The sequence below is a fragment of the Oncorhynchus gorbuscha genome, linkage group LG06 (assembly GCF_021184085.1).
Source record: "Oncorhynchus gorbuscha isolate QuinsamMale2020 ecotype Even-year linkage group LG06, OgorEven_v1.0, whole genome shotgun sequence".
NCBI classification, from domain to species: Eukaryota; Metazoa; Chordata; class Actinopteri; order Salmoniformes; family Salmonidae; genus Oncorhynchus; species Oncorhynchus gorbuscha.
Genome location: NC_060178.1, coordinates 58,146,871 through 58,291,049, shown reverse-complemented (window position 1 = coordinate 58,291,049; position 144,179 = coordinate 58,146,871). Strand labels below are relative to the sequence as shown.

Genomic DNA, 144,179 nt, shown 5'->3' with positions numbered 1-144,179 from the left:
TCTGATTGAGAACCACTTCAGGCAACCATAGACTTTTCTAGATAACCCCACTATACCACAATCCCAATACATACAACAACAAAAAAACAAGACAAAACACACCACATAATTAATCAATGTCACACCCTGGCCTGACCAAAATAATAAAGAAAACACAAAATACTAAGACCAGGGCGTGACATTCATTCAAGTTAAAATAGTGAAACATTAAAAAAGTTATCCATTTGAGATAAAACTACAGCATACTCAATTTATTCATATGTCACAGAATCATTTATTGAAGTAGATTGTTTTGCAATGAAGGTCAAGTCTGAGCCTTGGTCGAAAGGTGGGTAAAGTGACCTGAAGAACATCGATTGTTCAGCAAAATGAAAAAACAAAAGCAGGGCATGCAAGAATTTGCTTTTAGGAGACACAATGAGAGGGAAAGTTCTGTTACCAAGGGAAACTACAAAGAGCTTGCAGGGGTAATTACGCATTATGATGCTTTACTTGCTGAACATATCAAACTTTCAACTGTCTTTTCTGGGATGTTGAAAACAATTCCAAATTTTGTGATAGCTTCCATTGCATCATCCATTAAAAGTTAGATAAAAGAGAGAGGTTGACACGGCGCATTTCTTTCGTGCTCACTCAGGTAGGCTTTCCACTTTCCTCTGGTATTTATTCAACAAAGATGATAACACATAATCACTCCAGACAGACACAAGCAAAAACTCATGAAATAAATGTTGCAGTAGCCTATGCTACACCTAAACATTAGGAATCTGACATGCTGTATCGGATGAAAACGAAACGATTTTTCAGTCTGATCAAATGTTAAAAATTGCGCCACCTCTCTGGGACCTATGGTGCCTATGGTGCCACTAGTCTGCTTGCAGTTGTCAGTTATCTTCAGTTATTACGGAACGTTTCTTGGGATACTTCATTGTGTCAAGTGGGCGAGATGCGCAGTCTGTGTTTAACTTCATGAATTTTGAGATGTCTGAGTTAAAGTTCATAGAGAAACTCACTGTCCAAACCTATGATGGAATGGAATGTATCTGCTATTTGTATTTACAGTTCAGTCCCCTCTTGTTCCCTGATTAAGAAGTGATGACTACTCCACTCCACTACCATTGTCAACTTTTTCCTGACATGAACTGAAGCACGACGTCTCATCTGCCCACTCATCCACTGGCACATAGAATGTTTCCCCTCTAAGCACTGTCAGTACCTCTATCAACTGTCTCTCATTACTGTATGTAGAGTCAATCACATTATTACACATCAATGATTTTACTCATTGCTTGGACTAATTCATTCTTAGCTCGTTTGTCTATCTGGATAGTGTGTTGCCTTATAGTTTATTGTCTTCCCAGTCAAATCCTGTCCTGCACTGGTCAAGCCTTTGAACACTTCAACTCAGGCCTTATACCCTCATTCAATCACTGCTGTGATCCCTTCCAAACACTGTGTAAGTAGCCCTCTTATTCCCATTCCCCATAATATTGTACTATAAATGTCTTTGTTAAATGCTTTAGGTTAAAATAGTTAGTCTTTGAAACACACTTTGTCGCCTCTGTGCGTGCCGCGCCCATACTGGGTCTCCCATCCTCCTACATTTTTCAAGTCACCAGTCTCCACTGATGCATAGTCACTTTACCTCTACCAACATGTACATATTTCCTTAATTACCTCGACTAACCGGTGCCCCCACAAATTGACTAGCCGGTTACCCCTGTATATAGACTCGCTACTGATATTTTATTGTTGCACCTTAATTATTAGTGATTTTTCTATTATTCTAATTTCTTTTGATTTTTAAAATCATTTATAGTTCAGTTGATTTAAAATATATTTTCCAAAACATTGAGATGTGCACCCCACCTGCGCTGCCCCTCCAACTTGAACCCTCACCCTCAGAACAGCCTCAATTTCACCGGGGATGGACTCTACAAGGTGTTGAAAGAGTTTCACAGGGATACTGGCCCATGTTGACTCCAATAAAGCCAGGCAGTGGATAAGGTGTTTAAACATTGTTGCAATTTGCCTAGTTTCCAAGAGCATTTCACATGTAACCCCTTTATTAAAAGACATAGAGCTGCATCAAATAGTGCATGAGGTAACGATTTACTCTGACTATATATCTATAATACATTTATTACACATCTATAAGCATTTCATGAACGTATTATAACAAGTCCCAACCACATTATTAAAGGTTAAAGAAATACAGTTGAAGTCGAACGTTTACATACACTTAGGTGTTAAACCTCGCTAGGATGTTTGCCTAGACGGCATCCCAAGCCACGTCCTCAGAGCATGTGCAGACCAGCTTGGTGGAGTGTTTATGTACATATTCAATCTCTTCTTATCCCAGCCTGTTGTCCCCACTTACTTCAAGATGTCCACCATTGTTCCTTTACCCAAGGAAGAGCAGTTAACTGAGATAAATGACTATTGTCCCATATCACTCACTTCTGCCATCACAAAGTGCTTTGAGAGGCTAGTTAAGGATCATATTATCTTCACCTTACCCGACACCCTAGGCCCACTACAATTTGCATACCGCCACAACACACTGCACACTGACCTATCCAATCTGGACAAGGGGAAATCCTACAGCTGAAGTCGGAGGTTTACATACAGTTAGGTTGGAGTCATTAAAACTTGTTTTACAACCACTCCACACATTGGCAAGTCGATTAGGACATCTACTTTGTGCATGACACAAGTAATTTTTCCAACAATGGTTTTGAGACAGATTATTTCACTTATAAATCACTGTATCACAATTCCAGTGGATCAGAAGTTTACATACACTGAGTTGACTGTGCCTTTAAAAAGCTTGGAAAATTCTGGAAAATAATATCAGGGCTTTAGAAGCTTCTGATAGGCTAATTGACATCATTTGAGTCAATTGGAGGTGTACCTGTGGATGTATTTCAAGGCCTACCTTCAAACTCAGTGCCTCATTGCTTGACATCATGGGAAATTCAAAAGAAATCAGCCAAGACCGCAGCAAAATAATTGTAGACCTCCACAAGTCTGGTTCATTCTTGGGAGCAATTTCCAAACACCTGAAAGTACCACGTTCATCTGTACAAACAATAGTACGCAAGTATAAACACCATGGGACCACGCAGCCGTCATACCACTCAGGAAGGAGGTGCGTTCTGTCTCCTAGAGATGAATGTACTTTGGTGCGAAAAGTGCAAATCAGTCCCAGAACAACAGCAAAGGCCCTTTTGACAATGCTAGAGGAAACAGGTACAAAAGTATCTACATCCACAGTAAAATGAGTCCTTTATCAACATAATCTGAAAGACCACTTAGCAAGGAAAAAGCCACTGCTCCAAAACCACCATAAAAAAGCCAGACTACGGTTTTCAACTGCACATGGGGACAAAGATCATACTTTTGGAGAAATCTGGTGAAATCTTTTTGGCCATAATGACCATCGTTATGTTTGGAGAAAAAGGGGGATGCAGGTGGGTCTGGTGCACTTCACAAAATAGATGGGATCATGATGATGGAAAATTATGTGGATATATCGAAGCAACATCTCAAGACATCAGTCAGGATGTTAAAGCTTGGTCGCAAATGGGTCTTCCAAATGGACAATGACCTCAAGCATACTTCCAAAGTTGTGGAAAAATGGCTTAAGGACAACAAAGTAAAGGTATTGGAGAAGCCATCACAAAGCCCTGACCTAGAACATTTGTGGGCAGAACTGAGAAAGTGTGTGCGAGCAAGGAGGCCTACAAACCTGACTCAGTTACACCAGCTCTGTCAGGAGGAATGGGCCAAAATTCACCCAAGTTATTGTGGGAAGCTTGTGGAAGGTTACTTGAAACATTTGACCCAAGTTCAACAAGTTAAAGGCAATGCTACCAAATACTAATTGAGTGTATGTGAACTTCTGACCCACTGGGAATGTGATGAAAGAAATAAAAGCTCAAATGAATCGTTCTCTCTACTATTATTCTGACATTTCACATTCTTAAAATAAAGTGGTGATCCTAACTGACCTAAAACAGGGATTTTGTAATAAGATTAAATGTAAGGAATTGTGAAACACTGAGTTTAAATGTATTTGGCTAAGGTGTATGTAAACTTCCGACTTCAACTGTACAGTATATCCATAGCATATCTATAGCGCATTCATATCATGCTATGCAACAGCTCATATTTAGATACATTACCTTAGTAGATGCATCATTATAATGACAGCGTAGTGTCATTATGGCTGTCTCAAAAGTCTGTTTCTCCCATTAAAGTGTTAGAGAAAATGCCAAAAGGCAAAACCTGTCACGACTTACACCGAAGTTGGCCCCTCCCCTTGTTCAGGTGGTGTTTGGCAGTCGATGTCACCGGCTTTCTAGTCACCATCGATCCATGCTTCAGTTTAGTTTTGTATTGTCTGTATTACACACACCTGGTTTCAATACCCATATCATGTTCCTTATTTCACCCTCTGGCATACATTTCTGTTCTGTCCGTGATTGTTGGTGTCTTAGTGGCTGACACTGACTGGAGGGGAAGAAACTGATAGTGACTAATTTTCTGTTTAGTGTGTGTTGCACCTGACGGAGCTGTTTAGGTTGTGCCTTTTGTTACTTTGTATTTTGTGTTCAGTTATATTTAATAAAATGCCGAACACGTACCACGCCTGTTATGCAGGTGAATGAGGACCCAAAAGCGACTTAACAGAAACAGAGTTTATTTCCAGTCTTAACAGAAAACGACTAATCCTGAATTCTTTCACAGGTAATGTCCAAACAGGAATAACTGAAATCCTCTAGTCTGTAGAGGGGAACAACAGGAGAAGCGGAAACAGACTGCAGGTCGCTTCGGGTTGGCGCAGGCCGTAGCTGATAGAGACACCTGCTCACACGCAGCATCTGATGAAGGCAAAAACACGACAGGACGGAACAAGAACACAGTACAGCAAACAAGGATCCGACAAGGACAGAAGCGGAAACAGAGGGAGAAATAGGGACTCTAATCAGAGGGCAAAATAGGGGACAGGTGTGAAAGAGTAAACGAGGTAGTTAGGAGAATGAGGAACAGCTGGGAGCAGGAACGGAACGATAGAGAGAGAGAGAGAGAGAGATAGAGAGAGAGAGGGAAAGAACCTAATAAGACCAGCAGGGGGAAATGAATAGAAGAGAAAGCACAGGGACAAGACATGACAATCTATGACAAAACATGACAGTACCCCTCCACTCACCGAGCGCCTCCTGGCGCACTCGAGGAGGAACCCTGGCGGCAACGGAGGAAATCATCGATCAACGAACGGTCCAGCACGTCCCGAGATGGAACCCAACTCCTCTCCTCAGGACCGTACCCCTCCCAATCCACTAAGTACTAGTGACCACGTCCCCGAGAACGCATGTCCATGATCTTCCGTACCCTGTAAATAGGTGCGCCCTCGACAAGGATGGGGGGGGGGGGGGGGGGGCGCGAAGAAAAGGCTTGACACAGGAGACATGGAAGACTGGGTGGACGCGACGAAGATGTCGCGGAAGAAGAAGTCGCACCTCGACAGGATTAACGACCTGAGAAATACGGAACGGACCAATGAACCGCGGAGTCAACTTGCGAGAAGCTGTCGTAAGGGGAAGGTTACGAGTGGAAAGCCACACTCTCTGACCGCGACAATACCTAGGACTCTTAATCCTACGTTTATTGGCGGCTCTCACAGTCTGCGCCCTATAACGGCAAAGTGCAGACCTGACCCTCCTCCAGGTGCGCTCACAACGTTGGACAAAAGCCTGAGCGGAGGGAACGCTGGACTCGGCGAGCTGGGACGAGAACAGAGGAGGCTGGTACCCAAGACTACTCTGAAAAGGAGATAGCCCGGTAGCAGACGAAGGAAGCGAGTTGTGAGCGTATTCTGCCCAGGGGAGCTGTTCTGCCCAAGACGCAGGATTTCGAAAAGAAAGACTGCGTAATATGCGACCTATCGTCTGATTGGCCCGTTCTGCTTGACCGTTAGACTGGGGATGAAAACCGGAAGAGAGACTGACGGAAGCACCAATCAAACGACAGAACTCCCTCCAAAACTGAGACGTGAATTGCGGACCTCTGTCCGAAACGGCGTCTAACGGAAGGCCATGAATTCTGAACACATTCTCAATGATGATTTGTGCCGTCTCCTTAGCGGAAGGAAGCTTAGCGAGGGGAATGAAATGAGCCGCTTTAGAGAACCTATCGACAACCGTTAGAATCACAGTCTTCCCCGCTGACGAAGGCAGACCGGTAATAAAGTCTAAGGCGATGTGAGACCATGGTCGAGAAGGAATGGGAAGCGGTCTGAGACGACCGGCAGGAGGAGAGTTACCTGACTTAGTCTGCGCGCAGTCCGAACAAGCAGCCACGAAACGGTGCGTGTCACGCTCCTGAGTAGGCCACCAAAACCTCTGGCGAATAGAAGCAAGCGTACCCCGAACGCCGGGGTGGCCAGCTAACTTGGCAGAGTGAGCCCACTGAAGAACAGCCAGACGAGTAGAAACAGGAACGAAAAGAAGGTTACTAGGACAAGCGCGCGGCGACGCAGTGTGAGTGAGTGCTTGCTTTACCTGTCTCTCAATTCCCCAGACAGTCAACCCGACAACACGCCCTTCAGGGAGAATCCCCTCGGGGTCGGTAGAAGCTACAGAAGAACTGAAGAGACGGGATAAAGCATCAGGCTTGGTGTTCTTAGTACCCGGGCGATAAGAAATCACGAACTCGAAATGAGCGAAAAACAACGCCCAACGAGCTTGACGCGCATTGAGTCGTTTGGCAGAACGGATGTACTCCAGGTTCTTATGGTCAGTCCAAACCACAAAAGGAACGGTCGCCCCCTCCAACCACTGTCGCCATTCGCCTAGGGCTAAGCGGATGGCGAGCAGTTCGCGGTTACCCACATCATAGTTGCGTTCCGACGGCGACAGGCGATGAGAAAATACGCGCAAGGATGGACCTTATCGTCAGAATGGGAGCGCTGGGACAGAATGGCTCCCACGCCCACCTCTGATGCGTCAACCTCGACAATGAATTGTTTAGTGACGTCAGGAGTAACAAGGATAGGAGCGGATGTAAAACGCTTCTTGAGGAGATCAAAAGCTCCCTGGGCGGAACCGGACCACTTAAAGCACGTCTTGACAGAAGTAAGGGCTGTGAGAGGAGCTGCCACTTGACCGAAATTACGAATGAAACGCCGATAGAAATTCGCGAAACCGAGAAAGCGCTGCAACTCGACACGTGACTTAGGGACGGGCCAATCGCTGACAGCATGGACCTTAGCGGGATCCATCTGAATGCCTTCAGCGGAAATAACAGAACCGAGAAATGTGACGGAGGAGACATGAAAGGCGCACTTCTCAGCCTTCACATAGAGGCAATTCTCTAAAAGGCGCTGGAGGACTCGTCGAACGTGCTGAACATGAATCTGGAGTGACGGTGAAAAAATCAGGATATCGTCAAGGTAAACGAAAACAAAGATGTTCAGCATGTCTCTCAGTACATCATTCACTAATGCCTGAAAGACAGCTGGAGCATTAGCGAGACCGAACGGCAGAACCCGGTATTCAAAATGCCCTAACGGAGTGTTAAACGCCGTTTTCCACTCGTCCCCCTCCCTGATGCGCACGAGATGGTAAGCGTTACGAAGGTCCAACTTAGTAAAGAACCTGGCTCCCTGCAGAATCTCGAAGGCTGACGACATAAGGGGAAGCGGATAACGATTCTTAACCGTTATGTCATTCAGCCCTCGATAATCCACGCAGGGGCGCAGGGTACCGTCCTTCTTCTTAACAAAAAAAAACCCCGCTCCGGCGGGAGAGGAAGAAGGCACAACGGTACCGGCGTCGAGAGAAACAGACAGATAATCTTCGAGAGCCTTACGTTCGGGAGCCGACAGAGAGTATAGTCTACCCCGGGGGAGTGGTCCCCGGAAGGAGATCAATACAACAATCATACGACCGGTGAGGAGGAAGGGAGGTGGCTCTGGACCGACTGAAGACCGTGCGCAGATCATGATATTCCTCCGGCACCCCTGTCAAATCACCAGGTTCCTCCTGAGAAGAGGGGACAGAAGAAACAGGAGGGATAGCAGACATTAAACATTTCACATGACAAGAAACGTTCCAGGATAGGATAGAATTACTAGACCAATTAATAGAAGGATTATGACATACTAGCCAGGGATGACCCAAAACAACAGGTGTAAAAGGTGAACGAAAAATCAAAAAGGAAATGGTCTCACTGTGGTTACCAGATACTGTGAGGGTTAAAGGTAGTGTCTCACATATGATACTGGGGAGGAGACTACCATCCAAGGCGAACATGGGCGTGGGCTCCCCTAACTGTCTGAGAGGAATGTCATGTTTCCGAGCCCATGCTTCGTCCATAAAACAGCCCTCAGCCCCAGAGTCTATCAAGGCACTGCAGGAAGCTGCCGAACCACTCCAGCGTAGATGGACCGACAAGGTAGTACAGGATCTTGATGGAGAGACCTGAGTAGTAGCGCTCACCAGTAGCCCTCCGCTTACTGATGAGCTCTGGCTTTTACTGGACATGAAATGACAAAATGTCCAGCAGAACCGCAATAGAGGCAGAGGCGGTTGGTGATTCTCCGTTCCCTCTCCTTAGTCGAGATGTGAATACCTCCCAGCTGCATGGGCTCAATACCTGAGCCAGTGGGAGGAGATGGTTGAGATGCGGAGAGGGGGGACACCGTTAACGCGAGCTCTCTTCCACGAGCTCGGTGACGAAGATCTACCCGTCGTTCTATGCGGATGGCGAGTTCAATCAAAGAATCCACGCTGGAAGGAACCTCCCGGGAGAGAATCTCATCCTTAACCTCAGCTTGGAGTCCCTCCAGAAAACGAGCGAGCAACGCCGGCTCGTTCCAGTCACTGGAGGCAGCAAGAGTGCGAAACTCTATAGAGTAATCCGTTAAGGATCGATCACCTTGACATAGGGAAGCCAGGGCCCTGGAAGCCTCCTGCCCAAAAACTGAACGATCAAAAACCCGTATCATCTCCTCTTTAAAGTTCTGATACTCGTTAGTACACTCAGCCCTTGCCTCCCAGATAGCTGTGCCCCACTCCCGAGCCCGTCCAGTAAGGAGTGATATGACGTAGGCGATACGAGCTCTATCTCTTGAGTATGTGTTGGGCTGGAGAAAGAACACAATATCACACTGGGTGAGAAAGGAGCGGCACTCAGTGGGCTGCCCAGAGTAACACGGTGGGTTATTAACTCTTGGTTCCGGAGACTCGGAAGACAATGAAGTAGCGGGTGGCTCGAGACGGAGATTCTGAAACTGTCTTGAGAGGTCGGAGACCTGAGCGGCCAGGGTCTCAACGGCATGACGAGCAGCAGACAATTCCTGCTCGTGTCTGCCGAGCATCGCTCCCTGTATCTCGACGGCTAAGTTGCGAGGATCCGTAGTCGCTGGGTCCATTCTTGGTCAGATCCTTATGTTATGCAGGTGAATGAGGACCCAAAAGCGACTTAACAGAAACAGAGTTTATTCCAGTCTTAACAGAAAATGACTAATCCTGAATTCTTTCACAGGTAATGTCCAAACAGGAATAACTGAAATCCTCTAGTCTGTAGAGGGGAACAACAGGAGAAGCGGCCACAGACTGCAGGTCGCTTCGGGTTGGCGCAGGCCGTAGCTGATAGAGACACCTGCTCACACGCAGCATCTGATGAAGGCAAAAACACGACAGGACGGAACAAGAACACAGTACAGCAAACAAGGATCCGACAAGGACAGAAGCGGAAACAGAGGGAGAAATAGGGACTCTAATCAGAGGGCAAAATAGGGGACAGGTGTGAAAGAGTAAACGAGGTAGTTAGGAGAATGAGGAACAGCTGGGAGCAGGAACGGAACGATAGAGAGAGAGAGAGAGAGAGAGAGAGAGAGGTAGAGAGAGGGAAAGAACCTAATAAGACCAGCAGGGGGAAACGAATAGAAGAGAAAGCACAGGGACAAGACATGACAATCTATGACAAAACATGACAACGCCGCACCTTGGTCCTCACCTTCTTCTTCTCTGACAGGCAGCTATTAGGCTGGTCCTTCTGTAGCTCAGTTGGTAGAGCATGGCGCTTGTAACGCCAGGGTAGTGGGTTCGATTCCCGGGACCACCCATAAGTAGAATGTATGCACACATGACTGTAAGTCGCTTTGGATAAAAGCGTCTGCTAAATGGCATATTTTTTTTAATTATTTTTTTATTTATTTACACAGGCAGCAGAATTCTGATATTTTGCCCAATTAAAGGCAAAAGAGCTGATCTGATTGGTCAAAAGACTAAAAACCCCTTCAAAATGCAGCAACTTTGTACTTGTTCATATGAATTATATTTTGAAGAAATGACTAGGGGGGGTTCCTAAACACAGGCACAGAGAAAGCAATAAAATGGACAATAAAATGAACAGCGCTGAGCTTGCTTTATGCAGGTTTGCATCGTGAAGTCTATGTTGTTTATTGATTCATTCCAGTTAATACTTTTGGCCTAATCAGCCCAAGTTTGAATATCAACCAAATCTATATCATTCACACATTATCTCACAAACAAATGGGCTATAAATACACAACATTACTGCTTTTGTTAGTCGTCTACAGTTGATCAGACTGAAACATTTTCTCATTTCCATGTAATACAGTTTTTGCTTGTGCCTGTCGGGAGTGATGTGTTATCACGCTTGCTGAATAAATACAGGATGAAAGTGGAAAGCGCCTTGAGCTTTGTGGTTGTTCCTGGCTAACCTAACATAGCAGGCATAAAATAAACTCTTGAAACTAGATACTGGTCTTGACGAGAAGGGGGGAAAAAACTTCTCCGGGGAGGTTCCCTTCTACACTGTTCAACCAATCCAGTAGGTGTGGAAGAGGAGTTAAGATGGAACGTCGCCTTGTTAACATCCAAAAGCGTAAGTCGTGTCAAAGGCTCTCTTTCCATTTCTCCTGAAAACTGGAACACCTGGTTGTTAAGGACTCGGCAGAGGCTGCTATTTCTGTGTATCTGATTGGTCAAGACACACAACGAGCCTGCAGCAGCACTCCAATGTGAAGGACGAAGAAAGTGTGAGTGGTTTAAAAAACAGCACTTTGCCCTTCTTTCTAATGCTTTGCGTCAATACACTGCCATAATGCCCGGTGTCACAGGGAGGCCAAGAAGATCATCAAGGACCTCAGCCACCCGAGCCATGGCCTGTTCACCCCTGCTACACCATATCCTTTAAGTACTGGTGGCCCACTTTGGTGCAGGACGTCGTCCGCTAATGCCAACTCCTGCTCCGTATATAACCAAACCAAACCTCCCCGGCACGCTCCAGCAGGGAAACTCCTTCCCCTTCCCGTGCCTCAGCGGCCTTGGTCCCATCTGTCCATACATTTTGTTACTAATCTTCCCCCATCTGATGGTTTCACCACTGTTATGGTTGTTGTGGACAGATTCTCAAAATTCTGCTGTTGTATCCCTCTCTCTGGTCTCCCTACCACTCTCCAAGTTGCTGAGGCACTGTTCCAGCAACACTATGGCCTTCCGGAGGTCATCGTCTCCGAACGTGGTCCCCAATTCACGTCGCGGGTATGGAGCGCCTTCATGGAGTAGCTGGGGGTCACGGTCAGCCTCACAGCCTCAGTCCAACGGGCAGGTAGAGAAGACTAATCAGGAGCTGTGGAGGTTCCTTAGGAGTCACTGTCAGGACCAGCAGGTGAAGTGGGCCTGGTTCCTTCCATCGGCGGAGTATGCTCAGAACTCACTGCGTTACTCTTCCACCTGACTGTCTCCCTTCCAGTGTGTCCTGGGGTACCAGCCAGCCCTGTCTACGCAGCCCTGGCTACGTCAAGCCAGACCGAAGCTCCTGCATTGGACAAGTAGTTCCGGCATGCAGAGGAGGTTTGGAATGCTGCCCACTTGAGGCTCCAATGTGCCATCCGCCGCCAGAAGGAGCAGGACGACCGCTACCACAGTGAGGCTCCCGTGTTCCATCCTGGTGAGCACATCTAGCTCTCCACCAGGAACCTCCCACTCCGCCTTCCCTAAAGGAAGGTGAGCCCCCAGTTTGTGGGGCCATTGAAAGTCCTCCGGTGGGTCAATGATATACCGGATCTCACCCACTTTTCTCATTTCCCTCCTCAGGCCGGAGGTTCCTGCCATCCCCCACGACACCCATCAGCCTCCCTTAGACATCGAGGGAAGCCCGCCTATGCCGTCAGATCCCTCCTGGATTGTGGGGGTCGGCTCCAGTACCTGGTGGACTGGGAGGGGTACTGTCCAGAGGAGCGGTTTGGTTCCGGTGGACGACATTCTAGAGTCCAACATTATCTGAGATTTCCACCTTCACCGTCTGGAGCGGCCCGCTCCTCGCCCTTGGGGCCGCCCCCCTGGCTGGCATTGTCCTGCGGCTGGAGCCACACATTAGGGGGGGTACTGTCATGTCTACTCCCACTCCCCTGCTTGTGTCTACTCCCACTCCCCTGTTCATGTCTACTCCCACTCCCCTGCTCATGTCTACTCCCACTCCCCTGTTCATGTCTACTCCCACTCCCCTGCTCATGTCTACTCCCACTCCCCTGCTCATGTCTACTCCCACTCCCCTGCTTGTGTCTACTCCCACTCCCCTGTTCATGTCTACTCCCACTCCCCTGCTCATGTCTACTCCCACTCCCCTGCTCATGTCTACTCCCACTCCTCTGCTCATGTCTACTCCCACTCCACTGTTCATGTCTACTCCCACTCCCCTGCTCATGTCTACACCCACTCCCCTGCTCATGTCTACTCCCACTCCCCTGCTCATGTCTACTCCCACTCCCCTGCTCATGTCTACTCCCACTCCCCTGCACATGTCTACTCCCACTCCCCTGTTCATGTCTACTCCCACTCCCCTGCTCATGTCTACTCCCACTCCCCTGCACATGTCTACTCCCACTCCCCTGTTCATGTCTACTCCCACTCCCCTGTTCATGTCTACTCCCACTCCCCTGTTCATGTCTACTCCCACTCCCCTGCTCATGTCTACTCCCACTCCCCTGCTCATGTCTACTCCCACTCCCCTGTTCATGTCTACTCCCACTCCCCTGCTCTGGCGCTCAACTTCGCCGGTCTACTAAGCACTGGTCCTGGCAACCCGTCATTATGCACAGCTGCGCCCCAGAATTAGGCACACCTAGACTTCATCACTCCCTGATTTACTTTCCCTTTATCTAGCACTCTGTTGTATCGCCCATCAGGCTGTATTGTTTCCTGTTTTCATGTTCAGATGCTACTCCTGTTTTTGTTTTTGACTCCCTGGGTCTTCGTCACACATGTTGTTTCCATGTGTTTGATGACATTCCATGCACTCCATTCCAGCCAATATTGTGAGCCGTCCTACCTTCAGCAGCCTCCACTACTGTATTCTAGTTAAGGTTCATCCTATATAACTGCAGCTGTACACACCTTTTCTATTCATATACTGTCCATAATGTCTATACACACGGTGACTCACGGTATCTGTCTGTTTCTAGTAGTAGTGTACAGCCAGCAGGTCTGCCACCTTGACTACGGTCTGTCCTAGTAGGCTGAGGACAGCTCTGGTGAATGTGTCATCTGTCTAGTCTTCTCTCTCTCTCTCTCTCTCTCACTCTCACACACACACACACACACACACACACACACACACACACACACACACACACACACACACACACACACACACACACACACACACACACACACACACACACACACACACACACACACACACACACACACACACACACACACACACACACACACACACACACACCATAATACACCTGTCTGTATGGGACATCATGTTTAATCTTAAAGGGTAGTTTCACTTCCCTTTATCTGATCCTTTGGCCTCGAGTACACATATTGTAAATCATTAATTTGTGCATGTTGTCACTGCATCAGATAAGGGGCCACTTGCTTGACTATTCAACAACTAGTAAGCCTCCACACTTCCTGCACTACGAAATGGACATACAAAGCAGACAGCTCCCTGGTTGTACAATGTGCTGGGTAACACATCCATTCTCATAATAATTCGGAAATATTCTGACTGAGAGCACATGATGATTGAAAATGCCCTTGATTTCCAAAATACCCTTGATTTCCAAAATACCCTTGATTTCCAAAATACCCTTGATTTCCAAAATACCCTTGATTTCCCTGTTTTGGGGGTAACTGTAACTGTCATGTATCTCTCCATCGCTGAACGTAATGTCACTGGTATCTCATACAAATGTAACAATGGCATGACTCTTCTGGAAGTGGACAACAATGTGAAGATACAGCATAAATCTGATTGCAGATGGAGAGAGTGTTTAGGTCTGCTCCTGCTTTCTCTCTCCGTCTCGCTCAGTTTCTCCTCCTCCGCCTCTTAAAGCTAACAAGGCCAGCCAGCGATGAGCCCGATTTTGTAAATAATAAATATTCACTTTCCAACTACATGGTTTATTTTGCTCGGACGGGGCTGAAAGTACTTATAACCATACCTCAGGGATAACCACCCTCAGGGATAACCAGCCTCAGGGATAACCAGCCTCAGGGATAACCAGCCTCAAGGATGGCTAACTCTGGAAATCCCTTCGGTCTCCTCAGAGTTAGGTAAGTCTGTGTTTAGTCTCTTTGCACCCCCATGTATGGATCTACAGATTTCCTTAAAACTGGATGTTCTGGTGCCTCTCAGACAGTTCACAATGTTGATTAGGGACCTCTTTGCTGATGATTTTGATTGTTTTACTTGAGTGTGTTTGTAATTTTGTATATTTGCATGATGTTGTGTTTTGTAAATGGTGTATATGCAGGGGTTCCTTGCAAACGAGACATTGGTATCAATGGTCTCCCTGTTAATAAAATAAAGGTCAAATAAATAAATAAATACATATAAATAAATAAGGAGGTAAGTCGGTTTTTCCTCTCTCTTGGGGTTTTCTCTCGGTTTGAAGGTGGACACACCACATTTCTTCAGCATGAGTGCTCTCTCTGTGGCACTTCTAAATGGCCAACCCCTGTCCTAGACTCCAGAAAACCTTGAGGTGTCTGAACATGTTTGGAATAACATTAAAGTGCACACGCACACATAAAGTGCACACGCACACACATGAAAGCATGAACACACACACAGATGAGTGAACATCCATGTGTTTAGGCACCCAAACACACACACACACACACACACACACACACACACACACACACACACACACACACACACACACACACACACACACACACACACACACACACACACACACACACACACACACACACACACACACACACACACACACACACACACACACACACACACACACACACACACACACACACACACAAAGAGGCCATAAAATAATTGGGCTAGGCCATGAGTGTGAGGAGTAGCACATCCCCCTTCACAGATAATGGGAGATGCCACAGAAGAGCAAGGGGGCCATGATACAATAGACTAATGACTGGCCTCAGAGCATACACAGCCTGCCTGTGCTTTCCCACACACAGCGGCATACTGATATATAGAAAGCAGAGATAACTCTCCTTAGGCAAAGTGGAGCAGAAAGGATTGCAAAGAAGATCCTTGACAACAAAGATGTGTCATTCATTTATTCTTGTCTATTGTCTGAAGATCTGTTAGTCTACACACCACTTGCGTGGTCGTCACATTTTGCTGTGAAGGGATTAAATTAGATCTACACAACCTACTCCACATTTTCAAAGTGAAAGACATTATAGAACACCCCCCCCCAAAAAACATTTATTTGATTTTATTTTATTGATTGCGTATGTTTTCACACCCCAGAGTTATTACTTGTTGGAAGCACCTAAACTCTACCAGTGAAAAGCACACCCATAACATGATGCTGCCACAACAATATACTTGAAAATACTACATATACTTTATATACTACATATACTTGAAAATACAAAGGATCGACAACTTTGCAATCACTCCACATTTACTGGCCTGTATGACAAAGAGAAAAGACGAAAAGCCTGTGTTAAAACATCCACTACATATCAATCCATTATGTTTGTAATCAGGCAGTTAAGTAATACTGCAAGACAACACAGCAAAGAAATTAATGTTTTGGCCTCAATTAAAAACTACAGGTTTGGATCAAATCCAACGCAACTCAAAACAGAGTGAAATCCTCTGTATTTACAAGTATTGTGGTGGCAGCATCATGTTACGGGTATTCTTTTCACCGGCAGGGACTGGGTAGTGAAAGGAGAAAAGGCCAGGTAAAAAGTCAGAGGAAAACCCGCCTCAGTCCTCAAAAAACAAAACTAGCCTTGGGATAGAGTTTATTTTCAGTTGGACAACTTTACTTTCATATCATCGAGAAAGAAGACAAAAAGCGGAAAAAAGGTAAAATGACTACACACCTTTTTAACACAATTCCCACATAACCATATTTACATGTTAAGGCTTGTTTACGGAAGAGAGGCGACCGCCTGTTCTTAATTAGCTATCCAGTGTCTCCAAACACCTGTGTGTAACGGAAGAAGGACGCCAGAAAAGGGTTGTAAAATGAAAAACTCCTCTGGCTGCAACTGTGTTAAAACAGTAAGTGTATATTTTGCATTTGTAAAATTATTTTACTGTGACATGAAAGTGGATGGCTTTATGTTTCACAATTGATAGTTGATTCACTGTTAGATTTAGATTGGCTGTTTTGGCTACCAGAGCCAGTTTACCTCTGAACATAGCAAGTAAGATCCTTGGACGCGGAGTAGGCTATGTTAATAGCAGATATAAAGTTGAAAATTCATGCTATACACCACACTCCCAAAAGCATGAAGCCATGGACCTCCCTTCCACCGCAGTTAACCCCTGAACAGCTGTGCTACTAGTGTGCATAAGTCACACAGCGACAGACCAAGGCTAACTCGGATGTGTTTTGGGGCTTCGTCGATGGCTTACTGGATGGATGGTCTCAGGGGACCAACAGAACTGTCTGGAGAGGAGATGTACACCAGCCTACAGTACAGGCTATGAACCATAGCACCATATACTGTATAATCAGGTGTGACTGCAATACATTGTAAAGGAGATGTTCTCCTTTGGGGAAAAATGACTTTCTTGATTAGACATTTAGTGCAAGTATCCATTCATCTGATATATCCTGAAAACACGAGAACACTTACATTTGCAGATCACACAGAACATTTTCAAGGGAAGTGATATACAGAGGTGCTGCTAGTCCTGGCAGCCTAGGCCCAGCTCTTTATAAGTCATTCTTTTTATTGGGGCTTGTTCTTTGACCTGGCCTATCATTCTTGAACCGATAATTTGTCCTACAATATAACAGTGTTCTGTTCACAAAGTGGTGGTGATATATACAGTGGCGAGAACAAGTATTTGATACACTGCCGATTTTGCAGGTTTTCCGACTTACAAAGCATGTAGATGTTATGCAGGTGAATGAGGACCCAAAAGCGACTTGGCGAAAACAGAGTTTTTAATCCAGTAAGATACTTAACAAAACAAAAGGCATAATACTACTCGTAAAGACGAGAACAGACTGGAGACTTGATCAAGAACTGCAGGTTGCCTCGGGAAGGCACTTGAACCTAGCAGACTCAGACACCTGCTCACCACGCAGCATCTGAGGGAAACACGACACGACAGGGCAAAACATAGACACAGCACGGTGAATATAGACAAGGATCCGACAGGGCAGGTACGGAAAACAAGGAGAGAAATAGGGACTCTAATCAGGGAAAAGGATCGGGAACAGGTGTGGGAAGACTAAATGATTGATTAGGGGAATAGGAACAGCTGGGAGCAGGAACGGAACGATAGAGAGAAGAGAGAGCGAGAGAGTGAGAGAGGGAGGGGGAGAGAGAGGGATAGAAAGAGGGAAAGAACCTAATAAGACCAGCAGAGGGAAACGAATAGAAGGGGAAGCACAGGGACAAGACATGATAATTAATGACAAAACATGACAGTACCCCCCCACTCACCAAGCGCCTCCTGGCGCACTCGAGGAGGAACCCTGGCGGCAACGGAGGAAATCATCAATAAGCGAACGGTCCAGCACGTCCCGAGACGGAACCCAACTCCTCTCCTCAGGACCGTAACCCTCCCAATCCACTAAGTATTGGTGACCCCGTCCCCGAGAACGCATGTCCATGATCTTACGTACCTTGTAAATAGGTGCGCTCTCGACAAGGACGGGAGGGGGGGAGGGAAGACGAACGGGAGTGCGAAGAAAGGGCTTGACACAGGAGACATGGAAGACAGGATGGACGCGACGAAGATGTCGCGGAAGAAGCAGTCGCACAGCGACAGGATTGACGACCTGGGAGACACGGAACGGACCAATGAACCGCGGAGTCAACTTACGAGAAGCTGTCGTAAGAGGAAGGTTGCGAGTGGAAAGCCACACTCTCTGGCCGCAACAATACCTTGGACTCTTAATCCTGCGTTTATTGGCGGCTCTCACAGTCTGTGCCCTGTAACGGCAAAGTGCAGACCTCACCCTCCTCCAGGTGCGCTCACAACGTTGGACAAACGCTTGAGCGGAGGGAACGCTGGACTCGGCAAGCTGGGATGAGAACAGAGGGGGCTGGTAACCCAGACTACTCTGAAACGGAGTAGCTCAGTTGGTAGAGCATGGCGCTTGTAACGCCAGGGTAGTGGGTTCGATCCCCGGGACCACCCATACGTAGAATGTATGCACACATGACTGTAAGTCGCTTTGGATAAAAGCGTCTGCTAAATGGCATATATTATTATTATTATTATAACCCGGTAGCAGACGAAGGAAGCGAGTTGTGAGCGTATTCTGCCCAGGGGAGCTGTTCTGCCCAAGAAGCAGGGTTTCTGAAAGAAAGGCTGCGTAGTATGCGACCAATCGTCTGATTGGCCCTCTCTGCTTGACCGTTAGACTGGGGATGAAACCCGGAAGAGAGACTGACGGACGCACCAATCAAACGACAGAACTCCCTCCAAAACTGTGACGTGAATTGCGGACCTCTGTCTGAAACGGCGTCTAACGGGAGGCCATGAATTCTGAACACATTCTCGATGATGATTTGTGCCGTCTCCTTAGCGGAAGGAAGTTTAGCGAGGGAATGAAATGTGCCGCCTTAGAGAACCTATCGACAACCGTAAGAATCACAGTCTTCCCCGCAGACAAAGGCAGACCGGTAATGAAGTCTAGGGCGATGTGAGACCATGGTCGAGAAGGAATGGGAGCGGTCTGAGACGACCGGCAGGAGGAGAGTTACCCGACTTAGTCTGCGCGCAGTCCGAACAAGCAGCCACGAAACGGCGCGTGTCACGCTCCTGAGTCGGCCACCAAAAGCGCTGGCGAATAGACGCAAGAGTGCCTCGAACACCGGGATGACCAGCTAACTTGGCAGAGTGAGCCCACTGAAGAACAGCCAGACGAGTGGAAACAGGAACGAAAAGGAGGTTACTAGGACAAGCGCGCGGCGACGCAGTGTGCGTGAGTGCTTGCTTAACCTGTCTTTCAATTCCCAGACTGTTAACCCGACAACACGCCCATAAGGAAGAATCCCCTCGGGATCAGTAGAAGCCACAGAAGAACTAAACAGACGGGATAAGGCATCAGGCTTGGTGTTCTTGCTACCCGGACGGTAAGAAATCACAAACTCGAAACGAGCAAAAACAACGCCCAACGAGCTTGACGGGCATTAAGTCGTTTGGCAGAACGGATGTACTCAAGGTTCTTATGGTCTGTCCAAACGACAAAAGGAACGGTCGCCCCTCCAACCACTGTCGCCATTCGCCTAGGGCTAAGCGGATGGCGAGCAGTTCACGGTTACCCACATCATAGTTGCGCTCAGATGGCGACAGGCGATGAGAAAAATAAGCGCAAGGATGAACCTTATCGTCAGACTGGAAGCGCTGGGAAAGAATGGCTCCCACGCCTACCTCTGAAGCGTCAACCTCGACAATGAATTGTCTAGTGACGTCAGGAGTAACGAGGATAGGAGCGGACGTAAAACGTTCTTTTAGAAGATCAAAAGCTCCTGGGCGGAACCGGACCACTTAAAACACGTCTTGACAGAAGTAAGAGCTGTGAGAGGGGCAGCAACTTGACCGAAATTACGAATGAAACGCCGATAGAAATTAGCGAAACCTAAAAAGCGCTGCAACTCGACACGTGACCTTGGAACGGGCCAATCACTGACAGCTTGGACCTTAGCGGAATCCATCTGAATGCCTTCAGCGGAAATAACGGAACCGAGAAAAGTAACGGAGGAGACATGAAAAGAGCACTTCTCAGCCTTTACGTAGAGACAATTCTCTAAAAGGCGCTGTAGAACACGTCGAACGTGCTGAACATGAATCTCGAGTGACGGTGAAAAAATCAGGATATCGTCAAGATAGACAAAAACAAAGATGTTCAGCATGTCTCTCAGAACATCATTAACTAATGCCTGAAAAACAGCTGGCGCATTGGCGAGACCAAACGGCAGAACCCGGTACTCAAAATGCCCTAACGGAGTGTTAAACGCCGTTTTCCACTCGTCCCCCTCTCTGATGCGCACGAGATGGTAAGCGTTACGAAGGTCCAACTTAGTAAAGCACCTGGCTCCCTGCAGAATCTCGAAGGCTGATGACATAAGGGGAAGCGGATAACGATTCTTAACCGTTATGTCATTCAGCCCTCGATAATCCACGCAGGGCGCAGAGTACCGTCCTTCTTCTTAACAAAAGAACCCCGCCCCGGCCGGAGAGGAAGAAGGCACTATGGTACCGGCGTCAAGAGACACAGATAAATAATCCTCGAGAGCCTTACGTTCGGGAGCCGACAGAGAGTATAGTCTACCCCGAGGAGGAGTGGTCCCCGGAAGGAGATCAATACTACAATCATACGACCGGTGAGGAGGAAGGGAGTTGGCTCGGGACCGACTGAAGACCGTGCGCAGATCATGATATTCCTCCGGCACTCCTGTCAAATCGCCAGGTTCCTCCTGAGAAGTGGGGACAGAAGAAATGGGAGGGATGGCAGACATTAAACACTTCACATGACAAGATACGTTCCAGGATAGGATAGAATTACAAGACCAATTAATAGAAGGATTATGACATACTAGCCAGGGATGACCCAAAACAACAGGTGTAAAAGGTGAACGAAAAATCAAAAAGAAATAGTCTCACTGTGGTTACCAGATACTGTGAGAGTTAAAGGTAGTGTCTCAAATCTGATACTGGGAAGATGACTACCATCTAAGGCAAACATGGGCGTAGGCTTGTCTAACTGTCTGAAAGGAATGTTATGTTTCCGAACCCATGCTTCGTCCATGAAACAACCCTCAGCCCCAGAGTCAATCAAGGCACTGCATGTAGCACCCGAACCGGTCCAGCGTAGATGGACCGACATAGTAGTACAGGATCTAGATGAAGAGACCTGAGTAGTAGCGCTCACCAGTAGCCCTCCGCTTACTGATGAGCTCTGGCCTCTTACTGGACATGAATTGACAAAATGTCCATCAAATCCGCAATAGAGGCACAGGCGGTTGGTGATCCTCCGTTCCCTCTCCTTGGTCGAGATGCGAATACCTCCCAGCTGCATGGGCTCAGTCTCTGAGCCAGAGGAGGGAGATGGTTGCGATGCGGAGCAGGGAAACACCGTTGACGCGAGCTCTCTTCCACGAGCTTGGTGACGAAGATCTACCCGTCGTTCTATGCGGATGGCGAGAGCAATCAAAGAGTCCACACTGGAAGGAACCTCCCGAGAGAGAATCTCATCTTTGACCACTGTGTGGAGTCCCTCCAGAAAACGAGCGAGCAGCGCCGGCTCGTTCCAGTCACTAGAGGCAGCAAGAGTACGAAACTCTATCGAGTAATCCGTTATGGATCGATCACCTTGGCATAGGGAAGCCAGGGCCCTAGAAGCCTCCCCACCAAAAACTGAACGGTCAAAAACCCGAATCATCTCCTCTTTAAAGTTCTGGTAATTGTTAGAACAATCAGCCCTTGCCTCCCAGATAGCTGTGCCCCACTCTCGGGCCCGGCCAGTAAGGAGTGAAATGACGTAAGCAACCCGAGCTCTCTCGCTAGAGTATGTGTTGGGTTGGAGAGAGAACACAATATCACACTGGGTGAGAAAGGAGCGGCACTCCGTGGGCTGCCCGGAGTAGCAAGGTGGGTTATTAACCCTAGGTTCCGGAGGCTCGGCAGGCCAGGAAGTAACAGGTGGCACGAGACGAAGACTCTGGAACTGTCCAGAGAGGTCGGAAACCTGAGCGGCCAGGTTCTCCACGGCATGGCGAGCAGCAGACAATTCCTGCTCGTGTCTGCCGAGCATGGCTCCTTGGATCTTGACGGCAGTGTTACGAGCCTCTGTAGTCGCTGGGTCCATTCCTTGGTCGGATCCTTCTGTTATGCAGGTGAATGAGGACCCAAAAGCGACTTGGCGAAAACAGAGTTTTTAATCCAGTAAGATACTTAACAAAACAAAAGGCATAATACTACTCGTAAAGACGAGAACAGACTGGAGACTTGATCAAGAACTGCAGGTTGCCTCGGGAAGGCACTTGAACCTAGCAGACTCAGACACCTGCTCACCACGCAGCATCTGAGGGAAACACGACACGACAGGGCAAAACATAGACACAGCACGGTGAATATAGACAAGGATCCGACAGGGCAGGTACGGAAAACAAGGAGAGAAATAGGGACTCTAATCAGGGAAAAGGATCGGGAACAGGTGTGGGAAGACTAAATGATTGATTAGGGGAATAGGAACAGCTGGGAGCAGGAACGGAACGATAGAGAGAAGAGAGAGCGAGAGAGTGAGAGAGGGAGGGGGAGAGAGAGGGATAGAAAGAGGGAAAGAACCTAATAAGACCAGCAGAGGGAAACGAATAGAAGGGGAAGCACAGGGACAAGACATGATAATTAATGACAAAACATGACAGTAGAGGTCTGTAATTTTTATCATAGGTACACTTCAACTGTGAGAGACGGAATGTAAAACAAAAATCCAGAAAATCACATTGTATGACTTTTAAATAATTCATTTGCATTTTATTGCACGACATAAGTATTTGATACATCAGAAAAGCAGAACTTAATATTTGGTACAGAAACCTTGTTTGCAATTACAGAGATCATACGTTTCCTGTAGTTCTTGACCAGGTTTGCACACACTGCAGCAGGGATTTTGGCCCACTCCTCCATACAGACCTTCTCCAGATCCTTCAGGTTTCGGGGCTGTCGCTGGGAAATACGGACTTTCAGCTCCCTCCAAAGATTTTCTATTGGGTTCAGGTCTGGAGACTGAATAGGCCACTCCAGGACCTTGAGATGCTTCTTACGGAGCCACTCCTTAGTTGCCCTGGCTTTGTGTTTCGGGTCGTTGTTATGCTGGAAGACCCAGCCACGACCCATCTTCAATGCTCTTACTGAGGGAAGGAGGTTGTTGGCCAAGATCTCGCGATACATGGCCCCATCCATCCTCCCCTCAATACGGTGCAGTCGTCCTGTCCCCTTTGCAGAAAAGCATCCCCAAAGAATGATGTTTCCACCTCCATGCTTCACGGTTGGGATGGTATTCTTGGGGTTGTACTAATCCTTCTTCTTCCTCCAAATACGGCGAGTGTATTTTAGACCAAAATCTCTATTTTTGTCTCATCAGACCACATGACCTTCTCCCATTCCTCCTCTGGATCATCCAGATGGTCATTGGCAAACTTCAGACGGGCCTGGACATGCGCTGGCTTGAGCAGGGGGACCTTGCGTGCGCTGCAGGACTTTAATCCATGACGGTTTAGTGTGTTACTAATGGTTCTCTTTGAGATGTGGCTCTCTTCAGGTCATTGACCAGGTCCTGCCGTGTAATTCTGGGCTGATCCCTCACCTTCCTCATGTTCATTGATGCCCCTCGAGGTGAGATCTTGCATGGAGCCCCAGACCGAGGGTGATTGACCGTCATCTTGAACTTCTTCCATTTTCTAATAATTATGCCAACAGTTGTTGCCTTCTTACCAAGCTGCTTGCCTATTGTCCTGTGGCCCATCCCAGCCTTGTGCAGGTCTACAATTTTATCCCTGATATCCTTGATTGAGTGTTAGGACATGTGTCTTTTATACAGGTAACGAGTTCAAACAGGTGCAGTTAATACAGGTTGAAGTGTACCTATGATAAATATTACAGACCTCTACATGCTTTGTAAGTAGGACAACTGCAAAATTGGCAGTGTATCAAATACTTGTTCTCCCCACTGTATATATACCTGTTTTGACAAGGCTCAGAATATTCTCGTACTTTTTAACATCTGTTTGGAATTTTCTGGCGACCTCCGTAGCCTGCTGACACTCCCGCTCCAGTTCTCTAGCCCTGTCTTGGTGTGAGCGTCGCCCAGCAAAGTCTGTCTCCTTCTGGAGCGCGACACTCCATTTGAGCTGCAACAGAGGCCCCAGCAGTGCCACCACCCAGGCCCATGCTTTATAATCACTTATTTTCAGCAGAGAATCAGCTAGCAGTATCAGTGCAGTGGTGTGCCTTATCGACAGCCCACTCTGTTTCTAAAGGGGCCACTCTAATGGTCTATAAAATCATTTAGCAACAAGCTTCTGTCCGAGCTGTCCAGCTCAGAGAAAGATACAGGTAATAGTCAAAATAATGGAAACACCAACATAAAGTGTCTTAATAAGGCTTGGGCAACCGCAGCTTCAGTGCACCTTCCAGATTCTACAAGTGACTGGAATTCTATTGGAGGGATGCAACACCATTCTTCCACAATAAATTCCATAATTTGGTGTTTGGTTGATGGAAAACACTGTCTCGGGCGCCACTCCAGAATCTCCCATAAGTGTTGAATCAGTTGAGATCTGGCCATTGTATATGGTTAACATCTTTTTCATGCTCATAAAACCATTCAGTAACCACTCATTTTCATCCACTCCCATCAGGATAGAAATGATTCACCAAAGGATCAAGGTGATCACTCAAAATGGCTGTGTTTTGGTGTTTACCTTGTCCTCTAAGGGGTTGAGTGGACCTAAATTATGCCAGGAAAACCCAGCCCACACCATAACAGATCCGCCAGAACCGCAATTTACTCGTGTTTCCAATATTTTGACAGTTACCTGTACATTAACACACTATTTCCAGAACCTATCTTCAAAATGAGTCCTAAAACCATGATGAATCCACTCAAACACTAGATAGCAAGGTTAAATAAGCTTAATATAAATCGTGACTACTTAAAAATCTGTATGATTATCACAACAGATAAGAGTAATGACTTTAGTCATATTAATTGAGTTAAACCATCGCTGTATCTCACTCTGCCATCTGATCAGGGGCCAGATTGATAAAGCATCTCAGTGTAGGAGAGCTGATCTACTGTAGGTTTGGATTTTTGGATCATAATGAATAAGATTACATAGACAGGGGGGGGGGGCCTGATCCTAGATCACTCCTACTCTGAAACAGGCCTAGAGCTGTGAGTAACCTCTCACCCTCTCAGTGTTCAGTACAGTACCTGTTCCAAGTCTTTGGTCATGTGCTTTACTATTATGCTCTGCTCCAATACATAATTGAAGAAGGCAAAGTTCTGATCCTCTCCTGACAGGGAAAGACAAGATACAGACAAACAAACAAGAATGAATCCATTCATTGCGAAACAGCTGTTTGGCTGTTTATTTCATGTAGAGACAAGCAAGTCTTTAATCTTTTATAAAAGGTAGAAGTGTTTGTTCAAGTTGTTATTTTTGAAGAAATAAAAAGAGATAACTCATCAAATTGACGTTGCAAATCTCTTCTCAGACTGTTATGTTGTTTCTGTCAGAATACACACATTTGAGGTATGGGAGGATAAGGGAATAACAGATACATCTGCCGCAAAATTACTTATCTTTTTGACAAATGGGTACAAATAATATTGCATTTGTCACTATACTGTAGTGTATGATGATTTAACTTTTAAAAAATAAGAAGTTATTCCTAAGACAATTTGGGTATACTGTATCTTTATGATCTACACATTTTCATTTTGCCATCTCCGAGGAAAAAGAAGCGAGCGAAATCCAGTCTGCAACAGTGTGGTTGGTATCTTGAGTACACAATAAATCAACTTTATTAAGACATCACCAGAGGAAGTCAGAACTAATAACATGTCCATCATCAATTTCGGGCCTTTAAAAGCTTATCTGTTGCAGTCAAGAAAGCAGCTTTGCTGAACGTTGTTCCTGATTCCATTATATAAATGATGCAGTACAATAGGCAGATGTGACAGTGGGGTCTTTCTTCCAAAGATGGAGAGGGAATATAGAAAGACTTCAAACAGTAATCTGCAACTTTACATGTATTTATATTAATTGCTATATTACACGTTTCAGTGCTCTTATGTATATCTTTATTCAAAAACATGACACATTTATAATCTATGTGTGGTCTTTTTCAAAGCTGGGGTGTTTGGGTGGCTTTGTTTAATTCAGATGATGTTAGAGAGCGTCTGACTCAGCATTTAGACAAGAGCTCAGTGCCGATGCCAGCTGGGTTCCTTTGTTATGCAGGTGAATGAGGACCCAAAAGCGACTTGGCGAAAACAGAGTCTTTAATCCAGTAAAGTAAATTTACAATCATAAGGCATAATTCCACTCGTAATGACGAGAACAGACTGGAGACTCGATCAAGAACTGCAGGTTGCCTCGGGAAGGCACTTGAACGTAGCAGACTCAGACACCTGCTCACCACGCAGCATCTGAGGGAAACACGACACGACAGGGCGATACACAGACACAGCACGGTGAACAATAGACAAGGATCCGACAGGGCAGAAACGGAAAACAAGGGGAGAAATAGGGACTCTAATCAGGGAAAAGGATAGGGAACAGGTGTGGGAAGACTAAATGATTGATTAGGGGAATAGGAACAGCTGGGAGCAGGAACGGAACGATAGAGAGAAGAGAGAGAGGAAGGGAGAGAGAAAAAGGGGAACGAACCTAAAAAGACCAGCAGGGGAAAAATGAACAGAGGGAAAAGCAAAATGACAAGACAATCTAAGACAAAACATGACAGTACCCCCCCACTCACCGAGCGCCTCCTGGCGCACTCGAGGAGGAATCCTGGCGGCAACGGAGGAAATCATCAATAAGTGAACGGTCCAGCACGTCCCGAGACGGAACCCAACTCCTCTCCTCAGGACCGTAACCCTCCCAATCCACTAAGTATTGGTGACCCCGTCCCCGAGAACGCATGTCCATGATCCTACGTACCTTGTAAATAGGTGCGCTCTCGACAAGGATGGGAGGGGGGGAGGGAAGACGAACGTGGGTGCGAAGAAAGGGCTTGACACAGGAGACATGGAAGACAGGATGGACGCGACGAAGATGTCGCGGAAGAAGCAGTCGCACAGCGACAGGATTGACGACCTGGGAGACACGGAACGGACCAATGAACCGCGGAGTCAACTTACGAGAAGCTGTCGTAAGAGGAAGGTTGCGAGTGGAAAGCCACACTCTCTGGCCGCAACAATACCTTGGACTCTTAGTCCTGCGTTTATTGGCGGCTCTCACAGTCTGTGCCCTGTAACGGCAAAGTGCAGACCTCACCCTCCTCCAGGTGCGCTCACAACGTTGGACAAACGCTTGAGCGGAGGGAACGCTGGACTCGGCAAGCTGGGATGAGAACAGAGGAGGCTGGTAACCCAGACTACTCTGAAACGGAGATAACCCGGTAGCAGACGAAGGAAGCGAGTTGTGAGCGTATTCTGCCCAGGGGAGCTGTTCTGCCCAAGATGCAGGGTTTCTGAAAGAAAGGCTGCGTAGTATGCGACCAATCGTCTGATTGGCCCTCTCTGCTTGACCGTTAGACTGGGGATGAAACCCGGAAGAGAGACTGACGGACGCACCAATCAAACGACAGAACTCCCTCCAAAACTGTGACGTGAATTGCGGGCCTCTGTCTGAAACGGCGTCTAACGGGAGGCCATGAATTCTGAACACATTCTCGATGATGATTTGTGCCGTCTCCTTAGCGGAAGGAAGTTTAGCGAGGGGAATGAAATGTGCCGCCTTAGAGAACCTATCGACAACCGTAAGAATCACAGTCTTCCCCGCAGACAAAGGCAGACCGGTAATGAAGTCTAGGGCGATGTGAGACCATGGTCGAGAAGGAATGGGGAGCGGTCTGAGACGACCGGCAGGAGGAGAGTTACCCGACTTAGTCTGCGCGCAGTCCGAACAAGCAGCCACGAAACGGCGCGTGTCACGCTCCTGAGTCGGCCACCAAAAGCGCTGGCGAATAGACGCAAGAGTGCCTCGAACACCGGGATGACCAGCTAACTTGGCAGAGTGAGCCCACTGAAGAACAGCCAGACGAGTGGAAACAGGAACGAAAAGGAGGTTACTAGGACAAGCGCGCGGCGACGCAGTGTGCGTGAGTGCTTGCTTAACCTGTCTTTCAATTCCCCAGACTGTCAACCCAACAACACGCCCATAAGGAAGAATCCCCTCGGGATCAGTAGAAGCCACAGAAGAACTAAACAGACGGGATAAGGCATCAGGCTTGGTGCTCAAGCTACCCGGACGGTAAGAAATCACAAACTCGAAACGAGCGAAAAACAACGCCCAACGAGCTTGACGGGCATTAAGTCGTTTGGCAGAACGGATGTACTCAAGGTTCTTATGTTCTGTCCAAACGACAAAAGGAACGGTCGCCCCCTCCAACCACTGTCGCCATTCGCCTAGGGCTAAGCGGATGGCGAGCAGTTCGCGGTTACCCACATCATAGTTGCGTTCAGATGGCGACAGGCGATGAGAAAAATAAGCGCAAGGATGAACCTTATCGTCAGACTGGAAGCGCTGGGATAGAATGGCTCCCACGCCTACCTCTGAAGCGTCAACCTCGACAATGAATTGTCTAGTGACGTCAGGAGTAACGAGGATAGGAGCGGACGTAAAACGTTCTTTTAGAAGATCAAAAGCTCCCTGGGCGGAACCGGACCACTTAAAACACGTCTTGACAGAAGTAAGAGCTGTGAGAGGGGCAGCAACTTGACCGAAATTACGAATGAAACGCCGATAGAAATTAGCGAAACCTAAAAAGCGCTGCAACTCGACACGTGACCTTGGAACGGGCCAATCACTGACAGCTTGGACCTTAGCGGAACCGAGAAAAGTAACGGAGCCGAGAAAAGTAACGGAGGAGACATGAAAAGAGCACTTCTCAGCCTTCACGTAGAGACAATTCTCTAAAAGGCGCTGTAGAACACGTCGAACGTGCTGAACATGAATCTCGAGTGACGGTGAAAAAATCAGGATATCGTCAAGATAGACAAAAACAAAGATGTTCAGCATGTCTCTCAGAACATCATTAACTAATGCCTGAAAAACAGCTGGCGCATTGGCGAAACCAAACGGCAGAACCCGGTACTCAAAATGCCCTAACGGAGTGTTAAACGCCGTTTTCCACTCGTCCCCCTCTCTGATGCGCACGAGATGGTAAGCGTTACGAAGGTCCAACTTAGTAAAGCACCTGGCTCCCTGCAGAATCTCGAAGGCTGATGACATAAGGGGAAGCGGATAACGATTCTTAACCGTTATGTCATTCAGCCCTCGATAATCCACGCAGGGGCGCAGAGTACCGTCCTTCTTCTTAACAAAAAGAACCCCGCCCGGCCGGAGAGGAAGAAGGCACTATGGTACCGGCGTCAAGAGACACAGATAAATAATCCTCGAGAGCCTTACGTTCGGGAGCCGACAGAGAGTATAGTCTACCCCGAGGAGGAGTGGTCCCCGGAAGGAGATCAATACTACAATCATACGACCGGTGAGGAGGAAGGGAGTTGGCTCGGGACCGACTGAAGACCGTGCGCAGATCATGATATTCCTCCGGCACTCCTGTCAAATCGCCAGGTTCCTCCTGAGAAGTGGGGACAGAAGAAATGGGAGGGATGGCAGACATTAAACACTTCACATGACAAGAAACGTTCCAGGATAGGATAGAATTACTAGACCAATTAATAGAAGGATTATGACATACTAGCCAGGGATGACCCAAAACAACAGGTGTAAAAGGTGAACGAAAAATCAAAAAAGAAATAGTCTCACTGTGGTTACCAGATACTGTGAGAGTTAAAGGTAGTGTCTCAAATCTGATACTGGGAAGATGACTACCATCTAAGGCAAACATGGGCGTAGGCTTGTCTAACTGTCTGAAACGAATGTCATGTTTCCGAGCCCATGCTTCGTCCATGAAACAACCCTCAGCCCCAGAGTCAATCAAGGCACTGCATGTAGCACCCGAACCGGTCCAGCGTAGATGGACCGACATAGTAGTACAGGATCTAGATGAAGAGACCTGAGTAGTAGCGCTCACCAGTAGCCCTCCGCTTACTGATGAGCTCTGGCCTTTACTGGACATGAATTGACAAAATGTCCATCAAATCCGCAATAGAGGCACAGGCGGTTGGTGATCCTCCGTTCCCTCTCCTTGGTCGAGATGCGAATACCTCCCAGCTGCATGGGCTCAGTCTCTGAGCCAGAGGAGGGAGATGGTTGCGATGCGGAGCAGGGAAACACCGTTGACGCGAGCTCTCTTCCACGAGCTTGGTGACGAAGATCTACCCGTCGTTCTATGCGGATGGCGAGAGCAATCAAAGAGTCCACACTGGAAGGAACCTCCCGAGAGAGAATCTCATCTTTGATCACTGCGTGGAGTCCCTCCAGAAAACGAGCGAGCAGCGCCGGCTCGTTCCAGTCACTAGAGGCAGCAAGAGTGCGAAACTCTATAGAGTAATCCGTTATGGATCGATCACCTTGGCATAGGGAAGCCAGGGCCCTAGAAGCCTCCCTACCAAAAACTGAACGGTCAAAAACCCGAATCATCTCCTCTTTAAAGTTCTGGTAATTGTTTGAACAATCAGCCCTTGCCTCCCAGATAGCTGTGCCCCACTCTCGAGCCCGGCCAGTAAGGAGTGAAATGACGTAAGCAACCCGAGCTCTCTCGCTAGAGTATGTGTTGGGTTGGAGAGAGAACACAATATCACACTGGGTGAGAAAGGAGCGGCACTCCGTGGGCTGCCCGGAGTAGCAAGGTGGGTTATTAACCCTAGGTTCCGGAGGCTCGGCAGGCCAGGAAGTAACAGGTGGCACGAGACGAAGACTCTGGAACTGTCCAGAGAGGTCGGAAACCTGAGCGGCCAGGTTCTCCACGGCATGGCGAGCAGCAGACAATTCCTGCTCGTGTCTGCCGAGCATGGCTCCTTGGATCTCGACGGCAGTGTTACGAGCATCTGTAGTCGCTGGGTCCATTCTTTGGTCGGATTCTTCTGTTATGCAGGTGAATGAGGACCCAAAAGCGACTTGGCGAAAACAGAGTCTTTAATCCAGTAAAGTAAATTTACAATCATAAGGCATAATTCCACTCGTAATGACGAGAACAGACTGGAGACTCGATCAAGAACTGCAGGTTGCCTCGGGAAGGCACTTGAACGTAGCAGACTCAGACACCTGCTCACCACGCAGCATCTGAGGGAAACACGACACGACAGGGCGATACACAGACACAGCACGGTGAACAATAGACAAGGATCCGACAGGGCAGAAACGGAAAACAAGGGGAGAAATAGGGACTCTAATCAGTGAAAAGGATAGGGAACAGGTGTGGGAAGACTAAATGATTGATTAGGGGAATAGGAACAGCTGGGAGCAGGAACGGAACGATAGAGAGAAGAGAGAGAGGAAGGGAGAGAGAAAAAGGGGAACGAACCTAAAAAGACCAGCAGGGGGAAAATGAACAGAGGGAAAAGCAAAATGACAAGACAATCTAAGACAAAACATGACATCCTTCTCTTCCTGACCCCTCTGCTCCTCCAGAGCCTTCCTAGCCAGCTCCCTCAGTCTTTCCTGTTCCTCCGCTAACAACCCACGCAGCAGGGTGGAGCTTCGCCGGTGCTCTGTCAGCCTCCTGCCCCTCCGAAGCTCCGACTCACCTCCTCCATCCCCAGGACATGCTACAACTGCTCGGAATATGGGCCCCACAAAAGCAGAGCGCCTCCTGCACACATGACTGTAAGTCGCTTTGGATAAAAGCGTCTGCTAAATGGCATATATTATTATTATATATATTAGGTAAAAAACAACAAACAAAGATAGACCTAAGATATTATAAACATTATTATAATACATTATAAAGGCCCATACGCTTATAACAAGTTATCAAGTATTACACTGGCAGGCTTTTATAAGGAAAGTGTTACCAATAACCTAAGTCCAATTAGAACACGGAGAGAAAACACGGAGAGAATACGTTTTACACCACAAATGGCTAATTATACCTGATGTTGAAAGCTTAGTGAAGCCTTGTTCACACTGCAGGCCTTAATACTCAAATCAGTTTTGTTTTTTCAAATCCATTTTGGAATACTGACTGTCTAAACAGTGTTTACAAGTGACCAAATCGGATTTGTACAGTGCATTCGGAAAGTATTCAGACCCTTCACTTTTTCCACATTTTGTTAAGTTACAGCCTTATTCTAAAATGTATAAAATTATATTTTTTCCCCTCATCAATCTACACACAATACCCCATATTGACAAAGCAAAAACAGGTGTTTGGAATTTTTGGCAAATGTATTAAAATAAGAAACTGAAATATCACATTTACAGAAGTATTCAGATCCTTTATTCAGTACTTTGTTGTGAAGCACCTTTGGCATCGGTTACAGCCTCGTGTCTTCTTGGGTATGAAGCTACAAGCTTGGCACACCGGTATTTGGGGAGTTTCTGCCATTCTTCTCAGCAGATCCTCTCAAGCTCCGTCAGGTTGGATGGGGAGCGTCGCTGCACAACTATTTTCAGGTCTCTCCAGAGATGTTCGATCGGGTTCAACTCCGGGCTCTGGCTGAGCCACTCAATGCAATTCAGAGACTTATCCTGAAGCCACTCCTGCATTGTATTGGCTGTGTGCATAGGGCCGTTGTCTTGTTGGAAGGTGAACCTTCGCCCCAGTCTGAGGTCCTGAGCTCTCTGGAGCAGGTTTTTATCATGGCTCTCTCTGTACTTTGCTCAGGTCATCTTTCACTTGATCCTGATTAGTCTCCCAGTCCCTGTCGCTGAAAAACATCCTCACAGCACGATGCTGCCACCACCATGCTTCACCGTAGGGATGGTATTAACCAGGTGATAAGCAGTGTCTGGTTTCCTCCAGACGTGACACTTGGCATTCAGGCCAAAGAGTTCAATCTTGGTTTCATCAGACCAGATAATCTTGTTTCTCATGGTCTGAGAGTCCTTTAGGTGCCTTTTGGCAAACTTCAAGTGGGCTATCATGTGCCTTTTACTGAGGAGTGGCTTCCGTCTGGCCACTATTTGATGGTTCGCCCTCCGACGAACCTTTAAACAGGCAAAGCGTCAATACAGGACTAAGATCAAACCGTCTAAACCTGCTCTGACGCTCGTTGGATGTGACAGGACTTGCAAACTATTACAGACTACAAAGGGAAGTACAGCCGAGAGCTGCCCAGTGACACAAGCCTACCAGATGAGCTAAATTACTTATATGCTAGCTTCGAGGCAAGTAACACTGAAACATGCATGAGAGCAGGTGTTCCGGACGACTGTGTGATCAAGCTCTCCGCAAGCTCTCCGCACCCGATGTGAGTAAGACCTTTAAACAGGTCAACATTCACAAGGCCGCAGGGCCAGATGGATTACCAGGATGTGTACTCCGAGCATGCACTGACCAACTAGCAAGTGTCTTTACTGATATTTTCATCCTCTCACTGTCCAAGTCTGTAACACCAACATCTTGGTGTTACAGAGAGGGCACGACAAAACCTATTTTATGGTGGTGCTACTCTCTATTATTATGTATGCATAGTCACTTTAATAACTCTACCTACATGTACCTTGACTAACCGGTGCACAGTTTTCTTAAAACTGCATTGTCGGTTAAGGGCTTGTAAGTAAGAAATTCACTGCAAGATCTACATCTGTTGTATTCGGCGCATGTGATAAATAACATTTCTACCATAAATGCCTGATTGGGGGAGTGCTGCAGAGATGGCTGTCATCCTCATCTCCACAGAGGAACTCTGGAGCTCCCTGACCAAGTCCTTTCTCCCCGACCAAGTCCTTTCTCCCCCAATTGCTTAGTTTGGCTGGGCGTCTAGCTCTAGGACGGTTCTTGGTGGTTCCAAACTTCTTCCAGTTAAAAATGACATTCCAGTTAAGAATGTTGCAGAAATGTGTTGGTACCCTTCCCCAGATCTGTGATTGACACAATCCTGTCTTGGAGCTCTACCGACAAATCTTCAACCTCATGGCTTGGTTTTTGCTCTGACATGCACTGTCAACTGTGGGACCTTACATAGACAGGTATGTGCTTTTCCAAATCATATCAAATCAATTGAATTTACCACAGGTGGACTCCAATCAAGTTGTAGAAATATCTCAAGGATGTTCAATGGAAACAGTTATTCTTAACATTTTTGCAAAACAGAAATACCTTATTTACATAAGTATTCAGACCCTTTGCTATGAGACTTGAAATTGAGTTCAGATGTATCCTGTTTTTGCTTTGTCATCATGGGGTATTGATAAATACTTTCCCGAATGCACTGTATGTGTTCAGACAGCAGTCATTTTCTGGCATGTCTAAGCTAATTGTCATAGTAAGCACGGCTGTGTGCGTACTAGAGTAAGCTGATTGGTTGTGGTGCACTTGTTTCATTTCACTCAGAAGTTATGTAGCTAAGGTGACAACAACGGCTGCCATGGATGTTTCCCAGTTGCTTTGAATGTTCAAAATCATACCGTAAGAACACATTTAAAGCCTCAAAGGATAAGATGATCCAACTTTCAAAAACAAGTCCTTTTTAGCTAGGTAGCTGTTTAGCTTTGTAGCACATTCACTCATTTGTCTGTAGTCAATGAACATGCTAGTTAGCTACCACATGCATGAGGGATAACGTACACCAGGGTTCATCACCTGGAATCAGCCTCAGGCCTCATTTTTTTTTGAGTGGGGGGCCGGAATATAATTACAAATCATCTGTGGACAGCAAATTGACCGCAAGAAGCCCAAACAGATATAATACTTGACTAAAACAATCATTTCAAACCTTGCTTACATTTGTATATGATCATTTGTTTTTCTCTCTATTAAGCGTGGGAAACAGATTTCCAACATTAAAATCAGAGCTGACTTGCTGGTGTTTTTACAATATTTATTCATTTATTTGCTCAGAGAACTTGGGGGGGCCAAATAGGATCCCCCAAGGGGCCAAATTCGACCCGTGGGCCATCAGTAGGGGAACCCTGGCGTACACAGACGTTTCGGCTTTGCAGCCTTCTTCAGTGTGTAGATCACTTCAATCTGCCAATGTGAACAAGGCTTAAGTGTGAGATGTGAGGCATGAAACCTCAAGTGCATTTGCTTTAAATGGCTTCCAGGGGATAGAGTGTGAGCAGCTCTGTGTATCCTTACATTTAAGTCTATTGAAATGTCTGTTAAAATCTTTGAACCTGAGCACAATCCATTCATTTTAAGTTACTATGGTCGAGCACAGCTCCTCCCCAGTCTATCCACTAGAGGCTCATTAGAATAATGCCTTTAATTGACTGAAAGCCTGCCTGCCTGCCAGCACCTGGAGCCTGAAGCCCCCAGGGACGCTGCAGGAACATTTTTTTGCTTGAGGGACAGTCCACCATCCAAATCATCCTCATTCTGTCATCCACAATACGCCAGTGTCCTCCTCCACGGCTCCAAGACTGACATGCAGGCAGGCTGACCCTGTCAACGCCTGGGGTTGTTACGACAACACTGATGCAATGAGATCGAGATGACCCCTCTGAATGCTCTCAGTTGCAGCACACTTTATTTGCACCGTATAACTTCATATTGAATATGGTGTTTATTCTCTCCACTGTCTCTTGATGTAATCGATGGTGAAGATGATAATAGGCCTTTAAAATGCAGTTCAGGGAGGATCTCTTTGTAATTGGGTATAGAGTGAGAAGCATAATGGAGCCATGAGGTAGTGTAGATTATTTCCTTCTCTGTCTCTCCAATTACATTCCAGCTCAGGTTTTGAAACACTTGCCGGTGGATATCTATCTAACGTATGGGTTTTCTTTACACAGGAAAAAACGATGTCACTTGTCAAGATTGGTCTAGTTATCGAATCCCAAGGATTTTACATTATAGTGGTTATCTTTCAATGCCCCCCCGTGAATTAAAGTGGGTGCGTGTCCAATCTGTCATCTCACAGTTTCTCTACTTCTTCCTCTTGTTCATCAGAGACAAAAAGGCCAATTTTATATTCCCCTCAGTGAGCCACAGGAAGCTGCTGAGGGGAGAACGGCTCATAATAATGGCTGGAACAGAGCAAATGGAATGGCATCAAACACATGGAAACCAATTACGGTGCCACCAACCTCCTGTGCATTCGGGAGAGCTGTTCTGTCCGACTCATTCTTTTTTAATAACAAATGATGACATGTGTAACTGTATTCTGTGGATATGACTGTGGGCTTATACACAAAACAAAATACAGGAAGTGCTTTAATGGTACTGAATAGAATATTTCACTTGTGAGAGAACATCCTGATTAGCTATACTGTACACACACACCGCATTATTTTTATTTCATACTTTTTACATTTTGGTCCCAGAAACGGGTCATTGTTACTGAGCCATTTTGCATATATAAAATGGAAGAAGCCATGTGGAGCTACAGTTTTCTACCGTTTCATTTGGATGTAATTGTCCTGCTTCTTATTTTTTTTTTTCCTTTTGGATCCTACATTTTTGCCATCTTGTCTATTTAAATAGTTTTCTCACTGATTGAGACAGGTGGGTGTCCACCGCAAAGTGCGGCATGTCATAAGCACGCCTCAGAAATCAAGTGTTGCTTGATGTCACGACTTCCGCCGAAGTCGGCCCCTCTCTCCTTGTTCAGGTGGTGTTCGGCGGTGGACGTCACCGGCTTTCTAGTCACCATCGATCCATGTTTCAGTTTCGTTTTGTTTTGTCTGTATTACACACACACCTGGTTTCTATTACATATCACGCTCCTTATTTAACCCTCTGGCATACATTCCTGTTCTGTCCGTGATTGTTTATGTCGTCAGTGGTTGTGTTTTGTGCTAGTGTTTTTTTGTATGTTCCTATTTGGAATTGTGCTTGATATTTTGAGTAAACTCAGTTATGTTACTCAATACCTGTGTCCTGCGTCTGACTCCGCTATAACTCTGCACCCAATCACTGACAGTTGAAGGACATTCGCCTGCCTCAATCAATGAGAAGATTTGAAATATACAAGATGTTGGATATTTCATGGAGCAAAACATGGATTTAATTGAATAACGGAGCATTTTCTCAATTCAAACCTGACCACCATTGGCATGTATTCATGGTTGCACAAATATTTGACCAATAAAAACATTTAAATTATAAAATCATTTATCTTTCGTCTCTGTGCTTTCATAATTTTCCTTCAATTTGCAAGTGGCTGAATCTCACCTGAAAATCATCCAAGCGAGGGAAGCAGAAGCCCTCTGTCTATGAATGTGTAGCACGTGGATGCTTAAGCAGGCCAGTACAGTACAGCTTGGCTCGGTTTGGCTTGGTTCAGCTCAGTAGTGTGAAAAGGATCTACCTGTTTCCCAGAGCAGGGCCCATCTCCTTTCCTCCACTCCCAGATCCTCTGTGGGGACAGTCTGGCTTGTAGCTCCTCCCCTTGGCTGGCTCCTCCTCTTGGTGCTATGCTCCACGATGTCACCGATCTTTTCCATGGCAAACTCATACTATTTCAGCTACATCTGCTGCTACACTTTGCTCTCCTTCTTTTGCAGTCCTGTAAAAGGACAGTTCCTTTGGAGTCCGAGGCATAGAAATAGAACGACTAGAATGGGAGATCCTTTGACCACATCACTGACTGCACCGTCATAGGTACACTCAGTAATGGCTGACAAGGCATTGTGAAGCATGTAGTTCTATTTCTATGGTCTGAGGACTACAACTGTAGTTACCAAAATGGAAGAACCATAGAGATCCTATTCATTATATGGAAGCTGAAGAGGAGTAGTAAGAAGGATCGGAGGACTAATGCGCAGCGTGGTAAGTGTCCATTTTAATATATAAAACTGAACACTACAAAAATACAAAATAACAACGTGAATGAACAAACGAAAATCGAAACAGTCCCGTGTGGTACAAACACAGGAAACAATCACCCACAACTCAAAAGTGAAACCAGGCTACCTAAGTATGGTTCTCAATCAGGGACAACGAATGACAGCTTCCTCTGATTGAGAACCATACCAGGCCAAACACAGAAATCCCAAATCATAGAAAAGGGAACATTGACAACCCACCCAACTCACGCCCTGACCATACTAAAACAAAGACATAACAAAATAACCAAGGTCAGAACGTGACAGAAGCACACTGTGCCCCTGAAACTACTCTCCCTATTCCATTATAGAAATGTTTTGGGCTTGCCTGGTATGTCCAGGGGCTTGTGGTACAACTTAACAAGGCCCTGAGAAACCTTATCACAATTCTCAGTGCTCTCTTTTGACTCACACTCGAGGAGGTGAGGAGCAGCAGGACAGTGTAATCTATATTCACACACCATGCACAGTAACAAGTAACAGTCAGGGACTATTGTTGAAGAGATACCCAAGCCCAACACCAATCAGATGCCAAGGCATAAGTAAGGCCAGGAGTTTTTCCCGACCACATGACCAGAAATAGCTCTGAGCCTAGGTTATAGACTTGTCAGATCACATGGTAAATAAAAACTCCTGGGCCACATTCATTAGACACCAAATGGAAGAAAGGGAGACTAAAAGAGCGAGGGACTACCTGAACTTGTCCAATAAGAACCATCATTTTCCTATTCTTTTGCAAAACAGTTTAGTACACTGTGCCCTGATGAACACAACCCTTACCCTGCTTATGCCATCAGCTTTGGTGCTAGGCCTGGGCATGTCCAGGTCTAGGTATGATGAATGAATCAACATGGACAAATAGATAAAGAACAGAAAAGGCAAACAAGTTTGAAATATCACTTAGTTTTGCCCCTTCAATCTACAGGCTCGTCATTTTCAAATTCCATCGGTAATGACAAAACAGTAGAGAGCTGGAAGCATAGGGTGTCTGAGGGCCACACTGATAATGCTAATTGGGGAACTCTGATTCCAGCCTCTACTAATTTGACTGTGTCGGTCAGTGGCATTCAGACAAAGCATGAAAGACGCTGTTAAAGTAATATACGAGCACTCCATTTGCACTCTATTTACAATGTATGCATTGTTTTGTAATGTGGACTAGGTGTATATACTGCCATATGGCATTGTATTGTATTAATGACCTTGTATTAAAGGAACAAAAGCCGGTTTTGCATATGGTGTAAAAATGAAATATGAGCTATTTTGCTTTTGGGAGAGAGGGAGAGTGATGACAATGGCAGTAGTATCTTAGTATCTTTCAAGTAAAACACATCATTTAAACTTAAGTATATGATGTGAATACAGAATTTGAAACAAGTTTCCGGGGATAGTAGAGTTGAGTAAAAGTTCAAGGACAATCACCCCCAAGGATTGGGAACAACATGAATCAGCAGCACACCTCTGTTATCCTCAGCTTTGAGAAAACCCTTGTCATTTCGTCTGACTTTGGTCTTCTCCTGGTGGAACTGTTCTGTTTTCTGAGTGTGGCACGGCGCTCTGTGGAGCTCCCTCTCCTCTCCGTCCTCTCCCTGTCCTTTAGCCACTGATCCTGGGCTCTGAGGAGGCAGTTCCGAACTTCCTCCCTGAATGAGGGGACAGAGAGATGTAAAAAAAATCATATAAAAAAAAGTGCACCTCAACAACATCAAACATCCCTGTAAGAGGGACCAATATGAGTGGTGCTACTTTGACATATTATCCTGATAGGGCCTGATCAGGGCTCTATCGGAGGAAATGGTGTCACACCATATTATTTCCCACTGTGGCGGAGCCTGCCCTAAATTACTGTAGGCCTACTTAAAGGCTGAATGAAGCACTACGCACAACTACAGCGAGAGCTGGAGGAAGGAAGATTACTGTACCTCATGTTAATGTGTTCAATGGCCTCGTCCAAAACATTTCCCTGTTGCCGACAGGTCTCCGATAGTTTCTGTTGTGTCAAACCCAAACCCAGTAAAATTGTCAAAGCAACTGCATTGCAGACAATACTTTGGAAATCAACTCATGATTTGTAGAATGTAGAACTTTCTCCCTCAGAACTACGGATTTAAACTCCTGGACTCCAGACTTGACAAAAAAAAAACTAATTTTCTAAATGTTGAAAAGTGGTTTCTCTCCTTCCTACCCTTTGCAGCTTTCTGTGTAGCTGTTGAAACTTCTCCTTCTCTCCTATCTCAGGGTCTCAATGTCCTGACGCAGGGTGGAGTTGGTTGATACCAAGGAGCTGAACCTGCCATTCACCTGGTGTATTCAGAGGGCAGAAATAAGGGCCTTGAGCAGATGAATGTACTGTACTCTCTTTGCTTTGGTCAAATCATGAAAAAGCTTGTTTTAAATAATTATGTGGGTTTGTGTGTTTGTACACAGTTGCAGTTGTCAGATTTTTGGGGATCTGCAAACTGATATGCACTGTGGATTATTGCATTGCTCCTTAATTGGAAAATGCTGTTATTTCAGTTATACATGCAAGACGACACTCATGGCCATGCAAAGGAAGCAAACAACATTAACATTATCAAGAGATCTGTAATCCTTTCACTCAATTACTATGTGCACTGCTCTCCGGCAACCAGAGTAAATGTACTATTCTGACTTCCTGCTTCTAAAGACTTGCAGACTGGAACCTGGTCTGAATACAAACTCTTTGGCTATGTTGACTACGCTAGTAAAAGAGTGTTAAAGCATGGCCGCATCTGAAAAGGCACCATATTCCCTATATAGTCCTGGTCAGAAGTAGTGCACTTTGTAGGGAATAGGGTGCCATTTCAGACTAAACCAATCTCTGCTGTCCTTGGCTATTGTCTCATTTTAGTGGGTGAAAGATGTAAATAAGATGACGAGTGCTTCTATTCAGAGTGTTGTTCTCTATTTGCCAACCTGTGACACTCACATTGGACCGATTGTCAATGACACATGGAAGGTCGAGAGTGTTAAATGCAAAGGAGTACCAATTGTGTCATTGCAATGCCTCAAGTCAAGGAGTCAATGAGAATTGTTCTGCTACCATACTGCCTTGAACAACACAAACACTGCTATTCAACAAAGCCTTTTAGGTGGGATGTTGTTGCGATAGTGTCACCAGGCAAGCTTTAGATACTGGCCCAAACCAGCTCAGGAGATTCGAATCAAGTTTTGTTTCAAAACACCGATGAAACGGCAGGAAAATGTGTTAATAATGGATCCTTTTAACAGCCATTCACAAGGCTGCAATCAATGAGCTTTTGTATGTGCAGAACGGTGTATTCGACAAAGCCTTTTAAGTGGAATATTGATTAAAGTGTCATCAGACAAGCTTTAGATACCAAACTAAATGGAGAAGTCAGGGACATAATTTCAGGTAGAGAATGACTGTGGGGTAGATTTAGCAAATTTACATTGACAGTTGTGTTCCAAAGACTTTTAGAGTGGCTAAGGTTCTTAAATGTTTTCTTTTTGAATTGATCCAATCAACAGTCACTGACAGTAAGCCGCGATCAATTTCCTGAACTACATCCAGCACATACTAGATACAATGTGTCAGCAATTAATAAAAAGTGTCATAACATCCTCAGGTCGGTTATACTCACAGACAATATATATTATTATTATTATTATTATTATAATTTTACCCCTTTTTTCTCCCCAATTTCATGGTATCCAATTGTTCTTAGTAGCTACTATCTTGTCTCATCGCTACAACTCCTGCATGAAAGTCATGTGTCCTCCGATACACAACCCAACCAAGCCGCACTGCTTCTTAACACAGCTCGCATCCAACCCGGAAGCCAGCCACACCAATGTGTCGGAGGAAACACCGTGCACCTGGCAACCTTGGTTGGCGTGCACCGCGCCCGGCCCACCACAGGAGTCGCTGGTGCGCGATAAAACAAGGATATCCATACCGGCCAAGCCCTCCCTAACCCGAACAACACCAGGCCAATTGTGCGTCGCCCCACGGACCTCCCGGTCACGGCCGATTACGACAGAGCCTGTGCGTGAACCCAGGGTCTCTGGTGGCACAACTGGCGCTGCAGTACAGTGCCCTTAACCACTGCGCCACCCGGGAGGCCTTCACAGACAATATTTTTTACAGTTTTGTTCCTAACTTTAGAGTGTTTTCTATCCTAAGCTGTCAATCACATGCATATTCTAGCATCTGGTCCTGAGAAATAGGCAGTTTACTTTGGGAAAGTTATTTATCGAAAAATAAAAATGGTGCCCCCTAGCTTCAAGAGGTTAATAAACAGTGTCATAACATCCTCGTTAAAGAATTAGACAAATGTACATTTCTTATTATATTAACATATTAGGAACAACACTGGAAGTTTGGGAGAAGGGCTGAAGTTTAGGAGAAAACGTTGAGAGTGAAAATAGTCAATGGAGGCCTGGGACAAAGCAGGCGGCATCACAGCACCGTCACGGCAAATGGAGTGTGATGGCTTGTTAAGAGGAATCTAATTAAACTATGCAAAATCAATTAACTTATATCTGAAAGTGACGAAATTACCCAAGCAGAAAACAAGTCACACCGTATAGTTACAGGCATGTCACACGTATGAGTTTTGATATCGCGGACTGGGAAATGTTACAGGTTGACGCGTAAACTGACTCAGTGACTGAGTTCATCAGGAAGTGCATTTAGGATGATCCAAAACAAAAACCATGGATAGAGGGCAGACTTCGCGCAAAACTGAAAGTGTGAACCATGGCATTTAACCACGACAAGGTGACTGGGAACATGGATGTGTAAAACAGACCAGCTATTCCCTCCGTTAGGTAATCAAATAGGGAAAGCAACAGTACAGGGACAAAGCGGAGTCCCAATTCAACGGCTCAGGCAAGGGAAAGCCAGCCACATCGCGGACACTGACACCTCGCTCAAAGAGAAGCTATAAATACCTTCTTCGCCCGCTTCAAGGAAAACAGTGATCCACAGACACGGGCCACCGCCACTTACGAGGACTGTACGTTCTCGTTCTCTGTGGCCGACTTGAGTAAGACATTTAAGTGTGTTAAATCTCGCTAGGCTGCAGGCCCTGATGGCATCCCAAGCCACGTCCTCAGAGCATGTGCAGACCAGCTTGGTGGAATGTTTATGTACATATTCAATCTCTTCTTATCCCAGTCTGTTGTCCCCACTTACTTCAAGATGTCCACCATTGTTCCTGTACCCAAGGAAGAGCAGTTAACTGAGATAAATGACTATTGTCCCATATCACTCACTTCTGCCATCACAAAGTGCTTTGAGAGGCTAGTTAAGGATCATATTATCTTCACCTTACCCAACACCCTAGGCCCACTACAATTTGCATACCGCCACAACGTACTGCACACTGACCTATCCCATCTGGACAAGGGGAATACCTACAGTTGAAGTCGGAATTTTACATACAGTTAGGTTGGAGTCATTAAAACTTGTTTTAATGACTATAGCTTTGGCAAGTTGGTTAGGACATCTACATTGTGCATGACACAAGTACATTTTCCAACAACTGTTTACAGGCAGATTTTCTCACTGATAATTCACTGTATAACAATTACAGTGGGTCAGAAGTTCACATACACTAAGTTGACTGTGCCTTTAAACAACTTGGAAAATTCCAGAAAATAATGTCATGGCTTTAGAAGCTTCTGATAGGCTAATTGAAATAATTTGAGTAAATTGGAGGTGTTCCTGTGGATGTATTTCAAGGCCTACCTTCAAACTCAGTGCCTCTTTGCTTGACATCATGGGAAAATCAAAAGAAATCAGCCAAGACCTCAGAAAATCAATTGTAGATCTCCACAAGTCTGGTTCATCATTGGGAGCAATTTCCAAATGCCCGAAGGTACCACATTCATTTGTACAAACAATAGTATGCAAGTATAAACACCATGGGACCACGCAGCCATCATACTGCTCAGGAAAGAGGCGGCTTCTGTCTCCTAGAGGTGAACGTACTTTGGTGTGAAAAGTGCAAATCAATCCCAGAACAGCAAAGGACCTTGTGAAGATGCTGGAGGAAACAGGTACAAATGTATCTATATCCACAGTAAAACGAGTCCTATATCGACATAACCTGAAAGGCCGCTTAGCAAGGAAGAAGCCACTGCTCCAAAACTGCCATAAAAAAAGCCAGACTATGGTTTGCAACTGCACATGGGGACAAAGACAGTACTTTTTGGAGAAATGTCCTCTGGTCTGATGAAACAAAAATAGAACTGTTGGGCATAAAGACCATCGTTATGTTTGGATGAAAAAGGGGGAGGCTTGCAAGCCGAAGAACACCTTCCTAACCGTGAAGCATGGGGGTGGCAGCATCATGTTGTGGGGGTGCTTTGCTGCAGGAGCGACTGGTGCACTTCACAAAATAGATGGCATCATGAGGTAGGAAAATTATGTGGAGATATTGAAGCAACATCTCAAGACATCAGTCTGGAAGTTAAAGCTTGGTCGCAAATGGGTCTTCCAAATGGACAATGGCCCGAAACATACTTCCAAAGTTGTGGCAAAATGTCTTAAGGACCATAAAGTCAAGGTATTGGAGTGGCCATCACAAAGCCCTGACCTCAATCCTATAGAAAATTTGTTGGCAGAACTGGAAAAGCGTTTGTGAAACGTTTGACGTTTGACAATTGAAAGGCAATGCTATCAAATACTTATTGAGTGTATGTACACTTCTGACCCACTGGGAAAGTGATGAAAGAATTAAAAGCTGAAATAAATCATTCTCTCATTTCACATTCTTAAAATAAGTGGTGATCCTAACTGACCTAAAACAGGGAATTTTTACTTGGATTAAATGTCATGAATTGTGAATAACTGAGTTTAAATGTATTTGGCTAAAGTATCTGTAAACTTCCAACTTCAACTGTATATCCACTGCTATATTCCTTAAACAATGTAAACTATGCTTTGGTCCTATTATTGCTCACACAATTTCTATTTGGCACAAAATTGAAAAACAATGTAACTGGGAATCAAAATAGTATGCCCATGCTCCAATATTTCCCAATAATGCCTCGCGATCTGGAGGGCAACCTTTTGCATCCCCCCCAATTGTCCAAATGTGGAATCTGTACCCTTACCGATATCATGGACAGTAATGGTTTTAGAACATTCCAAGATTTGAAAGAAGCATACATATTACCAGGCAACTCCTTTTTACTATATCTACAACTTAGACCAGCTATGCTACGGAGTCCCCCTGGGAAACCCAACTACCAAACCATCCAATGATTGAATTTAAAAAGAAATGATCTTAGCTCCCGAAAGGACTGATCGCTATAACATATAAACAGCTTTTGGAAAGCTCCAATTCTGAGCTTGCCATTAAACATGATCAACAGATCTAAGTGAATCTGAACAACACTTTAACAGAATATGGAAAAATATGACCGTAATCCATACCATTAATTTATTTATATTTATATTTTCAATTTGTTCACAGACTGTATTTAACACCAAGGAAATGTTTAACGATGAAATAGGCCCCGACTCCCAACTGTTCCCTGTGTTCCCTAAATAAAGGTAGTCACATTCTTTCATATGATGTGGAGGTGCCCTGCAGTTAATGCTTCTGGGACAAAGTTACTAAATTCATTTTGAAGCGCAAGAATCTTTAATATTCAATGCATTGCATCTACATACCATGTTACTTAATGATGATAGGTCCTTGAATCTCTCAATCAATCAGAGATGATTGATGCTGGCAGGCAGCACTGCCGCAAAAAAAAGATGTAGGCTCTTAGATGGCAATCACCCCACTCTCTCTCCCATTTCGCCAGTGGATACAGTTACTATTAGAAGTTATGACATTAGAATTATTGTGAAAGAATGGTGCTACTCAAGGAACAATTGAGGCCTGGGTAAATATACTTGACTCTGTAAAGAATAATCTCAGCTAAAGCCCAACACATACAAATAAACAAAGACCAACACACACACACAGTGCATTCGGAAAGTATTCAGACCCCTTGACTTTTTCCACTTTGTCACGTTACAGCCTTATTCTAAAATTGATTAAATCGTCCCCCCCTAATCAATTTACACACAATACCCAATAATGACAAAGCAAAATTAGGTTTTCAGAATTGTAACAATTTAAAAAAAAAAATGTAATATCATATTAACGTATATATTCTGACCCTTTACTCAGTACTTTGTTGAAGCACCTTTGGCAGCGATTACGGCTTCGAGTCTTCTTGGGTATGACGCTGCAAGCTTGGTACACCTGGATTTGGGGAGTTTCTCCCATTCTTCTCTGCAGATCCTCCCAAGCTCTGTCAGGTTGGATGGGGAGCGTCGCTGCACAGCAATTTCCCGGTCTCTCCAGAGATGTTCGATCGTGTTCAAGTCTGGGCAACTCAAGGACATTCAGAGACTTGTCCTGAAGCCACTTCTGCATTGTCTTGGCTGTGTGCTTAGGGTCATTGTCCTGTTGGAAGGTGAACCGTCGCCATGGTCTGAGGTCCTGAGTGTTCTTGAGCAGGTTTTCATCAAGGATCTCTCTGTACTTTGCTCCGTTCATCTTTTCCTCAATCCTAACTAGTCTCCCAGTCTCAGCCGCTGAAAAACATCCCCATAGCATGATGCCACCACCATGCTTCAACATAGGGATGGTGCCAGGTTTCTGGCCAAAGAGTTCAATCTTGGTTTCATCAGACCAAATAATCTTGTTTCTCATGGTCTGAGTCCTTTTGGTGCCTTTTGGCAAAGTCCAAGTGGGCTGTCATGTGCCTTTTACTGAGGAGTGACCATCGGGTTCTCGGTCACCTCCCTGACCAAGGCCCTTCTCCCCCGATTTCTCAGTTTGGCCGGGCAGCCAGCTCTAGGTGGTCCCAAACTTCTTCCACAGTGTTCTTCCACTGTGTCAATGTGTTCTTGGGAACCTTCAGTGCTGCAGAAATGTTTTGGTACCCTTCCCCAGATCTGTGCCTCGATATAATCCTGTCTCGGAGCTCTACGGACAATTCATTTGACCTCATAGCTTGGTTTTTGCTCTGATATGCACTATCAACTGTGGGACCTTATATAGACAGGTGTGTGCCTTTCCAAATCAGGTCCAATCAAATGAATTTACCACAGGTGGATAGATATAAAAGTATGTGGACACCCCTTCAAATGAGTGGATTTGGCTATTTCAGCCACAGTGGTTTATGACAGGTGTATAAAATCGAGCACACAGCCACGCGAATCTCAATTGACAAACATTGGCAGTAGAATGAACATTCAATTCTCAGGCAACAGCTCTGGTGGATATTCCTGCAGTCAGCATGCCAATTGCACAATCCTTAAAAACTTGAGACATCTGTGGCCTTGTGTTGTGTTACAAAACTGCACATTTTAGAGTGGCCTTTTATTGTCTCCAGCACAAGGTGCACCTGTGTAATGATCATGCTGTTTAATCAGCTTATTCATATTCCACACTTGTCAAGTGGATGGATTATGTTTGCAAAGGAGAAATGTTGTGCACAACATTTTTGATAAATAAGCTTTTTGTGCGTATGGAATATCTACATTTACATTTACATTTAAGTAATTTAGCAGACGCTCTTATCCAGAGCGACTTACAAATTGGTGCATTCACCTTATGACATCCATCTCTGGGATATTTTATTTCAGCTCATGAAACATGGTACCAACACTTCATATGTTGCATTATATGTTTGTTCAATGTATATTAAATGTAGAGTAGTGTAATACTTGCCTGACAACTTTGCATTACACATTAAATATATCAAATATAGAATCATTACAGTATTGTCCCCATTCTTCAAACCAAGAAATGCCCTTCATTTGGCATGTACGCACATACTGTACTTGCAAAATACTTGACATTCAGTGATATGTTGACAATAGTCTATAGATTGAATGCAGTTCAATCATAAGCATCTTGTGTATACTGGAAACTGGGAAGAGGAAGTAAAGATTAGACCCCTGGTACACAGTGTTTGCCTACAGTAACAGACTTGGAGCCACTCATCTCAGGGCCTTATCTTAAACAAGGCATTTGTATGGCTCTAAATGTTGGTTTGGAATGGGCATGTTTGTATGACCACAGTTACATCAATTGAGAGTTGTCTGATAAGCTAATGAGACAGCTCTTCATTTCACTCTCACCGAACATAGTATCAAAATATATTACTCCAAACAGAGCTGTTCAGGGGTAATAATCTACAGATACCAGTTTGGGCCTGAGGCCATACAAACCATATACATATACAGTACGCTATATAGGAAGAAAATATTGAACTGATATTACTGAACAAGGGAAAACAGGGAGAAATGAGAATGCCCATTCATACCTCTATTGGAACCCAGCCTTTAAATCAAATCAAATGTATTTATATAGCCCTTCGTACATCAGCTGATATCTCAAAGTGCTGTACAGAAACCCAGCCTAAAACCCCAAACAGCAAGCAATGCAGGTGTAGAAGCAACGGTGGCTAGGAGAAACTCCCTAGAAAGGCCAAAACCTAGGAAGAAACCTAGAGAGGAACCAGGCTATGAGGGGTGGCCAGTCCTCTTCTGGTTGTGCAGGGTGGAGATTATAACAGAACATGGCCAAGATGTTCAAATGTTTCATAAATGACCAGCATGGTCAAATAATAATAATCACAGTAGTTGTCGAGGGTACAACAAGTCAGCACCTCAGGAGTAAATGTCAGTTGGCTTTTCATAGCCGATCATTAAGAGTATCTCTACCGCTCCTGCTGTCTCTAGAGTCGAAAACAGCAGGTCTGGGACAGGTAGCACGTCCGGCGAACAGGTCAGGGTTCCATAGCCGCAGGCAGATCAGTTGAAACTGGAGCAGCAGCATGGCCAGGTGGGACTGGGGACAGCAAGGATTCATCATGCCAGGTAGTCCTGAGGCATGGTCCGAGGGCTCAGGTCCTCCGAGAGAGAGAAAGAGAGAATTAGAGAGCATACTTAAATTCACACAGGACACCGGATAAGACAAGAGAAGTACTCCAGATATAACAGACTGGCCCTAGCCCCCCGACACATAAACTACTGCAGCATAAATACTGGAGGCTGAGACAGGAGGGGTCAGGAGACACTGTGGCCCCATCCGATGATACCCCCGGACAGGGCCAAACAGGCAGGATATAACCCCACCCACTTTGCCAAAGCACAGCCCCCACACCACTAGGGGGATATCTTCAACCACCAACTTACCATCCTGAGACAAGGCCGAGTATAGCCCACAAAGATCTCCGCCATGGCACAAAACAAGGCGGGGCGCCAATCTTTACTGTACCTTCATTATCACTGTCATTATTACCTCCTTCTCTCCCACTTGTCTCCTGGATTCCCAGAACGCTCCTTGGAGGAACCTTCAACCACAATGACACACACACACATACACACTCAGTGCTACGACCTAGTAGGGCCGTCTATTTTGATATAAAGTAATTGAGGACAGCTTCACATCCAGAGTTCATGGACCTCTTAAAGTATAAGACCATTATCCACCCACCACAAGACAAAGATGTTTGAGAGTGTCACGACTTCCACCGAAGTCGGCTCCTCTCCTTGTTTGGGTGGCGTTCAACGTCACCGGCCTTCGAGCCATCGCCGCTCCATTTTTCCATTTGTTTTGTCTTGTTCCCCGCAAACCTGGTTTACATTCCTTAATCACATTGTATATATATATATTCCTCTGTTCCTCCCATGTCCTTGTGTGGAATTGTTTTTGTTACATGTTCAGTGTGCCGCGCCAGGCTGGTTATTTCCCCCTGGGTATTCTTGTGTAACCCATAGGAGGTTGGCTTATTACGTCTGTTTCGTGACGCTATTTTGCGCATTTCTCTTTTGTTTTTTTGTCTGGAGGTTTGACGCTGTTGCGTCCGTTTGTTGTGCTTCTGCCCAAATAAAGAGTGCGCCTGATCACAACTCTCTGCTCTCCTGCACCTGACTTCAACACCAGTAGTGCATACACTGACAGAGAGAGAAAGCATTTTTACCAATTAACAACCATTTTTCAGCAGGATAAAAGTCAGCAGGATATAAGTACAAATACTGGGAAACTGAGGATTACAAGCTTATGGTTAATATTCTGGTGGCACTGCATAACCACATGTCCCTGAATTAGAATCAATAAATCCCACACAAAAAGCACCATTTAATTGAAACAGTGAATCATGTTCTCTCAGCCACCATGTGAACTGACAAAGCCTCTGCTTTGTTCATGTTGACAGAATGTTGATTTACCAGTAAGTACAAAATCCTATTTTTATTCAAAGATACTTGTGTGACATGCATGTTACAGAAATCAGAGAACATCGAAAAGAAAACAATTATCTTAGTTCAAACATCTCTACCAAGGGTGCTTACAGCTAAGACTAACCTTAATGTTCATTCAAAGATGGCTCGCATTCACGTTGCCTTGAGATTCAGGTGGTCATACTTAAAAAGCTGCCTCAAGGCAAACATTCACTTAATAAGCATTGAAGCCTCTACAATAACACACAACATACCTGCTTTACGAGAAGTGGATTTTCTAGAGTTTTTGGACTTGCCCATGGCTCCTCTAAATTATTTTTGGTCAGATCAGTTTTTAACTCATTGATCATTCAGTCCTTTATGTTCATCTGTGAGAGATGATAGAAAAAGACAGAAATATGGATAGAAAGTGCTGTCAAGAGTTTTACAGTGACTCTTGGATACCAGATAACAGCCAACATCCCACTTATCATCTAGAGTAGACTGTTAAGGTATATCTTGAGTTAAACACACAGCCAAAATACAACACAGAAGCGAGCACTATAAACGACATGGTTGCTAACAAAGGTGTGATGTATCGACAGGGTGAAACATCCCAAGAGCAACACACACAACTACTTCAGTTGCATCTGCTGGAACGTCAAGTGGCACAAATGTTATTTGTGACCAGGGGCAGTATATATCAAGCGTGTCAAGAGTGCTAATTTAGGATAAGAATTTGACTTTTAGATTACAATGAATAAGGTCACAGACCGCATGGGGGGGGCTGATCCTAGATCAACCCTCCTACTCTGAGACGCTTTATACATACAGCCCCAGGTGCTGTCCTGTGGCCTACTGTAGATCCAGTCCTCTCACAACCAACCCATGTGGTCCAAATATTTTGTACTATACATCCCTGTTTTCATCGCTTTATTACATTATTGGTTTTGATGACAGTGTAATTCCAAAGCATGGCAGAGCTCCATAGGGGAGAACGCTTGGGGAGTGGACGATAATTCTTTAGACATTTCCCTCTTACCCGACCCTGTCTATCCCACCACTGGCACCAGGTGCATTAGATGGCTTATTTCTGCCGAGGCGCAATAAAACAGATGAAACAAGTGGAGGCAAACAAGATATTTATTTATTCACTGAAGCCAAGCAACGAATGGTGAACTGTCTCTTAGAGAAACCGAGGACTACTCTTGGCTAATGCATTTTTGGGATCTGTTTGTAATTGTACAGCCTTGGGAATAACTGTGTTATTAGATGGCATTGTGTTGATGTTTTCTTTTAATAAAACAATTTGACGAATATCCTTAAATTTGAAGGAATGTTGCGAGGGACTGAAGTGGATCACGTAATAACTAAGTTAGGCAGTCCATAGATGACACAATTGAAGGCTGATGATGAAGTGGCCAATCTTGGTTGAGCATCATGTGCATTTCCATCTCTATTTACCGAATCCTCGTGGCCTATGGAATCTGTAGAGAAAAGAGAAAGAGAGGGAGTAAGAGAGAGAGAGCGATGACTCAGGGAGTGAGAGTGACACAGGTAGCACAAGCAATGTGCTCCGTCTTTTAAATCCTAATAATTGACAGAGTATTCAGTTTTAGGAACATTTTAATTCTAGGAATTGTGTCATGAATGGGATAAGCAAAAAAAACAACACATTTTGCCTGGTGGCAAGACTAATTGACATCTGAATACATGCACTTAACCCTTTACACTCGTACCCGTATACGGGTTGAAAATGGCAGATTTTGGGCACTAATAAGCACCTACATTGGAACGCAGTGGCAGTACAGTAACATGCTATGTCTGATGGCAGGGAAGCAGGGTTGTGTTCCAAATTAAACTACTACAAGTATGCTTGCTCTAGTTCCTCAACAGCAGGTAAGAAAGCTTTTAAAAAAGTACCTTATAGTTGAAATTGCTTAGGAACTGTGCACACTTTGGAGGTGTATGGCCACTTGGGGACACCAGTTAGTCGTCTCACTCAAACCCTTGTAATTTGTATTGCACCTACCCCACATTTTCCAGGAATATTCTTATTTTGCTACTGAATGTATTCAGCACATTTTCAGATTTCGTTATCAACAAATACGTCAAAAAGGTACAGTAAAAGTAAAATGCACATGAAATCAACAGTGTAAAGTTTGGATTCAGTCTTGTGTCAGGTGAACTGTTGTGCACTCACCTTTGGTCTAATCATTTCCCATTATCTCCAAACAGTTCCCTTTCAATTGATACCATGGTTATGCATATGCATATGTCTTCTGTAAGAAACATTTCCCTATCCATATAGGCCAATTCCCACTAGTGTAAAAGATTAAAGGCTCACTTGATGAATGGCATTATTCCCGCATAGTGCCACCAACAAAAATGTAAACAACGGAGCAAATGCATACCATGGCATTTTTGTAATGCAAAAAGCACTCAACATTCGTCCAAATATCAATTTCAACATATTTTCTCACTGTCTTAACAGAATACTACCAGATATGATTGAATATGGCCCAGTCCCAGAGTTGTAGTGATGGCCTACCATCTGATCCTGCAGTGTTTATGTCTTTCTCTGTGCTCTGGACTTCTCCCTTCCTCAGTGCATGGACAGTCTGGCCAGAGGTCAGGCCTACCCTCAGGAGATCTACAACACATGAAAACACACAGTACACAACACATATTACAGCTATTCTTAGACTTCATATCACACCTTAAATGAAAGCTTTCATGTCCCAGTTTTGAAACTGTTTTTAATTTACATACAGTAATGTGCATCAGTAACAGTGTATTGAACTCACTCTCCATGACGGAGTCCATGTTATTTATGTTCATCTGGGGGCTGCTGTGCCACTGGTTGAGCAGAACACAACGGACGCCACTCAGAGTGAGTAGCAGGGCTGTCTCCAGGGGCCTCTCCAGAGCCAGGTGTCCATCACTAAAGGAGAGGGAGAAAGCGAGAGAGATAGAGAGCGAGAAAGAGAGAGAAAAAGAGATAGAAAGAGAGAAATATAGATAAAGGGGAGTGAAAGAGGGGGAGATAGAGAATATATAGATAGAGGTAGAAAGAAGGATAGAAAGAGACGGAGACACATGAGGTCTATAAAGGAACTGTCCAGCGTCTTCTCATAACCATCCTGAGACGAAGCATCAAACAGCTGTGGTGTATCAGCTGTGAAGGAGGGGATGCAACTTAATGCACTTCATTGGATAAAGTCATAAGAAGCACATGCGATGCGTTACCTCTTTTGCACATCTAGCTTGGATTGCCGTAGCATGCTGGCGCTGTTCTGGACGAGGTCGAAAAGGACAGCCATCTGGCACTCTTGAGGACAAATGACAACACATTATCATCATCTGGTCATGGGTCGTTCCACAAATAGTGACTTTTGTGTCCCTTTGATATTTTATGTAAAAATGGTGCACCAATATTGCATTTTAAAAGCCTGTTATATTAAATGTAGTGCCCTTACATAAACCACATGGACAATTCAATAAATGAATAAAGACTTGCTAAAGTGCATGTTTTTCTGACTTTTAGGAAGATTTCAACCCACTTCACCCCAAAATTATTTATTATTTATTTCACATTGGTGATTCCTTTACGTTTGTCCCTCATTTGAAGTTAAACCCTGTTTCTACTGAACTCTCGTTTTAATATTGTGAAACTATTCCTTTAAATTATACTTTCAAACGACAGTGTAAATCATAGTGTAAAAGCATGTCACCTGGTTTGACTCTTTTTGACCATTTTCTGGTGTTTGGTGATGGAAAACGGAACGGATCGAGCATAACACATCAACCCTGTTACCCATCGATAGATAGGCTAGAATAACACATCAACCCTGTTACCCATCGATAGATAGGCTAGAATAACACATCAACCCTGTTACCCATCGATAGATAGGCTAGAATAACACATCAACCCTGTTACCCATCGATAGATAGGCTAGAATAACACATCAACCCTGTTACCCATCGATAGATAGGCTAGAATAACACATCAACCCTGTTACCCATCGATAGATAGGCTAGAATAACACATCAACCCTGTTACCCATCGATCTTCCGGTTCCGGTTGGAGCGAGTGGTCGCATCTGCACGTCGCTCCAACGGGTAGTATAACTTTTTCATTATATTTCATTATATCACAACGGTTTGATTTGTCTTATCTTAGCAATTTCTTCTCAGCTAGCTACATAGCCGTCTTTGTATCAAAGATAATTGCGTAATTATCGTATTTCGCCGTCCTAACGTAGTCTTCACTAGCCAGCTAGCTAACGTCCACTGATTAGCTGCACTGGAGAAACTATTACACTCAACTGAACGACTTGATTAGTTTAGTGTTAGCTAGCTACATAGCTGTCTTTGCTGTCTTCGTATCATCGTATCCAAGATAATTGTGTTGTTTAGGTTTAGAGTGTGTAGTCTTAGAGTGATTATCTTAATTTACCGAGGTTAGCTAGCCAGCTATTTGTCGTCCTTAACGTAGGTGACTCTGCTAGCTAGCCAACGCTAGCCAACGTCTTCTGTATAGAACTCAACTACCCGGTCGCACTCACAGGTAGTATCACATTTTCACTTCATTTCATTACAGTACAACGGTTTGATTTGTTTGATCGTAGCTAGCTACTTAGCTAGCTACATAGCCGTCTTTGTATCAAAGATAATTGTGTAGTCTAGAGCGATTTTCTAGGTTCGCTAGCCATCTATTGTCGTTCTTTTAACGCAACGTAACGTAAACAACACCGCTAGCTAGCCTGCTAGCCCCGAATAGCAACACTGCAGAAACTATTACACTCAACGGAACGACTTGATTAGTGTAGTGTCAACAACGCACCCACTGCCAGCTGGCCTACTTCAGCAGTACTGTATCATTTTAATCATTTTAGTCAATAAGATTCTTGCTACGTAGCTTAACTTTCTGAACATTCGAGACGTGTAGTCCACTTGTCATTCCAATCTCCTTTGCATTAGCGTAGCCTCTTCTGTAGCCTGTCAACTATGTGTCTGTTTATCCCTGTTCTCTCCTCTCTGCACAGACCATACAAACGCTCCTCACCGCGTGGCCGCGGCCACCCTACTCTGGTGGTCCCAGCGCGCGACCCACGTGGAGTTCCAGGTCTCCGGTAGCCTCTGGAACTGCCAATCTGCGGTCAACAAGGCAGAGTTCATCTCAGCCTATGCCTCCCTCCAGTCCCTCGACTTCTTGGCACTGACGGAAACATGGATCACCACAGACAACACTGCTACTCCTACTGCTCTCTCTTCGTCCGCCCACGTGTTCTCGCACACCCCGAGAGCGTCTGGTCAGCGGGGTGGTGGCACCGGGATCCTCATCTCTCCCAAGTGGTCATTCTCTCTTTCTCCCCTTACCCATCTGTCTATCGCCTCCTTTGAATTCCATGCTGTCACAGTTACTAGCCCTTTCAAGCTTAACATCCTTATCATTTATCGCCCTCCAGGTTCCCTCGGAGAGTTCATCAATGAGCTTGATGCCTTGATAAGCTCCTTTCCTGAGGACGGCTCACCTCTCACAGTTCTGGGCGACTTTAACCTCCCCATGTCTACCTTTGACTCTTTCCTCTCTGCCTCCTTCTTTCCACTCCTCTCCTCTTTTGACCTCACCCTCTCACCTTCCCCCTACTCACAAGGCAGGCAATACGCTCGACCTCATCTTTACTAGATGCTGTTCTTCCACTAACCTCATTGCAACTCCCCTCCAAGTCTCCGACCACTGCCTTGTATCCTTTTCCCTCTCGCTCTCATCCAACACCTCCCACACTGCCCCTACTCGGATGGTATCGTGCCGTCCCAACCTTCGCTCTCTCTCCCCCGCTACTCTCTCCTCTTCCATCCTATCATCTCTTCCCTCCGCTCAAACCTTCTCCCACCTATCTCCTGATTCTGCCTCCTCCACCCTCCTCTCCTCCCTCTCTGCATCCCTTGACTCTCTATGTCCCCTATCCTCCAGGCCGGCTCGGTCCTCCCCTCCCGCTCCGTGGCTCGATGACTCATTGCGAGCTCACAGAACAGGGCTCCGGGCAGCCGAGCGGAAATGGAGGAAAACTCGCCTCCCTGCGGACCTGGCATCCTTTCACTCCCTCCTCTCTACATTTTCCTCCTCTGTCTCTGCTGCTAAAGCCACTTTCTACCACGCTAAATTCCAAGCATCTGCCTCTAACCCTAGGAAGCTCTTTGCCACCTTCTCCTCCCTCCTGAATCCTCCCCCCCTCCTCCCTCTCTGCAGATGACTTCGTCAACCATTTTGAAAAGAAGGTCGACGACATCCGATCCTCGTTTGCTAAGTCAAACGACACCGCTGGTTCTGCTCACACTGCCCTACCCTGTGCTCTGACCTCTTTCTCCCTCTCTCTCCAGATGAAATCTCGCGTCTTGTGACGGCCGGCCGCCCAACAACCTGCCCGCTTGACCCTATCCCCTCCTCTCTTCTCCAGACCATTTCCGGAGACCTTCTCCCTTACCTCACCTCGCTCATCAACTCATCCCTGACCGTTGGCTACGTCCCTTCCGTCTTCAAGAGAGCGAGAGTTGCACCCCTTCTGAAAAAACCTACACTCGATCCCTCCGATGTCAACAATTACAGACCAGTATCCCTTCTTTCTTTTCTCTCCAAAACTCTTGAACGTGCCGTCCTTGGCCAGCTCTCCCGCTATCTCTCTCTGAATGACCTTCTTGATCCAAATCAGTCAGGTTTCAAGACTAGTCATTCAACTGAGACTGCTCTCCTCTGTATCACGGAGGCGCTCCGCACTGCTAAAGCTAACTCTCTCTCCTCTGCTCTCATCCTTCTAGATCTATCGGCTGCCTTCGATACTGTGAACCATCAGATCCTCCTCTCCACCCTCTCCGAGTTGGGCATCTCCGGCGCGGCCCACGCTTGGATTGCGTCCTACCTGACAGGTCGCTCCTACCAGGTGGCGTGGCGAGAATCTGTCTCCTCACCACGCGCTCACCACTGGTGTCCCCAGGGCTCTGTTCTTGGCCCTCTCCTATTCTCGCTATACACCAAGTCACTTGGCTCTGTCATAACCTCACATGGTCTCTCTTATCATTGCTATGCAGACGACACACAATTAATCTTCTCCTTTCCCCCTTCTGATGACCAGGTGGCGAATCGCATCTCTGCATGTCTGGCAGACATATCAGTGTGGATGACGGATCACCACCTCAAGCTGAACCTCGGCAAGACGGAGCTGCTCTTCCTCCCGGGGAAGGACTGCCCGTTCCATGATCTCGCCATCACGGTTGACAACTCCATTGTGTCCTCCTCCCAGAGCGCCAAGAACCTTGGCGTGATCCTGGACAACACCCTGTCGTTCTCAACTAACATCAAGGCGGTGGCCCGTTCCTGTAGGTTCATGCTCTACAACATCCGCAGAGTACGACCCTGCCTCACACAGGAAGCGGCGCAGGTCCTAATCCAGGCACTTGTCATCTCCCGTCTGGATTACTGCAACTCGCTGTTGGCTGGGCTCCCTGCCTGTGCCATTAAACCCCTTCAACTCATCCAGAACGCCGCAGCCCGTCTGGTGTTCAACCTTCCCAAGTTCTCTCACGTCACCCCGCTCCTCCGTTCTCTCCACTGGCTTCCAGTTGAAGCTCGCATCCGCTACAAGACCATGGTGCTTGCCTACGGAGCTGTGAGGGGAACGGCACCTCAGTACCTCCAGGCTCTGATCAGGCCCTACACCCAAACAAGGGCACTGCGTTCATCCACCTCTGGCCTGCTCGCCTCCCTACCACTGAGGAAGTACAGCTCCCGCTCAGCCCAGTCAAAACTGTTCGCTGCCCTGGCCCCCCAATGGTGGAACAAACTCCCTCACGACGCCAGGACAGCGGAGTCAATCACCACCTTCCGGAGACACCTGAAACCCCACCTCTTTAAGGAATACCTAGGATAGGTTAAGTAATCCCTCTCACCCCACCCCCCCTAAGTTTTAGATGCACTATTGTTAAGTGACTGTCCCACTGGATGTCATAAGGTGAATGCACCAATTTGTAAGTCGCTCTGGATAAGAGCGTCTGCTAAATGACTTAAATGTAAATGTAAATGATAGTTAGGCTAGAATAACACATCAACCCTGTTACCCATCGATAGATAGGCTAGAATAACACATCAACCCTGTTACCCATCGATGGATAGGCTAGAATAACACATCAACCCTGTTACCCATCGATAGATAGGTTAGAATAACACATCAACCCTGTTACCCATCGATAGATAGGCTAGAATAACACATCAACCCTGTTACCTATAGATAGACAGGCTAGAATAACACATCAACCCTGTTACCCATCGATAGACAGGCTAGAATAACACATCAACCCTGTTACCCATCGATAGATAGGCTAGAATAACACATCAACCCTGTTACCCATCGATAGATAGGCTAGAATAACACATCAACCCTGTTACCCATCGATAGACAGGCTAGAATAACACATCAACCCTGTTACCCATCGATAGATAGGCTAGAATAACACATCAACCCTGTTACCCATCGATAGATAGGCTAGAATAACACATCAACCCTGTTACCCATCGATAGATAGGTTAGAAATGTTTCACTTTATATATATATTTTTTAACTTACATTCAATTGCCACTCCCTGTTGAACACAAGCTTCCATTTCCCCGTCACAAGGGGAGTTATGGCTGATTTAAGATGAAATCGGCTTTTTTATGTCAATCCTTTTACTTTAAATAGCACCTCATTCATAATTTAACTCTTTTGAGATGTGAAAACATGCTTTTTATCAAATAACATTTTATTGGCCACATATTTAGCAGATTGCGGGTGGAGCGAAATTGTTGACTATGTGCTCTTAATGACAACATTTTGAAATGAGGTGAAATAAATTGTTATTTGGGACCAAATTACACTACCCAAAACATACTCTATGGGTGGAATGATAACTTCTGAACAGTAGTGTGGGGTCACTTAGAAATGTCCTTGTTTTTGAAAGAAAAGCTAATTTTTTGTCCATTAAAATAACATCAAACACCAGTCTCAACGTCAACAGTTAAGAGGCAACTCCGGGATGCTCCGGGAAAGCCATATCACAGACTGGCCAATTAAAAGAAAAGATTAAGATGGGCAAAAGAACACAGACACTGGACAGAGGAACTCGACGTTGAGACTGGTGTTTTGCGGGTACTATTTAAAGAAGCTGCCAGTTGAGGACTTGTGAGGCGTCTGTTTCTCAAATTAGACACTCTAATGTACTTGGCCTCTTGCTCAGTTGTGCACCGGGGCCTCCCAGTCCTCTTTATATTCTGGTTAAAGCCAGTTTGCTCTGTTCTGTGAAGGGAGTAGTACACAGCGTTGTACGAGATCTTCAGTTTCTTTGCAATTTCTCGCATGGAATAGCCTTCATTTCTCAGAATAAGAATAGACTGATGAGTTTCAGAAGGAAGTTCTTTGTTTCTAGCCATTTTGAGCCTGTAATCGAACCCACAAATGCTGATGCTCCAAATACTCAACTAGTCTAAAGGCCAGTTTTATTGCTTCTTTAATCAGAACAACCGTTTTCAGCTGTGCTAACATAATTGCCAAAGGGTTTTCTAATGATCAATTAGCCTTTTAAAATGATCAACTTGGATTAGCTAACGCAACGTGCCATTGGAACACAGGAGTGAAGGTTGCTGATAATGGGCCTCTGTACTCCTATGTAGATGCCTTGCCTGGTTCACCAATTACTTTGCAGACAGAGTTCAGTGTGTCAAATCGGAGGGCATGCTGTCCGGTCCTCTGGCAGTCTCTATGGGGGTGCCACAGGGTTCAATTCTCGGGCCGACTCTTTTCTCTGTGTATATCAATGATGTTGCTCTTGCTGCGGGCGATTCCCTGATCCATCTCTACGCAGACGACACCATTCTATATACTTTCGGCCCGTCATTGGACACTGTGCTATCTAACCTCCAAACGAGCTTCAATGCCATACAGCACTCCTTCCGTGGCCTCCAACTGCTCTTAAACGCGAGTAAAACCAAATGCATGCTTTTCAACCGATCGCTGCCTGCACCCGCATGCCCGACTAGCATCACCACCCTGGATGGTTCCGACCTTGAATATGTGGACATCTATAAGTACCTAGGTGTCTGGCTAGACTGCAAACTCTCCTTCCAGACCCACATCAAACATCTCCAATCGAAAATCAAATCAAGAGTCGGCTTTCTATTCCGCAACAAAGCCTCCTTCACTCACGCTGCCAAGCTTACCCTAGTAAAACTGACTATCCTAACGATCCTCGACTTCAGCGATGTCATCTACAAAATGGCTTCCAACACTCTACTCAGCAAACTGGATGAAGTCTATCACAGTGCCATCCGTTTTGTCACTAAAGCACCTTATACCACCCACCACTGCGACTTGTATGCTCTAGTCGGCTGGCCCTCACTACATATTCGTCGCCAGACCCACTGGCTCCAGGTCATCTACAAGTCCATGCTAGGTAAAGCTCCGCCTTATCTCAGTTCACTGGTCACGATGGCAACACCCATCCGTAGCACGCGCTCCAGCAGGTGTATCTCACTGATCATCCCTAAAGCCAACACATCATTTGGCCGCCTTTCGTTCCAGTACTCTGCTGCCTGTGACTGGAACGAATTGCAAAAATCGCTGAAGTTGGAGACTTTTATCTCCCTCACCAACTTCAAACATCAGCTATTTGAGCAGCTAACCGATTGCTGCAGCTGTACATAGTCTATAGGAAAATAGCCCACCCATTTTCACCTACCTCATTCCCATACTGTTTTTATACTGTTTTTATTTATTTATTTTTCTGCTCTTTTGCACACCAATATCTCTACCTGTACATGACCATCTGATCATTTATCACTCCAGTGTTAATCTGCAAAATTGTATTATTCGCCTACCTCCTCATGCCTTTTGCACACATTGTATATAGACTGCCCATTTTTTTCTACTGTGTTATTGACTTGTTAATTGTTTATTCCATGTGTAACTCTGTGTTGTCTGTTCACACTGCTATGCTTTATATTGGCCAGGTCGCAGTTGCAAATGAGAACTTGTTCTCAACTAGCCTACCTGGTTAAATAAAGGTGAAATAAAAAAAATAAAAAAAAATATTCCATTAAAAATAATCTACAGTTTCCAGATACAATAGTCATTTACAACATTAACAATGTCTACACTGTATTTCTGATCAATTTTATGTTATTTTAATGGACAAAAAATGAGCTTTTCTTAATAAAAAGAAAAAGTGTCATGTTTGTCATTTATTATCATGTCTTGTCCCTGTGCTCCCCATGCTATTCGTTTCCCTCTGCTGGTCTTATTTGGTTCTTTCCCTCCTTCTATCCCTCTCTCTCCCCCTCCCTCTCTCACTCTCTCGCTCTCTCTTCTCTCTATCGTTCCGTTCCTGCTCCCAGCTGTTCCTATTCCCCTAATCATCATTTAGTCTTCCCACACCTGTTCCCGATCCTTTCCCCTGATTAGAGTCCCTATTTATTCCTTTGTGATCCGTTCCTGTCCCGTCGGTTCCTTGTATTGTATTCACCATGCTGTGATTGCGTTTCGCCCTGTCCTGTCGTGTTTTTGCTGTGATTGTGTATCGCCCTGTCCTGTCGTGTTTTTTTGCCTTCATCAGATGCTGCGTGTGAGCAGGTGTCTCTGTCGACTACGGCCTGCGCCTACCCGAAGCGACCTGCAGTCTGTGGCCGCTTCTCCAGTTATTTCCCCTCTACAAGTCTAGAGGATTTCTGTTATTCCCTGTTTGGACTTAAATAAACTCTGTTTCTGTTAAGTCGCTTTTGGGTCCTCTTTCACCTGCATGACAAAAAGGACATTTCTAAGTGACCAGAAACTTTTGAACGGTAGTGTATGTATTCTTGGATGTATTTATTTATGGGATTTACTTGACAGGGACCGTGCACATTAATGAACATTTCCTTGGTTACATCAATGTAAATGCACCAGAGTTAGTAAAAGGGCTAATTCTCATCTGTAGCCCCTAGATCAGTTATGAAGGAAGGTCAATGAATTTAGGCCAGTGTGTGTAAACGAAAGGAAAAAGAGAAGAGAGCTGTTGATTCATGTTCATGACTCCAACAAACAGAGTTTGTCATGCTCAAAACTCTCTTCAGGCATTAGATTGAATGCAGGAAGTAGAATATAACTCATTCTCCCTCCCTCTGCTCTAGATCAGTTCTGAGCATCTCGGTCTGACGCAAGAAAGACATTTCCCTGTGCTTGTACTTGTGCATGACATTAAAACTTGAAACTATCTAGAACATCTGCAAACACCTTGTACCTGCTGGCTTGTTAACTGGGTGGGGTTGGCTTGTTATCGAGTTACAGCTGTTATTCAGACGAGGCAACATAGTCTGAACATTCCTCACCACTTTGTTTGGTTAGAAGTGCCAAAGCCCAGCCTGTCTTTGATAGTGGATGGTATTGTGAGGCCCAGGGTGATGTGTAAGGTCATCCTGACTTCCCCTGTCAATCAGATCAAATACACCCAGTGTCATCCACACCCAAAATGTCCTTTGTTTTGGAGGAAGTAAAACAAAAAAATCAAGCAAGGCCAAGAGCCATGCCTGTGAAAAGCATTTGATTGTTGTTGAAAAGGGTTTGAAAGGTGTGAAAAGTCAGAAGGCTTTTTGGGTTGTGTGGTCAGTTATTTCAGGAAGATTAGTGAAAAAGTATCGTAATAAAGAAATCAAGACAGCAGCCACTGAGGAAAGAGTGGAGTCTCTGTCTCCAAAATACCTAAGGCCTTTGAAATGAACATGATGAGAATCAATTCCCTCCCCAAAAAAACATTTGTTACTTCTATGAAGAGTGCCTTGTTCCGCCTTTCTTTTTGATGACCAATTGACCCCTTTTACCAAAGAGCACCTTCTGTCTACCAAAATCTACTATTGTGTACCTTAGCAGCGCTTCTCTTCCTCCTTGTTTTATACAGGCTGCTTTATGCTCTATTTAGACAGCGGTATTTAATTTCACATAATGCAAATGAGAAGAAAAAACATGGCTATTCTTTTTACAACATACTGTAAGTTCAACAAAAACATGTTATTCTTTTTTGTCAATGAATGTGTTAGTCAAGTGTCTATTTACTCTTAAATGTACTACAGCACTACGACCTTGTACAGATTTTTGAGTGGCAATTGGTGTAATCAATGTTTATAGACAAGGCCCCTAGTCAATATCAATTGCGGAGGTGTTTGTCAATGGATCTGCCAAAATGTGACACACCCGGGTTAGGCCACAGGTGGGGCACTGTCAGCTCCAGACTCTGATCTGCTGGATTGGGAACGCCAGAGTTCCTGTCCAGGGAACAGTTCAATGTGAGATTAACGTTAATTGACAGCTTGCTCTCTAGTGCCTATAATAACTACTTCAACTCCGGGCGACAGATTCAGAACACTACATCTGATGAACATCTCCAATGCACACATTAAACCTACATCAAACAATTACTAGGCCTATATCATGTTAATAAATCATATAAGCCTAGTGATTATCCCTAATACATTCATTTTGAATCTCTGTATAATTTCTACAAGTGCTTGGTGAAACTTGGAAAATGTAACAGCAACAGGCCTATAATGAAATCTAATTGATGTTATATTGCTGTCTTTCTAAATATAACCACTCGGGGAATTAAAGATTGATGTGTTTAAAGAGATTAAGTCTCCTGCTCCATTTACGTACATAAGCTACACACAGTACAATTTCAAATTTATATCTGGGTTTTTGTTTCTCCATCACTGACTTTGGAAAATCCTTCATTTGATTAAATTAATCATATTACCATCACATAATATCCAAAGCCACTCAGATCTTTGACACAATGTGACATTTTTATATAAGTCTTTACAAATATTCCCTGTCATAACGGAAGAGTTATGTTCTGTGTTCTGAACTTATAGCCTAATGCCTTTGAATACCAGTCTTTGGAGTTGAATGAGTTGGATTTGGAGTTGAATGATGTTGTTTTCTACTTAGTTTCCTTAATTTTAGATGGCAAACAGCAAATCTCTGACACACAGGATGCATCCTAAATGGCACCGTATTCCCTAAGTGTAGTGCTTTATTTTTTACAAGAGGCCCTGGTCAAAAGTAGGGCACTACATAGGGAATAGGGTGCCATTTGGGATGCTCTTTCAGACGAATGGGTCCCTTTAAAAGGTATATTGTGCTAATTCTGCAGTGGTGGCATATATACAACAGCAGCTTACTGGGAGGGAGGCATAGTTGGAATGTGGCAGGTTATGGTTACTTATTTGTGTTCTGGTATTTGAGCTTTGGTTAAGGGCATGGTTGTTTTCTGATCAAACAATTGAAATAGTCTGTATTTGATGGAAAAATCTGATACTATAAAATAAAATCTACCTCAAATCGTCCAACATCTTCACAAGAAGGTTCTTGAAACTCAGACCAAACAAACTCAAACCACAAAATAAAATAGGTAGGTATTGGATACAGTACGTACCAGAAAGGTTGAGGGCAGCCAGCTTGGATGGTGGGATGTTAGCGAGAAAGCGCTCCATTCCATGGAAGATGAAAGCACTGCAGTTTGTCAGCAGCTGCTCCAGCTCTGCGAGACTGACACACACACAACAGTGTTAGTGGCTTAGAGTGCAGCATGCCATGAATAAACATCAGCCAACAGATTGGTATGCCAGCGGACAGGAATACATGACATACATATGTGACTCTTGTGTCATTACTGCTAATGAGTGTGTTGAGTGAAAGTGACTTCTGACCTGGGAGTGCATTCACTCCCCCAAAAGCCCTCCCACAGTGGGGTGAATTGCTGGCTATATGCCTCCAAAGTCCTCTTCATCCTCTCTGTCAGGCTGCTGCCTTCTGAAACATAACAACCCCCCCCCCCCCACACACACACAACGTACACACAACGTACACACACGACACACACACAGAGAATAAACAGTTCCAGCTACTTCATCATTTATTATCATTGGGTGAGGTATATTACTGTAGGACCCAATCTATAGTAGAAGCTGGACTGCATAATCTAAATCTAAGCTGTACCTAAAAATTGCACTGACAAAATGTACAGTATGAAGGGAGTTTGGTGACCTGGTGGCGGAGAGGGAGGAGGACACGTCAAGGCCAGACAATAGTCCATTGGATTTTGGCAAACAGCACATTAGTCACTGCAAAATTCTCTTTGCTGAGAAGGAGTCATAGCTCTAAACACAGAGGCTGTGTCCGAATACCCATACTAGCGTACTACATACTGTACTTAAACCACATACTATGTACGCATCGTTGCATAGTATTTAGCACGTGATGTACTGTTTATTAAAAAGTATGCAGTATGCCATGGCCGCAACGCAGGCCGTGTGTGGGTGGATTTTTCCAAATTTAACATGCATGCACCACATTAACCAGCCTGATAATATCTCATTTTAATTTGATTAATTTCTCAAAACTCTGAATAGAATAGGAATGTAGTAATAGCACTATCACATTCGACTTATACCATAGTAGACCACATAGCCCATCTATTCTATTTAAAAAGGACTGAAGACAGAAATGTATAATCTGGTTCCATTTCAACATATTTATTAGTGAAACCTAAGTGCTGTAACATACATACATTAAATCAAATAGCCTAGTCCACACACCAAAACTTTTCAAATGCTCAAATCAAAAGGCTATTGCACAGAACAATTTGGACAGTTGGGTGCATCGCAAATTTAGAACCGTTCGACAGCAACGTAATAAACTAAAGCACTGATCATTGGGAACGAGATGAAAATGACTGCTAATGCTTGATCCATACATGTAATAATTCAATTGATAGCCTAGCCTACAAAACTATAACAATCCATATGTTCAAATCAAAAGGCCCGACTAACATGACATCAATAACGTAGCCACATCCCGAGTCCCCTGTGTCGACACGTTCAGAAATCAAAAGATGGTTTAATATTTAGTTTAAAAGCTCTGACGAAGGACAAGAGAACAAGAAACACTTTTCAATGAGAAAGCAGAAATCCATCTTCCTAATGAACCTCTACAGGATCGGTGAGAATGGCATCCAGGCATTTAAAGCATACTCGATTTTCATTTCACATACTGTACACAGCCAGTCCAAATACCCATACTTGCATCGTAAATAGTAGGCCGTTTGAGTATGCGAAAAAATGACCTTTTATAGTTTGTGAAATGTTGAAAATCGAAGATACTTTAAATGCCCGGATGTCATACTCATTTCGGCTTTTCATCTAGTAGAATTCGCTTCACAGAACTGAATAGTTTTTTCACACTCAAGTGTGTTCGACACCAGCTGATAATCAGAATAGGCGACGTGTTCTACAAAAATGTATGAACATTGGGGAAAAAGCATGATTGCGCATTCAATGAGGCCATCTCAATATGGATGAGTAGTATATTGATATTTGTTGCTAACTGCATATGATTTTTACTAAACAGTACGTTCTATATAGTATTTGGTATGATTAGTACACAGTATGCAGTTTAAGTAAGTAGCAGGCAAGACAGATTTCGTAAAACGGCCACTCACATACATAGGGATATCAACATAAAAGTTGGCTTAAGGTTAAAAACTCTGACCATTACAACCATGTCTATTTGGCGCTGGCAACATTTTCATGCTTATTAAAACAAAAGATCAAATCAATACATGGGATTGGAAAACAGTGCTATCTTGAATGACTTTTTGGGGGCATATTCTACACTAGATTGGAGGCGCCTCTTTACGGTACTCTTGGATGTTTCGTTCAGGAGAGCCATCCCCCTAGGTGTCTACTGCAACAAAACCCATCATTGCACAGCTTACAAAGATATCAGTAGAGATCAGGGTCTATATTCATAAAGTGTCTCAGAGTAGAAGTGCTGATAGGATCAGGCACCCCCTGTCCATATAATCTTATACATTATGATATGAAAGTCAAATCGGATCCTAGACACTTTATGAATATGGGCCCGGGCTGTCAGAACAACATAGCTTATCGTCTGGGGCCGTATCGTGATCAACGATTCTCTTGTGGAAATTATCAGCAAAATCAGAAACATAATAATGACAACTAAGATCATGCTTACTTACCATATTCCTCTTCGTTGTAAGGGTCTATGATATCTTAGATGAGGTGTATTAAGGACAATTTCCTCCACAGTATGTCATTGGTCTGGCATTACAAACAATCTTATTTCCCAAATCAAATTTCATGAAGCCATTTCTACATAAGCAGTTGTCACAAAGTGGTTTACAGATGCCGAGGGTTAAACCCCAAAGAGCAAGCAATGCATAGGTAAAAGCATTGTGGCGAGGAAAAGCTCTAGGAAGCAGGAACATAGGAAAAAACCTAGAGAGGAACCAGGCACTGAGGGGTGGCCAGTCCTCTTCTGGCAGTACTGATATTTAAGAAATACCTATCTAGGAAATTCCTAGAAATATAGATTATCTCACCACTGAAAATCAGTGAAATACTTATTGGAGGTGTTAAAAGGTCATTATTAAAGTCAAACAAGTAAAATATACATTTGATGTTGTGTGTGTCTACTGGGAGGGTGTTGGGGGGCAAGACACGATTGACCGGCACCTGGGTAACAAGAAACACAAGAGTAAATACAGGTAGATTAATATTGGATAGAGACATCCAAACAAACAACTGTGACAGCAAGAGCGGAAGAGACACATTTGACTTGGGAGTGAGAGAGTGGAGTAGTGAGAGGGAGATAGAGAGGGCGGGTTGAGAGAGCGAGAGAGAGGGGGAGAAAGAGAGGCAGAGGAAGAGAGAGAGAGAGAGAGAGAGAGAGAGAGAGAGAGAGAGAGAGAGAGAGAAAGAGCAAGAGTGAAAGGGTGACAGGGAATAAGTATGATATAGAAGCAAAACACAGGATCATTACACAAACATTATGTCATTGATTGGGAAGTCACAAGCGGGCAAGGGGACTTAAATAATTTATTGTGCTGAAGGCAGGTAAAAAGGCAGGCCTTCTTAGATTTATTTACTGAACTCACCATTTTGATGGCTTTGCTTTGATCTACCTTCCCCTTGGCTCCCTTTCCACCTTTGGTCTCCTTTTTGTTGTCACTTTCAACTGCAGCAAACAGGATGCAGAAATAATAAAGGAAGCGGTTGTCTGGCGGTTTAAATTACACAGCATTTTGACAAATCCTAATGACTTTACTTCACTTTCAGGTTTACTGCCAAAGCCAATGACATCATTGAAGATGCTGAAAGAATACAGAAACTCTGAAGGTTTTCCTACGACCCATAAATACTTTCTTCTGCAGTGACCACTAGCAAACTAGTAATCTCTCAAGGACAGACTACGTCTGACCAAATTAAGCAAGATTATAGTTCAATGTTAACCGAGATAGCAAACTAGTGAACTGCAAAGCATTGGACCCTTAAACGTCAGGCCTTGTAGAATTACTTTTCAGTAAATGTACCCTATAATTAAATCCAGAAACAACAGACAGACACCTAAACAAAATAACCATTGCTTTCCCAAAGGAAGTCTTTTGTATGCTCAAATTCATCCTGTGCATGTTTCATGCAAACTACTGCGTAGAATAACAAATAGCGCTTTCCAAAAGGTGCTTCAGGCACTACATCTTCTTGACACAGTGGTAAACTATAGATGTCAAAATGATGGTAATGTTTGTCCTAGGTGTGGAAAGTAAATGTCACTTTTTTGTATATACTCCAGCCACCCTCATCCGCATACAATCTCTGCTCAGTACGACATGTGTGTGCACGACACACACACACACACACACACACACACACACACACACACACACACACACACACACACACACACACACACACACACACACACACACACACACACACACACACACACACACACACACACACACACACACACACACACACACACACACACACACACGATTTTCCAAATGCCCTATGTACATCCTTGCTCATTTAAGTCTAACCTTTGAGCACCAACTGGTGTTATGCAAATGATTTAACCTTTTTAAAGTTAATTAAGCTTGCCCAAACATAACATTAACTACTTTTTCTTTTGTAAATTCCAAATGTGCATATTTTCGGAAAGGTTAAGAAAACGTCATCCTTCAAAAGAACTACAATAAAACATTTAAAGACAATTTACTTACTGTAATTTTACACGTGAAGACCATTTCAGAGGTTCAAAATGTTGAATGCATGTCGGATGTTTGTTACACTTGTTTTACATCCAGACAGGCTGCGAGATATACTGCGAATGTCCATGTATAAATAAAACACAAAAATAAAACACAACACAAGTCTTATCATGAAAAATGACGAGGCTTAAAAATCCTTCTTTAACCTGTCTCCCCATTACCTATACTGATTGAATTGGATTTAACAGGTGACATCAATAAGGGATCATAGCTTTCAACTAGATTCACCTGGTCAATCTATGTCATGGAAAGAGCAGGTGTTCTTAATGTTTTGTATACTCAGTGTATGCCAAATATTCAGTCAGAAAATAATATAGTTTTGTATATGGCTAATTTATGTGCTAACAGGAACTTTGCAGCTCGCTGGCGCTTCAATACAACTCTTACAAAATAAGAGCTTCAAACATGAATTTGCAATAGTTCTCGCAGAATTCATTAGCATTAATGAAGGATTGATTGATGATCCAAGCATACTTTGGGATGCAATTCAAGGCTTTATTAGAAGCAATGCAACTTCATTCTCTTTTAATTTATACAAGGCAAATATTAATGAAGCAAAACGATTGGAGGCTAAGTTAAATGTTTTACAATAGAGTGCAATCTGACACCTCTTCAAAATATTTACACGACATAGAATTGGTTAAGAAAGAACTGAATGTTTTATACAGACGTGCAGAATTTATTATCTACAAAGCTCGTCAGAATTATTACTTCAACAGTGCACGGCCCAGCCGGTTATTGGCTATGAAACTAAGGACCAATGAGGGCTTTGCAAATAATATTAGAGTCAAATCAACAGAGGGGATAGTCCAGTCCATACAGACCAAAAGCTAATTAACAATACTTTTCACTCTTTTTATTCTAAATTGTAGGTTAAACATGACGATAATGATGGCACCAGTATTCTATCGCCTCATATCATTGTTAAATTTAGATGTTAAATGATATGCAAAAATTATTGGCTCGCAGACTTGAACCTTGCATGACAGATTTAGTTCATCATGATAAAAAAACTTGTTAGGCCTCTGACAACATCTGCAGTCTGCTACACATCATTGTTGCAGCTGCAGATGTGAAACTACCTGATGCTGTTCATTTCACTTCATGCCGAAAAGGCCTTTGATCACTTTGAATGGCAGTATCTCTGGACAGTACTCAAACGTATGGGCTTTGCAAATTATTTTCTAAACAATTCCTCATTGCCAGAAGGACAAGGCAAGGATGTGCTTTCAGCAGCTTGCTCTTTGCTTTATCACTAGAACCCCTGGCTCAAGCAGTCTGTCAGTCCACACATGTACCTATCACTACTCACATCTCTGACCACATATGCAGATGAAATATTACTATAGGTTGGAGATGTCCCTCGTTCTCTACCTGTCCTTCTCAATATCTTTAAAAACTTTAGTTCAATCTCAGGTTACACAATTAATTGGACCAAATCCACACTATTACCGCTTAATGAAGAGATACCTACATGTCCCCTGACATCCCAATAGTAAGCCATTTCAAATACCTAGGCATTGACATCTATCCGTCCTTACAGATCACTACCAATTTTAATAGTGTTCATAAACAAGTAGAGTCAGACCTACAAAAGATGGTCTCAATGCACAAATTCAAACTCTTTTCAGACATGCACGTACATCATTAAGCTGAACATACTTCCTCTGATAAACTTTTACAGCTCTATGATTCCCCTTTCACAGCCACTGGGATATTGGAAGAAACTGCACCCTTTGATTTCCAAATTTATATGGAGGGGAAAGTGCCCTTGGATCAAAATGTCCACTTTATAAAGACGGAAGTGTTCTGGAGGCCAAAATCTCCCCAATCCTAAATTATATGTCTGGGTCTTTATTCTGTGCCCACAATATGTGTGGTTTAATGCCAAAGTACAGGGGTTCCTCTGTTAAAAATTGCGAGCTTACACCACGGGACTTAGAGGTCATTTGTGCTTTAGTACGGTACACTGCGTCACCACTTCATTGCTCCAGACCAGCGCAAAGGGGAGTTAGAGCACTGATAATGCTTTTGGTTCCCATGGGTCTCTGACAATGAATGGGCGACATAAACCTAAATAGAAACTGATAATTGTGCACGACTTTGTATTACTTACTAAAACTGTTGTTACACCAAGGTTTTTATTATTTTATTTTGGTCTTACTGTAGTAGTGTATCCCACTCCCGACCAGTCACGTTATACAGCGCCTGAGTGGCGCAACAGTCCAAGGCACTGCATAGCAGTGCAAGCTGTGTTGCTACAGATGCTGGTTCAATACCTCCTTGACTGGGAGACCCATGAGATGATTGTAGGTTTTTGGTTTCTCTCCCTCTAAAAACAGAACTAAATCATTCTAAATAACAAATTGGCTTTATTTACAAGTTAGTAACAATATCTCACCCCATGTTCAAGAATGGCCTTTTTCCTTGCTCATTTTACGTTATTTGAAAACAAAATCTCCAAAATATGATTATTTTTTAAACAATGCAATTATAGTTATTATTCATTTAGAATGATATAAAAGCCCATTGGATATTCTCACAGATATATTATTAACCCTGTTATTAGCAGGACAATATATATTGGTCACATTTTTTCATATGGTCTGGGAGTGCCCAGAGGTTAACTCCGTTTGGCAATCTGTGGCTTCATCAATGTCAAGCATTTTGTCTAAACCCATCCCATGTCTGGCCAATGTGCTACTGTTGAACGATGAGTCTTCACTGAACTTAACATACAGGCAGAGAAGGATTTGGCTTGCCGGCCTAACAACAGCCAAGAGAATGGTTGCCTTACAATGCCAAGCCCCACACACTCTGCCACATTAGCAATGTATTTATTTATTCATGGACATAACTCAATTTGAACTGTCAATCTCTCAACTGCTTGGTGCAAAACTACAACACTTGGCAGTATAAAATCATTACTTTATATACATGTACTTAAGTAAGCAGGTCCTTTGTGTGAGATGGGAAGGAGGGTGAGGGGATACATGTGTAATGTCTGCTGGTGTGTGTGTGCTTGTGTTTTATAGTTTGTCTTTGTCAACCAATAAATTGTAAAACCAATATACATTAAAAAAGTGTAATGACATTCAACAATTGTCATTAGGCCTCCACTCTTGTCGTCTGAAATAATTAATGAGTCTTGCTGACAAATGGTCCTTTAAACAAACAAAAAACAAGTGGTAAAATTATTTATACTTAAATAAGTATTTTCTTGTCCATTATTACATTTTCGTGCTGAGTTGTGCATGCTTCAAGCTACAGTAAACATTGTCCTTCACTCAACAATTGCTGTCATTCAGGATCTATTTGTTCAAAATGCCTCTAATACATTTCTTATTCCATTGAATTGGATTATACTCAAATCAATGACGTTAGAACGAAGCAGCCCTATTGATACATTTCATCTGCAACGACAATAATTGTTATTGCCAGATTGCCAGAGATGCCAGAGACTTTGAGCACAGGAGCAACAAAGAGATGAGTGACTCAAGATCTTGACGATCAGAATCTGCTTGCTGTCTAACAAGATTACTTGTCTGAAAATGTGTCCTGGACTGACAACACATGAAATTAAATTCAATATTTCACATCCAAAACTGTAAACATACAGTATGCAGTATTACGAATTTGTGACTAACCTTGAACATCCTAATCTCCCTACTGTCACATCTAAGGCACTCTAAAACAAATTTCAATGTAATTTCATGGATGGAATAACATGTATTCTTTTGGGAGAAATAAATGTAAAAACAAACTGTCATGCCCTTCCATAAGCCTATAGCACAATTTGGTAAAATTCCAAGTCCATATTATGGTAAAAACAGCTCAAATAAACTAAGAGAAATGACAGTCAGTCAATCTAGTAAACACATGAAGGTCAGTCAATCTGGAAAATTTCAAGAACTTTTAAAGTTTCTTCAAGTGCAGTCGCAAAAACCATCAAGCACTACGGTGAAACTGGCTCTCATGAGGGCTGCCACAGGAAACGAAGACCTAGAGTTACCTCTGCTGCAGAGGATAAGTTCATTAGAGTTATCAGGCTCAGAAATTGCAGCCCAAATAAGTGCTTCACAGAGTTCAAGTAACAGACACATTTCAACATCAACTGTTCAGAGGAGACTACGTGAATCAGGCCTTCATGGTTGAATTCTGGAAAAGAAACCATACTAAAAGGACAACAATAAGAAGAAGAGACTTGCTTGGGCCAAGAAACATGAGCAATGGACATTAGACCGGTGGAAATCTGTCCTTGGGTCTAATGAGTCCAAATTTGAGATTTTTGGTTCCAACCGCCGTGTCTTTGTGAGACGCAGAGTAGCTGAACGGATGATCTCCACATGTGTGGTTCCCACCGTGAAGCATGGAGGTGGAGGTGTGATGGTGTGTTGCTGGTGACACTGTCTGTGATTTATTTAGAATTTAAAAGCACACTTAACCAGCATGGCTACCACAGCTTTCTGCAGCGATACGCCAACCCATCTGGTTTAAAGGCTATTTGACCAAGAAGGAAAGTGATGGATCAGATGACCTGGCTTCCACAATCACCTAACCTCAATCCAATTGAGATGGTTTGGGATGAGTTGGACCACAGAGTGAACGAAAAGCAGCCAAGAAGTGCTCAGCATATGCGGGATCTCCTTCAAGACTGTTGGAAAATAATTCCTCATGAAGCTGTTTGAGAGAATCTGAAGTGTGCAAAGCTGTCATCAAGGAAAAGGGTGGCTACTTTGAAGAATCTCAAATATATAATATATTTAGATTTGTTTAATTCTTCTTTCGTTACAACATAGTTTTGATGTCTTCACTATTATTCCACAATGTAGAAAATAGTAAAAATAAAGAAAACCCCTGAATGTCTGTCCAATCTTTTGACTGGTACTCTATGTAAGAGCATCATGATCTATGTGCAGTACATAACTTATTGGATAGACACTGCAGCTTGCTAATAAAATATATTGATTGAACACTATCTAACACTTATTTCATTGCATCCTCAAGAATGTGAGGCTCACATTTCTCTGCGTCATTATCAGAATTGCCTTCCCAGGTATAAATGTAAGTTCAAGTGCCATGTGAATTTTACAACCAAATTACAAATTAATTTGGATATGCAGACCATGTTGGGAAAGAATAGAGCAGAGGTACTCAAATACTTTTTGAGAAGGTCCGGTCACACAAATTTCCTAGGCGACAAAGGTACGGATGGATATTGTAATTTATCGGCATCGTAACAATGACTACCGCCCTGTAGCACTCACATCTTTAATGTAGTGCTTTGAAAGGCTGGTCATGGCCTACATAATCCTGGACACCCTGGACCCACTCCAACTTGCATACCACCCCAACAGATCCACAGACGATGCAATCTCAACGGCACTCCACTCTGCCGTCTCCCACCAACAAAAGTGAGAGTGAGAAAGTTAGACGCACATATATTATACCCCTCCCCCCAAAATGCTAACCTCCCCTGTTATTGTAATGTTGAGAGGTTAGCATAACTTGGGGTATGATATTTGGTGCTTCTAACTAATCATTATTCACGATTCAGTCAGAACTAAACGTAACCATGGTAGGTAGTATCCACATTAATGTAGAAGTGTTTAAAAATATATAATATTCTTATTTACAATAACAGTGATTTCAAAATGCCACAGTACGTTACTTACCATTAATTTCTATTGAGCACAAAATAATCTGAAATACAACCAAAACAAACAGCAAATGCATCCAACAAGTTTGTAGAGTCACAGGCTTGATGTAATTATTGAGCGCTAGGAATATGGGACCAAATACTAAAGTTTGTACTACTTTAATACACATACAGTGCATTCGGAAAGTATACAGACCCCTTGACTTTTTCTACGTTTTGTTACGTTACAGCCTTATGCTAAAAATGTTTTTTAAATATTTTTTTTAAATACATATGATTTTTTACTTAAAAAAAAAAATCGTATTTACATAATATTCAGACCATTTGCGATGAGAATCGAAATTAAGCTCAGGTGCATCCTGTTTCCATTGATCATCCTTGAGATGTTACTACAACGTGATTGGAGTCCACCTGTTGTAAATTCATTTTATTGGACATGATTTGGAAAGGCACACAGCTATCTAAATAAGGTTCCACAGTTGACAGTGCATGTCAGATCAAAAACCAAGCTGTGAGGTCGAAGGAATTGTCCTTGGGGCTCCGAGACAGGATTGTGTCGAGGCACAGATCTGGGGAAGGGTACCAAAACATGAAGGTCCCCAAGAACACTGTGGCCTCCATCATTCTTATATGGAAGAAGTTTGGAACCACCAAGACTCTTCCAAGAGCAGGCCACCCGGCCAAACTGAGTAATCGGGGGAGAAGGACCTTGAGAGGTGACAAAGAACCCAAAAGTCACTCTGACAGAGCTCCAGAGCTACTCTGTGGAGATGGGACAACCATCTCTGCAGCACTCCACCGTTCAGGCCTTTATGCTAGAATGGCCAGACAGAAGCCACTCCTCAGTAAAAGGCACATGACAGCCCGTTAAGAGTTAGCAAAATGGACCTAAAGGACTCTCAGACCATGAGAAACAAGATTCTCGGGTCTGATAAAACCAAGTTTGAACTCTTTGGCCTCAATGCCAAGCGTCACGACTAGCGGAAACCTGGCACCATCCCTACGGTGAAGCATGGAGGTGCAGCATCATGCTGTGGGGATGTTTATCAGAGGCAGTGGCTGGGAGACTAGTCAGGATCGAGGCATAGATGAATAGAGCAAAGTACAGAGAGATCCTAGATGAAAACCTGCTGCAGAGCGCTCAGGACCTCAGACTGGGGCGAAGGTTCACCTTCCAACAGGTCAACGATCCTATGCACACAGCCACGACAATGCAGGAGTGGCTTCGGGGACAAGTCTCTGAATGTCCTTCTGTGACCCAGCCAGAGCCCGGACTTAAACCCGATCGAACATCTCTAGAGAGACCTGAAAATAGCTGTGCAGCGATGCTCCACATCCAACCTGACAGCACTTGAGCGGATATGCAGAGAAGAATGAAAAAAAAAACTCCCCAAATACAGGTGTGCCAAGCGTGTAGCGTTATATCCAAGAAGACTCAAGGCTGTAATCGCTGCCAAAGATGCTTCAACAAAGTACTGAGTAAAGGGTCTGAATACTTATGTAAATGTAATATTTTATTTACTAAAATGTCCCACCCTTAAGTTGCTGCCATACTGTTGATTATTATTGATCCTGCTACCCGCCACTTTCGTCTAATATTTATTTCTTTTGTATTAGTTATACTATTTTGACATTGATTACTGCACTTTGGGTAAAGCTTGCAAGGCATTTCACTGTACTTGTGCATGCGATAAAACTTCCACTTGACACACTGTTCACAACCCTCTTTTTGGCGGAGAGAACATTTTGCCGCTTTAAAGATTATTTCCTGCAATTCTACAAATTTTGCCATGTGTGTTCATATGATATCTGAGTGACTCCAACATTACAACCAAATCCAATAGGGGCCTCAGCAGAGAATCTGGCCATGATAATTACAAGGTTTAGATAGCTGGTTAGCTTAATTTACCTAGCTAAAATAATGGGCTTGTTGATTTCAATAATTGCTTCGATTGCAATTCTTTTATTACAGTAAGTTTCACTCAACAGTAAGTTTAAAGCCCGACTGCGTTTATTAACACATTGAAGGTCTGGATCAGGACTATTATAGTCTGCCTATTGAGTATGGCTGGAATGGAGGGTTGTAGCCATGCAAACACTGTCAAAGTAATTCCAACAGAGGTTTAAAGAGATTAAAGTGTGGGAGAGGGTGTTAATCCTGCCCAAACAAATTATGTCATGAAAACATCATTAGTATTCCAAAACGTTTAATGAAGCTTTGCCAATTGGATAGAGGGGTAAGAATAGATGAAATGCTTGTAGAGTACAAAACCCTTTGGGCGGACTTAGATGCTAATTTGCACTTGCAAAGTTTGCAAGTTGTCTAATTTATGCATGTGTGATGAACTACCGTAAATAATGTTTTTGTTAAAGGTAGGCTAAATGACGTTGCCACGAGCAGCACCGGAGATACTGAAATGAGCAAGAGGCAACACTTTGCTTGCACACCGTCACACACAGTATCTGCGCATGTTCACATATTTGTGTCACTCTGTTAACAGTGTGGAAGCCAGGGCACCAAAACTGCGGACAAGTTGAGACTCGCGCTTCAATGCTCTCAGTTGTTGCAGAAACTGACTGACTATGCTGTTTACTTTCTGCATCTACGTCATATTGCTGAGTCTTCCTTTAATACTACTAGTGTGGGCATGCTAATGAAAATTTGCTGTGTTTTGAAATTAAATAGAATGAAAACTGTATTTGCAACTAAGCACTCCATTTGTGTGTGTGTGTGTGTATGTGTGTGTAACCCCTCACCTGGTTCCTCTCTCTGCAGGCGAGTGTGGAGGAGTTGCAGTGAGAAGTCACGAGATACAGAGCTCAGCCCCTCTTCTTGCAGGATTGCCAACGCTTCCAGAGGTAGTTCCATGAGCATCCAGTCAGCCAGGAGCACGACATACTCCCCAAGCTCTGCAGGAGACCCCACTGTTCACACAAACAGACACAGATTAAGGTGAGCACACACACCCGCACACAGAGTGTACAAACGTCAATACAATATGCTCAGCTTGCTGTGAAAATGTTTATATTAGTGTATATATATAGTCATTTTGTTGCTTTTGATCACAAAAGCCATACAACATACTTTATTACAGAGTACAAAACATTAGAAACACCTACTCTTTTCATGACATAGACTGACCAGGTGAAACTATGTGAAAGCCATGATCACTTATTGATGTCACTTGTTAAGTCCACTTCAAATCAGTGTAGATGAAGGGGAGGAGATGGGTTAAAGAAGGATTTTTAAGCCCTGAGACATTTGATTGTGTATGTGTGCTATTCAGCTGGTGAATGGGCAAGACAAAAAATGCAAGTGCCTTTGGACAGGTTATGGTAGTAGGTGCCAGGCGCATGGGTTTGAGTGTGTCAAGAACTGTAACACTGCTGGGCTTTTCACACTCAACAGTTTCCCGTGTGTATCAAGAATGGTCAACAATCAAAAGACATCCAGACAACTTGGCACAACTGTGGGAAGCACTGGCGCCAACATGGGCCAGCATCCCGGTGGAACGCTTTCAACACCTTGTAGACGAATTGAGGCTCTTCTGAGGGCATAAGGGGGTGCAACTAGGGCTGCTACGGTGACCGTATTACCTCCACACCGGCAGTCACGAGCCATGAAGGAAGTCAAATTCCAAGCACTGATGCTGCTGATGGTCATTAGTAGCCTACCAAACTTGCTAACTCACTTGTGAATGATATAATTTATCACTTGTGTATCATGCCCAGGTTGTGTGCAGTAAGTCAAGAAACAGAGCATGCCTTTTTTTGCGATTTTTTTCAATTATAGTCACACACCTCAAGGTTTATAATCACAACAAAAGTGGCCAAATAATTCTTCTTCTTCTTCCTTCTTAAATTAAAGCACATTAATCCACTTTACAACGGGTGTAGAGCCTAACTGGCATATATAAGCAGCGCATGAGTTTCAAGTGTGGGGAAGATAATTATCACTATAAAAATGCACCTTTTTAATAAAAGCATTACATGCATAATTAGATTTGCGGTCACCTTTGAGAATGGTGTTTTCCCGCTAATTGATTGCATTTTGGAACATTCGTGCTTATAGCCTGCTGCCGTGTGCACATTCCTGCGCTTATAATGTGAAGAAAAAGCCTAAGAGTTTATCAACATTGCAGCCTTAGAATGTTTTAAAAATACAAACGTTGGGCTATATGTTTTGATCACAACTAAAGTTGAATAAATAACTCTAAATGAAGCATACAGGAGGACCTGTGTCTTTGTTAACAGCTCAACACAGAATAGCCACGTGCGCACTCCCTCAGAAATCGCTGAGAAAATATCCTATCTATTTCATTCAGCTATGTTAAATTGCATTCTTCATACTATAAAATAATGCCATGGAATTCTAAGCAAATCTTGTCTGCTAAATAAACTAGTGTAGCCCACAGCCATATGACATAGCCAGATCAGGATCTAACATAAGGGCAAGGAGTATGCTATTCTGTTCTTCTGAAATATACAACATTTTCTTCAAATCAGGTTTCTTTAGACCTGTCTAAAATACATAATGGATTTATTGTGATTGCGTAGGGTATGGATTTATTAGACTTTTTAAAATGTAGCTGTTCCAAAAGGTCTGCATCAGTGGCGTGTAGTCTATACGTGGAAGCCATTTATGTTAATTACCAGTCAATTACCGTGAGACCGACAGTTATCTGCTTGACAATCACCGGCTGACAAAATGTCATGACCGCCACAGCCCTAGGTGCAAGTCAATATTAGAAAGACGATCCCAATGTTTTGTACACCCAGCGCATACTTATACATGTAAAGGTGCAAGGGAAAATCCAAAGTACAAATCACCATCTGAAATGGGTCTCTTAAGCCCTGGTCCAGTTTGCTATTTGGTAAGTTATATTTTCCATTACATCCACTATAGCTGTACTGTATCTCGCACTAGAGTAAATATTTGAACATATATATTTCAGGTAGTATTGTGTTTAGGGAATTAAATACCATTTGCCTTTTGTGTAAAAACATGCTGATGTGGCTCCACTGTACATCATTTGGTCAATAAACAAACTGGTATAACAAAAATCAAAAGAAATGGGAGATGGAGGGGGAATTAGAAAACTTAAACTAATCTAAGTAAATCCAGCTGTGGGGCTAATCACAAGCAATGAGCAGGTACAGTACAGTACATTACACATCAGCACTCTCCGGATTCTGAACATCAGTTCCCTGATCCTTACACTGTATATATCTGTTTCTGGGACAAGCAATACACACCCGCTAGACCTTTATCTAGGCCTGCTTTCTCCTCCTTGTCTTTGGGCCGGATGCACTCCGGGATGGATATCGATGCCGTCTGGTGCCTGAGTGAAATAGATAAGGACAGGGAGGATCAGCAGGGATACAGTGGAGACCTGGTCCAGACATGAGAAAATGAATGTACAAGGCCCAGAGAAGCACGAGGAGGCGAGAACCAGAGGAAAGTCACAGCTGACACCTAACTTGACAAATAGACAGACTGATGCATGCGGACACAGAGACCGCATACGTCATTTCCGGTCACAACTTGCAGGCTTGTTTTCGAATTGCTATGCGTTTTGTTGCCAACCTATTTTGCTACCTGACAACTTTACGGGTTTCACTTTTTAATTACCGTTCATATATTTATTTTTTCCTCGACTTTTCTTTCCTCGACTTTTTCACTCCGGACGCTTTATCTGGACACGATTCGTCAGGACCTCCAACAGCCGAAGCTAAGTAGTAACATTAACATGATGCCTTCTAATTGCAGCCGCTGTGCTCGCCTTACGGCGAGGATAGCTGTACTGCAAGCCCAGCTTCAGACGCAATCGTTAGGCAAGGGTAATTTCAGTGTAGGAAAGGATGAAACAGCGTCTGTGCCACCAGTAAGTATAGATAGTAGTATAAATCCCCTGGCACAGTCCCCGCAGCCGGACAACTTTCTCACGGTTTCTGGAAGGAAATGCTGTAGGAACGCTCAACCGGTGTCGCTCATTCAGCAGACAGAAACTTTCAACCGGTTTTCCCCATTAAGCAGCGGGTCGGTGTCAGAGGCCGAGTCTTCTCTGGTCTCTACTCCTCCCGTTACGGGGTCTGAGACGCCGAAGCTTCCCACCATTAGCTCTGACAAATTGAAAACTCTAGTCATTGGCGACTCCATTACCCGCAGCATTAGACTTAAAGCGAATCATCCAGCGATCATACACTGTTTACCCGGGGGCAGGGCTACCGACGTTAAGGCTAATCTGAAGATGGTGCTGGCTAAAGCTAAAACTGGCGAGTGTAGAGAGTATAGAGATATTGTTATCCACGTCGGCACCAACGATGTTAGGATGAAACAGTCAGAGATCACCAAGCGCAACATAGCTTCTGCGTGCATATCAGCTAGAAAGATGTGTCGGCATCGAGTAATTGTCTCTGGCCCCCTCCCAGTTAGGGGGAGTGATGAGCTCTACAGCAGAGTCTCACAACTCAATCGCTGGTTGAAAACTGTTTTCTGCCCCTCCCAAAAGATAGAATTTGTAGATAATTGGCCCTCTTTCTGGGACTCACCCACAAACAGGACCAAGCCTGACCTGCTGAGGAGTGACGGACTCCATCCTAGCTGGAGGGGTGCTCACATCTTATCTGCCAACATAGACAGGGCTCTAACTCCTCTAGCTCCACAATGAAATAGGGTGCAGGCCAGGCAGCAGGCTATTAGCCAGCCTGCCAGCATAGTGGAGTCTGCCACTAGCATAGTTAGTGTAGTCAGCTCAGCTATCACCATTGAGACCGTGTCTGTGCCTCGACCTAGGTTGGGCAAAACTAAACATGGCGGTGTTCGCCTTAGCAATCTCACTAGGATAATGACCACCTCCATTCCTGTCATTACTGAAAGAGATCATGATATCTCACATCTCAAAATAGGGCTACTTAATGTTAGATCCCTTACTTCAAAGGCAATTATAGTCAATGAACTAATCACTGATCATAATCTTGATGTGATTGGCCTGACTGAAACATGGCTTAAGCCTGATGAATTTACTGTGTTAAATGAGGCCTCACCTCCTGGCTACACTAGTGACCATATCCCCCGTGCATCCCGCAAAGGCGGAGGTGTTGCTAACATTTACGATAGCAAATTTCAATTTACAAAAAAAAATGACGTTTTTGTCTTTTGAGCTTCTAGTCATGAAATCTATGCAGCCTACTCAATCACTTTTTATAGCTACTGTTTACAGGCCTCCTGGGCCATATACAGCGTTTCTCACTGAGTTCCCTGAATTCCTATCAGACCTTGTAGTCATTGCAGATAATATTCTAATCTTTGGTGACTTTAATATTCACATGGAAAAGTCCACAGACCCACTCCAAAAGGCTTTTGGAGCCATCATCGAATCAGTGGGTTTTGTCCAACATGTCTCTGGACCCACTCACTCTCACAGTCATACGCTGGACCTAGTTTTGTCCCATGGAATAAATGTTGTGGATCTTAATGTTTTTCCTCATAATCCTGGACTATCGGACCACCATTTTATTACGTTTACAATTGCAACAAATAATCTGCTCAGACCCCAACCAAGGAACATCAAAAGTCGTGCTATAAATTCACAGACAACACAAAGATTCCTTGATGCCCTTCCAGACTCCCTCTGCCTACCCAAGGACGCCAGAGGACAAAAATCCGTTAACCACCTAACTGAGGATCTCAATTTAACCTTGCGCAATACCCTAGATGCAGTTGCACCCCTAAAAACTAAAAAAATGTCTCAAAAGAAACTAGCTCCCTGGTACACAGAAAATACCCGAGCTCTGAAGCAAGCTTCCAGAAAATTGGAACGGAAATGGCGCCACACCAAACTGGAAGTCTTCCGACTAGCTTGGAAGGACGGTACCGTGCAGTACCGAAGAGCCCTTACTGCTGCTCGATCGTCCTATTTTTCTAACTTAATTGAGGAAAATAAGAACAATCCAAAATTCCTTTTTGATACTGTGGCAAAGCTAACTAAAAAGCAGCATTCCCCAAGAGAGGATGACTTGCACTTTAGCAGTGATAAATTCATGAACTTCTTTGAGGAAAAGATTATGATTATTAGAAAGCAAATTACGGACTCCTCTTTAAACCTGCGTATTCCTCCAAACCTCAGTTGTCCTGAGTCTGCACAACTCTGCCAGGACCTAGGATCAAGAGAGACGCTCAAGTGTTTTAGTACTATATCTCTTGACACAATGATGAAAATAATCATGGCCTCTAAACCTTCAAGCTGAATACTGGACCCTATTCCAACTAAACTACTGAAAGAGCTGCTTCCTGTGCTTGGCCCTCCTATGTTGAACATAATAAACGGCTCTCTATCCACTGGATGTGTACCAAACTCACTAAAAGTGGCAGTAATAAAGCCTCTCTTGAAAAAGCCAAACCTTGACCCAGAAAATATAAAAAACTATCGGCCTATATCGAATCTTCCATTCCTCTCAAAGATTTTAGAGAAGGCTGTTGCGCAGCAACTCACTGCCTTCCTGAAGACAAACAATGTATACGAAATGCTTCAGTCTGGTTTTAGACCCCATCATAGCACTGAGACGGCACTTGTGAAGGTGGTAAATGACATTTTGATGGCATCGGACCGAGGCTCTGCATCTGTCCTCGTGCTCCTAGACCTTAGTGCTGCTTTTGATACCATCGATCACCACATTCTTTTGGAGAGATTGGAAACCCAAATTGGTCTACACGGACATGTTCTGGCCTGGTTTAGGTCTTATCTGTCGGAAAGATATCAGTTTGTCTCTGTGAATGGTTTGTCCTCTGACAAATCAACTGTACATTTCGGTGTTCCTCAAGGTTCTGTTTTAGGACCACTATTGTTTTCACTATATATTTTACCTCTTGGGGATGTTATTCGAAAACATAATGTAAACTTTCACTGCTATGCGGATGACACACAGCTGTACATTTCAATGAAACATGGTGAAGCCCCAAAATTGCCCTCGCTAGAAGCATGTGTTTCAGACATAAGGAAGTGGATGGCTGCAAACTTTCTACTATTAAACTCGGACAAAACAGAGATGTTTGTTCTAGGTCCCAAGAAACAAAGAGATCTTCTGTTGAATATGACAATTAATCTTAATGGTTGTACAGTCGTCTCAAATAAAACTGTGAAGGACCTCGGCGTTACTCTGGACCCTGATCTCTCTTTTGAAGAACATATCAAGACCATTTCGAGGACAGCTTTTTTCCATCTACGTAACATTGCAAAAATCAGAAACTTTCTGTCCAAAAATGATGCAGAAAAATTAATCCATGCTTTTGTCACTTCTAGGTTAGACTACTGCAATGCTCTATTTTCCGGCTACCCGGATAAAGCACTAAATAAACTTCAGTTAGTGCTAAATACGGCTGCTAGAATCCTGACTAGAACCAAAAAATTTGATCATATTACTCCAGTGCTAGCCTCTCTACACTGGCTTCCTGTCAAAGCAAGGGCTGATTTCAAGGTTTTACTGCTAACCTACAAAGCATTACATGGGCTTGCTCCTACCTACCTCTCTGATTTGGTCCTGCCGTACATACCTACACGTACGCTACGGTCACAAGACGCAGGCCTCCTAATTGTCCCTAGAATTTCTAAGCAAACAGCTGGAGGCAGGGCTTTCTCCTATAGAGCTCCATTTTTATGGAACGGTCTGCCTACCCATGTCAGAGACGCAAACTCGGTCTCAACCTTTAAGTCTTTACTGAAGACTCATCTCTTCAGTGGGTCATATGATTGAGTGTAGTCTGGCCCAGGAGTGGGAAGGTGAACGGAAAGGCTCTGGAGCAACGAACCGCCCTTGCTGTCTCTGCCTGGCCGGTTCCCCTCTTTTCACTGGGATTCTTTGCCTCTAACCCTGTTACGGGGGCTGAGTCACTGGCTTGCTGGGGCTCTCTCGTGCCGTCCCTGGGGGGGTGCGTCACCTGGGTGGGTTGATTCACTGTTGTGGTCGGCCTGTCTGGGTTCCCCCCCCCTTTGGGTTGTACCGTGTCGGAGATCTTTGTGGGCTATACTCGGCCTTGTCTCAGGATGGTAAGTTGGTGGTTGAAGATTTCCCTCTAGTGGTGTGGGGGCTGTGCTTTGGCAAAGTGGGTGGGGTTATATCCTTCCTGTTTGGCCCTGTCCGGGGTGTCCTCGGATGGGGCCACAGTGTCTCCTGACCCCTCCTGTCTCAGCCTCCAGTATTTATGCTGCAGTAGTTTATGTGTCGGGGGCTAGGGTCAGTTTGTTTATCTGGAGTACTTCTCCTGTCCTATTCAGGTGTCCTGTGTGAATCTAAGTGTGCGTTCTCTAATTCTCTCCTTCTCTCTTTCTTTCTCTCTCTCGGAGGACCTGAGCCCTAGGACCATGCCCCAGGACTACCTGACATGATGACTCCTTGCTGTCCCCAGTCCACCTGGCCATGCTCCTGCTCCAGTTTCAACTGTTCTGCCTTACTATTATTCAACCATGCTGGTCATTTATGAACATTTGAACATCTTGGCCACGTTCTGTTATAATCTCCACCCGGCACAGCCAGAAGAGGACTGGCCACCCCACATATGCTCTCTCTAATTCTCTCTTTCTTTCTCTCTCTCGGAGGACCTGAGCCCTAGGACCGTGCCCCAGGACTACCTGACATGATGACTCCTTGCTGTCCCCAGTCCACCTGACTGTGCTGCTGCTCCAGTTTCAACTGTTCTGCCTTATTGTTATTTGACCATGCTGGTCATTTATGAACATTTGAACATCTTGGTCATGTTCTGTTATAATCTCTACCCGGCACAGCCAGAAGAGGACTGGCCACCCCACATAGCCCGGTTCCTCTCTAGGTTTCTTCCTAGGTTTTGGCCTTTCTAGGGAGTTTTTCCTAGCCACCGTGCTTTTACACCTGCATTGTTTGCTGTTTGGGGTTTTAGGCTGGGTTTCTGTACAGCACTTTGAGATATCAGCTGATGTACGAAGGGCTATATAAATAAATTTGATTTGATTTGATTTGACACATACAGTTGAAGTCGGAAGTTTACATACACTTAGGTTGGAGTCATAAAAACTTGTTTTCAACCACTCCACAAATGTCTTGTTAACAAACTATAGTTTTGGAAAGTCAGCTAGGACATCTACTTTGTGCATGACACAAGTAATTTTTCCAACAAATGTTTACAGACATATTATTTCACTTATCACAATTCCAGTGGGTCAGACGTTTACATACACTAAGTTGACGGTGCCTTTAAACAGCTTGGAAAATTCCATAAAATTATGTCATGGCTTTAGAAGCTTCTGATAGGCTAATTGACATAATTTGAATTTGAGTCATTTGTGTTGTACCTGTCAGGACCCGGTTACAAACCTGGGTCTCCGGAGTGAGAAACAGTCACTTAACCAACTGAGCCACGAATAGTCGGCAGAACCCAGAAGATGAGGCAGACACAGCAGTACTTGAGACGGTGTATTTAATGAAGTAAAAAGTGAAGTTCTTCAGGAAAACATGTAACTCCACAACCTCAAAAGGAATCCTACAAGAACAAAGGTAATCCTCCAATACAAAAAAGGTAAATCCACAAGGTGGAAGGTAAAGCACAAAAAGCCTCAAAAGATACTCAAAAAACAAACAAACAAGAACAAAAAACAGAATTCCACAAGAGAGTCCACCGGGATCAACAAGAGTTCTCAGAGTACTAGGGCTGGGTGCTAACATACAAACACAGAGCAAAGAACAGAGGAAAACAAAGGGTTTAAATACAATCAGGGGAAACGAGGCACAGGTGCAAATAATAATGGGGATCAAGGGAAAAGAAAAGGTCAAAAGGCACAATGGGTCATCTAGTGACCAAAAACCGGAACAACCCTGGCCAAATCCTGACAGAATCCCCAGCCCCTAGGAATGGCTCCTGACGTTCCTACCAGCTCTCTCAGGGTGGAGGGCCCTGAACTGACGAATGAGGTCAGAGTCCAGTATGTGTTTGGCAGGAACCCCGGAGCGTTCCTCGGGACCGTAGCCTTCCCAGTCCACCAGATACTGCCAGGACGGCTGTACCCGGCGGGAATCCAGTATCCGATGGACGGAATAAGCCGGCTGGCCTCCAATGACACGAGGCGGAGGGGAGGTCTGTCTGCCGGGACAAGGGGAGAAAAAACAACAGGTTTTAATAAGGAAATGTGAAACGTGGTATTAATCTTAAGGGATCTGGGTAAGTGTAGGCGATAAGAAACTGGGTTAACTCTCCTGGCAACCTTAAAGGGACCAATGTATTTTTGGGACAGCTTGCGAGACTCCACCCGTAGTGGTAAGTCTCTTGTGGAGAGCCAGACTCTCTGGCCGGGGCGCAGGGTAGGCCCGGGACGGCGACGTCTGTTGGCTTGTTATTGGTACCTCTGTGAGGAAAGCATAAGATTAAGATGGGTCTTCCTCCACATAAGCCGACAGCGTCTGACGAACTTCAAGGCTGAAGACACTCTGACTTCTGCCTCCTGGTCCGGGAACAATGGAGGGGCATAGCCAAACTGACACTCGTGCGGGGACATACCAGTGGAGGAGGAGCGCAAGGTGTTGTGCGCGTATTCGGCCAAAACAATGAAGGACGACCATGTGGACGGGTTGTTATGAGTCATACATCGGAGGGTGGTTTCCAGCTCTTGATTCATCCTCTCAGTTTGGCCGTTGGACTCCGGATGGTACCCTGAAGATAGTCTGGCAGAAGCCTCCATGAGTTGGCAGAAGGCCTTCCAAAACCTAGAGGCAAACTGGGGACCTCTGTCAGAAACCAGATCTTGAGGAATGCCGAAGACTCGGAACACATGATTAATTACCAACTCAGCCGTTTCCTTGGCAGAAGGTAACTTAGTCAGAGGGACGAACCTGGCCGCCTTTGAAAACCTGTCGATAATGACTAGGATAGTAGTATTGCCATGGGATGGAGGAAGGCCAGTAATGAAGTCCAACGAGATATGGGACCAGGGTCTGTGGGGAACAGGTAAAGGGTGAAGGAGTCCTTGCGGGCGGAGGTGAGAAGATTTGCCCTGGCAGCACACGGGGCAGGCATTGACGAAAGTGGCAACGTCTTCTCTTATGGTAGGCCACCAGAACTTACGCTGGATGAACTCCAAGGTGCGACCTATGCCCGGGTGACAGGTGAGGCGAGAGGAATGCCCCCACAGAAGGACCTGAGTCCTCACTGCCTTGGGGACAAACAACCAATTGGCAGGACCTCCTTTCGGGTCCGGTTCAATAGCTTGAGCTCGTCTCATGGTATCCTCAACTTGCCACGAGATCGGAGCCACGATCTTAGCAGCAGGAAGGACAGGCATGTCCGTGTCATCTCGAATGGCAGGAGCGTAGACTCGGGACAGGGCATCCGGTTTGAGATTCTTCGACCCGGGCCGATAGGTGAGGATAAACTGGAATCGATTGAAGAAAAGAGACCATCTAGCTTGTCTAGAGTTCAACCGCTTCGCCTGCTGGATATACTCCAGATTTTTGTGGTCCGTAAGCACTTGAAATGGGTGAGAAGCCCCCTCAAGCCAGTGTCTCCATTCCTTCAATGCCATCTTAACCGATAGGAGTTCACGATCCCCCACATCGTAGTTCCTCTCAGCCGGGGTAGGCCGGTGTGAGAAGAAAGCGCACGGATGAAGCTTCTTGTCTTCACCCCTCTGAGACAGGACAGCTCCAACACCAACCTCTGAGGCGTCTACCTCCACCACAAACGGTTCATCCGTAGTCGGTAGTATCAGGATGGGAGCAGAGAGGACGCGCTGCTTGAGTCCTTGGAAGGCCGTCTCAGCTTCTCTTCCCCACAAAAACCTTGCATTGCCACCCTTGGTTAAAGCTGAGAGAGGAGATGCCACCAAGCTGAAGTTCTTGATGAACTTGCTGTAAAAGTTAGTGAAGCCCAGGAAACACTGAACTTCCTTAACGGATTTGGGGGTGGGCCAATCCACTACCGCCTCTACCTTCCTGGGGTCCATTTGGACTCGACCGGGTTCCACTACAAATCCCAGGAATTGTACTCGGGATGAATGAAATTCACATTTTTCCGGCTTAACGTACAGATGGCTGTCTAGGAGGCGTTTGAGTACTTGTCTGACATGCTTAGTGTGTTCTTGAAGAGAGCTCGAAAAGATGAGGATGTCATCCAAGTAAACGAACACAAATATGTTAAGCATATCCCTAAGCACATCGTTTATGAGCGCTTGGAACACCGCTGGGGCGTTGGTCAGGCCGAAGGGCATCACCAAGTATTCATAGTAACCAGTAGGCGTGTTGAAAGCGGTCCTCCACTCGTCACCGGGTCTGATCCGCACAAGATGGTATGCGTTCCGCAGGTCAAGCTTAGTGAAAACAACTGCTTCCTGGAGCAGCTCGAAGGCTGTGGCCATAAGGGGTAGCGGGTAACGGTTACGGACGGTTATGGCATTGAGTCCCCGGTAGTCGATGCAAGGACGTAATCCACCGTCTTTCTTGGTCACAAAGAAAAACCCTGCTCCCGCCGGGGAGGTGGATGGACGCATGAGGCCTGCTTCCAGAGCGTCCTTGATGTAGGTATCCATAGCAGCTCGTTCGGGTGGAGATAGGGAAAAGATCCGACCCCTGGGAGGGCAAGTGCCCGGAAACAATTCGATGGGGCAATCATAAGGTCTATGGGGTGGTAGCATGGTGGCCCTCTGTTTGCTAAATACCAGTTTGAGGTCATGGTAACACTCGGGAACTCGGGTCAGGTCGATGGATTCTAAAGACTCGGGAGTAGAACTCGGGGAATTCGGGAAAATACAAGTAGCTTGGCACGTAGGACCCCACTGCTTGATAGTGCCCACAGACCAGTCGATGTGAGGGTTATGGCTGTGAAGCCAGGGGTATCCAAGGACGAGAGGGAACTCGGAACAGGAGATCAAATGAAAGTTCATCAATTCCTGGTGTTGTGAAACTGAAAGTCGCAAGGAGGTAGTGACATGAGTGACAAGTCCAGATCCCAAACATACATCACACAACACAATGAAAATGAACAAAATACACAAAAAAGGGGAAAAAAGCTATAAAATTAAATATAAAAAAACATACAAAATTGAAGGATTATGAAGACTAAATACACAATGTAAATGTTTGAGGACAGGGTTTTGTTCTCTCTGGATTCCATTAGAATGACGATCGTGGATACCTACACCAATGTAGTAACCCTCATGGGGTCACTTAGAGGTTCAGAGGGAACGCCATTCTCCTTCGCCCAGACACCATTCATGAAGTTACCTGCGGCTCCAGAGTCTACCAAGGCTTGAAGGTGAAGCTTGTGGTTGTCCCAGGAAAGGTTGACTGGAATGAGCAGACGGGAGTTGGACGGATGGGAGGAGGTTATGTTTCCCGTTATAGTTCCCCCCGGTCTGTACGGGACAGAGCGTTTCCCTGGAGCCCGGGAAACGTGGAACGGAAATGGCCCGGTTTGCCGCAATATAGACAGCGTTGCTCCCTCATCCGGCGGTCTCTCTCAGCCTGGGAGATGCGTCCAATCTGCATGGGTTCCGGTGGAGCCAGCGAGGATAAAGGTGGGGACTCGGAGCTGGAACTGATAGGGGCTAGAGGTCTACGGTTGAGTTCTCTCTCTCTCTCAGACGCTGGTCAATGCGTGAGGCCAACTTGATCAGGGACTCGAGATTGTCCGGTGGTTCGCGAGTGGCCAGTTCATCTTGGATAGTGTCGGAAATGCCTTTCAGAAAGCACACCGTGAGCGCCTCGTTGTTCCAGCCACTTGCTGCTGCCACCGTGCGGAACTGGATGGCATAGTCCGTCACGCTGCGCCGACCTTGGTGGAGAGTCAGGAGCTGTTTGGCTGAGTCAGGACCACTGCTTGGGCCTTGAAACACTCGTTTGAATTCCTCAGCAAAGGCAGAGTAGCTGGCACAGCAGGAACTATGGGCATCCCACACAGCAGTAGCCCAGGCCAGGGCTTTTTCCGACAGCAGGGTGATGATATATGTGATCTTAGACCGGTCGGTGGGGAACGACGAGGGTTGCAGCTCGAAGGAGAGAGAACATTGGGTGAGAAACCCTTTACAAGCACTTGGATGGCCAAATCCTGACAGTACCTGTGGATGTATTTCAAGGTCTACCTTCAAACTCAGTGCCTCTTTCCTTGAATTCATGGGAAAATCAAAAGAAATCAGCCAAGACCTCAGGAAAAAATTGTAGATCCCCACAACTCTGGTTCATCCTTGGGAGCAGTTTCCAAACACCTGAAGGTACCACGTTCATCTGTACAAACAATAGTACGCAAGTATAAACACCATAGGACCACGCAGCCGTCATACCGCTCAGGAGGGACTGGTGCACTTTACAAAATAGATGGCATCACAAGGCAGGAAAATTATGTGGATATATTGAAGCAACATCTCAAGACATCAGTCGGGAAGTTAAAGCTTGGTTGCAAATGGGTCTTCCAAATGGACAATGACCCCAAGCATACTTCCAAAGTTGTGGAAAAATGGCTTAAGGACAACAAAGTCAATGTATTGGAGTGCCATCACAAAGCCCTGACCACAATCCCATAGAAAATTTGTGGGCAGAACTGAAAAAGTGTGTGAGAGCAAGGATGCCTACAAACCTGACTCAGTTACACCAGCTCTGTCAGGAGGAATGGGCCAAAATTCACCCAACTTTATTGTGGGAAGCTTGTGGAAGGTTACTCGAAGTTCAACAAGTTCAACAATTTAAAGGCAATGCTACCAAATATTAATTGAGTGTATGTAAACTTCTGACCCAATGGGAATGTGATGAAAGAAATCAAATCTGAAATAAATCATTCTCTCTACTATTATTTTGACATTTCACGTTCTTAAAATAAAGTGGTGATCCTAACTGACCTAAAACGTGATTTTTACTTGGATTAAATGTCAGGAATTGTGAAACTGAGTTTAAATATATTTGGATACGGTGTATGTAAACTTCCGACTTCCAACTGTACATGCACAAAGAAACCATACTCCCACACAAACATACACACCAGTGGAGGCTGGTAGGAGGGGCTCCCCCGGGTTAGGGTTTGGCCGGGGAAGGTCGTCATTGTAAATAAGAATTTGTTCTTAACTGACTTGCCTAGTTAAATAAAAATAAAATAAATACCTGAAGTGCGCCGCACAAGAGACTCGCCAATAGAAATAGAACACTATGGACTCACCAGCTCCTGCTTTCTCTCGTTGTGCTATTTACAAACAAACATGTGACTGCCTCAACTGTTCTGGGGAACTATGGTAAGCTTCATAATGTAAAATCATGTGACAGGTGAAATTAAGAATGCAATCTGCTTTATCCTCAAACACATTGCACAAGTTGACTCCAGGTATTAACTTAAAGTAGCTATAAATATAAAAATGTATTGAAAAACTTAAAATAAATTGTTTTGATGGTATTGAAAAACAATCCCGTGGCTTTTTCCAAATACCCCGGTATACGGTATACAGTTAAGCAATAAGACCCTGGGGGAGGGGGGGGGGTGGTATATGGACAATATAGTTTGACTTATTAGAGCAGTAAACCCCTAAACCTAACAACGTAATTACAGCAGTAAAAATAAATGCTTTGTCATACCCATGGCATACAGTCTGATATACCATGGCTGTCAGCCTATCAGCATTCAGGGCTCGAACCACCCAGTTTATAATATACGATATACCACCCCAGTATATGGACAACATACCACGGCTAAGGGCTGTTCTTATGCACGACGCAACGCAGAGTGCCCGGATACAGCCCTTAGCTGTGGTATATTGGCCATATACCACAAACCCTGAGGTGCCTTATTGCTATTATAAACTGGTTACCAACGTAATTAGAGCAGTAAAAATAAATGCTTTGTCATACCCGTGGTATACGGTCTGATATAACATGGCTGTCAGCCTATCAGCATTCAGGGCTCGAACCACCCAGTTTATAATATACGATATACCGCCCCAGTCTAACCATTAACCTAACCCTATCCTTAAACCTTAAACCTAACCCAAATGTTTTTAAATTACATTTTTGCACTTTTTCTCCACAATTTCGTGATAACGATCTTGTCACATCGCTGCAACTCCACAACGGGCTCGGGAGATGCGAAGGTCGAGTCAAGCATCCTCCGAAACATTACCTGCCAAGAAGCGCTTCTTAACACCCGCTCGCTTAAACCGGAAGCCAGCTGCACCATTGTGTCGGATGAAACACAGAATGTCCCTTGTTTTACTATCCTTGTGAGGATTTCTGGTCCCCGCAAGGATAGTAAAACCAAACAAACACAGAGAGAGAGAGAAAAAGATCACAGGCCACACTGACACAAAGTCTCGCAATGTGAATGTCTAGCTGATACAACACATGAATAAGACAGACATGATGAACTAGACCTGGGAAGGTAAACAGAAAATAATCAACACTGACCATACTGATCATAGCATTAAACTAGAGAAGTTTGAAATGAAATAAGTTTGCTAATATGGGTGATGTTAATGGGAGAATTGATGGCTTCAACCATCAAATTGCTAGTAGTAGTTTAAAGGATACAAAAAACAAACAAAAAAAGTGTTGCACTTTGATGTTGTAGTCTTATCGTTAATTCAAGCAATTTATTGCAATATGGCTTTTTGCCCATATCGCCCAGCTCTATGATGAACTGTAGACCAAATCAACTGCATTGGAGTTTTCCTTATTCAATCTTTCCTTATTCAAGCTCTGCCTCGAGGGCAAAAACAATGTGATTAGTTGAGTGGTTTAGCCAAGAAAAGACGCTGGTCATGTTTAGGTACAGTAAGTTCCCAATTGGTTAAGGTTAGGGTAAGGGGTTGGGTATAGTTTAAATTCTGCAATAAATAGAACTCAGTAGCAGAATGTTTTTGACCTCCCAGTACAGCTAAGAAAACAGTATAAAATTGTTTTACCCTAAAATGACCATTGTACAATACAGGACAATATCCGGAACTGTACTGACTTACCCGAAGCATGAGAAGTCAAACTGAGAGAGGATTGGACACATATAGTCCTCCATTTCTTGTACAATGGCTTTGAAATGAGATTCCAATTTCTCTTCTGAGTTCGATTTCTATACAGGGACAAAAAGAAAAAGCCTAGCTGACATGTAAAATCAACACTCGTCTCGAGCACTGACAACAATTACACAGACCTACATAACTTGAACAATGTTTGTACATTCAAATTCGATATCGTCAGAAAGAGAGGGAAGAGAGAAATTCAGCTCCGGGATATTGTTGTAGACTGGTTTATTGATGAGGCCAGTCGATCATTTTAATAGAGATGGGTTGTAGAGGGTTTGTGGAGGGGTAATAGAGCAGGGCCACTAACATATTCAGTTGATGGCACCAGGTCATGATTTGGTCGCACCATAATGTTGTTGTGGTGTCATGCAATGTATATATTTTTTGCAATCATCTCATAAAGTAAGTCAGTGCTACCTAGATGGTATGTTTCAAGAAATAAGTTGAATTTAACATGTCCAAGCAGGAATGTATGATCAAGATATTTTTGTGTGCAATCTGAAAAAGTGATTGTCATGAATTTTAGGTTGACAATTAGGCTATTGTTGCTATATTTTAATCTCAAAATAGGGCTCCAGAATCGCAGATTCCTTTTGTTCAATAGAGATTCATTTGGTTAATCATTTTTGTGTACCAATATCATAATTCATTTGGGGCTAATTCACCATTGTGTAATTAATAAAACTAACAGTACATGTAATGTATTAAAAAAAGCAACAAAAAAAGCTAAAGTTTTCAAAGAAAAGAGAAACCCGCAAACTTCTCTTGATCGTGTCACTGATTAAAGCTTAAAGCTCTGACGAAGGCCAAGAGACCGACACAAAAGCTTTAATAAATTGTATGATGCGGGTTTCTCTTTTCATTGAAGTAATCATACTATTCCCACGCACCTGTTTCTAGATACAGTAACTCAGCTTTTTTGTATTAAGCATACTAGTCAATGAAATCACTGAAAAAGACAGATGCACACTTCCCGCGCTCCATATTTCTCAAACACATATAGATGGTTAAAAGAGGTGCTAATACAGTCAATATTGAGAGATGAGAAATAAACGTAATACCTACAGGAAGCTGAGACCCTCCTCTCTCTCACAGTCACAACAGTATGTGTGTTCAAACCATTCCTTCCCTGCGATTGCATTTTGAATGTTGTTACGAAATCCAAAAGCACATGTGAGTTATCTTGTTTGAGCTACTGTTCGACCCAATCATGGTTTTAGCCGCCCCCCCCCCCCGTTTTGACTGAAGTGATCAGCAAGAACTTGCAGGTCGCATTGATGCGACCAATTAAAAATGTTACTTGCACAGCCAAATCAAAGGGTCGCAAAGGATCGTAGTGGGTTCATAAAGGGGTTGTAGAGGGTTCGTGACCTACTAGGTGAACGTGACGCTCGCTCCCCGCCCTGCCCACATTGCCAAGCCAATGCGCCTCTTTCAAGAAGTTGTGTTTGGTCTCGCGTTTGAAGGCTTGTGTTCTGTCCCGGAGATCAAGCAGGGCCCTGGGCTGGACAGCAACCTTGGCGACCCTGGTACAGACCAGCATACCTGCAACAAAAGAACAGCACAGCCGCTGTAACTGGTTCCCCCGAGCCCACATCCTCCTTCTCTGCTCAGTACCTCCCATCTCTCTTTCCTTCTCCCTTCCATGCCTCTCCTTCCCTCTCTCTCACTCTCTCTCTCTCTCTTATTACACATTTTGAAAGATAGAACTCCATGACTTTTCAATTAGTTTTCCATGACTTTTAACCAAATTTCCATGACCAACAATTGGCAGCGTCTCAATGTACGTATAAAAAAGTAGGCATAATGTGGTATCGACACAATGGGTGGTACCATCTTCTGTCATTGAGCAAGGCACTTAACCCCCCATGAAGTAGAATACCTGTTAGGCAACTGTATAAAACATGTGGTCAACCCTCAGTCGGGAGAGCTACTGGTTGTGCAAGCTTTTGATCAAGCCCTGCTCAAACACATCAGAGCTAGTTTATCAAGGTCCAGTTGACCAGCTCATTTTTAAAATGTAGTTTGTTAGGAGGGGACTGGAATGAAAGCCTGCGCACCCATTAGCTCTCCTGGAGGATAGTTGACCACCTTTTGCAACAATACAATCAAATATGTTTAATTCCTTTTAAAATAATGTGCTCATTCAATATATCAAAGATCAAATGGCTATGGTAAGCTACAAATCTTTTTATTCTGATAAAGCAGGCACACACATTATCTTCAGGAAATAAACCTGTTATAGTTGAGTCATATTTATCTTAGCCTATAGCCTGATGAAGACATATTGGCTGCCAAAACATTGTTATTACATTTTTGCATCTGAGCTCCTTGCCTTTTCTTTTTCAAATATATATTTTTTTCAAGCATCTATTGAGTTGCAATGTCCAATACATTGGATGCCCAATAAACCAGATAATCCAAAAGAAAGGCTAGAATCTAATATTTTTACCTAAAATGAATGTTCACGATTCCCATTTTATTATTTTGATTCACATGATTCGATTCGCCACAATTGAACTGAATCCCAACTAATACAATGGTGAAGTGAATCATTTGTTTCATCAAAAATAATCATTTAAAATAATCATATGAATCTTTCAAAAAATGTAATCAATTTTGTATGGGCTTATTCGCAAATGTTGGTGGAATGTTTTTTGGGACATGATGAAAACATTAATACATGCTATCAATTGCTAAACAGTTAACTAGAGGGTACAAGTTTTGTTTTGAATTGCTGCCTAGCTAGTCTGCTAGGCCTACCTGCTGCTGCATGTCCGACTGTCTCTCTCTCTCCTTGAGCAATGACCCACTCGTCTCACACGCACGCAGGTGATGCTCGAAAAACTGTGTTGTTCCGATCCTGGATGATATGTTGATTTTTATTTGATCGATAAAATATTTAAAAACTGTGCCTAAATAAATTGAATTAACAGAAATTATGAAGTGAATTACTTTTCCAGGCTTGGAAAACACCATTTTAAAATTCCATGACTTTTCCAGGATTTTCAAGACCGTACGAACCCTGTCTCTCCATCCCTTCCCCTCTCTTCTTTGTGATGAAGGTATATCTCACTCTCCCGAAACAAGCACAGATGCTAGCCTGTGCATTTTTCGAACAGCAGAGTCTACCGAAAGGTCATTTGAGGAGGTAATATGCAAGCGTTGCTTTGTTTTTTTTGGAATTCGAACATCAACTATTCCCATGCTTGGCTAGAAGCTGCAGACAAAAGGTGAAAGGTGTCCAGGTATCTTACTATTCAGTGTTCATCTTTGCATGTGTTCGTCTTAATTAGCTCTCAACTTTTCATTGGCACCGTTGTTAGGGGGAGACCCGGCATACTAAATGTTACGCTGGAATGATTTATTTCTTTATAGTTAAATTCTGAATGCTGATAACACTTAAGTGCATTGCTGCAGTATATCAATGGAATACTTGCCTAGTCTTAAAACAACGAATTGCATATCATAGCAATGAAAATCCCACCCACCCACACACAAAAATAAATAATAAACCTTTAAAAAGGTTGGCATTCATCTTCTTATTCCATAAATGCAAGCGTGCTACTGGATACCACCTACTGAACATGTACTACATGAAAATATGCCAAAGGTTGAGAAGCCTCACCAGAAACCTGCATGGCCTTCCCTCTCTGACTCTCTGTAAGTTTGCTCCTCTCATAGAAAGCTCCATAGAGAGTTGACCTAAAAAAGAACACACATTTCACCTATTTGCCATGCAAACTGTGTCACGACAGAACTTTATATGTATGTTTGGCATTTACAGTAAAGTATGTTAAATGGTATAGCAGGAGCCCGACTGTGCTGATTCTACAGAGGACATAGGATGAGACTCTCCCTCGTGTGGTGTCATCAAATATTGCACCCAGCTCCAGAAAATGTGTGTTAACTAACCCAATGTGAAATGTGACCACGCGGTCATAAAATGACAGACTGTGAGCCAGTGTAACAGATGGGGCCAGAGGAGACTCGTGGGCTTGTGTGTGTCTGACATACGGTAGACAGACTAAATGCCCGCGTTGACATGTACCTGTCTTGTGTGTGCTGAAGCAGCAGGATCTTCAGGTTAGAGGGCAGCTCTCCCAGAAGACTCAGGTGACTTGGGTTGATGGTCAGGTGGCTGTAGGTCTGGGCACAGATTTGTGACATGTTGATGCATTTTTTACCCAATTATACTGTGCACATTATTTATGTTGATACATAATTGAAATGGCAACTGCAAATAAATACTCTTTATGAAAAGCTTGTAATGAACACTCTCTAAAGGGCAATTAGCCAGCTAAGAAAGATAGATGCACCACAGAGAGACCACATGACGTTCAATGTGTGAAACAAAACAAGGCATATTTAATCTATTTCAATACATTCATGGGGAACCAGTAATGGGAGCTCAACTGAATCTCTATGATGCCTAGAAAACATCTGTTGTATTGAGGGTGTTTTGTGGGACAGTACCTTGGAGAGGCCATTGAGTGAGTCCTCCACTCCCTTCAGCAGACTAGTGGGGGTCTCCACCTGTGAAGGGAGCAGGTTGCTGTGTAGGTTGAGTAGCGCAGAGAGCTGAGACACACGAGTGTCAGTGCAAGCAGATCTTAGAATGTCAGTCATCATAGCTGTGCAGGAGCAGCTCTGGGAATAGAGATTAACAGAGATTAGCAAAAGCACACTATCTAATTTAAGGAGAGTAGGGACACTAAACACACAAACATTTAGACTGTGACACAAAATCTTACAGTGACCAAGACAGCCTCTAACTACGCACACTTTGCATAGCAGACATACACATGCATGTACACATATACACAAACACCCCTCCCTACACACATACAGTTAAGGTCGGAAGTTTTACATACCCCTTAGCCAAGTACATTTAAACTTAGTTTTTCACAATTCCTGACATTTAATCCGAGTAAAAATTCCCTGTCTTTGGTTAGTTAGGATCACCACTTTATTTTAAAAATGTAAAATGTCAAAAAATAGTAGAGAGAATGATTTAATTCAGATTTGATTGCTTTCATCACATTCCCAGTGGGTCAGAAGTTTACATACACTAATTAGTATTTGGTAGCATTGCCTTTAAATTGTTGAGCTTGGGTCAAACGTTTCGAGTAGCCTTCCACAAGCTTCCCACAATACAGTTGGTTGAATTTTGGCCCATTTCTCCTGACAGAGCTGGTGTAACTGAGTCAGGTTTGAAGGCCTCCTTATTCGCACACGCTTTTCCAGTTCTGCCCACAAATTTTCTATAGAATTGAGGTCAGGGCTTTGTGATGGCCACTCCAATACCTTGACTTTGTTGTCCATTTTGACACAACTTTGGAAGTATGCTTGGGGTTATTGTCCATTTGGAAGACCCATTTGCGACCAAGCTTTAACATCCTGACTGATGTCTTGAGATGTTGCTTCAATATATCCACAAAATTTTCGTGCCTCGTGATGCCATCTATTTTGTAAAGTGCACCAGTCCTTCCTGCAGCACAGCACACCCACAATATGATGCTGCCACCCCCGTGCTTCATGGTTGGGATTGTATTCTTCGGCTTGCAAGCATCCCCTTTGTCCTCCAAACCTAACGATGGCCAAACAGTTCTATTTTTGTTTCATCAGACCAGAGGACATTTCTCCAAAAAGTACGGTCGTTGTCCCCATGTGCATTTGCAAACCATAGTCTGGCTTTTTTATGCCGGTTTTAGATCAGTGGCTTCTCCCATGCTGAGCGGCCTTTCAGGTTATGTCGCTATAGGACTCAATTTACTTTGGATATAGATACTTTTGTACCCGTTTCCTCCAGCATCTTCACAAGGCCCTTTGCTGTTGTTCTGGGATTGATTTGCACTTTTCGCACCAAAGTACATTCATCTCTAGGAGACAGAACGCGTTTCCTTCCTGAGCGGTATGACGGCTGCGTGGTCCCATGGTGTTTTTACTTGCGAACTATTGTTTGTACAGATGAATGTGATACCTTCAGGCGTTTGGAAATTGCTCCCAAGGACGAACCAGACTTGTGGAGGTCTACAATTGTTTTTCTGAGGTCTTGGCTGATTTCTTTTGATTTTGCCATGATGTCAAGCAAAGAGGCACTGAGTTTGAAGGTAGGCATTGAAATACATCCACAGGTATACCTCCAATTGACTCAAATTATGTTTAATTCGCCTATCAGAAGCTTCTAAAGCCATGACATCATTTTCTGGAATTTTCCAAGCTGTTTAAAGGCACAGTCAACTTAGTGTATGTAAACTTCTGACCCACTGGAATTGTGATACAGTGAATTATAAGTGAATAATAATGTCTGTAAACAATAGTTGGAAAAATGAATTGTGTCATGCACAAAATAGATGTATTAACTGACTTGCCAAAACTATAGTTTGTTAACAAGAAATTTGTGGAGTGGTTAAAAAACATGTTTTAATGACTCCGACCTAAGTGTATGTAAACTTCCGACTTCAACTGTACATATTGTACCTGGAGCAAGGCCAGGTATTGACCAGTGGCACAGGGGTCAAACTGGCCGTGACACTCCAGCATGTTGAGACAGGCTTCTGAGAGGATGGAGCTTGGGAGTTTGTGTTGGAGGGAGAGGCTGATGGCCTGTGCTAAAGTCTCACTGGCCTGAGCCAGAAGCTGCCGGGCAGAACGTCTTCTTCTCTGGAATACACAGGCACACGTACACACATGCGCTCACGCACACACAAACAGAGAGAGAAAACAAGTAGCTTCAAGTTGTGCATGCCACCATGCTATCATAATGCCACCTGCTGCTATTAATCTATTGCACCAACTTCAGAGTAACATTTCTGGATGGACTTGACCTTCTTAGGTTACTTTTAAATATAATCTCTCGTGGACAAATGAAACGGCGAGAATCTGTCAAAGCGCACAAGTTTGTGATTACGAGCAACAGTAGTTTTTGGTTTGGGGTTTTCGTCATTGATTATTTGGATGAATCGGGATTGGACGCAGGCGGTGATTAAACTGGTGCAGTGATTTTCAAGCCCGTGTGCGGATGATAAACGGTTTCCACTAGATTCCACAGTCACAAAGTCCAAATTGGCTGTATCGTAAAAACAAAAACATTTCCTTTTTTGCCATGATAAACACGGGTGAAATTAGTGGAAGGGAGGGGTTTGGCCAAGAGTTTCCGTTTGCGAGGGAGGAGACTTCGCTTCCTTCCTTTGCACCAGTGGTGTAAAGTACTTAAGTTTAACTTTAACGTACTACTTAAGTAGTTTTTTTGGGGTATCTGTACTTTACTTTACTATTTATATTACTTTTACTCCACTACATTCCTAAAGAAAATAACATACTTTTGAATCCTTACATTTTCCCTGAAACCCCAAAATACTCTTTACACTTTGAATGCCTAGCAGGACAGGACAATTGTCTAATTCACACACTTATCAATAAAACATCCCTGGTCATTCCTATTGCCTCTCATCTGGAAGACTCACTAAACACAAATGCTCCCTTAGTAGATGTCTGAGTGTTGAAGTGTGCCCCTGGCTATCGTAAATGTAAAAAAATATATATATATATTTTGATACTTAAGGATATTTTAGCGATTACATTTACTTTTCATACTTAAGTACATTTAGACTTTTATTCAAGTAGTATTTTACTGGGTGACTTTTACTCTAGTAATTTTCTTTGAAGGTATCATTACTTTGGGTACCTTTTCCATCACTTGCACAAAGATAATCACAATTGTTAATGGCATTCCCCCAAAAGTAAAACAGAAAACGACAAACTTTTACGAGAGAATATTACTTCTGAGTTACCAAGATCACTTTTAAAATAAAGACTGTCTTTTACAGTTATATCAAGACTAGCCAAGAAAGACTAGATTTGTCTAAAAACACCAGATTAATGTGGAGGAAAGATTCCAGGTAGACTATAGAGTACCTGCAACTCAGCACATTTGGCTGCGTACTGTCTGGGCTCCGTTCTGCTTGACTCTAGGCCATTCTCTCCGGTTAACTCCTCCTCCTCCGCCTCAGGGCTGGCTTTAGACTCTGACCGGTCCTCCTCCTGTTCATAGAATCAAGATTAGTTTACAATCTGGTCATGAATGCTGACACATTTTTTTTGAGCTCTTAGATTTTTGTGAAGAGGAATGACATCTCTAAAAGTCACTTTAAGCCCCCCTAAAAGTTACTTTTAGTAAATTTTTACTGTTTTTGGTATTGTCTGTCAGTGTCTGTACCAGGTTGTGTCCATCCCAGAGGGTGAAGGGGTAGAGCGGGTCTCTCTGCATGGCTAGCAGCCTCAGGCACTTCCCCATCAGGCTCAGAGAGCTGGCTCTGGTCTCCACACAGTCAAGGGACAGGAAGTTGACCGTGGCCAGCTGGCTCAAAGCCACCTGCCCCAGGGTCCTCCCTGTAGCTATCCACTCCTACAAAGGGAACAAAGGGGATGGGGTGGTTACTGGGAGACACAGAGGAAATGGAGGGATGTATAAAGGAAGAAGGGAGAGAGATGGAATACAAAATTCTGCAGCACACCTAAAATGTCCCTATTAATTTATTTAGTGGTAATGACCATCTCATCTGATCCAACACTGCAAATCATCTATTTTCTGTGACTAAAGTTTAGACATTAAATAGGGTTTATTTGAAATATTTTCATCGTTTTGATAGTTCCTTACTCATGTTAATTTGTGTGTACCCCTGTAAGAGCATTCCGGGAATCTGCACTAAGAAGAAAATGTAGCTCTGGTAAAAATAGGTCTTAGTTTTGAACAGTTTGAGCTACAGATGAGCGGTTTTAGGCATTATAAAGGTGCAATCACGGACACAATGTCATGCTCCGTTTGTTCCTATGGCAAAGGCTGTTGTAGAGCTAAGCCCAGAGCCATGTATTAACAAATAAATGACTGACTAAACCTAAATCAGATTTGCTAATGGTTTTCAGATTAAGAAAAATGACCCATCAAACGGTACAAATGTAATAACAGCCTGAGCACACTGGACTTGAAACAACGATACAGTTGTAACCATGTGCCATTTAATGAATTATCTGACCGGAACTAGTGCCCCAAGTCAAAATTCCATAGGTCACTTTTATAAGTGAGTGTACACTGGTTGGGAACTACTGCAATATGTCACGCTGTCACACCCTGACCATAGTTTGCTTTGTATGTTTCTATGTTTTATTTGTTCAGTGTGTGATCTGAGTGGGCATTCTATGTTATATGTCTAGTTTGTCTATTTCTATGTTTGGCCTGATATGGTTCTCAATCAGAGGCAGGTGTTGGTCATTGTCTCTGGTTGGGAACCATATTTAGGTAGGCTGGTTTGTGTTGGGTTTTGTGGCTGGTTGTCTCCTGTGTCAGTGTTTGTACCACACGGGACTGTTTCGGGTTTTCACGTTTCTTGTTTTGTAGTTTATTCATGTATAGTTTCATTATTAAAGAACCATGAATTATAACCACGCTGCATTTTGGTCCGCCTCTCCTTCCCAGGAAGAAAACCGTAACACCCGCCCACTCCAGCTCTTCCCCCCTGGCACTCGAGGGCGCCAGACTCCCCAGCATTGCACAATCCTGCCATCATCATAACGCACACCTGGCTTCCCGTCACACGCATCAGCGATTATTGGACTGACCTGGACTCAATCACCTCTGTCCTTACCTTCACCTATATCTCTCTGGTTCCCAGCTCTGTTCCCGGCTTCTACATTAATGTTCGTATGTATTTGTATACCCTTGTGCTGACGCTGTTCCTGTCCTATTACCGGTCTGTTCCGCATTAAATGTTCAACTCCCCGTACCTGCTTCTCAACCCCGGCGTCGGTCATTACACAATAGGTAGGCCTATTCCTTATTCCAAAACCAACTTGGACTTCCTCTAAGGGAGGAGGTTCTCCCTCCCGTGTACCAACTTCGGGAATTTAAAGACAAACACAAACTCCTCCAACTCGAAAACACATTGGTTTAATGAATAGTCTTGGTTGCAGAAGACGGGCCATTTCTCAACAACAACAAAAAACCTTAAAGGTTGTAGCTACAGACCAGATCTTACTCAAAGTGAGATCTCGCATCGGTTTTTTTTCATGGGGGAGCTGATATGACGGGGAGCAGCAACAGAGAGAAACAACATGAAGCGAGTCATCAAGCAATAAGCTTAATCACTGCCAGTATTGATCAGATCAGTCATTATAGTGGTGGAGATTTCACTTTGGAAGAAAAGCCCTTTACTATCAGACAGACATGATTGCGGTCCTCCCACAGAACTACTGAAGATCGACCAGAGGAGTGTGTGTGCTCTGCAGTCTGCATGCCCATATAATATGAGCCCATCCCTGTCTGAGCCAAATCATTAGCTTCACACATAAATATTAGATAGAACATTTACAATTCAAAGTGCTGGTTGATGAAATAGGCAATCTCCTATCCCGCTCTCACAAGTCGGGCATTGACTTGTAATGAGCCTCCCAGAATTTAGGAAATAGTTTTGTTTGTAATTTGTCCAATAACTGTGTAGGCCAGTAGTTTTCTTTCGCTATGTCTATCCACCAGTCTCAAATTTCTCCCTATCCCTCCCCCTTGGCACTAATCCCTTGATGTTAGCATGTCTGAAGAGTATGTATAGGTGTAGTGGTAAAGCTTCCACCATATTGCTTTCACCTTACAGATCTGAAAACATTGAAGGGGTAATTAGGGCCAAGGGGAGGGGTACCGATCACATTGGAACTGGCTTAATCCCCGTTACCATTGGGACTTTGAAGTCAACCCAGGTTGGGCTGGCCTTGGTGGACTAACACAAATTGTGTTAACACTGCCTCCAGAAATTATGTCATGTTGCTAGGCAGCCAATATATAACTGCAGCTAGCTTTTCTAATGTTGCTAGCTAGCAAGATGTTGAAGAATTTAATTCACCCTCACCATGCTGTAACTAACGTTACCCCATACTCCTGCCAGTGCCAGCCAGACTCAGAGCTATATACAGTGCCTTGCGAAAGTATTCGGCCCCCTTGAACTTTGCGACCTTTTGCCACATTTCAGGCTTCAAACATAAAGATATAAAACTGTATTTTTTTGTGAAGAATCAACAACAAGTGGGACACAATCATGAAGTGGAACGACATTTATTGGATATTTCAAACTTTTTTAACAAATCAAAAACAAAAAATACAGTTTTATATCTTTATGTTTGAAGCCTGAAATGTGGCAAAAGGTCGCAAAGTTCAAGGGGGCCGAATACTTTCGCATGGCACTGTATTTAGCTTGCTGACGTTAGTTAGCTAAACAGTAAGCATCGTCACTAGCATAACAGGCTAGCCAGCTAGCTTAGATCCTACCTTGCTTGCCATGGCATTGACTATTAGCTAGCTAGGTAACCAGGCAAACCAAATAGGTTATAAAATCGCACTTGTTCGCTGCTAATCGTTCATTTTTTTAGAGGACATCCCCTATTCTGATTATTAACTGTTGTCAAACACAAGTGAGTATGAAAATATGATTCTCTTCCTCAACAATGTGCAGCGATTTCTACTTGATGAAAAGCGAAATGAGTATGACATCCTGGTAAATAACCTCTTCAACCTATGGGGGCGCTATTTCATTATTGGATAAAAAAACGTGCCCGTTTTAAGCGCAATATTTTGTCACAAAAAGATGCTCGACTATGCATATAATTGACAGCTTTGGAAAGAAAACACTCTGACGTTTCCAAAACTGCAAAGATATTATCTGTGAGTGCCACAGAACTGATGCTACAGGCGAAACCAAGATGCAACTTCAAACAGGAAATGAGCTGAATTTTTGAGGCTCTGTTTTCCATTGTCTCCTTATATGGCTGTGAATGTGCACTGAATGAGCCTACGCTTTCTGCCGTTTGCCAAAGGTGTCTGCAGCACTGTAACGTATTTGTAGGCATATCATTGGAAGATTGGCCATAAGAGACTACATTTACCAGGTATCCGCCCGGTGTCCTTTGTCTAAATTGTTGCGTAATCTTCAGCTGCAGGCATTTTCCCATGGGATTCAGAGGAGAAAGCACACTTCCACGAACGATATATCATCGAAGAGATATGTGAAAAACACCTTGAGGATTGATTCTAAACAACGTTTGCCATGTTTCAGTCGATATTATGGAGATAATTTGGAAAAAAGTTTGGCGTTTTGATGACTACTTTTTTTGGTAGCCAAACGTGATGTACCAAACGGAGCGATTTCTCCTATACAAAGAATCTTTTTGGACAAACTGAACATTTGCTATCTAACTGAGAGTCTGCACATTGAAAACATCCGAAGTTCTTCAAAGGTAAATTATTTTATTTGAATGCTTTTCTTGTTTTTGTGAAAATGTTGCCTACTGAATGCTATCGCTAAATGCTACGCTAGCTATCAATACTGTTCCACAAATACTTGTTTTGCTATGGTTGAGAAGCATATTTTGAAAATCTGAGATGACAGTGTTGTTAACAAAAGGCTAAGCATGAGAGCTAGCAGATTTATTTCATTTCATTTGCGATTTTCATGAATAGTTAACGTTGTGTTATGCTAATGAGCTTGCGAATAGGATTACACTCCTGGATACAGGTTTTTTTCGTAGCTAAACGTGATGAACAAAAGGAGTGATTTCTCCTAAACAAATAATCTTTCAGGAAAAACTGAACATTTGCTATCTAACTGAGTCTCCTCATTGAAAACATCTGAAGTTCTTCAAAGGTAAATTATTTTATTTGAATGCTTTTCTGGTTTTTGTGAAAATGTTGCCTGCTGAATGCTAACGCTAAATGCTACGCTAACTATCAATACTGTTACACAAATGCTTGTTTTGCTATGGTTGAGAAGCACATTTTGAAAATCTGAGATGACAGTGTCGTTAACAAAAGGCTAAGCTTGAGAGCTAGCAGATTTATTTAATTTAATTTGGGATTTTCATGAATAGTTAACGTTGCGTTATGGTAATGGTATTGAGGCTGTAGTCACGATCCCGGATCCGGGATGGCTCAACGCAAGAAGTTAAAACATAAAACATTTCAGAAATGTCACATACTATAAAACGTTCAATATGTTCGCATACCCAAAAAGCCTACTATTTAGAACGCAAGTATGTATATTTGGACACGACCCCTGTCTATGCCCTTACCTGCTCTACAGAGCCGGGGTCTGGTGTAATGCGTACAAACTCCTCCACGGTCCTCTCCACAGAGGCTTTCCTGTCCTGGGCCAGAGCTAGTCTGTTCTCCTCAGCACACACCTGTTCCAGCATGGTTAAGGACAGCTCAGCCAGAGCCAGTCTGACCCGCAACAGCCTCCTTGTGGCTGGGAGAGACAAGGGCTGACACTGTGGAAGGTACAGAGGGCAGAAAGAGAGAGCGAGAAATAGACAAAGATTATGACAGACACATTACAACAACAAGAACACATGCACAGACACCACTGTAAATGCAAATGCAAGAAGTTAAAATGTCTCATTGTGCCCAGCTCATTTTTCAACCCAGTGCAAGATAGCTTTAAAAGCCTTAGATCTGAATTTGATTTCCTTTGAAATGGAAAAGTTCATGAAGAAGATAAACGTATATCGATGTACATCTTCAGACTGAACAAAAGTGACACCTTCATTTACAAAGTAACGAAAGGGAAGTAACCAAGAAACAAATGGAGATTGGGTCAAATAAACTCTAATCTTGCGTGACAGACTTTATATGCAATTTTCAGACACTCGTCTGGTTCCACGAGAGTAAGTGAATTCATATACACTCCTGTTTTCATATTTGGTATGTCATTTCAATGTAACTTATTGGGACAGCAGTACCATCTGCTGAAAGCACAGGGCTATAGACTGTTAATCCTAAATGCAGAATTGGACCGTCAAAGTAGATTGCATCTAGCTAACTGGATTCTTCCGGATTTCTGCAGGTGGTTTAATAATGAAGCAAGATGCAATTTCAATGTCCTTTCAGGATTAGATCAAGATGCACTTCAAAATGGTAGTGTGCAAGTCATGTCTGCTCCATCTTTGACATTGACTTTTGGAATGCTTTTTCTACATAAGGCAGTTTGGATGTTGGCCTGTTTGAAAGTTGGCTCTTACCCATCAGGTGTTACTGAAAAAAACAACTCAAACGGGTATGTGTGTGTCTGTCTGTCTGTCTGTCTGTTTACTCTGTAGGCTATATCGGATATGAATTGAGGTCTGGAGCAAATAGGTGGATCCACCAGAGTCCACACACATTCAGTAATGATTTGGCTGAGATACCATGTTCCGCAAAAAAAAAAACGGATTATGCCATTTTTATTGAGCGAGTATAAACAGGCAGATAAGGTTTATCTTGTTTATAGGTATATTTATCTGCTTTATAATGAATGGTTCTGTCCTTTTCAGGAATTCCTTGTTCTATAATTAAATCATCCATTTGGAAAATGTAACAATGTAGATCCCTAGTGAAACAAAGGGCAAAATGAATTCAATAAATAATTTAGCAGCACTGGCATGGACTTGGCAGCCCTGGGTCGACAGGAGTCCAAGCAGCGAATCAGGCTTTCTGACAAGCGATATATGGACTTTTCACAAGCAAATCTAATATCTCAACCCTGTCAACATGTTCAGTTACTCTCTAAATAGAGTGTAATGTGTTTGCAAATGCATTCAGTTCCAGGACAGATAGCCAGAACTCTGTTTTGAGGAACTGTAACAGCTGAGCAAAATAGGATTTGCACACTTATTAAGACAAATTCCTTCACAATGAAGAACACTGCTGAGATATGGCTCCAATAAATTCGTTCTGACCTCCCGAGTGGCGCAGCGGTCTACGGCACTGCATCGCAGTGTTGCGGCATCACTACAGCCTGGGGTTCGGCTGTGTCATTAGCGGCCGTGACCGGGAGTCCCATAGGGCATCGCACAATTGGTTCAGTGTCGTCTGGGTTTGGCCGGGATGGCTTTACTTGGCTCATCACGCTCTAGCGACTCCTTGTGGCGGGCCAGGCGCCTGCAGGCTGACTTTGGTCTTCAGTTGAACGGTGTTTCCTCCGACATATTGGTGCAGCTGGCTTCCATATTAAGTGAGCGGGTAATAAAAAGCACAGTTTGGCAGGTCATGTTTCAGAGGACGCTTGACTCGACCTTCGCCTCTCCCAAACCCGTTGGGGAGTTGCAGCAATGAGACAAGATCTTAATCACGAAAAAGGGGGTAAAAATGATAAAATAAATAAATGTGTTCTGTTTTCTGTTTAGATCAGAATCTAACCGAATAACTAGACTCAACCTTGTGGTGATGATTAGTAAAATTACAACGTGTTTTAAAATAGGTCCAAATTATTACCTAAGAGTTTGAACTGTATGGTATGTTCTGACTTGAAGGCTGATATTGGGAAGGTATACAGCATGTGCTTTACCTCTTGTGATGGGAACAGGCTTTGTGCGTTCAGAACCACATGTTCCTGTACAGAGACGGCCTGCTGCATGAAGGAGTAGGCATCCAGCAGGTGGCGCAGTTTTCCCTCATCGCCAGTGTGTTTAGCCAATATCCTACAAAGTAGAACATGCTGTGAATGATTTGAAGTGGACCAACAGAGGAATTGTTGACAAGAATGAATGAATGAACGTTATTGATCCCAAATTGGATAGATCATACTATGATGTGTTGTGTTGATGTCTGACCTCAATGCCTGTGCGTGCTCCAGGAGAGCTTCAGCAGCTTGCTCTCTGTGGCCCATTCGGAGGAACTCACTGGTGCTCTCTCTCAGGGTGTCACAGGCAGCCATGAGATTCTGTACTGACTGGGTGGACAGAGCCTCACCTGGCTCGACAGGGCTGGCTGCATGCAGACACTCCACCGCCCCTCTGAAAGACAGACATCACAGCGAGTCAATGACATCTAGGGGTCTGTTTTGGTCACAGCACAGGGGAGTACACTGTACTCCAGGGCTTTTGATCCAACCCTGCAGTACCACACCTGATTCAAATATCAAACTAATCAAGGTGATGAGTCTTCACTCTGGACCATAAGGTGATTTACACCGGGGCTTGATCGACAGCCTGCACAACCCAGAAGCTTTCCAGGACTGAATGTGGAGAACACAGACATCAAAGAGCCTTACCTGCTCTCCAGAGACGTGATCAGGAACCTGAGCGCGGGAGCTCGGTTATGCCTCTTTTCCAGCATCGATTTCAGGGCTCCACAGCCTTGCTTTACTATTTGATATGTCTGTAACGGGAGAGAGTGGTCACTTTGAAAAGGACAATATTTGCTTCAGAGGAGACAATTGAGCAGAGGCTTGTAGGAGCTTCAATAGACTAAAATAGAATAGTTTTCACCTTGGTGTCTATATCCTGGCCCCTCTGGGTCACTGTAGCTGTCAGCAGGGCCAGGGTGAGCTTGTACCAGAAGTCCTCATCACCTCCCATGTCTTGGGCCTTCTCCAGCAGTGCCAGGGCCTGAGAGTGGTTCTGTTCCTTATTGGCCAGGATGGCAAGAGAGAGCAGACTCCTCCCTGCTGCAGCCTGATCTCCCAGCTCCTGAGTACACAATACAAGAGACCACAAAAATAGAATAAAAGTGAATTGCTAAACTGTTATGACTTCACATACACATAAATACGAGTCACATTTCAACCAAAACAGAGAAACACTTCACAAATATGCAGTGGACTACTTAAGAGAAATATTGAAAACCAAACTATTGACAAAATTAAATAACCTTAGCCACCAGATGGGCCTCTGCCAATAGCTGTCTGGCGGGTTGGTACAGTCCCATACCAAGGCATATCTCAGCCTTATCAAGCCAGATATTCTGACTCAACAGATCCCCACACTGCTTCCCAGACAGACAGATGTGGTCAACCTTAGACTTCTGTAAACAGAGAAATGTATAAATGCAGCAATGTCAGAATTCTGAGCCCTGAATTCTATTCAATCCCCTGGCCCTGCACCTCATGGAAAATATGGAATTATGGAATGAACTCAATAGGTTAAGTCTGTACATACTGTAAATCTAAAGGATTGTTCATGGGCTGCAAAACTCTGGGTAAGGCAATGAAAAAATACAACCATTAATAATGCTCGTAAAAAAAGAAATGAGGATCATCGTCATGCCAGATCGACATGAGCGAAGGCCATTTGAAATTTAACAAGCAACTAATGAATCTCTCATGAACCTGTGATAATGATGTGTTATGGGTTTCACATTATGAAAAGTGCAGTTTGGACTTATATCCCTGTCTGCATTTGACTGTAATCAACCTGTGCTGCTTGCCAATCAGGCTTTAAACTAGAATAACAGTAGAATCAAACTAAGAACTACAGTAGTACAGTTATTCATTTCAGGGGTCATTTCGCTTTCTTTCTTCTCCACTCTAGGTCTATAAACCCGTCCGGTGATAATACACCTTGTGTGGTATGCTTGTTCATTTCAGCTATGACGCTTTGAAACTAACCTCATTGTCCGTTTTGCCATTATAACCCATATACAGGCGGTTTCTCTCTCTTTGTAAAGCTATAGCTTTGCGACACCTGCAGTGAAATAATGCATGTACAGGAGATCAAAACACTAGTAACAGAATCAGAGGAAACACTACAGATCTAATAGAAATGAGTACTCAGTATGTACAGGAGCTGGTGGAAAAGAGTGGGGCACACATACTCCATTTGTTCCTGCTCATGGATACCAGTCAGGCTCAGGAGCTTCTCGTGGTACACTGTAGACGTCTCCATATCCAGCTGAGAACAGCTCCTCACAATTCTAAAGCGTTAGAATAAGGAAATACGATGGGGGAACTATTAGGTAATATTTCACAAGAAATCAATGATTCGGAAACGGGCAAGGATTTGGACCACACGTGGGAAACCTTTCATATTGGAATGTTTTGCTCGACAATGTTTTTCAATAATTGACAAGCCAAAAGTAAAAGCAGTAGCCTTAACTAACATGCACTGAGTATACCAAACATTAGGACCACCTTCCTAACATTGAGTTGAACATTTTTTGTCTTGCCCATTCACCCTCTGAATGGCACACATACTATACACAATCCATGTCTCAATTGTCTCAAGGCTTAGAAATCCTTCTTTAACCTGTCTCCTCCCCTTCATCTACAATGATTGAAGTGGATTTAACAAATAACATCCATAAGGGATCATAGCTTTCGCCTGGATTCACCTGGTCAGTCTGTCAAGGAAAGTGCATGACAGACTGTGTTCTTCATGTTTTGTATACTCAGTGTATATGCACAATTACCTGGACACATTAAGTCTCGTCCTGGACTAAAAAGCAAGATAAATGGAGAATCTCCATTGAAAATGCTTTTTAGTTTAGTCTAGAAATTAGCCTGATGTCTGGTAAAACAACCCATAGACTATTTCCAGTGAAAGTAGCAGTATTGCACCTATGCACGAACAGAAAGAATAAACTCTTGAAGCGAAATTGGCGTTATTCACCTGAGACGGTAGAGGTCAGAGAGGCTCCTTCTGTCTAGCAGGTCATGGGCAATGACCTCAGCCAGGTGCAGTATGGGAAGAGTCAGGTGGGTGAGACAAAGAGACTGCAGCTCTTTCACCAGCAGGTCCAGGAAGAACAAGCTCTGAGTCTGCAGCCACCCAGACACGGGGAGAAAAGGAAGTAAACACATGACTTAATCATTACTATTTTGTTTCATTGACATCCTGCGTTTGTAATTAGTAATTTAGTAAGTAGTTAAAGTGCAGGACAGTGATTACATTTGATGTGTAGAACGTGTAGGACAAACTTTGAGCCATGGACAATAAGACTTTATCCTGCTGTATCATGTGGTGATACAGCTTGTGGAACAGGACAGAGAAGAAAAAAACACTACAGTACAGACTGATATCACATGAAGTGTTGGACTGGTCATCGTTTAGCATATTTTTCACACTGTGTAGGACTGCACCATCTGAGCATCTTCTCATTTAATTTGTATGATTACCAAGCATAATTGTGTCACCTAATACTGTCACACTGGAGTGGCATAAGATAAATTAATCACCACACGTCTTTAGTTTAAAATAAGCTTATTTTTTTTCTCTCTCTCTGACAACATTCTGATTTGCTCCCAAAACCAATCAGTAGACATCCTCTTCCAACCAACAAATTATGACTTGTCAAGACGAGGATCAATATCGAGTCAATGTTTCCGTCTTTCAAGCCCTCAACCCTAACCCGCCACGGCCAATTGAAACAGTCCCTGTTCCGATAATGACTCAATAATTTATATTCATTAGGGACCAAAAGGACAAAAACAGACTGAAATAGGGAGAGACTACATGAACTTGTCAATTTTTGTTGCAAAACATTTTGCCATGGTGTGCCCTTAATGAACATGACGCCATTGGGCTCTATAACAGAGGCAGTCAGAGAGAGCTTAGTGGTGCCTGCCTGTTTGCTGAGGCTGTGTCTGTTGATGCAGTGGGGGCTGGTGTCATATCTGAAGGCCTGGCGGACATCCTCTGGACAGTCGTACTGTGCCCACTCCTCTGGGCTGGAGGGCAACACGTCATCCTGTGGCCTCCGGGCTTTGGGCTTCTCCTCAGCAGGGGGTGGCTGTTTAAACACAGAAGAGCTCTGGTATTCCTTGGCCAAATATTCATTCCTAATTGCTTTCAGCTGGCAAAAGTAAACTGAAAGCAATTGAACTGTACAAATAATCTAAACTGCACTTTGGCAAGAATGTACAACGGTAAAATAACATATCGTATCATTCATTACTTGTCATTTGCAATGCTATACAATGAAAAAACAACAAAAAATAGCCATGGACTTCTCTGAAGGTGGTCAGGCCTGGGTGGTCAGTTCTACCTCTTTAGATTTTTTGCCTTTGTCCTTCTCCTTATCTTTGTCTTTTTTGGCTGTTGCAGAGGGACATGGCCGGGACGTTGGGACTAGAGGATTCTTCATCATCTCCTTGATTACCTCACATGCAGTTGCCATGGACACCTGCAATGGGAATGCACTGCTATCACTCGTCTTTTTGTTACCCGTAAATCAATTTTTTTTAACCGGAGAAACCATTTTGTGGCTTATACTGTATGCATCTGATGGTATAAAACATAGTGAAATTACTGGGTCGTGTTCAGTAGACATGAAACATTAAGGTACTATCTGAACCTGTTGTCCATTACAAAATGTGTTGCTACGGTGTGCCCTCATGAACACAACTTAGGTGTGGTAGTTTTAAAGGAGTCCCTACCTGCCAGATCTGCAGCACTAGGCTATAGGCCCTAAGTAGGTTATGTTGGTGCTGGGGGGATGCCCTGTCCCCCATGACAGCCAGCAGAGTGTGTGCTCTGACCAGGCTGTCCAGACGCCTCACCTCCCTGAGGTCAGAGATACAGGGCCCAGACACCACCCCCTGCACCCCGACGTGGGACTGAACCTTCACTGGTATCAGCCCTGTCCCTTCTCCCGACTCATCTGTAAGGGAGGAGGATACACAAATAGGGCCTGATTCAGAGTTTAGAAATGTATGCCTTCTTACGCACGCCTTTCCTACGCACTACTCAGTAGTTGGTATTCAGACTTACCTTTTGCAGATGCGTAAAGGGCTTTGCAGGCATGGTTCCCTTGCACGCACTGAATAAAAGTAATTCAACTGCTGAAAACCCTTCCATTTGCTAAAAGATTTTCTGGTGGAGTTTTCATTCAATAGGGTTTTCAGTACATTTATCGAAAGCAATCCCTTTAAATTTGGGTACCTTTAGTTAGAATTTTCTCGACAGGCTCACTAGAATATATGGAAAGTACGGTTCAGAATATTAGGGATAAATTCAAGAAATGTAGGCTTAAATACACACATATTTGTCTACTTTTCAGCATCAATTGGTAGATTTATAAATATTCTGATCTTGTATATTACTTAGGGTTAGAAGGTATTCATGAATGATTAAAAATATATATTTGGAGAGCTTTTACACACTAAATATATTGGCGAATCAAAAATACATTGTTTTGATTCATCCTGAAGTTGCCATGTTCAATTGTTCAATAGTGGAAATATTGGAAGGTGAGTGTACAATAGGTGAGTGAACAGTAGTCATATGAATCTACCTTAATAATACTCACTCATCTTGCGCTATGCTCCAGGTTTAAACTGCTACGTATGGTCTGCGTTCCATAATGACACAAATAGACTACACGGCCCCTATTGTTGCACAACTTGAAATAAGTTAGCCTAATATGATCCACTATGGCTAGCAATCCTAAGGAACAACCCCACGAACGTGACAGAGGAAATAAAGGTAAACAAACAATATAATGGAAACAAGCAAAAAATAATAATAATAAAATAACAAAAGAGACAGTAATACATGAATGTAGGGATAATTGACGGTGGCTACCGGTAGTGGGCTACTATTTAACACCATACCATTTTTGTTGTTGTTAGATACAGTGAAAAGTCTGGGCATAACTAAAACATTTTTAGAAATCATAAATCAGCTTGGTAGGTTTGACGCTATAGGCCTGTCATTTGCGCATGGCTACAGAAGCCTAAAGCTTTGGTCTTCAAATGTCATCCTTACACGTTATAAGGCCAGCATGTCATAAACTTCACTGTGGTGATAAAAGGTGACATGTTGATATGCTTCAGTTTGCTGCCATATGACCGGTTTCACATTTGTCTACAGCGATCCTAAGATCTAAAACGATTGTAATTTATATTTACAATCCCCTTACCCAAACGGCTTACTCCATTTACCTATCTCTTAACAATTTGTAAATTACAGTGCATGGAGAATGGTGTTATTTCAGAAAAATTAAGTAGATGTTGTTCCACTTGGGACCAACAGGTTGTTCGACTTTAATCGTCATTTCATTGTGAGTAAAGGTGGTGGAATTATGAGGGTAATAAGTCAGAATGTGGCTTATCTGTAGACACACCTCTTCGATCTCAAATGGTGAATAGGATGCTATTCTCATGCTTAAGTTCAAGGTCGGAATACGCATAGAGAGAAAACTGCATAAAAAGGGAATTGCGTTCCAGTTACACATGCTTAAACTCGGGTCGGATTTTCCCACCTGGGTTCAAACACATTTTAAATCCTTAAAACACTTTCCCATTAGCTCTGGCCTGTCTGTAATGCTGGTGGCAGGGTTGCAGTTTTGAAAATATTCTCTTGGGTCCAGGCAAGCTCAATCAACCCCTTGCTAAAATATTTGAAAACATCTGAAATAGTATTCGAACCCAAGTCTGGTGTACATGTACAAGCACACACGCACCGCATTCAACATAAATGAGTAGACTCATCCCAAGAGAAATCAGTACCTCCTTGGGAATTTTCTCTCCTTTCCAATTCTTTCAGTTTGCTTCCCTTGGAACCGGTCTTCTCTATTAATTCAAATGAAAAGAACAAAAAAGGAAATTGTTTACGATTCTTCAGTAACTAAACAGACCTTCACACAAACACATAGCAATGACAAGAAACATACCATTGCTCTCTTCCTGGTCAGTGATCATGTGCAGGAGGATGTCGATAGCCCACTGTATCTGGTGCTGGGCATCAGAAAGGGGAAAGTTCTGACAGTACAGCCACTCCCCAAACTCCAACAGGAAATCCGCCTTCTGCCACTGACTCTTCACACTCTACACAAACACAACAAACCCATAAGGTTCACCCATACAAAGCTGCAGCGTAAGCGATGCACAGAGCCTGGCTGCAATAGCACTAAGCTTCCACTAGATGCTGCTAGTGTCCCTTAGCTCAATAGGGCCACTTGGATTCAGACCTGCAAGGAACTGCGGCAATATTTCACATTTCAAAGAGCACACTGAAGAACTGTATGTATGTAAAGTAATCAAAAGTGAAAATGCAAAAGTGAATGTGTATGGTGTGTGTGTGTGTGTGTGTGTGTGTGTGTGTGTGTGTGTGTGTGTGTGTGTGTGTGTGTGTGTGTGTGTGTGTGTGTGTGCAAGAATGTGTCTTCGTGTGTATATGTTTGTGCATGTGCAGTATAAAATACTTAAGTCGTTTTTTTTGGTATCTGGTACTTACTTTACTAATTTATATTTTTGACAACTTTTACTCCATTACATTCTTAAAGAAAATATTGTAATTTTTACTCCATACAGTTTCGCTGACACCCAAAAGTACTCATTAGATTTTGAATACTTAGCAGGGCAGGAAAATTGTCCAATTCACACACTTGTCAAGAGAACATGCCTGGTCATCCCTACTACATGATCTGGTGGATTCACTAAACACAAATGCTCTATGCCCACGCCGATGACGTGGACGTAGATTAAGGCAGCCCTCCGCACCTCTCTGATTCAAAGGGTTTGGGTTAAATGCGGAAGACACATTTCGGTTGAATGTATTCAGTTGTGCAACTGACTAGGTATCCCCTTTCCTTACCAGTAAAGAAGTAATGGCATTCTGGTAGCAGGCCAACTGCTGTAGCATCTCCCCAGAACACAGTGCCACTCGGTGCCACATGTGGGAGCAGTAGAGCTCCCCTTCATCCCGGAACTTCTGCATGTCTATCACCACACTCTCCCCCAGCCGAGCCTTCACCAGCACCCGGTGCTTGAACAGGAGCCTTGGGCACAGTCATGGGGGAAGACAAGCACAGTTTCACATTCTCATGCCCTTTTCCCACCATCGTGCCAACCCAAACCATACTGTGATGGCTCAAGACATTTTCTTTTCACATTGTAATTTCCAGCAACTATGTGGATGTGTAACCAGGCCAGCACAGTACAGCTTAACTTGGCTCAGTAGTGTGAAAAGGGTATCACATTCTCACACATGGGTAACCTCACAGAAATATGATTGTGATAATGGCCATGAAAATTCATATTCATATTTCCTTTTTAAGGGCATAATTTCCTCCAGTTAAACTATCAAGACCTAATGTTTTCATTACTAAGGATTTGATGCTCTGAAAGGCCTTCGCAAAAGCTGAACCCCCCCCACAAAAAAATGAATTGTTTAAGCAAAAGATTTTACAAATCAAACATATTTTATGCTTATTCACCCAATAAGGGTCAGGCTTTTTTTGCTGAGACCTCCATAATGATGGAATTGCCCATATCCAAAATATGGCATTTCATAAAACACACATACTTTTTTATAGCGTCATAATCATATTGAGGCATATTAACATGCGTACAAATAAGCACATAGAAATGTGATGACGCCAGTGATAGGAGTCCAAAGTCCTGTATAACCTCCTCCCCCATTATTTTCCCCTATTCCCCGTATCAGTTCTCTCCAGCACTCACAGCCTGTGTCTGGTGCGGGGCATGTCTCTGATAGCCTGCTCCAGCAACGTCAGAGCTCCTGTCCAATCTGAGCTGTCTGCGTGGATGTGGAACAGCAGGCCGTACATGGCTGCTCTCAGGGTCAGGTCATCCTCAGGGCTCCCCATGCCTACACACGCACACACAAAAATGTATAGATAAACACACACAAGCACACATGCAAACACAAATGCACAGACACAGAAAGAAAGGAATAGAGAATGAGAATAAAAAATCTATTGGATTCGCACACCAGTAGGCCATTAGATCTGTGGCATTTACATACAAGCAGTCACATAGAGTAGCGTTTTTTCCCCTGAAGTTCTCTGTAAAGAGTGAATAGGTTGGGTGACAGAACTTAACAGAACGCCAGGAAAAAGCACTACTCTATGTGACTGCTTGGATGTAAATGCCACAGATCTAATGATGATAATGATCTATCATGTCTACTAGTGGTGTTTGAGAGTGTTACAGCACAAGACAGGCCGTTTTGGAAATAAATAAGCAAGCAGGCTAATTGGAATTAAAGTCACGAACAAGATTATAGAATCAAAAGTAGTAGTTAGCTGAGAAGCAGCAGTCAAAGGTTTGTGCGGTATGAACATTTGAAGTTTGTGTGGGGACTCACTTGAGGCTTCCAGCGATGAGGTCACAGAGGGCATCCCAGTCAGGGTAGCCCCTCCCTTCTCTTTCCCCTGCTTAAACCACCAGAGAAAATTAATAACACACATGAACACATCAGACCCCACTTGATTGAATAGGAGTATTTTTACAGTGACAGCACCAATGATACACATGCTGTACAAAAGCCAATGTGGAGAGGTGCTCGTACCAGAGAAACATGACAAATACGACAGGAGTTCGCTATAAAACTAGATCTGGAACCAGGCTAGTTCGAGATGGGGTTCTTACAGTTGGGTCTTTCTTGCTGGTGTGGACCAGGGCTTTCAGGATCTTCTCTAGAGGCTGTCGGAGCTGCTGTCTCTCCAGTGAGGTCTCAGTCAAGGGCAGGCAGTTGTTCCAGTAGTGGCGCGCTGTAGCCATACACAGGACAGAGTTACCTGCCTGCTCCGCATAGCTGAAGAGGAGAGAAAGCATTGGTTGCTATGGCACGAATGGATATGAAGATGGTTGAAATGGAGAGTAAAATAAAGACAGATCGAGAACGAGAGAGAGAAAGAGACAGAGAGAGATACTGTAGTCAAAGCAACAAAGTGAAATAAAGGTAGATGTAGGGGAGACAAAAAGAGAACAAAGTAATGAGCAGTCTAATTGTTTAGGAATGACAGAAAACAGAAACTAACCTGACACTGGACTGGAGCATCTGCAAGGCTTCTCTGTAACTGTGAGGATGTCCATTTGACTTGTGGACCATGCTCAATCCTCTTAGACATGCAGCATTGCTCAACATCTCCTGCACGGCCGACTGGCTGTAACTTGAAAAGGTCAAACATTTTTTAAATTAAATAAGCTGACAAATATGCCGTTCAGAGATTCAAGTCAGCCAGTCAGGAATTTGACAAAATGTCACTGCTACAGTAACGTAGATACTGACAGTCACCATTTTTTAGAATGACGGACTGTCAGAATCCTACAAAGAGTGGGACCTTAAAGCCTTGAAGGTAACAATTAACTGAAGTCATTTGATGATAGTATATTGCACATTGTTGTAACATAAAATTATTACTGAATATATGGTCCTGAGTATATTGTAATGTTCTCTTGTGGACACTACTGTAAGTGTCATTTGCACTTCAACATGCTATGTAAAAAATAAAACACTTGATCACATCCCATATTTTGATTTAAAGGCAAATTGACTGAAATGGGTAGATATCAGGTAAAACATACAGGGAAGATCTGACCATTTCAGCCTTGGTAAAACAGATGGAATCAAAGTCACCATAGTGACCAACACCTACAGAGCAGAGGCCATGACCGTCAACCTCTGAGCTGCAGCGGCCTCCAGCTGCAGTGCATTGTGGCTGCAGGTCATGACCAGGTTGTGGTCCTGAGCATGGTGAGAGAAGCAAGCCAGGTGTGTCCACACCTGCAGCTCGACAACAGGGTCACTCCACTTGCAGTCTGACGCCATGCGGACCAGCTAGAGGAGAGGATGGAGAGAGGAGAGGGGAGGGGAGCGGAAAATAGTAGGGAAGGAGGAGAAGAGGAGGGAGATGAGGGAGACAGAGGCAATGAGTGCTCTGTCCTCTGGATCCATAGAACTGGGGTTTAATGATGCAAGAATGCAGGACGGAAACGCATACAGTCCTACAGGGCTAGGAAATGTAAACAAACAAATCAAATAAGATGTTCATTTGAGGAAGCATTTTTTGGGGGACCAAATTCACAAACATAGGCATGAACAAACGCTCTGATTACCAGTACGGTCTCAAGGCATCTGTTGCCGCCTGGCCAAGAAAGCAGGACCTACCGTAGAGAGACTAGGGACAGAGAACTCTATCTGCCTGGGGTGACTGTTGCATAACAGCATTTCCACTCCTACCAGTACACGTGTCATGGCTGACACTGCCTCATTCTTACACTGGAAAGACAAAAAGAGATAAAGACACAACTGAATATTTCATCACAATGGTACCGTGGCTTACCAGTCAAAACCATAGAGATGTAATTAACAATGCTATCTCTGACAGGCACAATCATACATGCACAGCATATCAATGAGACTGGCATTTGCAATGAATAAATGACTCCCTATCCCCTTGTGATACTGTAACTTGATTTAAAACAATGATTTACTGTATACAGACAGTTGGGTGATGAATCATATTTCTTCTCACATTAACACTGCACTGACTCAGAGTCTGGGGGAATAACCACATTTTGTAATTTTGTCTTATCTAGAGCGTCTTAGAGTTATTGCATTCATCTTAAGATAGCTAGGTGAGACAACTACACCTCAGTTATAGTTCCCTCAAAGTAGCTATTAACAAAGCCAGTGCTAGTAGAGAAAAGTCAAGTGCAAGTTTTAGTTTACAAAAGGCAAGGGTGTTAGTTAGTTGTGTTTTGGGGGGGTTCAGACGTTTTTAAAAGATGGGCAGGTACTCTGTCCTTCAGATTCAGATCAACTTTATTATCCCACCAGGGGAAATTCATTTGGTCATGTGCTTTAAAGGACAGTACATAAAACATGAAACACAGAAACTACACAATAAAATTCATTCAAAGTGCTATAGCTCCACATTTAAAGTGAAAACACAAAATGCTGTATACTCGATGGACCAACAAACTATCTATTATACAGCCTAATGGCTGTTGGAATAAAAGAGTCCCCATACTTGAGGAAGTCTCTTTCCCCTTGTCCGGCAGCTGCTGTGACTGACTTTTGAGTGAAGGGGATGAGAGTCAGGGGGAAGCTAGTTCCTCCACTGGGGTGCCAGGGCAGAGAAAAGCTTTGACTGGGCTGAGCGGGAGCTAGCCTCCCGTAGGGGTGGGAGGGCCAAGAGGCCAGAGGTGGCAGAACGGAGTTCTTGGCTTGGGGTGTAGGGTTTGAGCATAGCCTGAAGGTAGGGAGGGGCAGTTCCCCTTGCTGCTCCGTAGGCAAGCACCATCCTCTTGTAGTGTATGCAAGCTTCAACTGGAAGCCAGTGGAGTGCGCAGAGAACTGGGGTGAGATGGGAGAACTTGGGAAGGTTGAACACCAGGCGGGCTGAGGAGTTGTAGGGGCTCCACTGTGGAGTTGTCAACCGTGATGGAGAGGTCTTGGAACGGGCAGGCCTTCCACAGAGCAGCTCCGTCTAGTCGAGGTTGAGTTTGAGGTGCTGGGCTGACAGCCAGGCAAATTCATAAACAGCTCATCATACTGACTAACTTGACTGAGTGAGTATGTTTTTATTTGATTTTTATCTAACTTTTATTTAACCAGGAAGTCCCATTGAGGTCAGAAAACATATTTCCTGAGGGAGACATGGACTCTTATGTTACTGTACCTCATCATCAATGTCCAGCTTCTGTCCAATCTGCTGCTGGAGGAGCCTCTTGGTCCACACCCACGTAGAAATGACCTGTTTCCTCGCTGCGATAGGGACGCTCTCTCCCGGCACATTGCCATTAGAAAGGTGCAGTGCATAGTCACACAGCTAAAAGTCCATAAAGTGGGGGAAATAAAAGTTAGCATAGTAACCATAGCAGCATAAGGGTTACATTTACATTTTAGTCATTTAGCAGACACTCTTATCCCGAGCGACTTTGAGCAGCAATTAGGATTACGTGCCTTGCTGAAGGACACAGACAGATTTTTCACTTAGTCGGCTCGGGGATTCGAACTAGCAACCTTTTCACCGTTTCACACACTAGGGGCTCTAATTCCAAATCAAATCAAAGTTTGTTTGTCACGTGCGCTGAATACAACAGGTGTAGGTAGACCTTACAGTGAAATGCTTACTTACAGGCTCTAACAAATAGTGCAAAAAATGTATTAGGTGAACAATAGGTAGGTAAAGAAATAAAACAACAGTAAAAAGACAGGCTATATACAGTAGCGAGGCTATAAAAGTAGCGAGGCTACATATAGACACCGGCTGATTGAGGTAGTGTATACATGTAGATATAGTTAAAGTGACTATGCATATATGATGAACAGAGAGTAGCAGTAGCGTAAAAGAGGGGTTGGCGTGTGGTGGGTGGGACACAATGCAGATAGCCCGGTTAGCCAATGTGCGGGAGCACTGGTTGGTCGGCCCAATTTAGGTAGTATGTACATGATTGTATAGTTAAAGTGACTATGCATATATGATAAACAGAAAGTAGCAGCAGCATAAAAAGAGGGGTTGGGGGGGGCACACTGCAAATAGTCTGGGTAACCATTTGATTACCTGTTCAGGAGTCTTATGGCTTGGAGGTAAAAACTGTTGAGAAGCCTTTTTGTCCTAGACTTGGCACTCCGGTACCGCTTGCCATGCCGTAGTAGAGAGAACTGTCTACAACTGGGGTGGCTGGGGTCTTTGACAATGTTTAGGGCCTTCCTCTGACACCGCCTGGTGTAGAGGTCCTGGATGGCAGGCAGCTAATTTTGGCTGCCCCTAAGGCGGCGCTATTGTCAAATGCACGGTATTTGTCAATTTAGGCTTGTAAAAACTGTCGCTCTGGCATTTGCCACCCCTTGCAACCAGGTTCGGCAATTTACCTGTCTAACATCAGCTTTCTTGCTTAATTAAAAAATATGTATATGCCCATCATGGAACGAGAGACTCGATGATGTCGGTGACCCTCATATTTAGAAATATTTAAGTTATTTTCCTGTCCAATTCCTTGCTTTCGATTTTATTTGATTAAAAACCAAGCCCGTGGTAGGCTAGCCTAATATAAGTCTGGTTCAACAGCAATGTGTCTTCGCATCTTTTGTGTTTATTCTGGCCATACATTAGTCAAGTAGCCTAACAATGAAAGGTTATAAAATATTGTACTCGTGAGAGTTCCTTGAAATATTTGAGGTTTTTGCCCTCATGCTTTTGCTTAATTCACCATTTTTTGAAGCTAATATATCTTTCTTTCTGGAGTGAAAATGTGATGCGTAAAGACATGTTGAAGCCAAATACAACAATGTAGACAGCAAATATGCCAAACATTAAACAAAGCAATGTATTTTACTGTTACTGCTATCATTTGTTGCTGTACACTATTTAATAAACAGTATCAATCCACAAAGGACTAGGAGCTGACGATATCGCAAAGACTGTCAATAGCCTAAACAACTTGAAACAACCGCATGCAGTACTAAGCCATAGAAAACATTTATTAGCCAGTGAGTGGTCAAACCCTCGCCACACCTACAACTTATTCATCAAAACCCAGCCTTTCCTTGCCACCGCCAGCTATTACGCCCATGATTCCCGCTGTGAAAATATAAGAAATATTTCAAAACAACCACAACTTGTAACGTAGTTCGTCTGTTGTTTGAAGAGAGTCAGACCGAAATGCAGCGTGTAGGTTACTCATGACTTTTAATGAAGATAATGCGGTACATGAAATAACTGAAGAAGAAAACAACAAACGAGTGAAACTAAATTACAGCCTATCTGGTGACTAACACAGAGACAGGTACAATCACCCACGAAATACAACGCGCACTCAGGCTACCTAAATACGGTTCCCAATCCGAGACAATGAGAATCAGCTGACTCCAATTAGGAATCGCCTCAGGCAGCCAAGCCTAACTAGACACACCCCTAATAATACACACTCCCAATTAATACAAACCCCAATACGAAATACAACATATAAACCCATGTCACACCCTGGCCTACCCAAACATATAACAAAAACACAAGATACAATGACCAAGGCGTGACACAACTCAACAGCGACTGCGCTAAGATTTACCATAGCGCTAGGTTAGAAATATTGATTTGTTAAAATAGAGCCCTAGTTGTATTTAGAGTATTTATGAAAAGCATAATGTATCAAAGTGCCTTGATTCTTTTATTCTTTGTGCCACCCCCTTCAACAAAAAATATATAGGAGAAAGATACTGGAGATACTAAGTTGTAAGACAGAAAGAGTTTCAACAGCCCTCCAGGAACTTATTTAGAGATCACTTATTCAGAGAAACTTGGGAAACCTGAAGACCAGAGGCTGCCCTTCAGGTATACACAGGCACAGCTCTCTGATCCCTCAAACTGCCCAGCAGTAATACAGAGCAGGTCTCTATGCAGGTCCACCTCTGCCCTCTGCCTATCCCAATAAGCTCAGAGTGGGAGAGAGGGTGTTTGTTTTTGCAGTGCCCAAATGAAGACCTCTTCAGGGGAGGGAGTACCCTTGACAGCACATTGAAGGATAATAGAACCTGACTCTCTGCCAAACCTAATTAGCAAGTCACCTTTAAAATCTCCCATGGCCCCGTCTCCTGGCTAGCTCTCTACTTGACCCCCCCACACACACACACACACCTCCAGAGCCTTCCGCATGTCCTGGAGGGCCGCATGGTCGAGGGGGAGGCTGTGGATACTGCCTGTCCTCTCGGCTCCCTTCCCGGCTACTTTCTTCCTCAGCTCCCCCCTGCTTCCGCTGTCCTCCCTTCCCTGGCCAGTTCCCGGCCCAGCAGCCGAAACAAACCAGGGCTGGATCAGCCCCTGGGCCACCGCATCACACAGCATAACCAACAGCACCGGCTCCCTGGAAGCACAGAAGAGCATCATACTCTGTACATACAATCTGATGTGTGGAGACATATCACTGCAGCTAATGTAGAAGGAAAAGCTGTGTACATTTACAAATACTGTGCCAAATCATATGTGAAGAATGCAACAAAGATGCAGAATCCTCTGGCCATGTGCATAAAGTTCCCTCAGTGATCACAACAAGCAACCTCTGACAAAAGTTCCTCTACTTCTATTCAAGGTGAAAATGATGAATCAGACACCCTATCGATAGCAACAGCTTCTTTTGACCCAAATGGAGGAACATACTGAGAGAAATGCTGATGAATGTCTTGCCCGAGCAGTGTATGCAACTAGTTCACCTCTGATGTTCACAGGCATTGTGTATTGGAAGAGATTTCTAAATTTTCTTCGCCCAGCATACACCCCTCCAACCAGACATGCTTTATCTATTAATTTGCTGGATGCAGAGTTCAACAGAGTTCAAGTGAAGGTCAAGCAAATCATAGAGAAAGCAGACTGTATTGCAATCATCTCTGATGGGTGGTCGAATGTTCGTGGGCAAGGAATAATTAACGACATCATCTCCACCCCTCAACCAGTATTCTATAAGAGCACAGACACAAGGGACAACAGACACACTGGGCTCTACATTGCAGATGAGCTGAAGGCAGGCATCAATGACCTTGTACCACAGAAGGTATTTGCACTGGTGACAGACAATGCTGTGAACATGAAGGCTGCTTGGTCTAAAATGGAGGAGTCCTACCCTCACTTCACACCCATTGGATGTGCTGCTCATGCATTGAATCTGCTCCTCAAGGACATCATGGCACTGAAAACAATGGATACACTCTACAAGAGAGCCAAGGAAATGGTTAGGTATGTGACGGGTCATCAAGCTAATAGCAGCAATCTACCTCACCAAGCAGTGAGAAGAATAAGAGCACTACATCGAAGCTACCCAGCAACTCCCGCTAGGGTGGTGTTATCATCATGTTTGACAGTCTCCTGGAGGGGAAGGAGTCTCTCCAAGAAATGGCCATATCACAGTCTGCCAATATGGACAGACCCATCAAGAGGATCCTCCTGGATGATGTATTTTGGGAGAGAGTGATAAGCAGACTGAAACTACTGAAACCTATAGCAGTAGGCATTGCACGGATTGAGGGAGACAATGTCACCCTGTCTGATGTTCAGACTCTGCTTGCAGATGTAAGAGAAGAAATACATACTGCCCTACCCACTTCACTGTTACTCCAAGCAGAAGAAACCTCAGTTCTGAAATAAATAAAAAAGCATGAAGACTTCTCCTGAAGCCCATACATGCCGCAGTGTACTTGTTGGACCACAAGTATGCTGGCAAGAGCATCTTGTTAGGTGCAGAGTTCAACAAGGCCTGGTTCAACATCAGCCACCTGGTGGAAGGCACTTTGTGGATCTGAGGCTCTTTCCCCTGTTGCTTCCATCATCCTCCAAATCCCACCAACATCAGCCGCCTCAGAGCGCAACTGGTCCTTGTTTGGGAAAACACACACAACAAGCACACAACAGGCTGACCAATACAAGGGTTGAAAAATTGGTGGCCATCCGGGAAAATGTCTGTTTTTTTGAGCCTGACAATGAGCCATCCTCAACAAGGTTGGAAAGTGACAGTGAAGATGAGGCCTCAGAGTCTGATGTTCAAGAGGTGGACATTGAGGAGGTCCAGGGAGAAGACATGGAAGCTTGAGAAGAAGACAACCAAAGCTTTCGTTTCTAGACTATCATTTTACAGATGTATGTTGAAAACATTTTGGGGAGTTGTGATGGATCATTGGGGATCATTCAATATTCCCTTTCCTTTGTGGTTCAGTGAAATCATCCCATGTGAAGAGTCAACTAATTTAATTAAAGTTCAATTCATAACTAAATTGTTTTTTTGTATTTCTATTGAAAGGATTTAATAATTTGCAATTATGTCCACTGTACTTATGATAAGGTAAAAGGTTTATGTTTCTGTCTCCAAATGATATGGTAAATATATCCAATGCAAAAAAACATCTACATTTAAATGGTATTAATATTAATGTGCATATATTTCCATTAATTCTCATATATTCCCGTTAATTCCCACGGAAAGTTTCCACCTCTGAATATTACCCAAATTGTGCAACCCTACATACAAGTTTGATATTAAGGCAGAAGAAAGTTCACATGATCGAGAAGGCATTTAGACAACAACAAAAAATACGCCTAGTTTCCTGGATCGGGTCACATATGTACTATGTCACTAAAAGGCTGATGAGCATTAAGTGTGTGACAGCAACAAGCAAATGTTACAATTTGTAGTGTTTAAGTATTTCCGTCCAGTGAGATGTTCCTCTTAGACTTACCCAGCGTGTCCAGTCTGTCTCAGCAGCTCCACGGCTCTCTGGAAGGTGGGCAGGAGGCGTCGCTGCTCCCCAACTGCCACTAGGTGGCTGTTGTAGTTCCATAAGTACACGGCTGCGTTGACCACCACCCAGGCCTCGCGAATCTCTGCTCCCAGCTCGGCTCCCCGCAGGAAGTTGGAGGTGGCGTAGGCAGATAAGTCCTGGATCCAATCTCTGGGAGTGGGAAGGAGGGGAACGATAGTTATGTTGTCTGCAGTGCATAATATATGAGAAAACAAAGGAAGTCACGCTATATTTTTAATATACTGTATAACACACTACATATAACATATAACAAACTGGTGAACCAAGCTCCGTAACTACATATACACACTTGACTGGTTATATTGAGAACCACAAATAAGTTATAATAGTGTTTAAATTTAATATAAAATTATATGCTGTGCTTTGTCCATTTATCTGCATTTTTTGTTTGTGTGTGTATGTGCGTGCGTGTGCTTGTTGATTCTTCCAGACTTGTGGGGACCTAAAATACCCCAAAGTCTCCACAAGGATAGGAAAACAAGGAAAATGTTCCACATACCCATGGGGACAAAAGCAATTTTAAGCTTAGGGGTTAGGTTCAGAGTTACAATTAGGGTTATGGTTAGAATTAGGGTTATGGTTAGAATTGGGGTTAAGGTAAGGGTTTAGTGGTTAGGTTTAGGTTTTGGGTTAAAGGTTAAGCTTAGGGTAAGAAAAATAGGATTTTGAATGGAAATTCATTTTAAGGCCAGAAGAAAAAAAACATGAGTGTGTGCAAATCTCCACCCGGCACAGCCAGAAGAGGATTGGCCATAGCCTGGTTCCTCTCTAGGTTTCTTCCTAGGTTCTGTCCTTTCTAGGGAGTTTTCCCTAGCCACAGTGCTTCTACACCTGCATTGCTTGCTGTTTGGGGTTTTAGGCTGGGTTTCTGTACAGCACTTTATGACATCAGCTGATGTAAGAAGGGCTTTATAAATACATTTGATTTGATGATGTGTCCTCACCTGTAGACAGCCCACTGTGTATTGTCCTCAGGGAGACGGAGTCCTCTCTCCTCAGGAGGGGCGGCTGGGGTGTTGAGCTGTACCCCCCTCAGAGCGGAGCTTGTGTATGGTGGCCTGTAACGGACAACCACGAATGATATTGATGATGACTCGCCCTCCCCATAACTCTGCCTCAAAGGAGCAAATAACACCACTCAGCAAATAGCAAAGAGACAAACGGGCAGCCACACAGCCATAGTCAACGAAGGCAGCAAATATAACTGGTGAACTCAGAGAACAATGATTGTAACACCTGTGGCTGTCTGACAACTAAGGTGAAATTCTTAAAACGTTTTGTGTACCGTTAAATGGGGCACTTTTTTTGGGGGGGGGGGGGGAGAGTCAACCTCTCTAAGAACAAAGGGAAATAAGACAGATCTTGCTTCTGTTGTCTGTTTGAGTGTTTGGGTGATAGCCTACTGATTCCGTGAGCACCAAGCCTCACGCAACAATTTCACAAATTTGGCTGTTTTTAATCTTTGCTATGCTGTAATAAAGGCTTTACACTTTTTGTTAGACCAACCTCTCTGTTATTATTTATTTAGTGTTGTTTACACTGTTCCAAATTGTCAGAAAAATGATATTTATAATAATAATAATAATAATAACCCTCCTTTTTCTTTTCTTTGATCTCCTCCTACAGACTCTCTGGTACGCTTATCATTTATTTTGTGTATTTTTGTGTTTACATTGTCCCAAACCGTTAGAAAAATTATATTGTAATTTAACAGCACCTGTTTGGCACACATAGGCACACAGCGCTTGCTCCATACCTTATTTTCCACAACTAGTCAAATTTATTCCACACACCCGACTTCCCCTTTACCTCATTCGCAACCAAATAAACCTCCCCCCGTTTCGAGTTTATTTGTCACGTCCTCTGCATCCATTTTGCTGTCACATGTGTTACAGTGTTCATAGTTTGATATAACCAGTTTATTGATGTGATCATGCTATAGGTCAGGCCCTATTGGTCATGTGCATGCGAAGAATACATGTGTCACGTAAAGAGAGCAAGGGTTGAAGGGAATATGTAATCTATTTCCTAAACAAATTAGGGATTTTGGTAACATAACTTTTCAGTCAGAAATGGATGTAATTATGTTGCAGCTTCAGCAACACAGACAGCGCTATACACACACTGATGTTCTGTGGTGGTCGCTGCAGCAGGGAGGAGAGATCCAACGGGGGCTAGTCCCAGTCACTCGCTTAAAAAACATTTTTTTAACAGCGCATCAAGTCTGAGCCAGGCGGCACAATCAAATCAACTGCGGTCGGACTCCCTCAAGTCATGTGTGTCTTAATTATTTCATCAAACAGATCGCTTAAAGCATCAGAAAAGCTCAGTGCATATAGTTTATTTGATTAAAACATGTGTCTATGTATGGAAATATACAAGTAAAAAAATGTTGACCAATAGATTTTTTGGGGTCGGGGACAGCCCTAATCACTACACAGGTCCACCTTGTGCTGGAGATAATACAAGTTTTGTCACACAACACAATGCCACAGATGTCTCAAGTTTTGAGGGAGAGCGCAATTGGCATGCTGACTGCAGGAATGTCCACCAGAGCTGTTGCCAGAGAATTGAATGTTCCGGCATAAGCTACGGACAATGAGCACAATTGCATTTTATCGATGGCAATTTGTATGCACAGAAATACCGTGATGAGATCCTGAGGCCCATTGTGAGGTCATTTTTTTAAGGTATCTGCGACTAAAAGATGCATATTTGTACATTTGTATTTAACCTTTATTTAACTAGGCAAGTCAGTTAAGAACAAACTATTTACAATGACGGCTTACCCCAGCCGAACACTAACCTGGGCGATGCTGGGACAATTGTGCACCGTTCTACGGGACTCCCAATCACAGCCGGTTGTGATACAGCCAGGAATATCTATATTCCTAGTCATGTGAAATCCATTGATTAGGGCCTAATTTATCTATTTCAATTGACTGATTTACTTATATGAAATGTAACTCAAAATATTTTAAATTGTTGCATGTTGCGTTTCTATTTCTGTTAAATACACATCATATCGCTGACTCTACCTTTACTCAGTTGTTTTCCTCAAATGAAGGGGATGATGACGCCATCTTTGCGAGAAGGGGAGAATCTGATTTCATTCAGGATAAGTGGAGTTGGCCCTGAGTTAGTAGGTAAGTTCTGAAGGATTCGTTGCCATAAAAGGTGAGCCACTTTCGTGTGCTCGGTTATCCCGAGTTGAACTCAGAGTTAACCAAAGTTAGCTCACTAACTCTTCTATCTCGCACAATAGTACACCCCCCTCTGTACCTCCGGGCTCAATCTGATTAAATCTCACAGTGCCACTCTACTGCTAATATTGGTCATTCGCCTTTACTTTGCATTAATTGCATCAATAGAATAAATCAATGTCTATAAAGAAAAGTCAGTGACTATAGTGTGTGGTCAGGAGAACTGAGGATTGGGGGGGTTCTACTAAGCTAACATATGGAATTGTTTTAAGATGGTCATACCAAGGATAAATGAGCAATTTGATTTTGGATTTTAGAATTAACATTATTTGATGAAACACTGAATTTGGCCTTACTGCTATTAGCCAATATAAAGGCATTAACTAACAGATTCATACATAGAAAAACAGACCGTCAAAAAATAAATCCAAACTAAGTTTGTTTTAAAAGTGTCTGTTCAATATCAGAGATATAAGAAAGATCATGAAATGATTTAGATTTTTTGTGATCCAGATATACCCCCCAACAATTGGCCACTAAACTACTTCCGAATACACTTCCATTCATTTTTTAAAAGTGGTACCGGGCAACCTCCAGATGAGTCTTAAGGCTTGTGGGTGTCCTAGAGCAAAACAACCGACATGTATGTGTTCGTGTGTAGCCAAAACCGTTTGGACGCTAATGGACAGAACTTGGCAGATCGGTCAGTCCCCTGATGCTTGTCGAGAAAAACGGAGAACAACATCGTGTTCGTTAGTCTTACCATGGAGTGGTCATAGTAGTTTGTAGGACAAACCGTTCGAATGCTACAGATGTTTTCGCGAGAAGACCGATTTTCTGAGCATATTAAGGGACATGGGTCAATGGTCAAAGGTGGTCATCTGACCTCAGCATTGATGAAGCAGACTTCAGCCAGCAGACGGAGCAGGTCCTTCTCCGCACTCTGGGACAGTCGCCCTGCCGATGGACGCCGGTCACCATGGAGTCCACCCTCCACTGGACTCTCGTCCCCCGCCTTGCGCTCACCTGGGGACCAGAGGGTATTGATGAGCCAGAGTGAGCATGTGCAGTTATGCGTCAGTAGTTCTGTTAACAACCCAGTCTCTCCTCCCTCCTACACTAATCTCCATTACCGCTGACACTAACCAGTGAGCCACATGCTAGTTATCAATATCATTGGTTGATAACTAACTCATTTGCACCCAAATAAATATGTAAGATGATTTATTGATGTCAATGAAGCAGTTGAGCGCTGTCGATAGACTGACTTAGTGAAGTCAATTAGGCGGTGAAAACATTTTTCACATGTAAATGTAAACTCAAAGAGTATTGGACACTACAATCCTCCAGAGATACCCACTACTTAGGTTTCAATCAGTTACTAGTCTAGGATTCATAATCAATTCCTCTTGATACAATTAGTTTATATATATATATATATATATATATAATAGATGTATATATAAAATATGTAGACACACATATATACATACACACACACACACACTCTGCTGTTCAAACGTTTGTCCTTGTTTTTGAAAGAAAAACTAATTTTTTGTTCATTAAAATAACATTAAATTGAACAGAAATACAGAAATACTACAATTGTAGCTGGAAATGGCAGATTTTGTATGGAATATCTACATAGGCGTACAGAGGCCCATTATCAGCAACCATCACTCCTGTGTTCCAATGGCACGTTGCGTTAGCTAATCCAAGTTGATGATTTTAAAAGGCTAATTGATCATTAGAAAACCCTATTGCAATTATGTTAGCACAGCTGAAAACTGTCGTCCTGATTAAAGAAGCAATAAAACTGGCCTTCTTTAGACTAGTTGAGTATCTGGAGCATCAGCATTTGTGGGTTCGATTACAAGTTCAAAATGGCTAGAAACAAAGAACTTCCTTCTGAAACTCGTCAGTCTATTCTTGTTCTGAGAAATGAAGGCTATTCCATGCGAGAAATTGCCAAGAAACTGAAGATCTCGTACAACGCTGTGTGCCACTCCCGTCACAGAACAGCGCAAACTGGCTCTAACCAGAATAGAAAAAGGAGTGGGAGGCCCTGGTGCACAACTGAGCAAGAGAACAAGTACATTAGAGTGTCTAGTTTGAGAAACAGACGCCTCACAAGTCCTCAACTGGCAACTTCAGTAAATAGTACCCACAAAACACCAGTCTCAACATCAACAGTGAAGATGTGACTAGGGGATGCTGGCCTTCTAGGCACAGTTGCAAAAAAAGTCATATCTCATATCCCATTTCTAAGTGAGGCCAAACTTTTGAACGGTGGTGTTTATAAACTCAGCAACAAAATAAAACGTCCATTTTTCATGACCCTGTCTTTCAAAGACAATCCGTAAAAATCCAAATAACTTCACAAATCCTTATTGTAAAGGATTTAAACACTGTTTCCCATGCCTGATCAATGAACCATAAACAATTCATGAACATGCACCTGTGGAACAGTCGTTAAAACACTAACAGCTTACAGACGGTAGGCAATTAAGGTCACAGTTATGAAAACTTAGGACACTAAAGAGGCCTTTCTCTTGTAAAACACCAAAAGAAAAACACCAAAAGAAAGAAGCCCAGGGTCCCTGCTCATCTGCGTGAAAGTGCCTTAGGCATGCTCCAAGGAGGCACGAGGACTGCAGATGTGGTCAGGGCAATATATTGCAATGTCCATACTGTGAGATGCCTAAGACAGCCCTAAAGGGAGACAGGGCGGACAGCTGATTGTCTTCGCAGTGGTAGACCACGTGTAACAACACCTGCACAGGATCGGTGCATTCAAACATCACACCTGCGGGACAGGTACAGGATGGCAACAACAACAGCCCGAGTTACACCAGGAACGCAAAATCCCTCCATCAGTGCTCAGACTGTCCGCAATAGGCTGAGAGAGGCTGGACTGGGGGCTTGTAGGCCTGTTTTAAGGCAGGTCCTCACCAGACATCACTGGCAACAACGTCGCCTATGGGCACAAACCCACCGTCACTGGACCAGACAGGACTGGCAAAAAGTGATCTTCACTGATGAGTCGCGGTTTTGTCCACCAGGGATGATGGTCGGATTTGCGCTTGTCATCGAAGGAATGTGTCATGTTTTGTCATTTATTATCTTGTCTTGTCCCTGTGCTTCCCATTCTATTCGTTTCCCTCTGCTGGTCTTATTAGGTTCTTTCCCTCTTTCTATCCCCCTCTCTCCCCCTCCCTCTCTCACTCTCTCGCTCTCTCTTCTCTCTATCGTTCCGTTCCTGCTCCCAGCTGTTCCTATTCCCCTAATCAATCATTTAGTCTTCCCACACCTGTTCCCGATCCTTTCCCCTGATTAGAGTCCCTATTTCTTCCTTTGTGTTCCGTTCCTGTCCTGTCGGTTCCTTGTCTAGAATTCACCGTGCTGTGTTTGTGTATCGCCCTGTCGTGTCGTGTTTTCCTCAGATGCTGCGTGGTGAGCAGGTGTCTGAGTCTGTCTGGTTCAAGTGCCTTCCCGAGGCAACCTGCTGTTCACCTGCTGTTCAAGATCGAGTCTCCAGTTTGTCCTCGTCATTTCGAGTGAAAGTTGTGTTTTTTGTTTGTATTTCCTTTACTGGATTAAAGACTCTGTTTTCGCCAAGTCGCTTTTGGGTCCTCTTTCACCTGCATGACAGAAGGAACCGACCAAGGAATGGACCCAGCGACTTCAGACACTCGTTACACTGCCGTCAAGATCCAAGGAGCCATGCTCGGCAGACACGAGCAGGAATTGTCTGCTGCTCGCCATGCCGTGGAGAACCTGGCCGCTCAGGTTTCCGACCTCTCTGGACAGTTCCAGAGTCTACGTCTCGTGCCACCTGTTACTTCCTGGCCTGCCGAGCCTCCAGAACCTAGGGTTAATAACCCACCTTGCTACTCCGGGCAGCCCACTGAGTGCCGCTCCTTTCTCACGCAGTGTGAGATTGTGTTCTCTCTCCAACCCAACACATACTCTAGAGAGAGAGCTCGGGTTGCTTACGTCATTTCACTCCTTACTGGCCGGGCTCGAGAATGGGGCACAGCTATCTGGGAGGCAAGGGCTGATTGCTCTAACAAGTTCCAGAACTTTAAAGAGGAGATGATTCGGGTTTTTGACCGTTCAGTTTTTGGTAGGGAGGCTTCTAGGGCCCTGGCTTCCTTATGCCAAGGTGAACGGTCCATAACGGATTATTCTATTGAGTTTCGCACTCTTGCTGCCTCTAGTGAGTGGAACGAGCCGGCGCTGCTCGCTCGTTTTCTGGAGGGACTCCACGCAGTGGTTAAGGATGAGATTCTCTCCCGGGAGGTTCCTTCAGATGTGGACTCTTTGATTGCTCTCGCCATCCGCATAGAACGACGGGTAGATCTTCGTCACCGGGCTCGTGGAAGAGAGCTCGCATCAACGGTGTTTCCCTGCTCCGCATCGCAACCATCTCCCTCCTCTGGCTCAGAGTCTGAGCCCATGCAGCTGGGAGGGATTCGCATCTCGACTAAGGAGAGGGAACGGAGGATCACCAACCGCCTGTGCCTCTATTGCGGAGTTGCTGGACATTTTGTTAATTCATGTCCAGTAAAAGCCAGAGCTCATCTGTAAGCGGAGGGCTACAGGTGAGCGCAACTACTCAAGTCTCTCCATCAAGATCCTGTACTACTTTGTCGGTCCATCTACGCTGGACCGGTTCGGGTGCTACATGTAGTGCCTTGATAGACTCTGGGGCTGAGGGTTGTTTCATGGACGAAGCATGGGTTCGGAAACATGACATTCCTTTCAGAGAGTTAGAGAAGCCTACGCCCATGTTCGCCTTAGATGGTAGTCATCTTCCCAGTATCAGATTTGAGACACTACCTTTAACCCTCACAGTATCTGGTAACCACAGTGAGACTATTTCTTTTTTGATTTTTCGTTCACCGTTTACACCTGTTGTTTTGGGTCATCCCTGGCTAGTATGTCATAATCCTTCTATTAATTGGTCTAGTAATTCTATCCTATCCTGGAACGTTTCTTGTCATGTGAAGTGTTTAATGTCTGCCATCCCTCCCGTTTCTTCTGTCCCTACTTCTCAGGAGGAACCTGGCGATTTGACAGGAGTGCCGGAGGAATATCATGATCTGCGCACGGTCTTCAGTCGGTCCCGAGCCAACTCCCTTCCTCCTCACCGGTCGTATGATTGTAGTATTGATCTCCTTCCGGGGACCACTCCTCCTCGGGGTAGACTATACTCTCTGTCGGCTCCCGAACGTAAGGCTCTCGAGGATTATTTGTCTGTGTCTCTTGACGCCGGTACCATAGTGCCTTCTTCCTCTCCGGCCGGGGCGGGGTTCTTTTTTGTTAAGAAGAAGGACGGTACTCTGCGCCCCGCGTGGATTATCGAGGGCTGAATGACATAACGGTTAAGAATCGTTATCCGCTTCCCCTTATGTCATCAGCCTTCGAGATTCTGCAGGGAGCCAGGTGCTTTACTAAGTTGGACCTTCGTAACGCTTACCATCTCGTGCGCATCAGAGAGGGGGACGAGTGGAAAACGGCGTTTAACACTCCGTTAGGGCATTTTGAGTACCGGGTTCTGCCGTTTGGTCTCGCCAATGCGCCAGCTGTTTTTCAGGCATTAGTTAATGATGTTCTGAGAGACATGCTGAACATCTTTGTTTTTGTCTATCTTGACGATATCCTGATTTTTTCTCCGTCACTCGAGATTCATGTTCAGCACGTTCGACGTGTTCTACAGCGCCTTTTAGAGAATTGTCTCTACGTAAAGTCTGAGAAGTGCTCTTTTCATGTCTCCTCCGTTACTTTTCTCGGTTCCGTTATTTCCGCTGAAGGCATTCAGATGGATTCCGCTAAGGTCCAAGCTGTCAGTGATTGGCCCGTTCCAAGGTCACGTGTCGAGTTGCAGCGCTTTTTAGGTTTCGCTAATTTCTATCGGCGTTTCATTCGTAATTTCGGTCAAGTTGCTGCCCCTCTCACAGCTCTTACTTCTGTCAAGACGTGTTTTAAGTGGTCCGGTTCCGCCCAGGGAGCTTTTGATCTTCTAAAAGAACGTTTTACGTCCGCTCCTATCCTCGTTACTCCTGACGTCACTAGACAATTCATTGTCGAGGTTGACGCTTCAGAGGTAGGCGTGGGAGCCATTCTATCCCAGCGCTTCCAGTCTGACGATAAGGTTCATCCTTGCGCTTATTTTTCTCATCGCCTGTCGCCATCTGAGCGCAACTATGATGTGGGTAACCGTGAACTGCTCGCCATCCGCTTAGCCCTAGGCGAATGGCGACAGTGGTTGGAGGGGGCGACCGTTCCTTTTGTCGTTTGGACAGACCATAAGAACCTTGAGTACATCCGTTCTGCCAAACGACTTAATGCCCGTCAAGCTCGTTGGGCGTTGTTTTTCGCTCGTTTCGAGTTTGTGATTTCTTACCGTCCGGGTAGCAAGAACACCAAGCCTGATGCCTTATCCCGTCTGTTTAGTTCTTCTGTGGCTTCTACTGATCCCGAGGGGATTCTTCCTTATGGGCGTGTTGTCGGGTTAACAGTCTGGGGAATTGAAAGACAGGTTAAGCAAGCACTCACGCACACTGCGTCGCCGCCGCGCTTGTCCTAGTAACCTCCTTTTCGTTCCTGTTTCCACTCGTCTGGCTGTTCTTCAGTGGGCTCACTCTGCCAAGTTAGCTGGTCATCCCGGTGTTCGAGGCACTCTTGCGTCTATTCGCCAGCGCTTTTGGTGGCCGACTCAGGAGCGTGACACGCGCCGTTTCGTGGCTGCTTGTTCGGACTGCGCGCAGACTAAGTCGGGTAACTCTCCTCCTGCCGGTCGTCTCAGACCGCTCCCCATTCCTTCTCGACCATGGTCTCACATCGCCCTAGACTTCATTACCGGTCTGCCTTTGTCTGCGGGGAAGACTGTGATTCTTACGGTTGTCGATAGGTTCTCTAAGGCGGCACATTTCATTCCACTCGCAACCTTCCTCTTACGACAGCTTCTCGTAAGTTGACTCCGCGGTTCATTGGTCCGTTCCGTGTCTCCCAGGTCGTCAATCCTGTCGCTGTGCGACTGCTTCTTCCGCGACATCTTCGTCGCGTCCATCCTGTCTTCCATGTCTCCTGTGTTAAGCCCTTTCTTCGCACCCCCCGTTCGTCTTCCCTCCCCCCCTCCCGTCCTTGTCGAGAGCGCACCTATTTACAAGGTACATAAGATCATGGACATGCGTTCTCGGGGACGGGGTCACCAATACTTAGTGGATTGGGAGGGTTACGGTCCTGAGGAGAGGAGTTGGGTTCCGTCTCGGGACGTGCTGGACCGGTCACTCATTGATGATTTCCTCCGTTGCCGCCAGGATTCCTCCTCGAGTGCGCCAGGAGGCGCTCGGTGAGTGGGGGGGGTACTGTCATGTTTTGTCATTTATTATCTTGTCTTGTCCCTGTGCTTCCCATTCTATTCGTTTCCCTCTGCTGGTCTTATTAGGTTCTTTCCCTCTTTCTATCCCTCTCTCTCCCCCTCCCTCTCTCACTCTCTCGCTCTCTCTTCTCTCTATCGTTCCGTTCCTGCTCCCAGCTGTTCCTATTCCCCTAATCAATCATTTAGTCTTCCCACACCTGTTCCCGATCCTTTCCCCTGATTAGAGTCCCTATTTCTTCCTTTGTGTTCCGTTCCTGTCCTGTCGGTTCCTTGTCTAGAATTCACCGTGCTGTGTTTGTGTATCGCCCTGTCGTGTCGTGTTTTCCTCAGATGCTGCGTGGTGAGCAGGTGTCTGAGTCTGTCTGGTTCAAGTGCCTTCCCGAGGCAACCTGCTGTTCACCTGCTGTTCAAGATCGAGTCTCCAGTTTGTCCTCGTCATTTCGAGTGAAAGTTGTGTTTTTTGTTTGTATTTACTTTACTGGATTAAAGACTCTGTTTTCGCCAAGTCGCTTTTGGGTCCTCTTTCACCTGCATGACAGAATGAATGTTACACCGAGGCCTGTACTCTGGAGCAGGATCAATTTGGAAGAGGAGGGTCCGTCATGGTCTGGGGGCGGTGTGTCACAGCATCATCGGACTGAGCTTGTTGTCATTGCAGGCAATCTCAACGCTGTGCATTACAGGGAAGACATCCTCCTCCCTCATGTGGTACCCTTCCTGCAGGCTCATCCTGACATGACCCTCCAGCATGACAATGCCACCAGCCATACTGTTCGTTCTGTGCGTGATTTCCTGCAAGACAGGAATGCCAGCGAAGAGCCAGGATCTTAAATCCCATTGAGCACGTCTGGGACCTTTTAATTTTTAATTTATTTATTTCACCTTTATTTAACCAGGTAGGCTAGTTGAGAACAAGTTCTCATTTGCAACTGCGACCTGGCCAAGAAAAAGCATAGCAATTTGACCCATACAACAACACAGAGTTACACATGGAAACAAAATATACAGTCAATTATACAGTAGAACAAAATAAAATAAAAAGTCTATATACAGTGAGTGCAAATGAGGTAAGTTAAGGCAATAAATAGGCCATGGTGGCGAAGTAATTACAATATAGCAATTAAACACTGGAATGGTAGATGTGCAGAAGATGACTGTGCAGAAGATGACTGTGCAAGTAGAGATACTGGGGTGCAAAGGAGCAAGATAAATAAATACATACAGTATTGGGATGAGGTAGGTAGATAGATGGGCTGTTTACAGATGGGCTATGTACAGATGCAGTGATCTGTGAGCTGCTCTGACAGCTGGTGCTTAAAGCTAGTGAGGGAGTCTCCGGCTTCAGATATTTTTGCAGTTCGTTCCAGTCATTGGCAGCAGAGAACTGGAAGGAAAGACGACCAAAGGAGGAATTGGCTTTAGGGGTGACCAGTGAGATATACCTGCTGGAGCTCGTGCTACGGGTGGGTGCTGCTATGGTGACCAGCGATCTGAAATAAGGCGGGACTTTACCAACCAGGGTCTCGTAGATAACCTGTAGCCAGTGGGTTTGGCGACGAGTATGAAGTGAGGGCTAACCAACGAGAGCGTACAGGTCGAAATGGTGGGTAGTGTATGGGGCTTTGTTGACAAAACGGATGGCACTGTGATAGACTGCATCCAGTTTGTTGAGTAGAGTGTTGGAGGCTATTTTATAGATGACATCACCGAAGTCGAGGATCGGTAGGATGGTCAGTTTTACAAGGGTATGTTTGGCAGCATGAGTGAAGGATGCTTTGTTGCGATATAGGAAACCAAATCTAGATGTAATTTTGGATTGGAGATGCTTAATGTGAGTCTGGAAGGAGAGTTTACAGTCTAACCAGACACCCAGGTATTTGTAGTTATCCAAGTATTCAAGTAGTGGTGAAGAGTAGTGAAGCTGGACGGGCGAGCAGGTGCAGGCAGTGATCGATTGAATAGCATGCATTTAGTTTTACTTGCGTTTAAGAGCAGTTGGAGGCCACGGAAGGAGAGTTGTATGGCATTGAAGCTCATCTGGAGGTCAGTTAACACAGTGTCCAAAGAGGGGCCAGAAGTATACAGAATGGTGTCGTCTGCGTAGAGGTGGATCAGAGAATCACCAGCAGCAAGAGCAACATCATTGATGTATACAGAGAAAAGAGTCTGCCCGAGAATTGAACCCTGTGGCACACCCATAGAGACTCCCAGAGGTCCGGACAACAGGCCCTCTGATTTGACACACTGAACTCTGAGAAGTAGTTGGTGAACCAGGCGAGGCAGTCATTTGAGAAACCAGGGCTGTCGAGTCTGCCAATAAGAATGTGGTGATTGACAGAGTCGAAAACCTTGGCCGGGTCGATAAGTACGGCTGCACAGTAATGTCTCTTATCGATGACGGTCATGATGTCGTTTAGGACCTTGAGCATGGCTGAGGTGCACCCATGACCAGCTCGGAAACCAGATTGCATAGCGGAGAAGGTACGGTGGGATTCGAAATGGTCGGTAATCTGTTTTGTTAACTTGGCTTTCGAAGACCTTAGTTGTACCTTGTAGGTTCATTGATCATTTGTGTGAGATTGAGAGCATCAAGCTTTGATTGTAGGATGGCCGGGGTGTTAACCATGTCCCAGTTTAGGTCACCTAGTAGCACAAGCTCAGAAGATAGATGGGGGGCAATCAATTCACATATGGTATCGATGGCACAGCTGGGGGCAGAGGAGACCTGTTGGATCGGAGGGTGAGGGCTAGGGCCATTCCCCCCAGAAATGTCCGGGAACTTGCAGGTGCCTTGGTGGAAGAGTGGGGTAACAGCTCACATCAAGAACTGGCAAATCTGGTGCAGTCCATGAGGAGGAGATGCACTGCAGTACTTAATGCAGCTGGTGGCCAAAATGGCTTAAGGGCCACAAAGTCAAGGTATTGGAGTGGCCATTACAAAGCCCTAACCTCAATCCCATAGTAAATGTGTGGGCAGATCTGAAAAAGTGTGTGCGAGCAAGGAGGCCTACAAACCTGACTGTTACACCAGCTCTGCAAGGAAGAATGAGCCAAAATTCACCCAACTTATTGTGGAAGGCTACCCGAAACGTTTCACCCAAGTTAAACCATTTAAAGGCAAAGCTACCAAATACTAATTGAGTGTATGTACACTTCTGACCCATTGGGAAAGCTGAAATAAATCATTATCTCTACTATTATTCTGACATTTCACATTCTTAAAATAAAGTGGTGATCCTAACAGACCTAAGACAGGGAATTTTTACTAGGATTAAATGACAGGAATTGTGAAAAACTGATTTTAAATGTATTGTGACTAAGGTGTATGTAAACTTCCAACTTCAACTGTAATGGCAAGAACAGCCCAAATAAGCAAAGAGAAACGTCAGTTCATCATCAAGTTTCTTCAATTGCAGTCGCAAAAACCATCAAGCGCAATGATGAAACTGCCTCTCTTGAGGACTGCCACAGGAAAGGAAGAGCCAGAGTTACATCGGCTGCAGAGGATAAATTCATAAGAGTTACCAGCTACAGAAATTGTAGCCCAAGTAAATGCTTCAGAGTTCAAGTAACACACATCTCAACATCAACTGTTCAGAGGAGACTGCATGAATCAGGCCTTCATGGTTGAATTGCTGCAAAGAAAACACTACTAAAAGACACCAATAAGAAGTGACTTGCTTGGGCCAAGAAACACAAGCAATGGACATTATAGTAGACCGGTGGAAATCTGTCCTTTCCCAATTTGAGATTTTTGGTTCCAACCCCGGTGTCTTTGTGAGATGCAGAGTAGGTGAACAGATGATCTGTGCAAGTGTGGTTCCTCACGTGGAGCATGGAGGAGGTGGTGTGATGGTGATTTGCTGGTGACACTGTCAGTGATTTATTTTGAATTCAAGGCACACTTAACCAACATGGCTACCACAGTATTCTGCAGTGATACGCCATCCCATCTGGTTTGCGCTTATTGGGACTACAATTTGTTTTTGAACAGGACAATGATCCAACACACCTCCAGGCTGTGTAAGGGATATTTGATCCAAGAGGAGAGTGATGGTGTGCTGCATTAGATGACTTGGCCTCCACAATCACCCGACCTCAACCCAAGTGAGATGGTTTGGGATGAGTTAGACCGCAGATTGAAGGAAAAGCAGCCAACAAAAACCCTTGAATGAGTAGGTGTGTCCACACTTTTGACTGGCACTGTGTGTGTATATATTTATATATATATATATCCCTTCTGCTGTCAAATGGAAAGTTCCTCACAGTCTGATTTAGGAGCTTTCCATCGTCCATCGTCGTAGAGCAAACAGAAACGACAGGCAGCTCGACACACATCCCAAACCTCCTGCTTCCTAGCTGTCTTCGCCAAGGCTGCCCACAATTTCACCCTGAAAAAAAAATGTATTAGATTATCCATACTTTGTTTGGAGATGGTTAAATAATAAATGTTTCCTTTGGCTAGTTTGACCGCCCTTGCTGTATGTTCTTTCCCCACTGTGACTCCAGATTTTATTCATGTGTTTATTCATCAGGGTGTTACTGAAGCCTGGTGGAAGGCTGGTTGTGCTGCTACACATCATCCCATATCCTCACCCTGAAAAACCTCCTACTAATGATATTCAGTACCAGTAGTATGCACAAAAAAATGAATAAGCTACATAGTTCAGCTTGACTTCAGTGTCCTAGCACATAGAAACCTATTTGAAGTTGATAGCTACCAAATGGTTCATGTTCATAAAATGTTGATTACGCACCATGTGCACTAATTTGTGTTAATGCCTGTAAGATATCAAGACAAGAGCACATGTTTCTAGAAAACCTTAATATATTCTCTCTCACCCACCCACACACATATTCACTCATATTTACATGATACACACCTCTCCCTGTCATTCTTGCCAGCTCCCTGTCTGATCAGGTGTCCCTGTACCTTCTCAACACATGCAGAGTGGTGCTGAGCCTTAGCAGAGAGATGAGCCACACCGCCAGGTCCACTGGTGCCTGAGGGGACTAAACACATTTGAATACACATTTACATGAAGAAACCAACTGCATTGGAATAGTGATAAATAGGCCATCATATTGGCACCGTACACACAAACAAATACAAAAATACGTCATATGACAATGATGGACAATCACTTTGAAATTGGAACGAATCCAAGTAGCCTGCAATTTGCCACAGACTCTTCCCAGCCCTGACAAATTGGCATGAAATCCAAAAATGTAAAGCTATAGGCTTCTAAAGAGAAAATGAACTCCGAAAATCCAGGAATCAGTGATTAATCAGAAATCAAGAAATTACATCCCTGAAAAATGGATCCACACATCTGTGTCTGCAACAGCGAGAGGCACGTAGTGTTCCTGCTTGAATAGTGTAAAAGAGGTCTGTGCCTCCATCTGATTACAGCGTTTTAAGAGGCAGAGTGCTCCAAGGTTAGATCTTTGCTTCGCAGACAGCCAGACACGTCTCACTACAGCACATTGCTGATGACAGTCTGGGGACCAATGACAGCATGGTACAAACACTACATCCTATTATTCATTCGTTCATCTTCAGCACATGCTCAGCATATTTCTCCAATCTGAGG

The 144,179-nt window shown here is 44.1% G+C and overlaps 1 protein-coding gene across 6 annotated transcripts; it reads right to left on the bottom strand.

Moving 5' to 3' along the window:
- Positions 1-51,465: 51,465 nt before the first annotated feature.
- LOC124038146 (cilia- and flagella-associated protein 46) lies at positions 51,466-143,598 on the bottom strand. 6 transcript variants are annotated; one of them, XM_046353650.1, is made up of 46 exons: positions 143,469-143,598; positions 132,085-132,224; positions 128,940-129,053; positions 127,912-128,124; positions 125,327-125,552; positions 122,369-122,518; positions 120,853-120,963; positions 120,341-120,522; positions 119,723-119,854; positions 119,331-119,496; positions 119,047-119,116; positions 118,401-118,548; positions 117,532-117,715; positions 116,609-116,762; positions 116,445-116,507; positions 114,372-114,595; positions 113,981-114,118; positions 113,561-113,725; positions 112,606-112,754; positions 111,812-111,910; positions 111,606-111,681; positions 110,870-111,022; positions 110,488-110,688; positions 110,271-110,377; positions 109,831-110,013; positions 109,566-109,698; positions 107,314-107,511; positions 102,422-102,610; positions 102,121-102,246; positions 100,684-100,866; positions 98,677-98,850; positions 98,252-98,349; positions 97,829-97,905; positions 95,576-95,745; positions 94,141-94,247; positions 80,450-80,535; positions 77,951-78,118; positions 68,359-68,438; positions 67,876-67,936; positions 67,441-67,473; positions 65,108-65,210; positions 64,834-64,946; positions 53,590-53,671; positions 53,148-53,284; positions 52,892-52,993; positions 51,466-51,827 (listed from the first exon to the last, which is right to left on the bottom strand). In XM_046353650.1, the coding sequence occupies exons 2-46, from the start codon at positions 132,177-132,179 to the stop codon at positions 51,700-51,702; spliced, it is 6,051 nt and encodes a 2,016-aa protein (XP_046209606.1). In that variant the 5' UTR covers positions 132,180-132,224; positions 143,469-143,598; the 3' UTR covers positions 51,466-51,699. The 6 variants fall into 6 exon arrangements, 3 of the variants coding, with proteins under 3 accessions (XP_046209606.1, XP_046209608.1, XP_046209607.1); XM_046353652.1 differs by having other exon boundaries at positions 65,108-65,207; XM_046353651.1 differs by having other exon boundaries at positions 119,047-119,113.
- Between the last annotated feature and the right edge of the window lie 581 nt (positions 143,599-144,179).

What these genes read in the sequence shown, in the direction of transcription:
- LOC124038146 (XM_046353650.1), bottom strand. Translation starts at nt 132,179, where the DNA reads ATGGTGACCGGCGTCCATCGGCAGGGCGACTGTCCCAGAGTGCGGAGA. An exon ending in ATGCCATTACTTCTTTACTG is followed by an intron (nt 116,763 to 117,531) that starts GTAAGGAAAGGG and finishes GTGTTTGTGTAG; the next exon opens with AGTGTGAAGAGTCAGTGGCA. An exon ending in GAGCACGCACAGGCATTGAG is followed by an intron (nt 109,699 to 109,830) that starts GTCAGACATCAA and finishes TCTACTTTGTAG; the next exon opens with GATATTGGCTAAACACACTG.